The sequence below is a fragment of the Nothobranchius furzeri genome, chromosome 19 (assembly GCF_043380555.1).
Source record: "Nothobranchius furzeri strain GRZ-AD chromosome 19, NfurGRZ-RIMD1, whole genome shotgun sequence".
NCBI lineage: Eukaryota > Metazoa > Chordata > Actinopteri > Cyprinodontiformes > Nothobranchiidae > Nothobranchius > Nothobranchius furzeri.
Genome location: NC_091759.1, coordinates 18,751,397 through 18,895,575, shown reverse-complemented (window position 1 = coordinate 18,895,575; position 144,179 = coordinate 18,751,397). Strand labels below are relative to the sequence as shown.

The 144,179-nt window shown below is 38.0% G+C and overlaps 8 protein-coding genes across 9 annotated transcripts in view; 5 read left to right on the top strand and 3 right to left on the bottom strand.

Annotated features, from left to right (window-relative positions):
• Positions 1-436, top strand: part of snrpd1 (small nuclear ribonucleoprotein D1 polypeptide) — a 1,869-nt gene extending 1,433 nt beyond the window's left edge. For both annotated transcript variants that reach the window (XM_015977176.3, XM_015977175.3), the window contains exon 4: positions 135-436. In XM_015977176.3, the coding sequence (XP_015832662.1) occupies positions 135-211 (77 nt within the window). In that variant the 3' untranslated portion in view covers positions 212-436. The remainder of the gene's footprint in view (positions 1-134) is intronic.
• A 362-nt stretch (positions 437-798) lies between these two features.
• LOC107397248 (gamma-glutamylcyclotransferase) lies at positions 799-4,536 on the top strand. The gene is made up of 4 exons (XM_054745196.2): positions 799-1,049; positions 3,758-3,903; positions 3,983-4,115; positions 4,204-4,536. The coding sequence occupies exons 1-4, from the start codon at positions 933-935 to the stop codon at positions 4,333-4,335; spliced, it is 528 nt and encodes a 175-aa protein (XP_054601171.1). The 5' UTR covers positions 799-932; the 3' UTR covers positions 4,336-4,536.
• Positions 4,537-6,668: 2,132 nt separating this feature from the next.
• On the top strand, positions 6,669-8,616 carry LOC107397246 (gamma-glutamylcyclotransferase a). Its single transcript, XM_015977174.3, has 4 exons — positions 6,669-6,954; positions 7,800-7,945; positions 8,025-8,157; positions 8,245-8,616. The coding sequence occupies exons 1-4, from the start codon at positions 6,838-6,840 to the stop codon at positions 8,401-8,403; spliced, it is 555 nt and encodes a 184-aa protein (XP_015832660.3). The 5' UTR covers positions 6,669-6,837; the 3' UTR covers positions 8,404-8,616.
• A 959-nt stretch (positions 8,617-9,575) lies between these two features.
• Positions 9,576-24,188, bottom strand: adnp2b (ADNP homeobox 2b). Its single transcript, XM_015977173.3, has 4 exons — positions 23,965-24,188; positions 23,028-23,147; positions 17,738-17,842; positions 9,576-12,602 (listed from the first exon to the last, which is right to left on the bottom strand). The coding sequence occupies exons 2-4, from the start codon at positions 23,133-23,135 to the stop codon at positions 9,801-9,803; spliced, it is 3,015 nt and encodes a 1,004-aa protein (XP_015832659.3). The 5' UTR covers positions 23,136-23,147; positions 23,965-24,188; the 3' UTR covers positions 9,576-9,800.
• Positions 24,189-27,917: 3,729 nt separating this feature from the next.
• azin1b (antizyme inhibitor 1b) lies at positions 27,918-33,795 on the bottom strand. Its single transcript, XM_015977182.3, has 11 exons — positions 33,625-33,795; positions 32,655-32,798; positions 32,359-32,557; positions 32,117-32,290; positions 30,591-30,763; positions 30,278-30,491; positions 30,127-30,201; positions 29,872-30,037; positions 29,670-29,779; positions 28,544-28,761; positions 27,918-28,447 (listed from the first exon to the last, which is right to left on the bottom strand). The coding sequence occupies exons 3-11, from the start codon at positions 32,458-32,460 to the stop codon at positions 28,372-28,374; spliced, it is 1,308 nt and encodes a 435-aa protein (XP_015832668.3). The 5' UTR covers positions 32,461-32,557; positions 32,655-32,798; positions 33,625-33,795; the 3' UTR covers positions 27,918-28,371.
• A 4,491-nt stretch (positions 33,796-38,286) lies between these two features.
• On the top strand, positions 38,287-48,405 carry LOC107397252 (V-type proton ATPase subunit C 1-A). Its single transcript, XM_015977183.3, has 13 exons — positions 38,287-38,432; positions 38,989-39,161; positions 39,244-39,311; positions 39,392-39,477; positions 39,584-39,678; positions 40,667-40,758; positions 41,387-41,485; positions 41,659-41,727; positions 43,212-43,304; positions 44,840-44,933; positions 45,025-45,122; positions 45,194-45,317; positions 47,562-48,405. The coding sequence occupies exons 2-13, from the start codon at positions 39,030-39,032 to the stop codon at positions 47,658-47,660; spliced, it is 1,149 nt and encodes a 382-aa protein (XP_015832669.1). The 5' UTR covers positions 38,287-38,432; positions 38,989-39,029; the 3' UTR covers positions 47,661-48,405.
• A 2,739-nt stretch (positions 48,406-51,144) lies between these two features.
• Positions 51,145-104,066, top strand: necab1 (N-terminal EF-hand calcium binding protein 1). The gene is made up of 13 exons (XM_054745194.2): positions 51,145-51,326; positions 53,055-53,079; positions 56,912-57,020; positions 59,279-59,304; positions 59,407-59,504; positions 75,824-75,960; positions 80,967-81,088; positions 82,930-83,006; positions 89,662-89,709; positions 94,810-94,922; positions 98,112-98,189; positions 102,266-102,357; positions 103,831-104,066. The coding sequence occupies exons 1-13, from the start codon at positions 51,237-51,239 to the stop codon at positions 103,857-103,859; spliced, it is 1,044 nt and encodes a 347-aa protein (XP_054601169.2). The 5' UTR covers positions 51,145-51,236; the 3' UTR covers positions 103,860-104,066.
• Positions 104,067-107,389: 3,323 nt separating this feature from the next.
• Positions 107,390-116,538, bottom strand: LOC129164537 (type 2 phosphatidylinositol 4,5-bisphosphate 4-phosphatase). Its single transcript, XM_070547271.1, has 8 exons — positions 116,476-116,538; positions 115,566-115,802; positions 112,199-112,305; positions 111,987-112,110; positions 111,730-111,804; positions 111,124-111,176; positions 109,109-109,199; positions 107,390-107,634 (listed from the first exon to the last, which is right to left on the bottom strand). The coding sequence occupies exons 1-8, from the start codon at positions 116,536-116,538 to the stop codon at positions 107,491-107,493; spliced, it is 894 nt and encodes a 297-aa protein (XP_070403372.1). The 3' UTR covers positions 107,390-107,490.
• Positions 116,539-144,179: the final 27,641 nt, after the last annotated feature.

The window sequence follows — 144,179 nt, the reverse complement described above, 5'->3', positions numbered from 1 at the left end:
GTTTATATTAAAAGAACTAAATTGTAACATTAACTGTACGACATAATTTAAGGAGTGGTTTAAAGGACCAGATGCTAAATGAGCAATATGGTGTTTGTGACACTTGTGCTGATGCTGCTCATCTGTCTCCTCAGTGGCTGGACGGGGACGAGGCAGGGGACGGGGACGTGGGAGAGGAAGGGGACGGGGACGAGGTGGACCAAGGAGATGATCGCAAGGCTGTTCTGTTGATTCCTAACACTTCACTGTTTGTACAGGATTTTTTTTTTCCTTTGCTTCATTAAAGCAGAAACGTTTTGTGAATTTCTGTGTGCTTTTTAGTTGGACTTTTTTTTTTGTACATTAAACTTCTGGTTAAGAGGACAAATTACTCTGACTTCTTTGTGTTGGTTTTTAATACTGAATAAAGTGTCAGCACATAAACTAGCATCATTAACTACTGTGTTGTCCCAATCAGATCCCAATGCTACTGGTGTACTAGCCAGCCCCACGCTTCCTTGTGTATAAAGTTACACAGATGAGTCTGGCAGGCCAGGCTCTAAAATAAAAATGTATTTTATGAAATTATTATTTAGTCATCAGACCTTTATCCCACTACAGTTGACAAAATAAAGCAAAACTGTTTATTTAGTCAACTTTTAGGTGCAGTTTCTCACATCAGTTGTGATAATTGGTAAAACTGCACATGTAGGTGGGGGAACGTTGTTTTACATTACACCGGGGACCAAAGTCACCGCTAGATGGCGGTGTAGGAAAAGTGACCTGGTAGATGGTAGCCTATAGGATGGCTTGCCGGGCTAACGTAGAGGTTCGTGGAATGACGTAAATCATTGCCCAAAGCTAGTTATTTTATATTAAACGATCATCTTTTAACATATTCGTCACATGTCGAAGGCACCAGGTTCTTTTCGAGCAGGAGTATTTTTATCACAATGTCTGTGGCTAGCGTCGGCCGTTTCCTGTACTTCGCGTATGGAAGCAACTTATTAAAGGAAAGGCTGCAGCTGAAAAACCCTTCGGCTACGTTCGTCTCTACTGGTCGCCTGAAGGTTTGTTCGTTAAATATGTCGCCAGTTTCTCACCTAAAGTTAGTGCTCAGTGGCTAGCCTGCTAGAGCCTAGCCTGTTTAATTCTACACAGGGAACCATTACAATCCCATAAGGATCACGGGCTGGCGGGTCAGGCTAATAACAGCGGGTCTTGCGTCTTATATATAAATATGTAAATGATAAAATAACCCTACTCGTGACGAAAATTATAATTGTCTGCCGACTTTCACTTCATTAATGAAAATCAGTGTATTTACTTTCATGACCAGTTCAGTTCACTTCCGGGAGGCACGAGACAGTGGCCGTGTCCGAGATGAGCCAGTTCTGCGCAGGTTATTAGATCACCGGTGATCAGCGCTCAGTGCTTGCCGGTGTTTTTTTGTTTTTTTTCGCAGGGCTTGCCGGTTTTTTTACGCTTGGTCACGTGATTGACTTTTTTTAACAAACCTTTATTAACAAAAATAGAATATACAATGTGACAATGAGGTTACAAGCTCACAGTTGACAACGAATAAGAAAAGTGAGATGTGAACAAAAAAAGAAAACAAAGTGCCAGGGGGGTATAAAAAAGGTGGGTGTACAGAAAAATACAGATTACAGTAGCATATATCTATAGAGGACATCAACACAGAAATAGTAATAAATCAGGATCAGATTATCTTAAAGCGGGTACATATTTCAGTAGTCTTTACAGCCTTCTGGTTTTGTGAAAACCGGATAGAGTCCATATAATGCTTGACCTCCACTAAGAAACAGTTAAAGTTGGGTTTGCTTTTAAGAAATTTATATTTATGGCTATGAAATTTGGCCAAAAGAAATAACAGATTAATAAGAAATTTAATAGAGTTATTAAAAATATTCTGGTGAAGGCCAAACAAAACGTGCTTCCAATAAATGTTAAACTTGAAATAGAATTTACAGCAGATGAAGTCACAGAAAAACTGCCAAAACCGTTTGGAATGAGTACACAGTCAAAAAGATGAGTTGTTGTTTCTGGAAGATCTTCACAAAATGTACAAGATACATCCAGGTCTGATTTAAATTTTTTTAAATAACATTTAGAGGGGTAGAATCTATGTAATAGTTTAAAGGAAGTTTCTTTAACCTTGTTAGTGATCAAAAATTGATCGGGTAGAAGCCGAACCTTCCTCCATGTCAAGTCATCCACAAATCTATTCCAGTATGATACGGCACATGGAAGAGATGTCATGTCTTTAAGAAAGAGAGTTCTAATTGATTTATTTTTATTATTAGGAGAGCCATTAAAACATACTTCACCGATTGGGAACAGAACTGGAGAAAAAACAGGAGAACTGACTAAGTGCAGTGCTTGCCGGTTAGCTTTGTGTCCGACTTGCTCTGACGTCATGCATACGTAGGCAACGATAACCTCGTGAGATCAAGGCGGCCGCAGATTTTGGATCAAGGGGCTGCAGTTGCTCTCCACCGGCTGCAAAACCTAGGGGATGGTCATTTTTATTTTCCTCAAGTGATGTCATTTGTATTTGCTTTATTCTTCAGTACGTTGAATGTAGGTTACATTGTAAACTGAATGTATGTGTAAACGAAGATTGAAATAAAGTTAAAATAAAATAAAATAAAACCTAGGGGATGACGGGAAACGCCTGGCTCTCACCTGATCTAGGATCTGACTGGTTCACATTTTCATCCAAACATCCGGTGGTAGAACATGAAATGTTAGTTGGTCACGTGTATTCTGTAAATCATGTTATGTTGTTGATGACAACAATATAGGCCATAAAGAGAAATGTGTTTTGTGTTCTTTTGTCACGTTTCCTATAAGCACACTAAACCATGTCATGCCATGTCATACACAGGGTATCCGCGGGTCCTTAAAAAGTCTTAAAAAGTCTTAAATTTGCTTTTCTAAATTTAAGGCCTTAAAAATCCTTAAAAATTACAAATAATCCTCAAATACAGTTTCCAAAGGTCTTAAATTACCAAAGACCCAATGAACAAGAATTTCTAGTTAGTCTTCAGCATTTTTTGTGTATGACGTTGCCGTAAGCGGAACCGTACACATTCAGCTGGGGCTATTTTTAGATGAGCACATTAGCTGGTTAAGCTAGTGGGAGCTTGCGCCATGGGGAAGTGCAAGTTTAATGGTAACTGGGTGGGTAATCCCACGTTCGTGACATGGTTAGCAACGGTTCCAGGCAATAGTTGGAAATTATAGCTTAAATTTAATTTAAAAAATAGCTTAAATTTGGTCAGAGTAGCCTTAAAAAGGGTCTTAAAAAGTCTTAAATGTGGCTCCCTTAAACCTGCAGATACCATGTATACAATAATCCACAAGCATGTGAGGATGTGTTTCAGCTGCTAACAGGCACCAGAATTAAAATTGAAAATTAAACAAGAACGTTAACGTGCGATATCTTCATCCATCGTCACCCGCGAGCTACACATGTAGGGAAATCTGTCCGACTTAAACGCCGGCTTTCAGCCACTCCCCCTGCTGCTTCCGTCTGCTCTCTTCTGTTTTCCAGGCGAGGCGCTGCTCAACTCGAACACGGCCAGTGACCGTGTTTGCAGGCTGAGTCTCGTAGAACAGAACATGCAGATTTTGTGGAAGCAGCCGGGATTTGAACCTTCCATCATGCAGGAACGGTTTACTTCACCTGGCAGGAAGGAAATTCTGTTGAAGTCACAAACAGCCCCTCATTCATAATCTTCTATTCTGTCTTCAGGATTATAAACTGAGATTTGGCTTTTGGGGTGAAAATGTTCAAAGTTGTTGGCACGGTGGTTCGGCCACAGTTGAGTTTAGCCCAGGTGCAGATGTGTGGGGGGTGGTCTGGTCTCTGAGCGATGAAGATCTCATAAACTTGGACAAGTAAGCCACATAAGCACCCATCTGTTAATAAGTCCGTCAGTAAAAAGGCCAAACATTCACCACGTGGATCCTCTTTTAGCCAGGAAGGTGTGGATGCTGGACACTACGATCCTCTGGGGGTCTCAGTGGAGACGGATGAAGGCACGGTGCTCTGCAGGACGTATCAGATGAATAATTTTCATGCTGCACTTCCATCTCCTCAGTACAAACAGGTGTGAGCTTGTAAACCTAATCAGCACCTAAAACAACTTTTGTAACCTGAATAATGTGGTTTTTTGTTTGTTTTTTTTTTTACAAAAGGTGGTGTGTTTGGGTGCAGAGCAGAACAAGCTCCCAGATGAATACGTGACCAGGCTGAAGGACATTCAGACCAACAACTACAGCGGCCCATCGATCCGTGATCAAATCGTGCTGCCGAGCAGCGAAAACTGAATGTTCTTCACATCAGAAATGGACAGAAAACATAAAGAGCTGCACATTTATTTAAAAGAAAACAACAACCATATTTTCACCTAATCCTAAAAGAGGAGTTAGAAACACTGTGGAGAGTTTAGCTTCCCATAAGATTTTTCTGTCTAAATACCGTAAATCCTCTAATACAGGCCTGGGCCTGTATTTGACTCAAGCTCATCAAGCTCCAGGCCTTTATTGGAGGAGGGCCAGAATTAGAGGCAGGCCTCAAATTCTATTTGAGCAAAATGAACTAATGGTTCGCTGGAGTTTTTGACAATTAAAATTGCGCCCACATTTTCAAAGTTAAACAACGGTAGTTTCTGCTTCAGCCCTCTCCCCCGCAAACTCACTGATGCGCCTGCAGCCTCTCAGAGTTGCTGCTGCTCTAAACATTAAAATAACTATTTCATTTTCTGTTCCTCACTTCTGATGACCTTCAGTGGTGTCCGTTTGTTGCAACCACCAGGTACAAAAACTAACTTGTTTTTATTTGACTATTTTTCTGTCCTGCCTGTTTATTATCTTCCTGCATCTCCTCTCAATCCTAAAGAAAAACTGCTACCTGGGTTCATATATATTCACCTTATGAGTTACCTTTGAACTGCAGTTCTAAAAGATCTACCGACAGCAAAAACAGTGGACTGCTCGCCGGCCACATCAGTGAGGTGTGTCACCGAGGAAAACACAGATGATGCGCCCTGATCCACAGCAGCGAAACGCATCAGGCACAAATAAAAGAATAAAAGACAGAAAACATAAAAGGAAATGAGCCGACATGAACGATCGCGTGTTAAATTAGTTTTTGAGGTGGTGACACCTGATTTGATAATGTTACTGTGGCCGTGCTTAGGACGCAGATGTCTGGAGCACGTCAACAATCAGAGCTTTGCATGCGCAAGCTGGTTAAGGTTAGGATGGGGTGAGGGGAAGGTTAAATTGCAAGAGGGTAAAGGTCACAATTTAGTTAAATGTCCGTTTTACGGCGGGTGTCAGTACCGACGCTCTGGCACAGCGCGTTACCTCCCGACGTGCAGGAGCTTGTCACCTGCCGACAGCAGGCTGCTGTCTTTTCCGTGGACTGCATCTTGCCGGTCATTATCCCGTGACAGCGACTAGTCGATGACAGGCATAAAAAGTCACTATAGAGCGGTGAAGTCATCTAGTGACTAGTTCATACAACCCCTGCTACTGCTCCCCAGAGTGTTCTGCAGCATAATCAGCACGTTCTCTTTTAACTTGATATCAAATTTTCGCCTCCTCTTCGTCTCCGCACGGTTAAAGTTACCCTCGCGGTCTATCACTGGCAAATCAAAAGTGAGACGGATGACACAACCGCCCCCCGTACTTGCTTGTTACCACATTCCACCCGGCCACAATAAAAAACCGGCCATTATTCACCGACTGTGACACCGGCCAAAATATGATACCCGGCAGTTAATTAAATACAGGCTAATATTAGAGGATTTACGGTAGTTCAAAGTGAAACATTTAGCAAGAGAATAGAAGCAAACTAATCAATTTGTGAAACGTGCATCTTTATTTTTGTAGAAGACAAAGCTAAGAGGGGAGTTTCTGGCATCTGTTGCCATGGTTACAAACCCAGCTTTGTGAAACCGAAAATCTCAACTGAACCTGAAGGTACCCTGTTAGGCCTGGTACAAAGTTCCCACCAGTACTCATGTTTCAGCTGAATTTTACTTAATTTTTTTGCAGTGATGAAATCGTAATTGTTTATTTCCTAGAATATAAAGTTATGACTTTTGTGTGAGTGTGTGAAATCTGATTATTATGCATGCACTTAATGAGATGTTTTGTTGAACAAATATCTTAAATGTTAAATGTTGTGGCAGGTAAAACATTTTATTGCACTAATCCTAAATCTCCTGTCACCCACCAAAATCACTAAGTTAAGAAAATAAATGAATGACACATTTTGTAAAACAAACTCACTTTTATTATATGTAGAATAATATGTGTATTTTTTTATGTATAATCCAACAGGACTTCAAAAAGAAAACGTGATCAAACTGGAATTGTTCAATGCAATGTCAATGCAAATACAACCAACTTCTTAAGGTGCTCAGTCCTTTACCCAACAGCAGTTTAGAAAACAAAACAAAAAGTTAATAGTTTATTATAGCGATTTTGCTAAGTTTTTTTAAACAATTTTAAAGGATAAAACAGCGAAGATGAAGCCGATTTCGATGGGGGAACACTGTTCGACACAACACCAGGGGCCAATGTGGCCGCTAGGCGTCGCTGTTAGAGGCGACTTGATAAAAATCATCTTCTGGCACGTCTCGTCACGTCATTCAGAACTAGTTTTGCATACATTTTGTAATATTTTAAATATACGTTACATTTCTACATCATTAAGAAAATGTAATTAGATATAATGTGTGTGAAAACAAACACTTAACAGCTTCGTCACAACTTTATTCCAGTTTTGTTTTTAAGAAACAAAATAATCTTTTGATCACAATGTTGGTGACTACCGTCGGCTGCTTCTTATACTTCGCGTTTGGAAGCAACTTATTAAAGGAAAGGTTACACTTAGCAAACCCTACGGCTACATTCGTCTCTACAGGTCGCCTGAAGGTTTGTGAAAACAGGTTTCTCATCTAAAGCTAACGGTAGCTAGCAACACATATGTGAAATCTGTTAGCTCGTGAACGGAGCTAGCAAGTGTGTGTTGTTAGCTTAGCTAGCTATGACAACATACCATGAATAATGTGCTTCATATGTAACACAATTAAATAACGCTACTATTTTTTACTTTACTGTCACTTAATGAAACCGAGATGAGACTTTCATGATGACGACAGATATGTTTAGCACACTTCCGGGTGGCACGAGACAAGCTGCTGCAGGGCTGAAGCAAAAGTTGCTTCAAACAAATTTGTGTACGTTTTTTTCTTCTTCATTGACTGTTGTATTATAGACAGAAAAATAGGTTTCTGCTAAATATCTTTATATTTTAGATGAAAGTAACTAGTAGACATGTTTGTCCGTGTTGTCTGGGGTTCTGGAGGCCACCACTCTTCCACTTTCTTACCCAGGCGGGGGACACCCTGGAGAGGTCTCCTGTCCATCACAGGGACACACAACCACGCACACACACTTACCAGGGGACACTTTAGAAAATCACTAAGCCATCATGGATGTTTTGGTCTGAGGGAGGAAACCATAGTACCCAAGGAAACGCATGCATGAGAACATGCAGGTGTGCAAACATCTGGGATTCAAACCTGCCATCACGCAGCCAAAGTTGACCAGTTGACCTCATCATTCAAGCACTTTTGTAGAACGAAACCAAAGAAGTCAATTTGCCTTCATTGGAACCTATTTGGATGACCATGACCTGGATGACCGAGCACAGTAAAGCCTGATTTCTGCTCACTTGTGTCTCATGCGTTACTGTCAACTCTTTTCTGTGTCTTCAGGATTATAAGCTGAACTTTGGTCTTTGGGGTGAAAATGTTACAACTCGATGGCATGGTGGAGTGGGCACCATTGAGTACAGCCCAGGTGCAGAGGTGTGGGGGGTGATCTGGTCTCTGAACAATGAAGATCTTGCAAACTTAGACAGGTGAGACACACAAACACCCATCTGTTAATAGAGTTATTAGTAAATTAGTGAAGCATTAACCACGTGGATTCTCTTTTAGCCAGGAAGGTGTGAAAGATGGATTCTACACTCCTTTGACTGTGTCGGTGGAGACAGACAAAGGCCCGGTGGTCTGCAGGACGTATCAGATGAATAATTTCTATGCTACTGTTGCATCTCCTCAGTACAAAGAGGTGTGAACTTGTAAACTTAATTCTCCTGAAACTATGTTTGTAACCCAATTAAGGTGATCATTTTTTGTTTTTGTTTTTTTACAAAAGGTGGTGTGTCTGGGTGCAGTGCAGAACAATCTCCCAGACGAATACGTGACCAGGCTGAAGGCCGTTCAGACCAACAACTACACCGGCCCATCGCTCCGTGATCAAATCATGGTGCCGAGCAGCGAAAACTGTACGTCCTTAACATCAGAGATTAACTGACTGTTCCGAAAACACGAAGAGCTGCATGTTAATTAAAAATAAACGTTATTACCTAATCGAAAAGTAGGAGTTAGTAGAAAAACTTTGGAGTGTTTAGCTTCTGCTTTAGGCTCCTAATCGATAAGTATTATTTTAAAGTAGACACTGATTAGCTGAAAGGTAACCATGATTACAAGCCTGGCTCTGTGAAACGGAAGTTACCATTAGGTACTGGTTTGGTCTTACTACCAAACTATGGGGTGACGGTGGCACAGGAGTTAAGTGCTCGCCCCGTAATCGGAAGGTTGCAGGTTCGAGCCCCCGCTCAGTCCGTCGCTGTCGTCGTGTCCTCGGGCAAGACACTTAACCCACGTTGCCTGCTGGTGGTGGTCGGAGGGACCGGTGGCGCCAGTGCTCGGCAGCCTCGCCTCTGTCAGTGCGCCCCAGGGCAGCTGTGGCTACATCGTAGCTCATCACCATCTGTGTGTGAATGGGTGAATGACTTGTGTTGTAAAGCGCCTTGGAGGGTTCCAGGATTCTAGAAGGCGCTATATCAAATACAGGCCATTTTACTACGAAATTTACATTAGTCGCATTTAAGCTTATATATTTTTAAATAGCTATGACGTCTTATTGTGCATGCAATCAATGATTAAATGTTTGGCTGAACTAAAAGCTGCTTAAATGTTAAAAACTTGTGACGTGAGAATTTATTCAGCTTGTTTATTGCGTTTATGCATTTCCTGTTACCCATTAAAAGCCCTGTTTACTAACGTAAATGGAACTCACTTGTTTTAATTGGACATTGATGTTTTTTTATTTATATATAATCCAACAGTATCATACTTTAAGGAATTAATAGAAAATGGTACAAAAAGAAAAAGGTGAAGAAAATAATAACAACGCACACAATACCCCAAAAATGTAATGAAACTTGATGGAAATTTTCAAAAGTCAATGCAAATACGTATATAACAATGGCACAAGTAACTGGTTTTTGCCTACACAAACAAAGTGGTTTTTAAAAAAAAAAGGTCATGAACTCAACACACACACTGAAGAATTTGGTCTTGAACACAGTTTGAAACAAAATGTGAAGTCTCAAGGGAAACACAGTATGAAGAGATCAAATCCAGATAAATACTGTTCCAACTAAACTGTTCATTGTTCCAGAGCATCAACATCATGGCGAGTGGAATATTCGAGTCGGGAACACTGATATCAAATTAATCACTAAGCTACGTCAACAAACTGCCTTAAACAGAGTAACTTGTGTGTTGTTATGAGGAAACGCACCATTATATGTAAGGATCTGAAAACATTCTATGACTCAACTCAAAAGGCCATCTTAATTAATAGGTTTTCCATTTTATATTCAGACATTTGCTTCCAGGTCCAATTTTCAAACACAGATTAGTTCATTCCATCTGCTCTCCTGTGGAGGCTTTTGTAGCTTCACTTACATCTATCGATTCTGGTTCGGTGGCCCTTGCCTGCATTCCCACGTCGGTGGATGGCGGCGGAGATTCCGCTTCTTCATCATCATCCTGCTGAGTATCCAAGGCGTCGACAGGTGGCTGCTGCTCCGGTATCAGCATGTTGTGCTTTACTTTGCTCATTTCAGTCATGTTAAATCCAAGGAGAATGGCGGCTGAATTACTTCCGAGACTCTTTATGCACTTGCTGCGCCTCTTGCTGAACTGCCCCAACAGCTCTGATTTGTTTAGGGAAAGCCTCCTGCTAAGCTCTTCGGTCTCAGCCTTGCTCGCATATGGATTCAGGTTGAAGTACTTTGTTATAAAATCTCGGCGATTCTCGACACAACGTCGCTCCATCGAGTTCGGTTCTATGAGGAGCTTCACCATAGGGTCGCTCTGAACCTCAGGCTCTGGTTGGAGTAACTTCTTCTCTTGCTCCAGCTTTTCTTGCAACAGCCTTTCCTCCTCTCTCTTCTTGCGCATGGCTGCTTTGTGTTCCCGCTCTCGTTTGTTGGCCTCCATGGCCTCCTTCAACGCAGCTTCCAGTCTTTTCTTAGACTGCTTCTCTGCTTCAGATTCTTCAGGTTCTGGAGGTTTTGTGGGAGCAATCACTCGAGCTGGAGCTAAAGTCCGTGCCATTGTCAGTCCTTGAGGCATCGGGACAAAGTAGAGTCCTGTTGTCTGACTGATCTGCTGGGTTGGTTTTGGTGGCTGCTGTTGGTGCACCACTAATGTGGGTTTAGGCAGATGAGGGGGCTTCGGCGGCTGTGGAGGTTTCGGCGAGCAGCGGCATCTCTGAATGTGGAGCATCACAGCCTGTTGGGTGACCTTTCCCGTGTACACGCCATTGCAATATATGCATTTGAACGCCTCGGTCTTGAGGATGGCATGAATGGTGGGTGCGACAAAGTGTTTCTGCTTCAGGTGCTGGGCATGAACGGACTGATTCTGGAATTTTTCATCGCAGAAGGGGCAGTACATGCTGTTGAACTTAACAGGTGCCTGGCAGATTTCCTGCTGGTTGCTGGGATGGATTTTAAAGAAGATCAAGTCCAAAGTGTTTGTTACCAGAGCAAGATTGACCTCCGTATCTCCTAGAATCTCTTTAGGTGCGGTGGTGTTCACGTCAATGTAAGGAAACAGAATGTCCCCGTTTGGTTTAGAGTACACCCTATACTTTTGCCTTAGGAAATCACAGTATACCTTGCCCGAGGGATTGTGGATCTGCACATGAACTATGAGCTGCTTGATAGAAAAGAACAAAGCTGAGCAGTACAAACAGTTGAGGCCATGAAGCAGGTGCTGGAAGAGTGTCTTTTCTGATAGTAGAATTTTGCATGTTAGGCATTTGACTGTTTTGTCAGGCATTTTCTTGAGGGATGCTGCTCTGGCCGCCAAGCTTTGAGACCTCGAGGTAGAGGACTTTGTTTGATGTGCTGCCTCTGTGTGCAATTCAAAGACATTTGAAGGGAAAAGCTCATTGCAGAAGGGACACGTGACCCATTTCTTGGTTTGTGGTGCCGAGTTACTAGTTTGCTCGACAGGTTGAAGGGGAGTGGTTGTTCTCTGGGAGACGGGCATTGTGGCTTGCAGAGGAGCAAAGGTGTATGTGGGCATGCCGTTCACTCTATTACCAGTCGGAATCAGGTGACTTAGTAGGGATTGTGACGTCAGCATGGTACCCTGTAGTGGGGTGTGTTTGGTTTGCTTAGCCACAGTCCCAGTCCCAGTCCCGGTCCCAGGCCCAGACACACTGGGCTGCATTCCGGGAGGAAGAGCAACCTGCTGCACTTGTGGAGGTTGTTGCTGTAGGGGCTGAGTTGTAGCAACAGGTTGGGTTATTGGTGCCGGTTTCAGAGACATATTAGTCATAGTGGGAACCTGAACAATGGCTGATGATCCTTGCGGTGGAGCACTTTGGAGGGATATTGTGGCACCGGGTTGGAGCAAACCTTTAGCTTCAGCGCTAGCCAGCTGCACTAGCGCTGAGGCTTGGGGGGGCAGGAAAGCTTGGTTGGTTCCTGGTGTGCAAATCAGTGTTGCACTGTTTGTAGCTCCTTGTACTTGCTGCAAAGCCAGTACAGTCCCAGGAGACTGGCCATTACTCTGTAAAACCAACGAGTTATTTGTAAATGTCTGAGAATTCTGTGGTTTCGGGGCGATACTTGGGAACGTGACATATAATCCATTCCCATTAGGAGTGGGTTTTGTGGTGTACTTCTTGTTTTCAACAATAAAGCTTTGCACTTGTATGGCGATAGTGTGATGCACAGGTTCCACCAGCAGGTGATGCAACATTTGGTCTAGAGTTCCAGTGTTCACCGAGCACACCTTGCAGCAATAGATCTTTACGGAGGCATTCAGCTGTTGCTGTAATCTGTAGCCAACATACTGGTCTGCCAAACTGGGCAGGTGCTTGAGAATGATGTGTTTCTTCATTGCGAAGATGGAGGAGTTTGGGAATCCACATTTTCGACACTGGTATCTTTCATTTCCCATGTGCGTGATTAAAGAACTTTTCTGAGGCTGTGTGACCGGTACTGGGACTTTTGAGTGAAAGAATTGCATGTGCCTCTTGACATTCCTGGGATGGCTTATAAAGATACAATGAGAGCAGGGCGTCAGTGTACAAAAGGACTCGACGCATCCATGGCAGCGGCTTACATGAGTCCTGAAGTTGTAGAGGTTTTGAGAAGAGTACTTGCACTGGTTGCAGCATAAAGATCGAGACCGATAAGGCCACTATGTGGGGGGGACAAAAAAATTAAAAGTCAGGTGAATATTTACAAACTTCAGTTAAACATGATTACATTTATTTATAAAGGTCTTGTTCACTGAGAAACTGTGTAATACTTTTTCTTTTTGACATATGTAAGGTTACTTTTAGTTTAGTAGCTTGCTGTACGTAAACAAACTTTTTCAAACCCCATTACCTGCATTAGCCGCTGGAAGAAAATGGACAGTAAACCGATGAGGTCAGAAAAAACAGTTTATTTTATGTCAAATGGAAAATTAGCATTCATGGCCTCGCCCACCTTTGCTCGCAATTATGGAAGGTTGTATCGCAGCCAGAAGAGAGCAGAGCGTCTGAATAGTTTAACGTAACCATTTCCAGTTGTTTAATGTAACTTCAAGCGTTCACCACCTGTTCCGCTTTTTTAAAGAGAATTTAAGTTTACCATTCTAAAACTTTCACTGATAAACAAACAGGAAGTGGTTCTTCTATTTCACCTTCCTCCTTGGAGTCAGTAACATTTACATAAAGATTTATATTCAAAACATTTTGTACCACCATTACTGTGTTGTTAACAAAGGCAGAGGAGACTTGCATTGCTGTTAGCCAATTACAGACAATATATTTGCATATCCATCCATTCTCTTCCACTTATCCGGAGTTGGGTCGCAGGTGCAACAGCCTAAGTCGAGAATCCCAGACTTCCCTCTCCCCATCCACTTGGACCAGCTCTTTTGTGGGAACCCCAAGAGGTTTCCTGGCCAGACAAGAGACATAGTCCCTCCAACATGTCCTGGGTCTCCCTTTAGGTCTCCTCCAGGTTGGACGTGCCCGGAAAACCTCACCATTCTAATCAGATGCCCGAGCCACCTCAACTGTGCCACCTCTCAATGTGGAGGAGCAGTGGATCTACTGCAAGCCTCTCCCGAATGACCAAGCTCCTCACCCTATCTCTAAGGGAGAGCCCAGACACCCTGCAGAGAAAACTCATTTTGGCTGCTTGTATCCGCAGTCTCGTTCTTTCAGTCACTACCCAAAGCTCATGAGCATAGGTGAGGGTTGGAACGTAGATCGACTGGTAAACAGAGCTTCGCCTTCTGACTCAGCTTTCTTTTCACATCGACAGATCAGTACAATGCCCGCGTCAATGCAGATGCGGCACCAATCTGTCTATTGATCTCTTGCTCCAGCTTTCCCTCACTCGTGAACGAGACCCAGAGATATTTAAACTCCTCCACTTGGTGCGGAACCTTATCCCTGACTCGGAGAAGGCATTCTACCCAATTCCAACTTAAGACCAAGGTCGTGGATTTTATCCCAGCTGCTTCACACTTGGCTGCGAACCACTCTAGCAAAAACCAGAGATTACGTTATGATGAAGCCAACAGGACCACATTATCTGCAAAAGCAGAGACCTGATCCTCAGGCTACCAAACCAGATTCCTTCAACACCTTGGCTGCACCTAGAAATATTGTCCATAAAAGTTATGGACAGAATCAGCGACAAAGTGCAGCCTTGGCGGAGTCCAACTCTCACTGGGAACGAGCCCAACTTACTGCCAGCAATGTGGGCCAAGTTCTGACACCGGTCATACAGGGACCTAACAGTCCATATCAGAGGGCCTGGTATCCCACACTCGCAGAGTACCCCCACAGGGCCCCCTGAGGGATGCAGTCAAATGCATCCTCCAGGACCCCTCTAAGGGTACTGAGCTGGTCCAGTGTTCCATGGCCAGAACAAAAACCACATTGCTCCTTCTGAACTCAAGGTTCAACAATCCAACTGACCCTCCTTTCCAGGACCATTGAATAGACCTTACCAGGGAGTCTCAGAAGTTTGATCCCCCTATAGTTGGAACACAACCTACGGTCCCCCTTTTTAAATATGGGGACCACCCCCCCAGTCTGCCAGTCCAGTGGAACTGCCCTTAGTGTCCAAATGATATTGCAGAGCCACGTCAGCCAACACAGCCCTACGACATCCAGGAACTCAGGGTGAATCTCATCCACCCCGGAGCCTTGCCACCGAGGAGCTTTTTGACAACCTCAGTGACCTCAGCCTTGGAGACCAGAGAGTCTAATGCAAAGTCCCCAGGCTCCACTTCCTCACTGGAAGATTAAGGACATTGGTGGGATTAAGGAGGTCTTTAAAGTATTCTACCAACCGATCCACAACATCCCAAGCAGAGGTCCGCAGCACACCATCCCCAGTATAAACAGCTGGTAGCGCATTGCTTTCCCCTCCTGAGGTACCGGATGGTGTGGCTGGCTCTTGACACGTGGAATGTCACCTCTCTGGGGGGGAAGGAGCCTGAGTTGGCATGCGAGGTTGAGAGGTTCAGAATAGATATAGTTGGACTCACCTCAACGCATTGCTCTGGCTCCGGCTTTGGAACTAATTTCCTTGAGAGGGGTTGGACACTCTACCACTCTGGAGTTGCTTTCAATGAGAGGCACAGAGCAGGGCTGGGCATACTAATTGCCCCCCATCTTAATGCCTGTACTTTGGAGTTTACCCTGGTGAACAAGAGGGTAGCCCCCTCCACCTATGTGTGGGGGGACGGGTCATGACTATGGTTTGTGCTTGTGTATCAAACTACAGTTCAGACTACCCACCCTTTTTGGAGCCCTTTGAGGACGTGCTGGAGAGCGCTCCTACTGATGACTCCCTTGTTCTGCTGGGGAACTTTAACGCTCACATGGGCAATGACAGTGTGACCTGGAGAGGTGCGGTTGGGAAGAACGGCCCACCAGATCTGAATTTGAGCAGTGTTTTATTATTGGAGTTCTGGGCAAGTCATGGATTGTCCAAAATGAACACCATGTTTAGATATAAAGGTGTCCATATGCGCTCTTGGCACCAGGATACCTTAGGGCGCAGCTCGATGATAGACTTTGTCGTTGTTTTGTCTGATTGCGGCCGCTTGTCTATGACACTTGGGTGAAGTCAGGGGCAGAGCTGTCAACTGACCACTACCTGGTGGTGAGCAGTGTTGGGAACGTTACTTTAAAAAAGTAATTAGTTATAGTTACTGATTACTTTGTCAAAAAAGTAACTTGGTTACTTACCGAGTTACGAGATTATAAAAGTAACTAATTACCAAGAAAAATAAATAGTTACTTTTTTCATTAAAGAATGCTAGAAAAATGGTTTCCCCTCTTAATTGAACTTACTTAATTTACTATAAATTACTATAATAGTAAAATCCGCTAATGACTGGACTATAATAAAATGTATGTCCAAATGTTTTTTTATAAACCTGCATAATTTAAAAAAATACGCACTTAACAGGAGGAACTACTAACAGGAACATTACACTTATCTAGACTATTAAAAGGTCACTTTGTGATATTTAACAAGACCCCAATCAGCTAAAATTTATAACTGCAATTAGAAACACCTGTAAAGGTTACTGAGCCTTTAAATGGTCTCTCAGTCTAGTTAAATTACAGAAATAAATGTAATTTTGCACAATATTCTAATTTTTCCAGCTTCACATAATTGTCTGTTTTTAGTAGCATTTCTGTTGCTGGTTGCTGGTTAAATAAATAAATAAATAAAATCCTTTAAAATGACACTAGAAGAGGCACACATCTGATGGAGGACTTAAATGTACTAACGGGTCAGACCCAACCACAGAAGAGCTGAAGCTGGGTGGTAAACACACACAGGTAGTTCTGATGACACCTGAGCTCCATGACGTCTGAGACTGATGCATCAGCGTTACAGCGGGACTAAAGTCATGATCAGAAACAGGTTACAGCTGGATGACCTAGGAAGGTAGAAGATCGTGGCGTCTGAGCGGTGAACAGGTGAGCTTCGGGACGTCCCGCTGTCACGCCAAGAAGAGCACGGCTGCAGATCCACACCTGCAGCCGTCGACTATTAATCACGTCTTCCTCGTTCTTCACGGGCCGTGATGCACTTGGACGAAAACATCTACCTCTTTAGCTCCTGATCAGCTGATGACAGCTTCATCACACCGCGCTGCTTAACGCACGCATTTTCTTATCAGTAACAGAAACGACGTTTTGATTAAAAAAGACGGTAATTAATTAGTTTGCCCGTTAATGAAAGAAATGTTTTTTAGTAACGCGGTTATTTTAAACGGCGTTATTCCCATCACTGCTCTGTTGGGTCTACACCATGCAGTGACTGAGACATGGAGAACAGTGAGGGTCTCCGCCCACCCGGCCAATCATCCTCGTGTTTGTAAGTGTGTTACCGACACCTCTCTCTCCCTGGCTGCAGCTGAAGTGTGGCGGTCAGAAAGCCTCAGACTGTTGCTCAACGTTCGACAAGCACATAGTAACGCACCACCTTCCATCCCCAGTAACGGTAACGGCATTGCAACAGTGGGAAAAGTAATTAATTAGATTATTATATTTTAAAAAAGAACGCCGTTATACTTGAACGTCTTTACTCCCAACACTGGTGGTGAGTTGGCTTCTATAGTGGAGCAGGAAGTCAGTCAGACCTGGCAGGCCAGGTCAGAAGGAGCTTCAATTCCCACCTCCGACAGAACTTCCTAAATGTTTCGGGGGAGGCAGGGGAAATCGAGTCCGAATGGGCCCTGTTCCATGCCTCCATTGTTGAGGTGGCCGACCAGAGCTGTGGCCGCAGGGTCATTGGTGCCTGTCATAGCAGCAACCCCCGAACCTGCTGGTGGACACCTCTAGATGAAATTTAAATAATTTTACATTAATTATAAATATATAATTAAAAAGTGCCTGTGGGACATGTGATACACCTCTAGCTCTCGACTGTGTGTGTGTGTGTGTGTGTGTGTGTGTGTGTGTGTGTGTGTGTGTGTGTTAGCAGACAGCTGTACCAGTGTTTCTAAAGCTCAGACTGGTAGAGAATAGGCACTAAGTTTAAAGTTTGACAACTATCAATACATTTTTATGCATTTAATCTACTGATTTATGTATAATTACAAGACACCTTGAAGTGAGTTAACTTGTAAATATTTTACAGGAGGAAAAATGTTGAGATGTACATCGTATATCAGAATTCAGCAAAAAGATAGAGATATAAATTTTGGTCCATATCGCCCAGCCCTGATTGATCCCAATTCTATGAAACTATTCACGAAATGATTAGCTACTAAATGTCCTCATGAGAAAAGGACAAAACATTTACCTTCTTTCGATGCCGTCTGCTGTACCCCTCTGTGATATCAATCCAGTCAGTTTGCTGAAAGGCTTCGTCTTCGTCTGCGTTTTTCTCCGAGCTTTCATTGAGATCCTGTAGAGCACAAAAACAAACCTTTAATCAAACAAAACACTATTTCACTTTCAGAGGGGTTTTCAAATGAACAAGACAATAATTCAATGGTGAAGTGAAACATTTTACATACAAAAGCAAGTTTTTTTTCTTAGCTTATCTTCTATTAGGTTTAAATTCAAACCTCGCCAAAGTCTCTAAAGGGTAGTCCCACTCCACTCGATCAAACACTCTCAGCATCCAAGAGTACAACTTCATCAACCCTTTGGTTGGGCGGAGCAGGTGTGAGCAACACGTTAAACAAAGACTGCCAATCCTCAACAGTGTTGGGAGTAACGCGGTACAAAAGTAATTAATTACTGTAATGCGTTGCTTTTTGCTGTAATGTGGTAATGTAAGGCATTACAGGGAAAGAAAATGGTGATATTTACTTGGTACGATTGTCAGTAACGCGGTAATTACAACGCATTTTTAAACCCAGAATCAAGATGTGGGTTCCCTAAAAATTCAAATTGCGGGAAACCTGAAAAAAGATCCAGTATCTACATATATGACGTCATTTATGGACTCAGCTTTGCGGGCATTCTGTGAGCAGAGAGGACGCAGCGGTAACGGCTCAAATACTCCAGCTGTGTCCTGCGCGCGGCCGCTGTTATATTCACAAAATCGCTCCACCAAAACTTAGTCATTCGTTTGCGATCAGCCCATATTCTCTGGTACTTCATGTACTTTTCAGCTGAGTTCATAATCTGTGCCCCGGTGATTTCAACTCATTGCTGCAGGAGTGCAGCGCATGTTAAAGTCCCTTTGGCTGATTAGTTAGAAAGTAGAAAGTCTAGGAAACTGTTTTTCTGGAAGACTGAGAAAAGATGCAGCATGCAGGAAGGTTAAAGAGAGAAAGGGCCGGAAATTATTCAAATAAAATCAAGAAAACAAAACAAAATGCTTGAAAAGAAAAAAGTAGCCGTATCAAGGCATTTGGGGACCAAGGCAAATATAGGCTTGGAGCCCCCCCCCCACCTCACTCCCTGCTCAGATGGCCCTATAAGATGGCAGCGTGCTGACAGTACAGATTGTTGTTGCTTTTATTTAATAAACAATCATTTTAAAGCACTGTTATTATATCTGACTGTTTTTAACAACAATCCTAGCTCAGACACCACATCACCTTCCACATATATGTCATGAGCTCACTGAGCGTCACATTACCAGATTCATATTGAAGTTGTATTGGTGAAAGTAACTTAAAGTAATGCAAAAGTAGTGTAATTACATTTTAAAATCAGTAATATTGTAATGTAATGAATTACTTTAAAATGAGGGTAACAAGTAATAAATAATGCATTACAGTTTTGAAGTAACTTGCCCAACACTGATCCTTAATAAAAGTTGGCGAGGGGGAATGGCTACATTCCTTATCCATAGTTACCATCTGATCCATCAGTAATTTAAGCTGACTGTCCCTCTTCCACCTCTTATCTTCACTGTAAGATCATTTGACCCCTCGGATAAAACTTAAAGGACTCCCAGACAGGGTCCGAAATTAAATTTTTTACTCACCGGCCAAGGTGGCCGGTAGATGATGAAAATCTACCGGCCAAGCATATTTTTTACCGGCCAAAATTGTAAATGATTTAGATCCACCTAAAGCATGTTATTCTATATTATGTTGATTCCAAACAGAGTGACAAAATAATTAAAACATCAATTAATAAGAAAAACAACTCTTTTGTCATTTTTACTATTTATTTATTTATTTATTTTTAGAGATGTTTTTATGAACTCTTTCATTGAAATCTAGTCAGACTCCTTGTTTTCTCTGTCCATGAAGTCTGGCCTCCCGCTTCTGACACCGTCTTTGTGCCAAAGCATTACAGCCTCATTTGGGTCATAGTCCTTGGTCTCTGGAGAACACAGCTGCACCGTGAGAATATCTGAAAGTGTGTCAGGGCTAGGGTTGTCACGGTAACCGGTGTAGCAGTAAACCCCGGTAAAAAAGTTGACAATAATAATAACCGTCTTGTTTTTAAAAAATATATATTATCTCGGTGGGTTACCGTGGCTGCGGTGTAGGCGCGGTGACCCTTACCAGCCACCGTATCATCTGCTGAAGTTGCCGGCGGCACATGCGCACTTTGTTGTTTACAACCAAAACTTTCTTTAAGCTAAAGCTGAAATAACGGCCAGAGGAGACGGCAGCACTCAGGACATTTATTATCCCTCAAAGAAGGAAGTATGGGCATCTTTTGGATATTTGAAGAATGCCGAGGGACAGTTGATAGAAGACGGCTATCCTGTTTGCAGCACGAGCAGAAAAAGTGTCTGTGAAAGGCAGCAACGCTACGTGGCCATCATAATGTAGCCATTGTCTCACGACTCCGCCATCTCCAGTTCGCCACTTTTCACAAAATCTTCTGGTTGCCACTGGTCCTGGTGGTTTTTCTTCCAGTTCGACGAGTTTTCTTTTGGAAGGCTGGCTGACTCCAGTTAAAAACCGCCACATTTCACCGCTAGTTTTAACACGAAGCTAACCGCTAACTTGATAAACTGATTGAATGGGATAGGTGGAAATGACGTTGGATGCGGCGCTCACGTTTCGCGTACGTTTGTGTACGTTGCGTGCAGGCGGGAGGAGTATCAGAAAGCCATGGAAGATGACTGATAAACATAACTAATTTGGTGCAAACATTTACTCGCTATGTGGCAGATAGAGCTCAAAAATTTACTCGCCAAATGGAGAAATTTGCTCGCATTTGGCGAGTGGCGAGTGTTAATTTCGGACCCTGCTCCCAGACGATAGAAAATGGCATTCCTGGGGCTTAGTTGACCTTGATGAAAAGTTTATTTTCAGTATTCATAAACCCGACAAAACTTTCTCCAAGAGGATGTGCAGTGCTTTTGTGGCAAACTGCATCCCCAATTAAAAGAAATGTATAGAAAGCATCAGTCCTCAACAAGGTCCTTTAGCAGCAGAAAAGCGGAATTCCAGGTTATTTTGCAGTACTAACTCCTAAGTTATTGTACAATGGCAAAATCAAATTCAAGCACTTATCAAGGTGATTTTTGACAATGAATAAGACATTTACTCAAAATGGTGATTTTACTTCTTTGTTCCATGAAAGTCAGCGTTTCTCTGCTGTAACCTATTCTAGTTTCGTGGACGTTCTCTTTAAATTCAAGCACAATTTAAGGATTTCCGACATCGGACTGTAACTCGTAAGCAGTCCGATGTGATGCCATGTCGGATGTGAGAACGTGTGGGGAATAAACTCAAGTAGGTTAAACAAGAGGTTCTGGGTGTATTTTACTGAGTTAATTTCTACAGCAACCGCCACAATTGAACTTCCTTCAACCTTTCACGATATGAGTCTAAAACTTCCACACAAACCTCAAAATATCAGAAGCTTATTAAAAATTATTTCTGTGAACAATATTTATATACTTTCAAATGTATTTTCGATGTCTTGAGGTGTGTATGTACTACAGTTTTAACTGGATCTTTTTCATTTATATTTAGATTTTATTTTGGGAAAGATTATTGTCTTAAAAAAGCTATTTTATAATTATCCCCTTAAAATAATATTTTGGCTTTTCCCAAAATAGCATTTTTTCTCAAAATTCTTGACTTTATTATGGCAACACAATCTAATGTTATTTAATATTATTTGATTGTTTTTCTCTCATCGTTCTGATTTTTATCTCAACATTTTGTCCTTTTTTTTCCTTCCTGACAAAGGGGCAGCCATTTTCTGATTGTTCTGATGCAACATGGAAGTGAAAATTGTTGCAGTTCCACTCTCATCCACTAGGGGCTGGCACCAGAAAGGAGCAAATTCTCATAGACTCCCATGTTAAAAATGCCTACTTCACAGCAGAAATAAAAATGTTTCCTGAGTGGTTCAAAAAACATTTTAAGTTTAATAGATCCAGTTTACATGCATGACAACTCTGGAGGGGGGTTGTAAATATTTATTGATTTATTGACGCTAATTTTAGCCAAAATTGTATTTTTTAGCTTGTTTTATTGAATATTTTAGTGTTGTTCTTATTGAAGCTGCTTTGAGAGATGTTGCTTTTATGTTGTTTATGGCATCACGTCAGTAGAGGCCTTCGTAACCTCTTCATGTTCTGCATGATGACAATAAAGAATTCATTCATTCAGTCAACTCTTCCGTTTAGGTGTAATTAAATGCTTGAAATGAGGAATAATTAGATTCAACTGTTATAGCTTGCGTTAGCGGCTAGCTCCGGGAAAGCTGATCTATCGCAGTCGATGGTCTTTGAGGTCACCGCCAGACTCTCCCCCTTCAGCAGCGGCAGCCATACGATCAAAAATCTGAGAATCTTACGCTCCAGCCTCCTCGAGGGAGCTACGTGAGGCAGGCGACCAGCTGCTGCCATCACCTGGGGCTGCCGAGCCGTTTCTGGCTAAAAGCGTCCGAAAACCTCCATTAGCTTCAGGTTAGCTTCGGGTTTGCTCAGGCAGTTCGTAGCTACCACCTTTGGCACCAAGCTCCATGTAGTTTCAGGTTAGCTTGTAGCTACATTGGTTCAGAGGTCATGGGTGTCAATCATTAGCTCCCACCCTCACTGCCCCACCTCTTTTCCCATTTTTGGATTGTCTGGGTGTGATGACACGTGCGACACAGCCAAGATGGCGGCAATCAGAACCACCCATTTGTCTTCAAAATAGCCCAACAGAAATATATGGGTGGAGTTTGTCCATTTTTTTTATAGTCATTGTTTCGTGACCCTAATACGCTGTTGTAACTGGTAGCTAAAACCAGGAAGAAGAAGAAATCAGGAACATTGACATACATAACTGTCTTTTAAATTGCCATGTGACAATTAAAAATAAAAAAGGATTGTTTTGGAATAAAGGTTAGCTGAACTGGAAACTGCGGGAACTGTTTCAATAAAATGTTTGTTTGCGGTGAATCGTTCATTAATAATGTAATCAAAATAATCTTTCTACACACAGGGCCCACATGTAACTTGTTACACCCAGTTTGTGTAAACGGTGAAATTATAAACAATACCAGATTTTTTTTTAATCAGCATAATAGCCACAAAAAACATTTAAAACCATCTGTAATATGCAAAAAAATAAAAGACTGTTTGTATTTACGAGGTAAAATTGGGGAAAAAACAGTCAGACACAAATAATACCAATTCCTGGGGATCATTTTTCAAAATAAAAGCATACCTTTAAGAAGGTTTGGCAGTCCTCTAAGCCAATCTCACTTAAGATGTTTTTCACTGCTCTGCGTCCCTTTCGAATCTTCTCGACATTTCCAACTGGAAGCTGATACATGATTCTCACACACTTAAAGAGAAAGAAAAGAACAACTTTAGATGAACATTTGAAGTTGTTCATTTCACCTCATTTACTAGAGGAAAATATGACCAATATTCAACAGGTTATTTGCCAATTTGAAAGTCCACCAAAGCTATATCGCCAGGTAGCCTAAACAAATTATAATTATTAATATTTATACTGGTCCATGAACTCACCATCACTAAGTTTTCACTTGGTTTAGCAATAACACATTTGCAATGTTGGTGTTTATACTTTATCAGAAAAAAATTGTATCAATTACAGTGCAAGATAAATCAGAATAAGCCCATATTTGCATCAGAGATCAATATCAGCATCAAAACTCTGAATTTTTGCATCTCTAACTTTAACATAAGCCATGTTGCAATTTTCCCCAACATGGTCTAAGTGTAAAATAAAATGTTGATTTCTACTTTTTATTGCTGCTTCAAATACATCAAATTATCTGGTGCAGCTCAAAATAAACAGGATTTTGTAATTAATGTTGAATTAGCAGGTTTATTTAAATGATCAGATTTCTAAAGTGGATGTTAATTAATACGAATTAAAAAATAATTAAAATACTTAATTACTGCAAAAAAGGCAAATAATAATTACTGTGGGAAAAAACTGAAAGAATCCGTATGGTTTTGGTGAACGGATACCTAAACTGCGATCGATGCTAAAATTAAAAAAAAAAATGTGTGTGTGTGTGTGTGTGAGCCACTAAAGTAAGAAGCCCCTCCTGACAGCGTTACAGGATGCGGGGTCATTGAGGCGGTCACAGCGCATCTTCCTGCGTGAGGATTCTCCACAGCCTCCTTACCTCGTTGGATCTTCAGCGCTGATTAACGTTCGTCGTCGCTGTGCCACCGGCAGTGGAGCTAACGATCACCGCTTGCTTCCACTGGCCCGCCTGTGTGAGTCGGTGTGCTGCGTCTGCTCCCAGCGCCGCGCACCACACACTTACCGGAGCGCCACCCTCCCGTATACACCGTTGCGTCAACACCGGAGTCCAACGCGAACCGTAATGATAGCAAACGAACTCCGGTGATAAGTTAGTTTTTTTTTTTTTTTTTTTTGCTCTTAGCTTTTGTCCCTTTCTTCCCCTGTTGAGGAAAAAATGGCGCTCAAGTTCAGGATCTGACGTAGGCGGCCTTATTTGCATACAGCACAAACTGACCAATGGGAGACTTCTGCCCCAAAACTAATATAACTTCTTTAATTATTTCACTGTAACTTCCAACATTGTTCAGAGATAGCCAAACAGTGCGTTGTATGATTTAACCTTTAAATTTAATCTCATATCGGAACTCTTTTATTGACTTTATGGATTCTATGAGGAATAGCTACTTAGGGGGCGTGGTTACACCGACCTCTACTGGCAGTCACGTGGTACATGGCCAAGCCAAACCAATCAGTTGTCGAGAAAATGAGCTAATGGGTGGTCCTTATGAGCTGATGTCACATCTTGCTACTTTTTTTAGCCAATCATGTTAGCCCATGATTTAAACAATAGACTGATATGTTAGATGTGTTTTTGCTAGCATAACATAAAGGCCATAACTTTTTAATAACTTTGCCTATTCAAACATTCTTTCTCGCTATCGACACTTGACAATTTTTAATTAATTGCGATTCGATTTTTAAAAAGTTATGACAATTTTTAACAATCGACAGTCATATTCTGACATTGCCGTCTAGAAAATGTTTACGCTACCTGAGTTCATGTAGGTCATTAATTGATCTTTTACCCAAAAAAAGACGACATTAACAACGAATCAATAATTAACGTAGGTAAATTTTACGTTTTTCTCCGATAAATGCTTCCATGTGGTGGAGTGTTGAGCCACTTCTTTTGTTACCAATTATGGCCAAACAATGACTACTGAATCCTTTTATTATTTTGCATTCATACCACCTGGTGCCATGCCTCACGATGACAAAATGACTCATGTTATTTTTATACCCTTACATAATTTCAGTGGCTATCTCACGTGTTTGTATTGTACCAACATAATTTAGAGTTTTTACCAATGGCGTCACTTCCACCATTGTGGCTTCTTGCACACCAAGACGATGCTGATTAGAAGAGGCAGAAGAGATAAAGCTGAGAAAATATCCTTGGCAAAATAAAAGAACTGAAAACAAGCAGACTTCTTTTGAGCCACTGAGTCAAAACAGTCAGATGTTTACCAATCAATGTGCAAATGCTTTAGAGTGAACACAGTATGACTCACCATTTATATTTGAACGTGGAATTCTTGTGGGTTGCATGGGAAGGCAGTTGGTGCTGCCTTGCAATGAGAAAGTTGCACGTTTGAATTCAGGCTTTGGCCTTCCTGGATGAGGTTAGCATGTTTTCCTCATGAACGCCTTTCTGCCACATGTTAAAAAGTTGCATGTCTATGGGGGACTCCACTGTCCCCAGGTGGACTGGAGACGTGTCCTCTGCCTCTCTCACCTGATGTTAGGCACCAGCTCCCCGTGGCCCTACTGAGAAATAAGCGATTCAGATAGCGATTATATGCTGCTCTTTTCCTGGTTGACTAATATTGTCAGTGTTATCAGACATAACTCAATTTGATCAATTTGCAAAAAAACTTTGATTTCTCTGTGATTTTTCTTTAACAGAAATAGACTTTTTTTCATCTTTTTTAATGTGATCAGCAGTTTTTTTTATTTCTTTACCTCTAACGAACTATTGGGAGATATTAAACTCATTATGAGCCGCAATTGACTGCTTTAACATCTATATTTCATCCTAAAGCTGCTATCTTTAATTTCTTTACAGAGAAACAGACATATTTTCCATCGAATCTGAGAGATGATGGTCCTCTTTATTAGCCAAAGCTTTAGACGATGTTATCCAGGAAAGTTTATAATACTACATGATCTAAGGATCTTGTTGGGCGCTGGCCAGGACAAACATGCCCTTTACTTTATGATCAGTTCATCTAATTGGTCCAAATTTCCACCTTTAAATGTTTTCTGTTGGCAAAAATTTGCCATTTAGTGTTTTTTGATGAAGACACGATAAATGATTTCAATCTGGGGTGGAATATTAAACTTCCCGACGGTGCCACATCTAAAACAATACCTCCTGTAGCTTTATACCTGGAGCAAACACAAAGTCCTCTTAGGCGTTGGATGAGTACTCCGAGCACAGTTACACAATCAGCTGAACAGACATAAAACTATAGTCACGTTCTACTTCATAGAACTGTTTATAGTAGATAAATACCAGGAAGAGGGTGGGTCTTCTTTATGCACTTATTTAGCTTGTTTATGGGATTTTTTCCTAATTGAGAACAGTTGCAGACATCAATGATGAGCCTTTAAAGGCCCTTTAATGCATTTTCTACGAGTCTCGTTTTATTCTACTCGAGTACAAAAAGTTGTGGTCTTTCCACAACGTGTACGGCGTGGTCGTACATCAGTGTTTTCTGAACAGTAGAATCAGGACTCTAAGATGTATTATCTATGCATGTAGGTGTAAGAGTTGAGCGCTCGCCCTGCAATCGGAAGGTTGCAGGTTCGAGTCCCGCTAAGTCTGTCGCTGTGTCCTTGGGCAAGACACTTAACCCCCCCTTGCCAGTGCTTGGCAGCCTCGCCTCTGTCAGTGCGCCCCAGGGCAGCTGTGGCTACATTGTAGCTCATCCCCACCCATGTGTGAACGACTGATTGTATTGTAAAGCGCCTTGGGGGGTGCCAGGATTCTAGGCCATTTACCAGAAAAGTGGACTGCAGAAATACACAAAACTTTAATTTCAGGGAATGCAACCATTGTTACTGGTTACAGGAGGAAACGGGCTCATTTCTGGCAGCTAAGAGTCAAAATGTGTTTTAAGCTAATTTAATCCTCCCAGATTTGATGGCACACATGAAAAAACCCGTTATGAGTTAGAAACTCCCCACTAAAACACACACACTGAATGTTTCAGTCAGAAATGTATTAAATTAATCACTTTAAACAAGCACATTTACAGTCAAAAACAGGCTATGGTCCATTAGTGCTTCATACAAGTAATTAATACATTAGTCACTTGTAAAACACAAGGGCAGGATCAATTGAAAACGGCTTTAAAGTCACGTCACCGCTCTTATTTACCACAAAACTGTACAAGACACTGTGCTTTACACCTCTTGTGTTTTAAAGAGGCACGAGGAAAGCGTGTTACTTGTTAGCATTTCCTTTCAGAAGCCTGTGGACTACCAATGCAATGTCTTTTAGTTTAAATATCTTGAAGTATTTGGAGTTTGAGCTTCTCAGCTAGCAGTAATCAACCAAGGACACCAATGTGAAGATCTGAGAGCTCAGGGTCGTTATGCCAAATGCATTTTTTTTATATCTAACAGTAAATTTTGAGCATTTTGAACCAGATTAGACTTTTTCTTTGCTAAAGGAAAGAAATGTTTTATGATGCAGCTTCTGTGCAATCACGGGAAGCTTTCCCAGACATCCTGCCTTGCCCAGAGGTTACACATAAAAATAACACATCTAATCCTGTAGCTTTACTGGGTCAAAAACAAAACAGCACAACATAAATAAATTATGAGGAACACTGACAGGTGGGCCACAACATGATACCTGGGCAAACACTGAAAGATGGGATTTTAAATATGCCACAGTAGTATCTGTCCAATAAATAAAAATTAAAAAAACATTAAGGGGAAATACAATAAAGCGACAGGTTAGATCATTGTCATTTCTAATGAAATATGCAAAGTAATAGGTCTGACGTACAGAATCCTTGAAATGATTAATAAAAAAGAAAATAATCAGACAAAAATGCACCGGAGTTTAAACATCTATGCATTTGAATCAACTGATTAAATTATACATTTTGTAAACTGAATTAGATTTAAGAAACAAACCTTCTCAAACACGCTGGGAAGGAGGGGTCCCATCTCCAAAGAGTCGTCCATTTTGTTGCATAATATCATTTGAGTTTGGGCTAAAGTTCTTTTAAGAAAACAAACTCTTAATTATCTTCCAGGATCTTACACAATCACACTTTCTCGTCACTAGAGGCAACGGTTAATCTAACTCTGGTAGAAGAGAAAGAAAAAAACAAAAAGGATGGATTTGTGATGGATTTTCCAAGGTGGCTGGAATGTTGACCACATTATCCCAAAGACCACGCCGACCTCTCTTCTCACACGGTGAAAGCAGAGGTAAGAAAGATCTGTGCAATATGAACCAGGACAGGGCTGGAGGGAGGGAGGGGGGTTACGCGCTGTACTGGAGCATGGAGAAGTTCTTCAGGGCGCTGTCCAGAGCCACGCCGGCCTCCTGCATATCAAACCTGAGGAACACAGAAGAACAATCGTCTCTAATTTGCTCATGAGAAAATCAAACCACCAACGTGAAACAGGAAGAAGTTAAACGGCTCCACGCTCACCAGTCAGAGGTGGAGATGGTGTAGTAGACCGGCAGCTGGCTGGAGCTGGCGGCCCAGCTGAACTCCTCCAGGTGGCACATCCCCATGTTGGAGAAGAGCAGCCAGTCTCCCACGCTGAGCTCAGGCAGCAGGCAGCGCTCCACCACCTGGTCCAGCTCATCCAGGGACGGGCCCCAAAGGCTGCTGGGATACACGGCCTCATCAAGACACAACGCGTGCTGCGAAAAGAAAATCCATGTATAACGATGAGTTTAAAGCACATTAAAAACTCTAAATCGAGTTGGTCTTGGATACATATTTGGTTCATTTCATAGTCTCTGCGGGCATTCCTGTCATGACCCCCCTCTTGTTTACATCTTCTGTGCTGTGAGCTTATTGGCATCAGAGGTCAGCCTGGATGATGTGGAACCATAAATTACATCTGACACGATTACTCAGGTCTGGTTTCTACGGACGCCACTGAGCCATTAAGAGCGCACAGAAAGGAAAACAGTCATAATAGACGATTAATTCTTAATCCACCACAGGGGGTCGGAATGTGTCGAGTTCAGTAAACAAACATCACTTAAAATTAAATTTGTTTACAAAAAATTTTAAACTAAGGAAGTAGCGAACAGGTTTTATTTAGGCTAAGGTTGATACTTCTGCTGTGTGAAGAACCCAGAACTGAGTTACTCTTGACTCGTTCACTGCCAACGACGACTAAAGTCCTCATTTGCATTTTTTTTACTGTGTGGGCGTCGGACGAGCCCCCGCACCGTGAGAATAAACATCTCAGCTCTAAAGCCGATCTTCATCCGCATACGTCACACGTCACGTGATCAGGAAGCAGAACATCCGTGTGTTAGGAGATCGTTTTGGGCCGCCGCTGTAAAAAAAAGTGAGGCGCGAACCGGAAAAGCTTCTGCCGATCACAATTCAACAACGGATTATGAAAGAACGGATAACGCTCAAAACGCGCGGATTCTTCCTGATATAAGAGGTGAGTCTACGCTTTGTTTTGGCGTCTACATCATCCTAGCGCGCATCGTTCTGTGACTTTAAAAAAAACAGTAAAAACGGTGAGAAATGCTGGCAGCGAATGCGTTAATGTACATTTCTAATCAGATTCTGTTAGCTAACTAACCTTGTGTGCAGACGGGGCAGCAACGGTGTTTCCCAGCAGCTTGTGGTTGAATGAGCCGTAAACTCCCTCAGTCATGTAGTACACGAACTCAGCATCCTCATTCTTCTCGCCTGGATTTAAACGTTTATTCGTTAAATACAAAACAACTTCAGGGATACGTAAAAAAAAAAAAAAAAAAAAAAAAGAAGATTAAGCGTCTCACATGTAGACAAGTCATCCCAGTGGTGGGTAACCATCTTCTTGCCGATGACACTAACAGCCAAGGAGAAAGCTGAAGCCACGTAGAAGCATCCTGGCTGGGCCAACACCTGCACACCCGACAGGGGGGGGAAGTAAGCATCCAGGAGCGGCCTGACTGCAGACTCAACCTGTGCAGAGCCAAATACATAGAGATCAGGAGTTTAATAAAAATGATCCGATCTAGATATCCATGAAGAAATAAGCAAAGAGCACTCACCTGTTTGAGCTGAAAGTCTGAGCCAGTAAATCCACCCCCGATGTCCAGGATGTACATGTTAAAACCCAGATCCACCTGGAATAAGACGCCAACCTGCTGTTACTGAAGAAACCTTTTAACAGCTGTACTCTTTAGAAAAGACACGACGTACCCCCATGTCGAACACACAGCGAGCATCAGACAGTGCACGAGTGTAGGCCTGCTGCAGGTCTTGGCAGGAGCTCGGGATGTGGAAGGCTGCTCCCACCACCTGGACACCCAGCTCCTTGGCCTTCTCCAGCAGATGTCGACAGCTCTTCAGAGAAAGACCAAAGGGCATGCTGGTCTCAGCCGCGTGGGCTTCAGTCGTCAACTGCAACAGCAACCTAAAAGGAATAAAAAAATAAATAAACATGAAATGTGCAACTTCAAATCAAGACATCCGTATTGCTCTTTCACCAGCGTAGCTACATTTTCTAACTTACTTCGCATTTGGGTGCAGGCGAGCAATCTTGGTCAACTCGGTCTCGTTTTCACACACAAGGTGCTGGATGTCGTTCTTGGCGGCGTGTTTGATGTGTGCCAGCTGCTTGAAAACACCAGACAGGATGATATTTTCTGGCGGCACACCATGCTCCAGAACCAGGCTCACCTCAGCCTGAAAGGTAAGCAGAGACACAAGTTAACTAAAATCCTCATCAGAATGATCAAAAACATTGAGTTACATAAGCTTGACAGAGAAAATTCATCAGCTGACCAGTAATCAATTGAGTGCTCGTGATGTAACTGCCCTAAAAGTGCCTTCATAAGAGGATAAAGCACTATGCAGTAGGGTCGTCACGGTAACCGGTTTAGCGGTAAACCCCGGTAAAAAAGTTGACAATAATAATAACCGTCTTGTTTTTAAAAAGATATACATTATCTCGGTGGATTACCGTGGCTGCGGTGTAGGCGCGGTGACCCTTACCAGCCACCGTATCATCTGCTGAAGTTGCCGGCGGCACATGCGCACTTGTTGTTTACAACCAAAACTTTCTTGAAGCTAAAGCTGAAATAATGGCCAAAGGAGGAGACGGCAGCGCTCAGGACATTTATTATCCCTCAAAGAAGACAAAGTGGGAAGTACGGGCATCTTTTGGATATTTGAAGAATGCCGAGGGACAGTTGATAGAAGACGGCTATCCTGTTTGCAGCACGTGCAGAAAAAGTGTCTGTGAAAGGCAGCAATGCTTCAGATCACATGACACATCTGCGTGACCATCACCCACAACTCTACAGTCAACGCAAGGCAAGCTAACGTTAGCGTTTTAGCTAAAATGCGTGATCTGAGGATTTGGGTTGAGGGAGAATGCAACGAGTCGCTATATAAAGCAGCCGCAGCGCCGCTACCTGCATATAAACCGTGTCACGGACACCGCCATGTTGAAATGACGCTATGCATTACGGGGCTCCCAGGGGCAGATCAGAGTTGGTCTCTCTCCGAGAATAATTATGAATTTAACAATGATTACTGCCTGATGACATTTTCCCACATCTGCAAAGCTCACTGGAAGGACACAAACCGAGGACAATATTTTCCTGATATAGGGTTTATTACTCAAGTAAGAGTAAAAAAGTATCTGATTAGAAGGCTACTTGAGTACTGAGTATCATCTGGTCTAATATTTTTAAATGATGACATCAAACAGACATAAAATAAGAAGTTATGGGCAAATATTGGTATTTTAAAGACAAAAGGGAAAAAATGTAAACAAATAAACAACATAATTACAAAATAACACATTTTAGGCTAAATTTAGACAACCTGAGGACAATATTTCCTGACATACAGGGTTTATTTAATTGTGTGAAAATGTAGCACGTTTAAAAAAATACCGCGATAATACCGTAAACCGTGGTAATTTTGGTCACAATAACCGTGAGGTTACATTTTCACACCGTGACAACCCTACTATGCAGCATAAATACATTAATCCAAGTTGCTTATTTCTGCAAAACACTGAAAGCTTACCTTGTTGGCACAAATGAAGCCCAGGCCCAAGGAGGCCAGGACCTCGATGACTGCAGGGCTGCTGTTGCATTTGACTGGGTAGTATGGCTGCAGCCGTGGCACCACGCTCTGCCAACATACATGCTGGCGCATCAGGGCACCAAGGTCTCCCACTACAAACGCACTCTTCTCCACCTATACACACAGGAGGAAGTGAGAGGTACCCAACGATGACCAAAACTAAATTAAAAACCTGAACACACCTGAGCCTGTTCACAGATGTGTCCATCAATGACGTCTTCCAGAGTAACACCCCCCTCCAGGAGTTCAATGATGTAGTTTGGTTTGTCGGGGAGTCCTTTCATCTTAACCGTATTCTACTAAGCCGGCGATCATAAAGAACAGAAAAGCAAGTCAAGGGGTCACGACTGAGCCAATGGGGTCCTGCTGGTATGCAACAAACTGCACAAGAAAAGAGGGAGGAAAAGAACAGTTAAATGTTCATATGAAGTTACTGTAAACAAAAATCCAACTAATTACATTTTCTGATCCAACTTACATGGACAAGTCAGGAGATGGACCTGTCCCACTATCAGCTAGGATCCCAAGGTGGCTCAGCGTTGAAGTCAAAGTGCTCCCGGTAAAGGGCCGCCCCTAGGCCCTCTGGGTAGCGCTCATACACCTGTGCAGAGACGGGGGAGCCCTGGCAAAAGAAAGAAAACTAAATATTAGATATAAACACAACACCTATTTATGTGATCTATCTTTCCAGATGTTATTTTAAGATTTCCCAGCACCTTATTTGGTGATGATTTACAAAAGCAGCACACATATGGTCAAAAATGATAATTTCTCTAATATTTGGACATTTTTCTTCTCGCAGCAGTTATAAAGCCATAAAATTCCATGTTTTCATTTAGGATTCATTGTTATCTTCAACTTGACGAATGGAAATGAGTTCATTTCTGTTTTTTTAGAGGAAGCTGACGTCAGAATTTCAACTAAAACAACCACGGCCGCCGGCATTTTTTTTTTCAAAGTACTAAGATCGAAGTCACGCGCATGCGCTGAGAGTAAAAACAATGAGTGACAACTTGACAAATCGCTTATAAATGCGTCATTTAAGCAGAACAACCAAACCGCAGAATTTCATTAGAGTTAGCTCGTGAAAGCGAAGCCGTCCGGACACTAGCAAGCACCGCTGGGTCATAAACGCGGCCATGAAAGGCTCGTGGAGGAGAAGCCGCTATCGCTGAGCCGACTGCCCTTCGATCGGAGACGGCTGTGCTAGCACCGTGTTTTCACGGAAACCCGCCAATAAACGAACAAAAACACTATTCACGAATGAACATTAAACCGAGGTCGGTTAGAAAATCATCAAAAGCTTCAAATTCAATCTGTCGCCACGTCGAAAACACAGACTTGAATTAAACGGTCTGTCATGTGGAGCAAGACGACGGAAAGAGCAGCCCGCCATGTTACATCCTGCCGCTCGAGCCCATAAACGAACAGCTTTCCCCGGTACTTACGTGAGATAACGGCCGAAAGGTTTTGGAAAATCGTCTTCTCTTTTTCGGCGGAATTTTTAAAGAGTAGTGGGCCCAACGATGAAAGAAAGAGAGAGGGCTGTTTTTGCCATATGTTTAAACGAGACACCCGAATCGGTCGAGCAGCGTCCCGTCTATCTGCTGGTGGGTGGTGGAACTACTGGAAGGGACGGGAAGTGCAAAAGGTAATCAACGGCACAGTGGGCGGGCCTTACTGTTCAGATTCACCAATCAGCGTTTGGTAAATTTGGGAACATACCAAATATATATTTCCGGATATCGTACCGCCAGTAATATAATTGTGATGTTTGTTCAGGTTACATAATCATAGTTTCCATTGATGGCCACTCACATCAAGCCGAGACTTCAGCGGTAATGTTTTAATCTGACTAGAAAACATCACACAACTTAAATGATTAATATTTAGAGGAACCAAGAGCAAAAATCACAGTTTAAACAGTTATAAAAGTACATAATCTCAAACCAATTAGTCAATGTTTGATTCAGCCCCACTTTTTAATCCCTAAGAGACATGTCTTACAACAGAGCTCAAAGCTGTTCTCTAAATTAGAAAAAATATATATTTTAAAATGTCAAATAATCTTTAAACACTATGTAAAAAATCATAAAGGTGATCAGCAACCCTGTTTTTCAAATACTTGCCAAAATTTGTGCAACTATTTATAATTAACTTTACATCAGAACACAGTCATATAGCACAGCAGAAACAGAGCTGTTGTTTTATGGATGTGTTGTAAATGATGACTGAATGGACCATGTATGGCAAGTCCTAAATATTACGCAAAAATGCATGAGAATGAGTTGAGTTTAAACCTGCTCAGACTGCTTTCGAACACCTTCAGGCATTCTCCCAAGTTTGCAGAATGATGAAATGTGGCTTTGTGTTAAAGTAGCAAGCTGTCAACAACTCACATGCTGTGATAACAAAAATTCAGCCCATCTTATTGGGGAAAAAAAATTACTTTTTTGCACTTCTGTGCCATTGCTCAAGTCATGAGAAAGTTGGAGGGCCAACAGCTTTCTTATTTCAAAGGATCAAGTTGATATTTGGATCGTTAAATCCCACCAACTGCAGGTGTGTGCTCTTTGATTAGTTTGAACAAAGAGAACAACTACATATTTGCCGCAGCAGTGTTCATTCTGGTTGTCAGGGTTTGTCTGCTTGCAATTTGTGGAATGTGGGGGATTAAAGGTTTGAGAGCTTACATAATGTTTTTGTTATTAACCTTTTCCATTCTCTTGATCATAATTATAACCATTTAGTGATTTGTACGATCCGATTTGATTGGAATTTCTTTTTGATTTCCACCGGATGTTTTTCAGAATACACACTTGGCCTACAGCTACTTCATTCATACGACTTTTGTATTTTGTTGTTGTTGTTGTTGTTGGGTGTAACTGTGTGTGGCAGCAATAAAGTCCTTATGCTTCATTTATAGCCTTCTAATTTGTGCTGCATGTACAAAACACTCTGTCCTAGACGCACAAGATTCTAGACATCAAGGGAGGTCCTCCAAGATAAATATTTTGCATCTGACTCTGCAAAACAATGTCGGCTGGATGTTTTGGTTCCGGTCATATGAGTCTTGAGTTGCAAAAAGAGCCTCTTAAATGGGGGAAATACTTCTTAGTGGTGAAGTATTTGGTATTTTTGATTACTTGGGACTGAGTCATACATCGGTTCGGGCAGGTTTAACAACTAAAACCTCCCGTGGACATTCACATGAGAGTTTGTGACAAAAAGAGAAAATTAGATTCTGAGGTTTGGTTCCACTGAGTCCTGTTTCAATGCCTTCACTGTCCTCCAAAAGAAAAACTTAATTTGTTCTCAGAAGCAGAGATGAAAACACTCAGCAGCGTAAACAATCAATTTCCCTTAAATTTCACAAAAAATACAAATCTACTTAAAAATGACATGGGAATGTGCTAGAGTTAGATTCTTATTCACGGTATAACTGCTGTAGAGGATAGGCACCTAAAGCTAAAATAAATACAATCCCTTACTTTTCTTTCACTTTATTATTAGCAAAATTCCCTCAAACATCCTTGTCCACTGAATTCTTATTTTATCACAAGCTTTCATAAATGCAAATGTTTTAAATTAATTTAATGACATGCACTGAAGACTCATTATGTTTCCATAACAATAATCACTTATATTAATTTTAGAGGATACGTAACACATTCATCAGATCCCAATAACCCATTCAAAAACAGCCTTTCTTTAACACTCAGTGTAAAAACACTCGACTCTTTAGCGCCACGCAGTTCAGAGTAGGTATTGCAGTTATGGTAGCCCACATGCATCAAAAAGATAATACCATTGTGGTGGTGCGCAAACGGCTGCGGGGAGAGGAAGACAATATAGTACTGACAGCTACCTCGGGGTCATGCACAGAAAGCATCACGCATCAGCTTTTAACCCTCCCACTGTCCTAATGGGTGATCCTGCAAGGAAAGTTGACCATTGAGCAGGATTGATGATTTATCCCTTGAGGTCTACGTGGCAGGGGTGAGGAGTGAGCACCACCTCACCCCTGCCACATTGACCTCAAGTGATAAACCATCAATCCTGCTCAATGGTCAACTTTCCTCGCGGGGTCACCCATGCGGACAGTGGAAGGGTTAACCGTCTGGACATTTTATTTACGGTTTCTGGTGCTCTGAATATATGTCGAATGGTCCTGATCAGTGATTTGCAGCAGCTGTGTCTTCTTGTTCCGCTGCTGCCACTCCTACCGTGTCTTTCGCTGCTTCCGTGTCACTCGTCTCCCTCTCCCCCGCATCTGTGCATGCACAGCCACAGTCATCGGTGTCTTTCAGCTTTTAATCTTGCGATTACATGCAGTTGGACCAGGGCAAGCCACCTGAGGGGAAGGAGAAAATTTTTCCCAAACCAGCCAGGTTGTCACGGAGAGAACCAACGCCATTCCCCATGCATTTGAAGGGAGATGAAGAACTTTCTTGTCAAAGCGCAAACGTAAAAAATGGAGCATTATATCTTGTATGTCCCTAAACATCTATGGTATTTCAAGATGGAGCGCCTAACACAGTTTATTGAAGTAAAAATGTGAAATTTCAAGCGAATAGAAAAATTTAGTATTGATGTAGGTGAGAAAGATTTACCAAAAAGGACAAGCTTGTGAACGGATGAACTGAATTTGATAGTGAACAAGTAAAAATACTACAAGCTGTGATTTTAAAGTATTTCTAGTCAGAACTTCAACTTCAAATTTTAAACACTGAGTCCTCAAGATGTACAGAGCCAGATGTAATTATAAGACATGCTGTCGTCATAACCAGTTATTCTGTGGGCTAAAGGAAAGGCAGTAATCTATTCAAAATTAATAAAGCACTGAATAAAGAAATGAATGTTGGTTGGTGGTTTAGGGTTAGTCATGAAAAGCTGTCACTGATTTATAGACATTTACTGCCACCTAAAAGCAGCATATAATTTGTGTTTAGTGAGACCCAACCACATAAGGACAACATTTCTATTGTATATGTTTCAAAAGCTGCACTTACTGTTTATTTTTTTTATTTTTATTTTTTTGCTAAATGCTTTCGTGAAAGACAAACAAGGACATTTGGGGGTTGCATCAACAATGCAATTTTATTCTTGGTCAATAAACACAGTTCTTACAGTGTTTGATGTTTCTCTAATGTTTGTAGTAGTTTCTCCAGTTGTGAGAAGTTGCACTACTTATCCTTTAAAAGTGTGGTTTCCTCATTTATTCAATACATTTGCTGTGTTCTGTGGTGTAAATCAATGCCACAAGTCATCGAAAAAAAGCTATGATGCTCCTGTTCTGATATGCAAACATTTGCTGGTGCAAAGGTGGGCTGAAAATTGGATGATTACCCATTATTAGTAATGATACGCACACACCTAACTACTGATAGGCTAATAGAACGTGTTCAGCCATGTTGCATGGTCATTATCACCAAGACACTCCCCGCTCTCTCCTCGCTGCAATTAAAAAAAAGCCTTCCTGTGGGTGAGCGTGAGCCAAGATGGGTGAGGCCATGAATGCAAATAAACAGAATGACATCACAGTGTGAGAATTTTCTAATCCTAGAGTTTCACCATCTATGTTCTATCAGAAGCTAATGCAGGAAATAGGGGTAGAAAACTGTTTTCATGTTCAGCCTGCATGAAAAACTCAGAGTGTCTGATTATAATCAGAAATAGCAGTTTCAATATGTGTTTTCAGCCAATCGCACCTTTAAAGAATTAATCAAATTTGCCACTTTTTCTCAGTCTGATCTAATCTTTTAATGGTGTCACTTGTACTGAATTGAAATTATTCTAATATTAATAAATATACAATTAAATATTACAAATGTGTCAATTTTCTTTCACTGAAATCTTAGTTTCACCCTTAATATAAATAAACTTTGCAATAATATTAGTTTTTAAAATTTAATCGGTGAAATTAAAAATTTCAAAAAGAGTAATTCAATGGAAAAATCCCACTAATTTTATTTGGAATAAAAACAAACCGGGTCTGATAAGAAGAAATTGCTCAACGCTAAGCGTATCACTTTGACGCATGCGTAGACATTTTTCGTGGTCACGTGACAGCAGCAGCGCGCAGGTGGCTTCTGCGCATATGCAGAGCTGCTTCCCTGATCAGCTGACCGTGAGATGCTTGTTTGAAGGACCTCCGCGTCTAAAACCCGTTATTTTCTGCCTCGCATATGGGAAGCTGCTCCAGTTTGGTTGACGCACACGTTTGGACCCGACGCTGAGACCGTCAAACATCTCGGTAAGTCCACAAATGTCCCCGCTGTCGGTGTCGTGACGGCTGGCGCGAGACTCTCATGATAAACAAGCTGTCAGCAGCGGTCTTCTCGCGACCAGGGCTTATTTGGCTGCTCGGCATTGATTTCCACTTGCATTTAGGATAATCTGCAAACAAAACAAACAAAGAAAATCAGCTGTTTTGAGTCACGTGACGCTCATACGGTTTAATTCAATGTTGGGTCGTTATTTAGCAGTCAGCCTGTTAGGAACAGATCATATGACCCATCAGTCATCTGTTGCAGTCTGTGTGCAGCAGTCACTGTGAGGAAGTGAATGAAATATAAAGAGGAAGGAAGAATTGGTTAAAATCATTCATTATTGGACACATTATCCCAAATCTCACATGACTGATGAAATAATGTAATGGAGTTTCTTGGGTAACTAAAAGTTACCATCCTCTGTAAACATCCTTTCAGAAATCAGGTTTATTATTTATTCACAATCACAGGATGCTTGATTAGTGCTAATGCCATGTTGTTGTTATCCACTCCTGATATTATTTTGTACTCTTCCCTCAGTGACATTTGTGGCTGGGTGAACGTATTTCCTCCCTGCAGCCATGACAGAATTCTGGTTGATCTCCGCCCCGGGAGAGAAGACGTGCCAGCAAACATGGGACAAGCTGATGGGGGCCACAACAGGCACCAGTAACCTGTCCATCAATAACAAGTTCAACATCCCTGACCTCAAGGTGATGCACAGTGTTTCTATATGGCAGCAGTGGAGATGAGATGCAAGAATGTGAATTTATTTAAAATTTTTGCCTCCAACAGGTTGGAACACTGGACGTGTTGGTGGGTCTGTCGGATGAGCTGGCTAAGCTGGACACGTTTGTTGAAGGGTAAGTCTATTGAAACCTAACTCAGTTTCTGCAAGTCCCATGAGGTGCTTTGTACTCGCGTGTCTTCCTTTGATGTTCAGTGTGGTGAAGAAGGTTGCTCAATACATGGCAGATGTCCTAGAGGACAGCAGAGACAAAGTACAGGAGAATCTGCTAGCCAATGGAGGTAATCTTCATCAACACAAACTGAATTAATGATCATTATTGCTCACAGAACTGAAAATGATTATTTCTCACAGAGTTTGTTTGGATTCTTTCCTTTTTTGCTGCAGTTGACCTGATCACCTACATCACCAGATTTCAGTGGGACATGGCTAAATATCCGATTAAACAGTCATTGAAAAACATCTCGGAGATCGTCTCCAAGGTCAAATAAAACCATAGAATTTTTATTTCTGCCAGAACTATTCTCACCCTCCTATACTCCAGCAAATGTTGTCACACACACACACACACACACACACACACACACACACACACACACACACACACACACACACACACACACACACACACACACAAACATATATATATACACACACACACACACACACACACACACACACACATATATATATATATATATGTATATATTTAGATGTACATACACTTATATAGATATATAATTTTCCTAGGACTAGTTGTTACAGATCCCTTTCAGCACAATAGTTGAGAACTTGGTGGAGTGCACTTTGCCATAGATTTTGTGGTGAAATTGGCGTGACACATCTTCAGTTGTGTGCCCCGCTATATCTATATCTATATAGATATAGATATATCTATATAGATATATCTATATCTATATAGATATAGATATGTCTATATCGATATAGATATATCTATATCTATATAGATATATCTATATCGATATAGATATATCTATATCTATATAGATATATCTATATCTATATAGATATATAGATATAGATATATCTATATAGATATATCTATGTCTATATAGATATATAGATATTTCTATATAGATATAGATATTTCTATATCAATATAGATATATCTATATAGATATAGAATTCTATCTATCTATCTATCTATCTATCTATCTATCTATCTATCTATCTATCTATCTATCTATCTATCTATCTATCTATCTATCTATCTATCTATCTATCTATCTATCTATCTATCTATCTATCTATCTATCTATCTATCTATCTATCTATCTATCTATCTATCTATCTATCTATCTATCTATCTATCTATCTATCTATCTATCTATCTATCTATCTATATAGTTTGAACCAATCAATACATTTGAGACTTGGTGGCATTTTTGAACACTTTCCAGGTTTTTGGAAGATGCATGTAACACTCAGTCTTTCTCTTTTGGTTTCTAGCAAGTGACCCAGATTGACAACGACCTGAAGGCCAGAGCTTCAGCCTACAACAATCTGAAAGGAAACCTGCAGAATCTGGAGAGGAAGAATGCGTGAGTAAATGCGTAAACATGTTTATTGTGCTTTAAATGCATACTATGCTACTCTTTCATATTTACAAATCGTTTTCCTGAGCCAGTATGTGATAAAAGGATCTTTACAGGGTTATTGAAATGTCACTCAGACCCCTATCACCCTCTATGGCCAGAATACTGCTCTTGCAACTTCAGAGTGCCGGTCTGGTCCCTGTCGGCCTTAGAAAAAAATGAAACTGACATACTCGGCGCTGCAGTCTGCTTCCAGCATGTTTCCTGCTTGTTTTGGATCATGAACACAGAAGATTTGTTTCATTTAGTGATGAATCGCTTCTGTAGACACTAATGAAGCCTGGGAGACATTTCAGCTGTTAGATTAAGGTGCTAAAAAGACCAACGCACAGTGATAAGTTTAGCTTTTGGTTCTACTAAACAGAACTTTAATTTTTTAGTGCTAATTTAAATTAGCATAGCATTACTGCTGCAAATACAACATTTTGTTCTTTTTATTAGCCTGGAAAGAGATTTTAAGGTGTAAAAACATAATTTCCGCTCGTTCTCTTGAAAAATGTTCTTCATCAGAATGTTTTGTCAGGCCTCCAGTTGTTTACGATCTAAAGTTTATAAATGTGTGCCTTTCTTTTAGGGGAAGTTTGTTGACCAGAAGTCTGGCAGATATAGTAAGGAAAGAGGACTTTGTTCTGGACTCGGAGTACCTGATCACCATGCTTGTGGTCGTTCCAAAGTAAGGAAAAAAAGCCTTTATCTGGTAGGCTCAATCAACAGTGGGGAAACTCAATTAAGTACATTTTTGGTCTTAAAAGTGCTCAGAATTACACATTTAGATTTAGGTTTGAGAGTTTAATACTTTTTGGTGAATCAGTAAAATTTAAGATCAATGTTGACTTTTCTTACCAGAACAGGTTATCCTGATTGGCAGAAAACCTATGAAACCCTTGCAGAAATGGTCGTGCCACGTTCCTCAAAGTAAGTTTTTTTTTATTTTGTAAACAAAAAAGGGGATAGTAGATGTTTTTCTATGTTTTTCTATGATATTGCATGAAATGCGTTTCATATACAGATGGCGACCAATAAAATTAAATGTTTTCTCAAAAAATTAATAAGTACAATTGCTTCTCAAATGTACAATTTTGGAAAAACCTCATACGATCGTTTTGAATGTCCCATTCTTAATGATTAGGTCAAGGTCCATCCATCAAACTGCCCTCTGTCCATCCCTCCCCCCTAGCTAACATAGCTAACCAGAGCCTGGCTAGCTATGTTAGCTAGCTTACTACATTTTCATACAGTTAAATAGGTGCATTATGCCAGAAAACGTCCTGACTAGAGGTCGACCGATATTGGTTTTTCTTTTTCTAATATCGATGCCAATAAGTAAAGGTCACGGCCAGCCGAAGGCCGATTTGTTGCTACCAGTATTTTGGGCCGGTTTTTATGGCAGATAACAGACGTTTTCCACCTTATTTTCATGCTAAAATGTAACTTATAACATTAGTTGATGCACAAAATTTCAGAAGCTGAATTAGCTTTTGAAAACTGAATTTAACCAGCTTTCAAATTTAAATTTTGCGCACAGCTGTGTTAAAATTAGACGTCTAACCAAAGTTAGTCAAAACATTCAGTAAACCGACCTAGGATTAAATATTCCAAACTGCTAAATAAAAAGAAATGTTAACTGGAAAACATTTTCTGAGCATTTCTAAGGAGGTAAATCGGCCGATACTGATACAAAATGGTATATATCGGCCCAATATATTGGCGGACTGATATATCGGTCTACCCCTAGTGCCAACTATAGATAAAAAATGTAAACCTGAAAGGTTAAAAGGCTATGGCCAAGAGAAAAAAAAGCAGTGTTTAACTTTCTTTTTTTTTTTAATTCAACTCAACTGCAACTAAGAGAAGCCCCCAAAAGAGGCTAATGAAGCAGCTGCTCTTGTCTTCCACTCTGGAAGTTCCTGTTGAAAGCTTGTGGCTAATGAAATGTTTGGAAGACCTAAACCAAGCTGCAATTCTTCTCTCTGTTCTTTGGACAATGAGTTGTTTATAACAGGCTCATCTCCTAACCCTTTCACGAGGAACGTCACTCATCTGTGATCCAAACACAATAGATTAAAATGGCTTTTGATGGGCTGAGCAACCCGAGTCGGCCATTGTCTTTGTGTGTTCGAGGGTGAATGAGACATCCTGGAAAGTTAGTCGTGCAGCAGCAGAACGAGCCGTGTTTTACTAACAGCTGAGGGTAAAATGTGCTAAAACCTCCTCTCTTCCCTTTTATGGAATTGTCTGGGCTGGACGGAACCTGTGACACGGTCAAAATGGCGGTGGTGGCCACCTCCCATTATAGACAACAAACGTGTTATTGAAGCCAATGGAATCCGTTTGTCCAGTATGTACAGTCTATGGCTAAAACACATCAACGTTTGATCGACGTGTCTCTACTTGTGCAGGCTGGTGTTTGAAGACAATGAGAGCGGTCTGTTCAGCGTCACTCTCTTTAGGAAGGCCGTGGATGACTTCAAACACAAAGCCAGAGAAAACAAGTGAGCATTTCTAATTCATTTGATCACTAATGACTTTGTGAGAGATGTCTTGTTTAATATTAGTGCTGCTGCATCAGCTGTATGATTGCTAAGGCCCGGTTCACACGGCGATGTAAGTAAGCTGATTTTCGACCCGATTTTAAAGAGCAAGTCACCCCAAATCAAGTTTTTTTGCTGATAAACTACATAAATAATCATGCTGTTGACACGTGTAGTCAATAATTTGGCATTTTAGTGCATCTTAGTTAAAATTTAAACATTCTGCCTAAAACTGTCAGTGTTACGCCCTCTTCAGGTGAAAACTCTGCACTACATTTGAATTTAATTCTACAATCGCTATTGTCTAAGAGCTGGTACCATATGATGTCACATTGCTGCTGTGAGCCTGTGTGTGTGTAAGTTTTTGTTAGCGGCTCCACCCTCTCGGTCTGCTAGGCAACAGCTTTTGTTGCATTTTTCAAACAGGAAGTGGGAGTGGAGTAAGACTCTTGTAGGGGGTGACTTGCCCTTTAAGGATACGCCCCATTATCTCAAATCCACCAGAAACGGTGTTATTAGCTATTCCTGTCATGTTTGGTGGAATCATAAGTTTTGTTGAATTTCCTTGGTGCAATCTCGAGGACAAATAAGCGTGCTGCCTAATGACTGGGACGTATAGCCAGTAGTGAAGTGAGGTAATTAAAGCACACTGCAAACTCCTCATCCGCCAGTTTCTTTTACTCCAAAGAGGTTTTTGAGACGTTCCCTGTCTGACCGGAGAAAGTCCATGTGTGGTTTTTGTCGTTTCGCTGCGCACCACACACCGTAACCCGGGCTTTTCGCCAGATGTGTAAGCTGCGAGTAACCGAATAGATGTTCACCATGACCTCAGCCGTTCATGCCTTCAGACCGAGAGCATTTCAGACGTGCAGCGGTAGCAAATGCGTTCAAAGCAACTGGTCAAGCGAGATGAGAAGAATTTAAATGAACCTGCATAATTTCACCATTTCACACAATAACTGACAAGGAGATAGATGACAGAATCTATCTAATAGTCAGCGGTTTTGTTTCTGTTATTTTTACCTCAGCCATGGACGTGTCGCTGGTAATGATATGTTTTTTTAGTAGTTGAAATCTGCGCGTGTCTTTTATTTTGAAGGTTGCAGGATGTTTTACACTGCTCTAGTGTTTGATTTCCTCTCTGGGCCCATATCTTAAAGGGTTGTGGAAGCGTAGTGCATAAAAAATAGACCCAGAGTGTACATTTAGCAGAAATCACAGCAACGCTACGCTTCAGGGACATGCCTGAGACGCACCGCGCCACGCCAAGTGAAAACGCGCCCATCGTCTATAACCGCCACTATTAGCTGCGTATTACGCTTCGCAGACGTTATGCAACAATTACTTACTCGATGGAAAGCCGGGGATAGGCCAAACCGTTAAATCCGTGATTTGTTAATCCCCACATGATCTCATGTTTTGAAAGTGGTCCAACACTTCTAAAATCCTGCCGTGTGAAGCGGGTCTAACTCGCTCTGGGGTGTGGTCTCATTCAGGTTTACGGTGCGTGACTTCCAGTACAACGAGGAGGAGATGAAGGCAGACAAGGAAGAGATGGCGCGTTTGTCCACGGACAAAAAGAAACAGTTTGTATGTGATTTCCTTTTATCGTCACACTGACTGTATGTTACCGGTCTAAAGTCATAATTAGGTTATTAGATGACTTTGCTGTGATCTTCAGGGTCCTTTGGTTCGATGGCTGAAGGTGAATTTCAGCGAGGCTTTTATCGCGTGGATTCACATAAAAGCTCTGCGTGTGTTTGTTGAATCGGTACTGAGGTAAGACCTGATGAGGATGTAACGGTTACTGCTGTAGACAACTTATTAAGGGTTTACTTTTCTTTTGAAAGATACGGCCTGCCAGTCAACTTCCAGGCCATGCTGCTGCACCCCCACAAGAAGAACATGAAGAAGCTGAGAGAAGTGCTGTACGACCTGTACAAACACCTGGACAGCGGTGCTGCCATCATTGACGTGAGTTCATTTACATCTAGAAGTTTCCATTCGGTGAAAAACCCAGACTTTACGGCTTCTATAGCAAACGTACAGAACCACGCAAACATGCAGTGCACTTACACACTTACCCTAAAAAGACCTGCGTTGTTTTTTAAATAATGTAAACACGTTATGGGTTCGATACACGGGAGGTGACAAACGACCGCGATCAGCAAAATTTGTCGTTGTCGCTTTTATTACCTGACACACGGGAGGCGACCCGCGGCCAGCGGCAAAGCTGTCGACGCGTTCTGTTCCATGGCGAAATCGAATCTTCCGTTGTTTTGATTGGCTGTGTCAGGTTGGAGGGAATTAAGGTTATTTAAGCGGTTCAGAGTTAAAAAAGCGGTAGATATGATGTTTCACAAGGTGCTGCTAGAGTGAAATCTTACTTCTGATTTTACTATATAAAAAAACAGAATGGTTCATCCCATATTACAAATCAGGAGAGGGCTACTCTCCGTCTATCAGGACATGCTTCAATTTATCACACGGTTTGGACCTCACATTAAGATGAACACAGTCACAGAAGGAGAAACAGAGTCCATGTTTGCTCGGAGGTGTACGGAGCATCCCGTCCGCTCATTGGTCAGTGAATGAAACCTCCGCTGATTGGTCCTCGTCCGAGCGACAGCGATGAAAAGTTGAAAATATTTCAACTTTCTGGGATCGCGTTGCCGGGTCGCCTGTGCACGACACGTGCACGAGCGCAAAATTTCACACGCACGTTTTTCGCGTTTCGCTTAGTAGGAGGGAGACCCGCGATTATCGATTTGTCGCGCATGTCTTATTGAAAATGAATGGAGGAGAGGCGACGTCGCCTCCCATGCGTCGAGCCCATTAGTCTGGCTGACGGTGAACTGGTTCTAATCGAGCTGAAGCACCCTGATAGTGCGGTAGCCATCCAAATACAGTCTTCATGTAAACGAGTTAGCCGAACTGAACCGGTTGGATGCTCACGGTCCAAAAGTGACGGGACCGTGGAATAATATCGCCACAAAGTAACACGTGTAACACCATCAAACAGTACGTACCAAATAAGCACATTCCTGTTTAAACTCTGTTTGCTTCACTCCTGCCAGCATTTGTTTACTGTTTGTGTTGCTATAAGCTAACTGGAAGAATGCCGATATCCATGTCGCCACCTACTGTACCGGAGTGGGACAAACTTTTGTGAGAGGTCGGTATTCTAGCGTACACGTAAACTAGGATAAAAGCTCCCACTTTATTACCGTAAGATCGACTTAGATGTCGGTCAGTGTTCATGTAACTGAAACGATGGTCACAGTGTGCTCACGCTTCCCCTCGGGTATCTTCCCCTGGCCACATATGCCAGAACCGGAAACTTACATTACCTGAGGACACAAGAGAGGGCTAAAAACCAGTAGCCACTTTCATGGCTTCAAATTGTGTTTTATCTCTTTGGGAATCTGGTAGTTTGTCTTAAAGTAGAAGTGGTAGCAGCCGGCTGTTTCTCCTTCTCTGATATTATTGAGCGGAGAACCTCTCACACCAGTGGTGTTCTGCTGCTAAATACGTGAGTGCATTATGAGTGGAGGACCCAGGGAAGTGCAGAAGTGTGGTGGTTCAGCAAGATCGACTACCAGATGGACCAGTGGTCGCTTTCGTTCAGAAACGTGTTTCTAGCGTCGATTTTTAGACAAATGCGAGAGGACCAATTTAATTATTTTTTTCGTTTTTACTTTGTTAGAAGGTTGTTAAAAGGCAAACAATGTTTTAAAGAGCAAGTCACCCCCAAATCAACTTTTTTTTCTGATAAACTAAATAAATGTGTGTCTAATCGTGCTGCAGACACGTGTAGTCAGTAGTTTAGCACTTTAGTGCATTTTAGTTAAAATTAAAAATTTCTGCCTAAAACTGTCAGTGTTGTGTCGTTGTCAGGTAAAAACTCTGCACTGCATTTGAATTTAAATCTGCCATTGCTATTGGCTAAAAGTTACCCTAGAACGTTATCTGGTACCATATGATGTCACAGTGTCATTGTGAGCCTGTGTGTGTGTATTTGTTAACGGCTCCATCTTCTTGGTCTGCTAGGCAACAGCATTTGTTGCATTTTTCAAACAGGAAGTGGGAGTTGAGTAAGACTCTGGTAGGGGGTGACTTGCTCTTTAAGTTAATTTGTTTTCCATATTTGCCATTATTGATTCAAGTTCTGTTTTTGTGTGAACCGGGTTTGACTTTTTTACTGTCGTCTGCTTCCAGGCTTCCATGGACATCCCTGGGTTGAACTTGAGCCAGCAGGACTACTACCCCTATGTTTACTACAAAATCGACTGCAGTTTGCTGGACTTCAAAGTCTAAACACTCTGCCACTGTCATCGTGTGCTGTGTTGTTCTAATGTGACATGTCTAAATTCACAAGATGTCGTTATTTCTCCTTCCATTTTTTGAACCCTTTCATTTATATTTTTACTTTCTTTAGCATTTACCTGTACCTTTGTGAGTTTGCTCACCCATTGGGATTGTTGCAGCCATCAGAAACTCTTTAGGGTTAACTGATTAGTTTTGATCAAACAGACTTGAACATGGGTTTTTATTTTTTATAATTCCTGTTTAGTCAGACCTGCAAACAAACAGTTTTCACTAGAAATGACACGTAAACTGTTGTCTTTTTATTGTGGCTGTCCTTCCCCTGAACAAAACAAGATGGTTACATGCAGCATATGGGAGACATGGGAACAAAACTATGTATATGAAATACTCGTATTTATTTTATGCTTCTAAAAATCAGTAAACCATGTTTTTGTTTTCAGTTTTTGAAAGCGCTGTGGTTTTTCTTGTTCCAAGCAACAAATGCTTACTTACAAGTAGAAGTTGACCTCTGCTTTCCTTCTCCTGATGTGATCCTGTAAAACGCTGGAAATGTTTGAATTAATATACAAAAAGATGTGTCTGCTGAATATTTGATTTTTATTTCTCTGTATATTTAACACATTAAGAAAACCAGAACATTGTATTATGTGCTGATTCTGTATTGTATGTTTGAAGGAAAACTGAACAACCTATTTAAAATAATTGTGAAAATAAATTCTATCTGGAAAATACATATTATTTGCCTCTAAAGACTGTCTTTTAATTCCAGGATCTGCCATGATGCCAACAGAAACATTTTTGTTGTCTTGTGCTTTCTGTTGGTTGTTTGTAAACTCAAAAAGCTAACTGCTCGCCTTTATATAACCTCCCAGCACAGAAAAATAAGTAGACCTCCAGTCGTGCCTACTCATACCACCAAAGTTGTTTAGTGCTTAAAGGTGTATACCATTCATTTAATCAGTACATTTGCAGTGATGTTTAGTAGGAATGAATGGCTTGTAAGTCGTTCTCGGGGAGCAAAAACACTGGCGCACCATTTCTGGGAACTAGCCACATCACAGCTGAGCTTCAGACAGTAGATTTTGGAGTTTTATTTCCTGATATTTGGACATCTCACCCAGTGGCGGCACCAGAGGGCGCTAGGGGGCGCTATAGCTCCCCCTGGATTAGTCATTGCACCCCATTGCAACCCCCAAGTAAATATTAGATTTTTTTTTTTTACAATTTAATTTTAATTTAACGTGTGGATGTGATAATATTTAACAAACAAAACAAAAATAATCAGTAAATTATCATATAAATAGTAAAAACTTAAACCAAAACAGGAAATTGATGTTAATGTTTGACCTCATTTTCCACCTGTGAACGAGTGAAAGGTAGAGCTAGCGGTAAAATGGATCGCTTTTTGTTGCCCAAATTTCCATGGGTTCAGTCAGAAACGAATGAATGTTTGGAAGTGATCTCAGACCCACAAAAACCTACGGATCTGGATGGAGAGAGTCAACCCTCAACCGCCGCAGCAATCGAGGGTTTTGCAGCTGGAAATGCTAACACTAACATTAGCTAACCTTGCAACACTATAGATGGTTTTCTGTGTGGCTGTATGTGTTTATGATTTCATGGAAAAGTCAGCGATTGTTCATATGTTGATGTTTATTAGTGATTGTTTCAGGTGTTGTTGAGGTTTCGTGCACGCATGTGTATCTGCTAGTGATGAAGGTGTTTTAGAGAACAATAGGTACGCATGACAACTTCCTTTATAGATTCTCACCTCTGATTGGATAACAGGAACACAACTACCATCTACTTTCATTGTGGATGTTTTATCCCCACAAATAACACCAGAGCTTCTGCCGTGTGGTGGCGATGCTAATGCTAACGGTTAGCTTCTACTAGCCAAGACGCACTCAGCTCTCTCGGATAATAAAACAACAACAGTCTTCCCCGTCATGAGTTAAGATGGGTGAGTCCATGAATGTAAAGCAACAGTGTGACGCAGATCTGTCAGGATTTTCTAATCCTAGAGTTTCATTGTCTATCAGAAGCTAATGCAGGAGATAGGTGTAGGAGACTATTTTCAAATTCAGCCTGCATGAAGAACTCAGGGTGACCCATCAGAATCATAAATATTCATTAAAAATGTTTTTTTCAGTGTTTCACACCTTAAAAAAAGTTAGCAGGAAGACATGAATGTTCCAGTAAATCAACATTTTCAAATAGCTCATGTTGAAAATCATTATCATTATTCTTTTAAATTAAAATCTAGATAATTTATTAAATTAGGTTATATTTGTTTAAAAATCAAGAACAAAATTAAAACCTTTCCCTGAATAAATAGTAGTAAATGTAGTAATGTATTTCAAACATATTCAGTTACAGAAGAATCCAATCATAGTTACCTTTTACAATAATTTATATGACTACTTATACAATAAAAAATAAACGTGGTAAATGTAACATCTGATTAATGCCTCAGTTTTCTGACTTAGAAGACAATGGTGGAGATTTTAAAGGAGTGCTTTTATCAAATATTTTTATATACATGGAATTAGATTATCAAAGATCATGTGTATAAAGCTTTTAAAAATAAATTGTATGTAGGCTAGATTAGGTTTTGACTTGATTTAAAAGTATTTAATCAGTTTTTATAATGACCAGCAGATGACGACTTCTATATTGTAAACAATTACAAATGTCTTATGTTTCTCATCATTCACTTCAGGTCCTCGTTTCAGAATTCTTGTTAATAATAATAATAATAATAATAATAATAATAATAATAATAATAATAATAATAATAATAATAAATGAAAGTACTTAGACTTTTTAATAAACATCAACTCAATCCAATTCCACAATATTCTTTAAAAAATAGCAACATTCCTTTAAACTATGTGTAATTATGCCCTAAATTGAATAATCTTAATTTATTTGGCATATTTTCAGGGGTAAACCTCCACCTTTGTGTTTTGAAGTGTAAATCTTTATTGCTTTCGTTTCTGTTATTATAATAAACTGCATAACGAAACGTTGAGCCTGAATGGCAATAATCTCTTTCAGAAGTGAGACTGGTGTGTTATAAAAGTCAAAAAGTGATTCAAATACCTCAGAAGTTACGTTTACATCAGGATTGCTGAACATTTATTTATTTTTACGGTGAGATATTATAATTATCATTAACAGACGCTGAACCTAAATGATGTGTTTACATTTTATTTTGAAGAGTTTCCAGTTTTTACAGGCAGAAAAATTAGTTTGCACCTACCGGAAGTATTTCAACGTAAAAGCATCGGTTGTGAAAAAACGAGTTTTTTTGTTCACCTGAAATAAAAATACTACAACAAAATGAATAACTACAAACAGTGCCAATCACGGAACATTAATGTTCTTTGTGTGTTTGGTAATATAAAATAAAGTTTAAAGCTCTAGTGAAACGCGGTAGAAACCGGAAGTTGTGACTGAACTACGTCAGCTATCGGAAACATTTTTATTTTTCTACAGCAGCAGAAGACTCGGACGTGGACGCACATTCCTCCGCTGTTTGCGCCCGAAGCATCGCTCCAGATGATGGATTGTTCTCAGGAGGTTCCGTCTGTAACCGAGGAGTCCGGCGCTCAAATGGAGCTCAAAAAGGGAATGTCCATTTTTATTGACGTAAGTAGCTTTTCCCCTTTTTTATTATGATATTAAAGCTCAACTCTAGTTTCAGCTTATTTGTTCTGTTAATTAATATAGAATGTATCAATTTAATTAAATGTTTTTTTTTCTATTTATTAAACACGTTTTCAGTTTCACAGCTGATTTACTCTTGGGTTCAAAGAAAATGTGTCAAACAGATCTTCTGACTCTGAGGAAAGAAAAGAAACCCTGATGAAAGCTGGATTTTGCCGGATGAAGTCAGATTGAAACACTAACAGCTTTTCTTCTGCTGTGGGTGTTTGTTCATCTGAGTCAACTCAAACATTTTAAGTACGAAAAATAGAGATCAACAGACTCAGAAATTAGATTCAGTGACCAATTACAAGCAGTTCAGCCATTAATCCTTGAAGCACTGAATATATAATTATTTTTTGGGTAAAAACTAAACAATATTTGGGAATATTTGAAAAAACCAGACTATATTACCATAAATTAGTATATTATTATTATTATTATTATTATTATTATTATTATTATTATTATTATTATTACCTTCCATTAAATTATAAACCTCATATTTTCAAGTCTTCGGGGGGGGGGGGGGGGGGGGGGGGGCTATCTCCATCGGTCAATGGGCAATCAGGCGGGGTACACCCTGGACAGAGAGCCAGTCCATCGCAGGGCAACAAAGAGACACACAGGACAAACAATCACACACACACACGCACACACACACACCTAAGGACAATTTAGACAGACCAGTCAACCTACCAAGTAGGTTTTTGGGCTGTGGGAGGAAGCCGGAGAACCCGGAGAGAACCCACGCATGCACAGGGAGAACATGCAAGCTCCATGCAGAAAGATCCCAGGCCGGGAAGCGAACCCAGGACCTTCTCGCTGCAAGGCAACAGCTCTAAAAACTCATAAAAAAGATAATATTAATTTAAAAAAATAACTAATCATAATTTTAAAACAAGGAATATTTATAGATATTGGACTAGAAAACAGTGATTTTAACAAAATTTAAAAGCAGTTAAGTAATAAATCCACATTTTTAATAGCCGAAGCCTTTAGTTTGTCTTATTTCTTCTGAAAACCCAATTTTAATTGCATTTTTAATTTCACCTATTTGGTATAAATATAAGACCTCATTAGAAAAATGAAATATAAAAAATAATCCACCTGAATAAGGGGTCCAAGGGTCCAAGTCAATAATTTCACTAAGATTCTGCACATATTCTGTTCATCTTTTGTGTTTATTTCACAATTATTTATACAGCTAATCTCACTGAAACATCAGGTCTCAGACAAAAAGGCAGGTAGGACATTCTAAAAGACATTTAAAAGTGAGTTTGGGCAGAAGTTTAAAGTTTATGAAAGCTCAAGTTTAATGTGAATTGAGACTGAATTTGATGTTGAAGGATTATTTTTTGGAGTCTGTTTTCTAGTTTTAGACACTTTGCCTGCTCAGATTCTTTACAAGTGAAAGTGTGGCTCCATTAAAGAAAAGTGTTTATTTTTAGTTAGATCAGCTTAAAGCTGACGTGGTCGCTGCCAGCCTCTCTTTCATCTCCTGCGGACTCTGGGACAGCTCGATCAATAATTCAGCGACATGCCACTTTTGCGAGTGTGATCAATGACCACCCCCCTCCCCTCACTCCCCTCCCCTCTCTCGCTCACTTTAACTTTGAAGAAGTGTCCCCCTGTCTTTCTGACATCTCTCCTCCCCTTCTTCTGTTTTAGATTCTGCGGAGAGCCGATAAAAACGGTGCGTAACCAGACCCAAACACACACTTCAGCCCCATTTTCCCTCGTGTGCAAGAACAGATGCAGTTCCTCGGATCAAATTCTGATCATGACTCTGTGCTGATCGGTTACCATGGAAACAGAAAACTGACCATGCCAGTCATGGTTCTGCTTCCGAGTGTTAATTAAGGACAACGTAGAAAATTTGAAGAATTTGGAGACATTCTTATGGTGGTTCGCTGCATGTTTAAGACTTAAATCTGTCCATCTTAAACACAAAGGTTGTTTTGACATTATTGGCGCACCAAGTCGAATTTTACAGTGAAAATTTAACACAAAACAGTCTGATGTCTTAATCATATTGGAAGGAAGGTTACACTGAAACAGATTTCCTTCTGAGCTGGCTGAGGGGTGGTCAGTTTTTCTCCTCTCAAAATGCCAAAGAGGGATGGAGTCTTTGTTTACAATGTGTGAGCCGTAGGGTTGCCGAGTCTGTGCCGGCGTTTGTAATTCAACACCGGCTGGCAAAACGCAGCAGAGTTTTGGACAGACCTAAACCAAGAGAAGCCCAGGTGTTGCCACGGCATCTTTGTGTTCGGGTAAAGCCGGGCGTACACTGTGCGACTTTTTCACCTTTTTGAGCCGATTTTCCACTCGTGCGAGAATCCACAAGATCGGGGCGAGTTTTGCGCTGAGCGTCGTGTAGTGTACAGGGGGTTATGAGAGGCGATTAACACCACGTGACCTGCTACCGATCAACAATCGTGAGCTCGCACGGACTTCTGGAGTGTTTGATATTTTTCTCGTTCCTCGTGAGGGTTGAAGCGAGCGGCTGCAACCCAAAAAGTATCAGAACCGCTCACGGCGCATGCGCAATCATGCATCAACACCACTCACACGCTATTTCCCTAATAACACACGTTGTTCGTTTTTATTTCTAAACGTTTTTTTACACACAAAGACAAGGATTGTCAAGAACGTGTGTTTGTCAGGTTCATGTCAAATTAAACTGATCACAAAACACAGATTTACTTTCTTTATTTCGTTTTCCTCATCCAACCCCCATAAATCCCTGTGTGTCCTCCTGCAGCACTCCCGAAGGACAACAGGTAAGACAAAAAAGTCTGACGTGTTGTGTAAAAACTGCTATTTTTAGCATATTTTTAGGTCCGACGTGTTGCTAGACGTACAGTGTGAGCAGTCAGGTCGCATCCGAGAACTGGGTCGTACAGTGTGAGCGCATGACTCGTGAGATCTGCCCTGCGGAGAAGTCGTACAGTTTGAGCTGAAGCTGAGTGCTACTAGTGAAAAAGTCGCACAGTGTCCGCCCGGCTTAAAGAAGGATAGAGGCTAACATCGAGCTAACAATGCTAACTGTGAATTACACACAGTCGGCCTTAAAAAAAATCTCACGATACTTTTTCAATTGCAGACAATTCGATATTACAGTGAAATGTATTACTCTACTTATCAACTTGCCGCATATGACTCGTCTTACCTCATCCTCTATCTTCTGGTGCTGTACGTTAGCACTAGCTATGAACTCTAAATGCATCACATGTACTATGTTGGACATCAATGTCCCTCTCAAATAAACATTAAATGATTTGTAAATAGCAACAACTGTGAAAAAACAGGAGTGAGAGCGTCATTCGTGTGTCTTGAAAGTGGGCTGCGGTACCCAAATTTTACCACAAGATGTTCGTTCTTACACCATGCACCTAAAAACAATGAAGCATAAAGGCAAAAAGGTCCTACATAACAATGCAAACCTCCAGCTTTTGTCTTGTTTTTAAACTTGTATGAGGAACATAAAGTATTCAACTGAAAAGGACCTCATCAGCTAGCTTAGCGAACTAGGTCTAGGAACGCTCGACTCTGCGGCCCCTAGCAGCATTCTGGCTGGCCAATCACAGCTCTCTATTGGGGCTTCCAACCAATAGAGCGCTATGATTGGTCCACAATGGTAGGCCAATTACAGCGTTCTATCGGCTTTGTGGTCCAGTCAAGGCACTCTATTGGTTTGGTGGGCGGGACGATGCGACATAGTGGACCAAGATGGCGACAGCTTGTTTGAAACACCTTGTACATCAATTTTGGACTATTTGGACTTGGGCGTTGTTAGAATCAGGAACAGAAAGATGTAATTAGTCCTTTATTAGGAAAAAGGATGTATTTTTCCCATCTTCAACAGCAGACTGCCTCGTTGACCGACATCCATTGCGGTGAGTACGTCACGTTGTTTGTTGTCCACTAGCATCTTAGTAGTATCTTTTGAAAGACAAGGAAGATCCCGCCCCATGACGGAGAACCTTCAAATGAGCATTGCCAGACTGTTTGTAGGAGAATATTTGGATAGTCATGCAAACATGTGGTTCAGAATGTTATTGGTTTCAGAGACAAGTTTGCAAAAAATGCAAAAACATAATGTTCTGATTTGTTTTACTTGAACACTGGATTTATTCCTCTCAGGACGTGGTGTTGCAGCAGAATAACTACAGAACGCTGAACATATTAATCAAACATCTTTAATATTTTTAATGTTTTTAAAGATGGCTGTTTTTCTTTTAACTTTACACCAATAAGCATTTCTAAAACTGTGATACGGAGACGTTTACCACCAGGTTGCATCACCTCCTCTTCAAACTCTGTTGAGACGGTAGACACCAATAGTGTTGTTTTTATATGAGTTATTTCATCATACAGGATGGCAGCAAATGCTGATGGTGCTTTCACAGATGTGCATGTTACATGTGCACTAATGCACCCTTTAAAGTTGGCTTTTGAATTGTGAATTGCAAAAAAGCCAGATGGTCTTTTGCCTCTTTAGCCCAGAGGCACGACATCTATACCTTCCAGTAGAATTTAGGTCTTTATTTGTGAGAAAACCATCCTCCGTCCACAAAGCTACTCCCCGAAAACAGGTCTGTTTTCCTCGTTTTTATTATTTGTTATTATTTGCAGTTTTATATTCAGGAACGTTTCAAATTTCTGGCACATGAAGGTTTGTTTTAATTGCTAATGTGGTAAAATTATGTAACCGGACTTGATTTTTACAATCGTTTAGCAAGTCAAAACTAAAAAAATACAGGAATCACATATTTTATGAATAATTTTAAGCATTCCTCAAAGCAGCTTATATTTTTATTTTTCAATACATTTTTACATTTACATTTAGAGTCTCCAACTACCTGACATGGGTGATTTTGTTCTGTAGGAAAAACTAGAATATAGTATGATATCGGATGAAGGTACTAAGGCTACAAAGGCATTGATGGAAGCTTTTTCCAAGGGGGTCAAATTTAGTTTGATTTCTGTTGACCATAAGAAACCGTCTCCCGTTATTTCCTGACCCATAATGGTGCCCCAAACTGGGCTAATTTAGAATAGCATGCTGGTGTTTGGTTCCTGTTGTCATTCGGGCCTTGACCTGAATAAGAAATACACAAAAAATAAAAACAAATACAACTGGAGGTACATTTTAGAGCTCAAAATGTCCAAAAATCACTCATCAGAACATTTTGCGTGCCACTTGGCTGTTCATTAAACATGCTGAATGATGTGAAGCATTGATGTGCTGCAGAAGGTGTCCCACACCTTTGTTTTCACATACCAACAGCATCATGTAGAGCCGAGCGAATTTCTGAGCTCATCAGTGATGAGACGGTTCACGTTCCAGTTACGTGCTCGCCGAGTCTCTGGCAATGTAAACGCGTTGTCCACCAACACCAGCTCAGATTCAGTCCAAGTTCAAATGTTTGCTTATATTATTTTGTAAATGCACTTTTTTATTATATGGAAGTATTTTTGAAGTTCTTGCACGGTGCTGAGAGGATTTGTCATTTTGTCTCCAGATGATGGGAAGCTGTCCTTTGATGAGTTTAAATCCTACTTCTCTGATGGGGTCCTAACAGCCGAGGAGCTGAAGGAGCTTTTCCACGCCATCGATACTCACAACACCGAGTGAGTTGTTTGGGTTTTAACTTATCCATGCACAGGGAGGGTTAGGGTTGAGTTTGCTGTTGCTAGAGTGCCTTGACATGAAAGTGGGTCTTTAGTCAGGACTTAAAAACCATCAATGAGGGTGACTGATGCACCACCGATTGCAACTGGTTGCAAAATGTGGGAGCCAACACCGAAAATGCACGGTCCCCCCCGTGACCTGCACTTTGAGTGAGGAACCACCAGCAGCCCCCTGTCGGCCGAGCGAAGGGGTATCACTATGCAGGAGGAGTTTTGTCCACAGTGGTCTCTCCCTTAGAAATAGGGCGAAAAGCTTGGTCACCCAGGAGGAGCTTGGAGTAGATCCGTTCCTCCTCCACATAGAGAGGAAATGCCTCCTGGACGCCTCCCTGGTGAGGTTTTCCGGGCACGTCCGACTGGGAGGAGACCTAAAGAAAGACCCAGGACACGCCGGAGGGACTTTCTCACCGCTGGCCAGGGAACGTCTTAGGATTTCCCCGGAGGAGCTGGCTGGGGAGAGGGAAGTCAGAGCCTCTGCTTAGGCTGCTGCCCCCGCCAGCTGACCCTGGATAAGCAGATGAAAATGGATGGATGGAATTTTTTTTAAAATACTTTAATAACTGTAGATTTATTTTTCTTTTTTATGTTTGTCCCTTTTTATTTTGTCTATAAAACACAGCACTTTCACCAGTTTACCCTCCAGGATGGTTGGAAAACAAAAAGAGCCTCATCAGAAACTGCTTGATGGTCCGTTTCTCCTTTTCATGAAGTGTTTTCTCGTGTTTGCACAACTCTCCCCTGGTCAACGTCGTAGGGGCTGCATGACTTAATTTTTAAAAAAGTTGATAGTCAAGTAATGAAAATAGAGTCGGCTTTAACTAGTCGATGACGTCATACACCTGAAGCGGTGCGCGCGCGGGGGGGAGGGGGGGGGTGTCGGTTGTTTCGCTGGAGTTTTTGACAATTAAAATTGCGTCCACATTTTCAAAGTTAACACATATCTCTTTAAACAACGGTAGTTTCTGCATCTGGTTCCCCCGCTTCAGCCCTCTCCCCCCTCCCCCTGCGCAGTGGCCAGAAACTCACCGGCGTTCCTGCAGCCTCTCAGAGTTCCTGCTGCTCTAAACATTAAAATAATTATTTCATTTTCTGTTCCTCACTTCTGATTACCTTCAATGGTGTCTGTTTGTTGCAACCACCAGGTACAAAAACTAACTTGTTTTTATTTGGCTATTTTTCTGTCCTGCCTGTTTATTATCTTCCTGCATCTCCTGTCAATCCTAAAGAAAAACTGCTACCTGGGTTCATATATATTCACCTCATGAGCTACCTTTGAACTGCAGTTCTAAAAGATCTACCGACAGCAAAAACAGCGGAGTGCGCGCTGCTCGCGGCCGCATCAGTGATCGGTGCGTCACCGGAGGACAAAACAGGTGATGCGCTCTGCTCCACGCATCAGGCACAAATAAAAGACAGAAAACATAAAAGGAAATGAGCCGACATGAACGGTCGCATGTTAAATTTGTTTTTGAGGTGGTGACACCTAATTTGATAATGTTACTGTGGCCGTGCTCAGGACGCAGATGTCTGGAGCGCGTCAACAATCAGAGCTTTGCATGCTGGTTAAGGTTAGGATGGGGGTGAGGGGAAGGTTAAATTGCAAGAGGGTAAACGTCACAATTTGGTTAAATGTCCGTTTTACGGCGGGTGTCAGTACCGACGCTCTGGCACAGCACGTCGCCTCCCAACGCGCAGGGGCTCATCACCTGCTGTCTTTTCCGAGGACTGCATCTTATCGGTCATTATCACGTGACAGTGACTAGTCTGTGAAAGGCATAAAAAGTCACTACAGAGCAGTGAAGTCGACTAGTTCATACAACCCCTACAATGTAGTGTGAGACAGAGTTAGAACCAGTGCAAACCCCCAGACTATGCCTCTTTACTGACGTGTGTGTGTGTGTGTGTGTTTGTGTCTAACAGAGAACAATAGATTCTTTTAATGTTTTTTCAACAACTTTTCCTTTCTAACACCTTTCAGACTCAGACAGCCTGAATGCACAAGTATTAAGTACAATCAGTTATCAAGGAGTTCCCTGTCTGGTCAAAAAACATAAAATAAAACAAATTAAAGCATATTTCTATCTGAGGTCACATTATAATTAAAAAAATGTTTGTCCAGAACAATCGGGAAAGAATTTAAGCTAATTAACAATTAAAAAGGTCATTTTTAAAAATGTGTTCTTTGCTGATTTTTGCAGCAATTTGGACACTGATGAACTCTGTGGTGAGTTCAGTCTTTTCCTAAATGAAATTTGTATTGTAATAAAATGCAAGAAACAGTTATGTACAACCCCTACAAGGTATGACTTGTGTGTGTATTTTGCAGGGTACTTCTCCGAGCATCTTGGTGAATATGAGAATGTTCTTGCAGCTCTGGAGGACCTGAACATGTCCATATTAAAGGCAATGGACAAGACAAAGAAGGTAAGGAGGCAACGGGTGTTTTTTGACTAATTACTTTCCTAAACTAATGATTGTTGGTCAGGTTGTTATTTGGAGACCAAATGTAAAAAAGATCACGTCTAATGCAGTGAAATTTTAAAATTTCTTTTAAGAAATAATGACAAGGAGAGGTTCTGCTTGTGGTTTATTTATCGCATGGACAAACATCAGTCAGTATTTTTGCTTTTAATAACCCATTTCAGAGTGTGTAAGCCTATTTGTCTTATTTATCTGCAATGCTAATCTGATCTGATGTTGATGTGTTAGTGATATTACGGCCTCCAACCTTGGAAGAAGTTAGGTGTGAGAGGTCCTGGGTGAAAATCCCGGACAAGCCCCCAATTGTTACAACCCAGCTCATTTTGCCATAACAAAAGGAGTTGCACCATGTAACAGTTACAGTTTTGTTTACCTGTTTGTAGCTACAGTTTCGCTGACGGCTGCCGGCTTCTTCAGGCTGACGCTGATGGTGGCGCGTCACTTCCTTCTCCGTTTAGAGTAAACAAAACTGTTTCTGTGTTTAAAAAAGAACGAAAGAATGGATTTAGAAAGACACAGCAAGAACACACCTAAGATGTAACAGTTAGTTAAATATTATTCATTCAACCAAAATAATGTTAATTTAACCTGTAGAAAACAAAAGTTAAAACAAGGAGGTGCAAATTGAACACAAATTTAACGCAGCATAAATAGTAGGGATGTGACAAAATATCGTTTGGCGAAAACTCACGATACAAAACGTGACAAAATGCATCAAGGTAAAAAAAAAAGGACCACGAAATTAGACTAGGCAGCACTGCTGCATGATTTGTGTAGTAGTAGGGCAGGCATACAGTCTATGGTGACAAGCTGATAGCACCATCTCTGCTGATAAAGCAGGGTAAAACTAAATTAAAAACATCCGGGGAAAGGTGCAGTGCGTCGTGACGTCAAGTCACAGCGTATGTTGTAACAACATCACTGCAGGCTACAGCGAGTGAACAAATATTAGCATTAGCACCAAGTTGGTGCCACCAACTGCCTTGCCCCCAAATAACAGAACAATGGAGTCAAATGTGGTCAAAATTGAGGATGCTCTTCCTGGATACAGGTCATCTGTCTGGCAGTAGTTTGGCTTTCCGATTAAAAAAGACAATGACGGCAATAGAGTAACGGAAAAGACCAAGACTGTGTGTAAGCTCTGCTATGCTGTCATTCCGTACACCACCTCCAACACAACAAACATGAACCACCACCTTCAACGTTACCATAAAAATGTGAAGACGGCCTTGGCGAAAACAAGTCTACCGAAAGGACAGCGGACCATGAAACAAGCACTGACACCAACTCTCCCTCCGTCAAGTCCACGTGCAAAACAGATAACCCGGCTCATTGGTGAGTTCATAGTGGACTACATGGCTCCATTTAACATATTAGAGAACAGAAAATTCATCCAAATGTTCAAGGTGCTGGAGCCCAAGTTTAAGATGCCATGCCGAGGACATTTTTAAGAGAAGGTAATCCCGGAAATTTACAATGAAACGAAACAAAGCGTGAAAGAGTGTAAAAAATGCCGACTGCGTCGCTCTGACCACCGACAGCTGGACCTCGCGTGCAACACAGAGTTATGTCACCGTCACGGCACAAGTCATCAACGAAAAATGGGAGAGTAAAAGCTTTGTGTTGCAAACTCGTGAGCTAAGTGAAAGTCATACTAGTGTTAACATAGCTCAAGTGTTGAGAAATTCACTGAGTGAGTGGGAGCTAACAAGGCCACACACAACCATTGCTTGTGTCACAGACAACGCGAGCAACCTGGACATTGCTGTGAGAGAGAGCGGTCTCCACCCTCACATCAAGTGCTTGGCGCATGTTGTGAATCTGGCCAGTAAGAGAGGCTTGGCTGTATCCCACGTTGCGCGCCTTCTTGGTCGTGTGCAAAGAATAACTAAATTTTTTCACAAGAGCACCACGGCCACCGCAGACCTGACCAACGAGCAAACCCAGTTGGAACTTCCTCGGCATAAACTCATCGCCGATGTCCAGACCAGGTGGAACAGCATGTACGACATGCTGGCGCGCTACCTGGAGCAGCAAGCAGCTGTCTCAGCACCATTGAGCTGCCCAGAAGTCCGAAGGAATGCGAGAGAAATCGACACTCTGGATCACACTGATCTATCAGATGTAGAAGACATAGTGAAACTGCTTAAGCCACTAAAGACAGCCACAACTGTTGTCTGTGATGAAAAAGAGCCCACTGTTTCACTGATAATGCCACTGAAGCACATGATCGAGCAAAGCATGTCACCAAACGGAAATGAAACACAGACCATCGCCAACATGAAAAGCGCCATCTTACTCAACATCTCGGATCGATGCACCGGGGACTGTAATGACATGCTGCAGGAGTGCACAGCGCTTGACCCACGATTCAGAAGCCTGTCCCATCTGAATGATGAACAACGTGAGTCCATCTATGCCCGAATATGTGAAAAAGCTTCAGCACTTCATGAGCAGCGCAACCAGGTAGGCTAACTTTTATTGAAAAAAAAAATTCTGAGGTTTCCTGCTGCATGTGTGTAACCCTGCATGTATGTGCAGGCCAGAGTCTGAAAACTTATTTCTCATGTTTTTTTATTAGTCGATCAGAGAGAGAGAGAGTGAAGGACAGAAATGTTTAACTAGTTTTTCTATTTTATTTATTTTCAGACCAGTTACACTGATGAAAGAACCACTAGGGCCAGTGCTTCAACATCAGAGGCAGCAGCAGAGCAGGCCAGGGTCATGGCTGAGGCAGCACAGGGAGCAGAGCAGAGCCAGGAAGAGCCAGTAGAAGGAGAAAGGCAGATGCAGGATGCGACACAGCCTCCCCCACCAAAGAAGACAGCGTTGGAAGATCTCCTTGGGAGCTCCTACACTACTGTTGAGACAGTGCAGACCAGCAGAGGGATTGAAATGGAGATACTCTCCTACAGGAGTGGGATTCCCATCCCACTCAACAGAAGTCCACTTGAGTGGTGGAAAGTTAATGCTTATGCTTACCCCATACTTGCCCCCCTTGCCAAAGCCTACCTTTGCATTCCTGCTACATCGGTGCCCAGTGTGCGTGTCTTTTCCACGGCAGGAGACATTGTGTCTGCTCAAAGATCACTGATTACACCAGAACATGTTGATATGTTAGTTTTTTTGAAGAAGAACCAGTCCTGAGATAAGTTAACCAAGGCCTATAGCAGCACGTTTGTGTTTGGCCTGTTAGGCCTTGTGTTTCCCTGTGTGCAACTGGAAAAAAATAAACAAGTTGTTATTATACAGTAATAAATTTTTCCTTTTTTTTCTTATTTGATATCGTTTTGTGACTCAGACATATCAAGGTGCATCGTATCGTGAGTTTTAAGTAGATCGTCCCATTCCTAATAAATAGACACCCCAGGTGTTCTACATTACCCGATAAACCAGGTAAATTAGGTAGACTGTCCTGGTTGACCACAAAATGACCAGCAGGGTCGTAACAAATGATTTTTGACAAAGCAATGTCCATAGGAGTTGTCTAAATTAAAAGCAATAGGCAGCAGTTTTTAAGAGCAAATTAAAGAATTTTAGCCACAAAAGTGGCATTAAGCTGACAAAATGGCTGAAAAACCAATTAGTTGTAAAATCGATGTGTACAAGATCAATATTGCAAATTGGACTGCTTTAAATGAGATAGTCAAAGTGACAAGAGATCAATCAACAAAACCCATCGGATTGAAATTAAAAAGTTAATGAAATAGATTTTCTCGGATTGTGACTCCAGTTTTGTCTCTCCAGAGGTCCCATTTTTCAAATTTCTGTTAAAGCCACTGCTTACTCATACTAATGAAACAAAACAAAAGCAAGCTAATTACAACATAAATGTCAAATTAAACGAGCTGTTCTTGTACCATGAAGCATTTTTTTCATTACGATATTACAGATAAGAAATAGGATTAAAGCTGAAAATGAGAGTAAATTATCAGAGATTAAAGTGACACGTGGACAAAATAGAAGCTTTTGTCCTTCCACCAGCTCTCGTTTTTCGATTGTATCTCATCAGACACATTATGACAGATGCTGCGGCGCTCAAATCAGCCCTCAGATCAGCACACAAGTTGACAACGTCTTGCTGTGGACACTGTGTGGGAGTCAGAGCGTTCATCTGTCAGTTCTAGTTTTTTTTTCCTTCTAACAGCACAGAAATAAGTGTCAACAGTCCCAACCCACTGAAAACTCAAACAGCAGAGCCAGATAGGTTTTAGTTCAGTGGTATCAGTATTACAAATGAAATAGTTAAGATTTATCCAGAAATTTAAAACTGTTTAAGTCTTTAGGAATAATGGAACAAGATTGAAAAGATGTCATGAATGTAAAAATGTAGAAAAGACAAAAATTCAATTTAAACTTTTTCGTTTTTGGTCGTCATCCCAACAAGCTGCAGCTGTTCGCAACAAATCACGAACAAAATTCGCAAGGAGTTTGTAAAAGTTTTTGCAACAAGGATTCAAAGAATCATTGCAGGTTCCAGCAACCTGTCTCCGGGAGTTGGTGGCTGAATTACGAACAGTTTGTGGCTGAATTTGTAGGGATGTTGGGCAAATACTGGGATTAATTTGTAGTTTAACATATGCAAAAGTATTTCACCAATTCAGTGAGACTCCAGCTGAAAATCGGCATTGCACAAACAAAACTAAGAGCAACATTCTTCATGAATGACCATGGAATCAAATTTACAAATGTCATTTTAATCTGTCGTCTTTAGCATGATGTCATCAAGGAGATGAGGATATGGCTGTGGCTTCTGCCCCTGCTTCGCCTTCCTTTTTGGAAGGAGCTGGAAGTGATGCATCATACCGCGCACGTGCCCACAAATAGCCTTGTAGCGCTAACGGAAAAGTAATGTTTTCAATATGTTCCTGCTCAGACACACCTGATTCTAACAGCATTGATCAAGGTCTGCAGGAGCAGCTAATCACTCGTTTTAATCAAATCTGCAGAGTTCAAGCAGGAAATCATCTAAAACTGGCCCTCTTGATGCTAGCACATCACTGCTAATGCTAGAACCGGCTAAAACAATAATATGTGAGGTTGAACGTTACGCCAACCACTTAGGTCCAGTACACAAAAGATAAATCTCTTTTCGTTCCCTCCCTCCTCATCTACAGTTAGCATGAATTTTTCAGACTGACATTAATTCACTGCAGGTCAAGTTAGCATTCAAGCTAGGTTGGTGTGCTAAGCTGACTGTACATCACTCCCAGGGGTGCCGCCAGAAAATTCTGATAAGGGTGGCCAGACAGGGCCAACGAAAAATTTTGGGGTGGCACACCAAATTGGTCCTGATGGTAACTTTGGGATAGTTTAGCCTGTGGTGAGGCATTGCATTGCTCCTTTCTTCCTTTTTTTTTAAATTAAAAACAATATATATCCATAACACTTTACTCAAATTTGAGAAAAACAAACATTTCAGAAATATACATTTCAGTTATCTTTAATGTTATTCCAGAATTTATTTTAAAGTTTTATTTTTTAGTTTAATTCACCTGTTTCTGCCTTCACAAAAATCTTTGAAGATATAAACTTAATTTTTAAAATGGTGAGCAGTAGAAACATAAATATATTTTAAATTCTAATAACCTTTTTACTCATCAATTGTATATTTTTGGAGGGTGGTATTTACATTTATGTCTGAATTTATGCTTTGAGTGGACATAAATATGAATTATTAACACCCGTCCTCCTTGGGGTGGCTGTGGCCACCTCTGGCCACCCCTTGGGGGCACCACTGATAACTCCGTAGTGTATTTTGGGTACTGGGGCACATTATGTTGATTGACAGCTCCCTCTTGTGAATACCCAACTCTATTGGTCAATGATCTAGACTTCCATAAATAATTTATTTTGCCAGGGGAGGGTCTTGGGGGCAATACAATTATGAAAGGTTACCTACTTTATATCATAAAACAGGGTCAGATATAGCCTAGAAGTCTATACCACTTGCCGAAGCAAAATAATTTTGCTCTGTATATCGGTCTAGCTACGTTCCATAGGAACTAGCCAATCACAGCACTCTGTTGGTTAGGTGGGTGGGATGATATGTTCACATTTTTGGATGGCTTGCCAGGCTAGGTCAGACAGTCATATCTGAACAATTTTTAAGTTATTTTTAAAAATTCAAACTAGTCACCCCAGCATAAAAAATTTAAACCAATCACAAGTCAACCCAGTCTTGACCTGAATCCAACCCAACAATGAAGTCAGGGTTTTTATTCTTTTGAGAAGGAATTACTTTGCTGCCCTTGACTCTTAAAAGCCTCCAGGCATCTCCCACAGGAAGTATGGGACCCCAGAGGCCCGCTCAGTTGGCCGTGCATGCCCCTTCATGGTTCTTGGATATTGAAAGCTGATTAAATTAAATTACTCTGTACTGTGTGGACAGGATTGGTAGGAATTAAAACCAAAATATTCAGACAGAAAGACAAGATTTCACACCACTGATGCAAACAGATGCTATATTAGTCACAGGCTAAAGCTTGGCCTTCTTTGATGAAAGTATTTGAGTGGGTGGTCTATGTCTCTCTCTCTCTCTCTCTCTCTCTCTCTCTCTCTCTCTCTCTCTCTCTCTCTCTCTCTCTCTGTGTGTGTGTGTGCATTTGTGTGACAGAGGTGTTTGCACAGGGAGTCATGAGTCTTACTTTTGCTGCTCTGACAAGTACACACACAAGCTAATTGCGTGGGCGCTACAATGAGAAGGTGGATCTAAATCAAAGCTGGGTTTATTAACAGCAGGGAGCTGATTAGAGGCAATATGGAAAAGCCAGAATAATCTCTACTGGTTTATTTTTGAGAAAAGTGAAACCATTGCTTTCTGATGAAATATAGCAAAGGCTGAAGTGATTAAATTGCTAAATTAGAGCAATAATAATTGATTTCTGAGTAAAATATTAAAATGGGGTAAGTGGGATCACACTTCTAGTAAAACATGTTTTTATGTCTTCTTTGAGCGTTTTAACAAATTCTCATAGTGATAATGTGAGTACCGTAATTTCCGGACTATAGAGCACAGCTCAATATAAGCCGCACCAACAAGAAAAAAAAGGTTTTCTACACACACACACACAGGCTGCACTCAAATACAAGCCGCGGCACAGCAGCCACATGCAGGTCTCCGGCGCAGCACTGGTAGCATTCATATTTCTGGATGGTTATAAAATAAAAACAGAACTGACACGTTATTACCGCTAATTTGCATGTTTAGAAGAAAAGAACAGCGCTGACACAGCATTAATAAGCCCTGGATGATTAGAAAATAAAATCTGCACACAAAACATGCCTGGTTAGTAGATAAAACACACTTGCCTACCAGAAGACGTCATTTGCTCTCATCTTCCTCTTGCGCACTAAAGCCATTAAAGTCCTCTTCTTCAGTGTTGGAGTTGAACAGCCTCAGAAGAGCTTCGTCACATACCTTTTCTGTGGCGATGTCCGTGTTGCTGTCATCATCCCCGGGTGAAGCTGGCTTGAATGAGTTCTTCCCGCTGCCGTCTCCAGCGCCGAACCATGGATTCATTCATGCCAAGCTTACGTGCGGCAGCACTGTTTCCCTCCTTTACTGCCAGATCGATGGCCTTCAACTTAAATGCGGCGAAATATGAACTCATACGTGTAGTTACCATGCTGGACTTGAAAAATATTCTTCGTCGTGCCGGCTGCTTGCATGTGCTAAATTAAAATGAGCACTTTCTTCGATTCCCACTTTTGACTTCCACCTGTTTCACTTTCTGCTAAAGCGCCCCCTAGTGGCAGGTGAAGGAAAATCTTCAGTAAAGCCGCACCTCATTATAAGCCGCATGGTTCAAAGCGTGGGAAAAAAGATGCGGCTTATAGTCCGGAAAATACGGTAGGTTCTTTTTTACACAGAATAATATCATCGTCAGAGAACATCCTAGTGGAGGAACTACAGCTTAAATCTATTTCTAATCTGATGTTAAGATTTAAAAGATTCATCCTTCAGAACATTTAAACAGCAATGAGTCTGTCTGAGGCAAAAGTCCAGAATCTCACGGCTACAGTATAGCCTCTTCAGCAAGCTGCCTAAAGACACATAACAGCACAGTTCAGGTTCACGTGCAGCAGAAGGAAGGTGTGAGACTGCGTGTTTGGGCCACAGCGGCGAAACGTTCCTAAATAATTTACATTTGGACATCTCCCTTCTGATTGGCTAACAGCAACACCACTCTTAATAATAATAATAATAATAATAATAATAATAATAATAATAATAATAAGGCATTTGATTTATAAAGCACTTTACATTTGAAACAAATCTCAAAGTGCTACAAAGTTAATTTAACCCAAAAGCTCTGGTAAAAAGATAAGTTTTAAGACCAGATTTAAAAGCACCAATAGTCTGTGGTATCCTCAGGTGCCCTGGGAGGGAATTCCAAATTCTGGGTGCAGCTGAGCAAAAAGCGCGATCTCCCATGGTGCGAAGTTTAGTCGTTGGAGTTTTCAAAAGATGTACTGATGCAGAGCGGAGGTTGCGTGTGGACGTCTGTGGAAACAGAAGTTCTTTAAGGTGGGGGGGAGGGCTTCCCCATAAATACACTGGTGGGTGAGAAGGGCAACCTTGTAATCAATTCGAGATGAAACAGGGAGCCAGTGAAGAGATTTAAGAATGGGCGTAATATGGTCATATTTGCGTCCTCTCATCAGGATCCTAGCAGCATAGTTCTGAATACACGGCAGTTTTTGAAGGATTTTTCCAGTAGTCCCAATGAGAAGTGCATTGCAGAAATCCAGCCTGGAGGAGACAAATGCATGGACCAACTTTTCCGCATCAGTTAACGTTAGTGCTGGACGCAGTTTTGCTATATTCCTGAGGTGGAAAAAAGACATTTTACACAGATGCTTGACATGGGCCTCATACGTCAAACTCGAGTCCATTTTAACCCCAAGGTTTATAACAGATGTTGACGGTGGGATATCCTGACCAGAAAAGGTAATACAGTTGATGTTAGATGACCTAACCTGGTGTGGGGTGCCTACTAATCAGTCTTAGAGCTGTTTAGCTGCAGGAAATTTAGCTTCATCCGTGACTTCATCTCCCCCAAACAGATGGTCAAAGTGGATGACGACGGAGTAGACGAGGAGGTGGAATTTATCCTGAGATAAAGTTGAGTATCATCAGCATAACAATGGAATAAAAGACCATGCTGGCTGATGATATGGCCCAGGGGGAGCATATATAATACTCTACCACTGACTCTATTTGCTCTGCAACTTTGATGTTTAATCTCCACAAATAACACACGCCTGGGGGAGTTCTGCTGTGTGGTGGAGTTGCAAATGCTAATGGTTAGCTCCTACTAGCCAGGATGCTCTCTGCTGTTTCCTGAATGCTAAACCAGCAACAGCCTTCCCCGTCGTGAGTCAAGATGGAGTCCGTGAATGTTAAGGGTGACATAGATCTGTCAGGATTTTCTAATCCTAGAGTTTCACCATCTGTTTTCTATCTGAAGCTAACATAGGAGACAGGTGTAGGAGACTATTTTCATGTTCAGCCTGCATGAAAAACTCAGAGTGACCCATTATAATCAGAAATAATCAATAAAAATGTTTTTTCAGTGAAGTACTACTTTATTTGTAACGTTAATATGTTACTGGGGCACTCTGGCCAGCTTGTTTGGACTAAATATTAATTAGAATGAATGAAAATGTTATTCATTATTTTTTTTAGAAATGGAAGTGACAGGGGGAAAATGACAGACAACAGAAATGTCTGACGCAAACCTCTAAATTGAACATATAGTGTTGAGTAGAAAAATCATTGCAATTGCTTATTTTCTATCAAGTTGTCTGTCTGCATTGTGAAATCATTAAAATAATTTGCAAAGAGCTAAAAGGCTTCAACAAGTCTCCCATTTGACCTTTTGCTGCTGACTATTAAAGATCACGAGAGGAAAACAAAATAAAAATCAGGCAGACTGGAAGCTGTTTAAAATGTCTGTGAATTTGTGAGATGGACACACCTACAAGAGACTGACCTTTACCAGCTCTGTCATGACTCGCTCCTAATAGGTGAATGCACACTGATGAGTGCAAATGTGTGCACACTAGTTATACTACCTATAAATGATGCACAGTAGTTATACTACCTATAAATGATGCACAGTGGTTATACTACCTATAACTGATGCACAGTAGTTATACTACCTATAACTGATGCACAGTAGTTATACTACCTATAACTGATGCACAGTAGTTATACTACCTATAACTGATGCACAGTAGTTATACTACCTATAACTGATGCACAGTAGTTATACTACCTATAGCTGATGCACAGTAGTTATACTACCTATAACTGATGCACAGTAGTTATACTACCTATAGCTGATGCACAGTAGTTATACTACCTATAGCTGATGCACAGTAGTTATACTACCTATAACTGATGCACAGTAGTTATACTACCTATAACTGATGCACAGCAGTTATACTACCTATAACTGATGCACAGCAGTTATACTACCTATAACTGATGCACAGCAGTTATACTACCTATAACTGATGCACAGCAGTTATACTACCTATAACTGATGCACAGCAGTTATACTACCTATAACTGATGCACAGCAGTTATACTACCTATAACTGATGCACAGTAGTTATACTACCTATAACTGATGCACAGTAGTTATACTACCTATAACTGATGCACAGTAGTTATACTACCTATACCTGATGCACAGTAGTTATACTACCTATAACTGATGCACAGCAGTTATACTACCTATAACTGATGCACAGCAGTTATACTACCTATAACTGATGCACAGCAGTTATACTACCTATAACTGATGCACAGTACTTATACTACCTATAACTGATGCACAGTACTTATACTACCTATAACTGGACAGTAGTTACCGTAAATCCTCTAATATTAGCCTGTATTTAATTAACTGCCGGGTATCATATTTTGGCCGGTGTCGGAGTCGGCGGAGGTGAATAATGGCTGTTTTTTTATTGTGGCCGGGTGGAATGTGGTAACAAGCAAGTACCACAGGGGGGGGGCGGTTGTGTCATCCGTCTCACTTTTGCCAGTGATAGACCGCGAGGGTAACCTTAACCGTGCGGAGACGAAGAAGAGGCGAAATTTGATATCAAGTTCAAAGAGAACGTGCTGATTATGCTGCAGAACACTCTGGGGAGCAGTAGCAGGGGTTGTATGAACTAGTCACTAGTCGACTTCACCGCTCTATAGTGACTTTTTATGCCTGTCATCGATTAGTCGCTGTCACGTGATAATGACCGGCAAGATGCAGTCCACGGAAAAGACAGCAGCCTGCTGTCAGCAGGTGACAAGCTCCTGAGTGTCGGGAGGCAAGGCCACAGTAACATTATCAAATCAGGTGTCGCCACCTCAAAAACTAACTTACCACGCGATCGTTCATGTCGGCTCATTTCCTTTTATGTTTTCTGCCTTTTATTCTTTTATTTGTGCCTGATGCTTTTTGCTGCTGTGGATCCCGGCGCATCACCTGTTTTGTCCTCGGTGACGCATCTAACTGATTTGGCCGGCGAGCACTCCGCTGTTTTTGTGGTCGGTAGATCTTTTTAGAACTGCAGTTCAAAGGTAACTCATAAGGTGAATATATATGAACCCAGGTAGCAGTTTTTCTTTAGGATTGAGAGGAGATAGTCATAGAAACAAGTTAGTTTTTATACCTGGTGGTTGCAACAAACAGACACCACTGAAGGTAATCAGAAGTGAGGAACAGAAAATGAAATAATTATTTTAATGTTAATGTTCACATAATGTTTATTATGTGAAGTGCCTTGAGACGACTGTTGTCGTGATTTGGCGCTATATAAATAAACTTGAATTGAATCGAATTGAAGTAATGTTTAGAGCAGCAGGAACTCTGAGAGGCTGCAGGCGCATCAGTGAGTTTGCGGCCGCTGCGCAGGGGGAGGGGGGAGGGGGCTGAAGCAGAAACTACCGTTATTAAAAGAAATGTGTTTAACTTTGAAAATGTGGGCGCAATTTGAATTGTCAAAAACTCCAGCGAACCATTAAAACTCCAGCGAACCATTAGTTCATTTTGCTCAAATAGAAATTGAGGCCTGCCTCGAATTCTGGTCCTCCTTCTATTAAAGGCCTAGAGCTTGATGAGCTTGAGTCAAATACAAGCCCGGGCCTGTATTAGAGGATTTACGGTACCTATTACTGATGCACTGTAGTTATACTACCTATAACTGATGCACAGTAGTTATACTACCTATAACTGATGCACTGTAGTTATACTACCTATAACTGATGCTGAGAGACCAAATACTTTATGTTTATCGTGCATGCAGTAAATATAGATTTTAGTTACTGCCTTTATGTCTCATAACACATTCCTTTAGTGCTCTAGATGTTTGATCATTTATTTCCACTTGTCATTTTTAGTTGAGCATTGCTGTGCGTGTACAGTAGACTCCACAGATTGCTGGCTCTTGTTTGATTAGATCCAAAACAACACTCAGCCTTCCTGCTTCATTCCAGGCACCTCAAATCACATGTGCAACGTGTCAGAGTTCGATGTTCTTCCATCAGAATTCTCAGCTAGCGCAGCTTGACACCATTAAAATGACTGACTCACAGAAAGATGAGGCGTTTGTGACGCCATCACATGTGTTCCAACATAATAGAGAAATTAGCATTTTGCCCAAATTATGCCAAAATGTGTCGTGTTGCACTGAAAAAAATGACAAGTTGGGACAGTTTTTTGTAGAGTACAGTTGACTAGAATGCCAAGTCACTTCTATAAAGCTTTACTCGTAAATAATTTCATGTATGAAAGTCAGAAGACTATAAATATGATATTTTCACAGTCTAAGCATTGTAGCCCTCTGACAGACTCCTATTTGAAGGTTTTGAAACAGCCTCCTGAACATCTCAGGTCTCCTTTGTGAATGTCTAGGAACTCCATTGCGAACGTCTACAGACATTCCATGTGAACGTCTCACAACTTCCCCGTGACTGTTTTGAGACTCTCTTGTGAACATTTTAAGACTCCCTCATGAACATCTTAAGACTACATTGTGAATGTATAGAGATTCCTTTGTGAGCATCTCCAGACTCCATTTTAAACATTTGAACATATGAAGACTCCCTCATGAAAGTCTCAGGACTCTGTCACGAATATCTCGAGACTCCCTCTGGATTGTTTCAAGACTCCTTTATGAAAGTCTTGGAACTTCCTCATGAATTTCTCGAGACTCCCTCATGAACCTTTTGGGACTCCCTCATGAACGCAAGTGGTGCTCGCTGCAGAACCACAAAGGTGGAGCTGCACCAGAAGGTGGAGCTGCACCAGAGTCAGCCCCGCCCATTCCAGAATCAGCCCCGCCCATTCCATAAGAGTCAGGCCGGGGACACACTGGCCGCGGAAGCGCCGCGAAGCGCCGCGAAAATGGGACCGCCTTCATTCGGCGCCCTTGTTAAGCTATTCTATAGACCACATGGGCCGCCGAAGCGCCGCGAATCGCCTCGCGCCGGCGCGCGCCGGCGCTCCAGCCCGCGCCGTGCAGCGATCATTTCGGCGTTGGCTCTATTTTTTTCGCGAGCCGCGGGTGAATCGCGTCAATTCTGGCAGGAAGTCAAACGTAGACGTAAGAGGCAGGCCGGTAAAGTTAACAAAATAAAGCATTTCAAAATAAAATTCCGCAATAGTCAAATGTGTTCGTAAACAGACACTGCAGAAAAACCACACGAACACGCACACACATACACACACATCGAACTTGTGTGCGTGTGTGACCACGTGAAGGGGGGAGTGGTTTTGGGTGTCTTTTCACCGGAGCAAACAGGACAGAGAGGCAGAAAGTCTGAGGCAAGCAGTTAGGATGATGACTTTAAATTAATTATGGAAGTTGAGAAACACAAGGAGCTGTACGACCCCCGAAAAACATGATTGTTTACGTACCCACGTCGGAAGAAACTGCTAAGATACAGCTGCAGAATTGGAGCGGGTTCCAAGAGATTCAACTGGCAGAAACAACTCATACCATAGGTTCACACACACACACGCGCGCGCGCGCGCGCACGCGCACAAACACTCAAACGTAGGAAAAGAGCTGAGAAAAGGCAGAGAGGAAATGGAGGACACCAAGTGTTTAAAAGAAAAACTACAGCTGAGCCGAGGCGCGCCTCGACTGGGGCGCGTCTGATCTGAACTGAGAAGCGGCGAGCAGCGGCCGAATTTCGTGAGCGATTCGCTTCTCGGCGCTTCGCGGCGCTTCCGCGGCCGGTGTGTCCCCGGCGTCAGTCCAATTCCTTCTAGTTGTCAGACTTGATAGCATTCTGGAACCAAAGAGGGTGTTATAGCTAAAAAATTGAGGACGGAGTTGAGAAGTTAATTGAACAGTTTTTGTAAAGGTTCCATATAATTAAAAATCAAACTTTTGGAACTTTTAATCATGTTATATTGTCATTTCCTCATAAGAAACACGCCAAAGCCATTTTTGGCCTCATTCATGCATTTTCTTCCCATCTCAGCTTCAATTTGGTCTCCTCCCCCGAAGAGGGTCTGGTCTTGGTTCTCAAATCTGGATATTCTGTGAATTTTCTGACAAATTATTTCTTAAATGACTTCTTCTGAGACACCGCCGGAAAAATCATACATACCATCTACAAAGACACACCGGATAGGACAATCAAATGTAACGCCACATGACTTTTTAAAGATGTGGTGGTGTAGTAGTTATAGAGTCAAGTTGACATGCAGTTTTGCGCAGGTTCGCCTCCCACTAGCAGAAATATTAGGTAGCTTACAACCCCTTTTCCTCATTTCTAGCTACACTTGCCAGTACTATGTTTACAACAATTTACTGGTATACCGTTTAACATATAATGACTAATGTGTTTATTTATTTATTTGTTTATTTAGCCAGTGTGAGTCCATTTGTGAGCAGAGTTTCAACTAAAATACTGTTTAGGAACGACCAAATTCAAAGAACTTTTAGAGACATAAATATTTTGCTGAAAATAAACATTACAACTAAAATATAAACAAATTAAAATGTTTCAGCTGGCTAAATGGATTGTTGCCGACCTCACCAAGAATCGAACCAGCACCAGCTCAGGGGAAAGCAAAACTTAAGTGAAACGATCTCGCCACTGGACTACCAGAGCACGTACGTAAATCACAGATGCTGTTGTAGAGCACTTTTCTTGGAGCGGCTGTGGGTAGATATTCGTTAAAAGAAACCGTTTCATTTCGAGATATATTCAGGCTTTGTCATGTAGCAAGTTATATTTATCTTGTTTAATTGAAGCATAGAACATAGCATTAACGACTGTAAACTAGTAACAGCCGTAATTCATGTGGGTCAGGTTAGTTTGCGATAAAGTTGGAAAAACAAAAACGGAAGTCAGTGGGCTAGACTGAGTTTGCGTGAATGGGCGGGGCTGACTCTGGTGCAGCTCCACCTTATGGTGCAGCTCCGCCTTTGTAGGTCTGCAGCGAGCACCCTCTCCATGAACGCTCTTCCCTTAAATGGAGGGTTGCAGCTTTGAGCCCCACTCAGGTTGACACAGTCGTTGTGTCCTTGTGCATGCTGGTGGTGATCATAGGGACCAGTGGCGCCAGTTTTCAGCAGCCTTGCTTCCGTCATTGCACCCCCAGGGCAGCCGTGACCACATTGTAGCTCATTGCCACCAGTATGTGTGTGTGTGTGTGTGTGTGTGTGTGTGTGTGTGTGTGTGTGTGTGTGTGTGTGTGTGTGTGTGTGTGTGTGTGTGTGTGTGTGTGTGTGTGTGTGTGTGTGTGTGTGTGTGTGTGAGTGAATGATTGTGTTGAACGACAACAGATAATTATCAGTGGACATGGTAGATAACTGAGAAACATGTAATGCTGATAACCTGAATATTAAATTGATTAATGATGCAATAATATCTCAAACCTTTGAAATTGTTTTAATCATTCATTTAAACCAGGCAGTCCCGGCATTTTCTTATAATTAATTTTGGGAAGTGAGCTAATTGTTTTTTTATTTTAACATAATTGATTAAACTGCAGATTTTAGCAGATGTGACCCACGAGTTCATATCTTCCTCCCATCTTTTACTTCACGTATTCTTTTTTTGAGGAGCTGTGTTGCGTAATCTCTCCGGAATATTCCTGTGGGCAGACTTAGTGACTCTCGAGTGGCATGTGAAACCTGTCACAGCTTCTCTTTATTGTTCGTCCCACACCAACGTGCCCCCCCCCCCCCCCCCCCCTCCTCCCCCTCTGCATCCCCACCTTGATTGACAGGATTATCAGGAGTCCACCCACCTGGAGCAGTTTGTGACCCGCTTCCTGCTAAAAGAGACAACCAATCAGCTTCATTCGCTTCAAAGCTCGCTGGAGTGTGCCATGGAAACCACAGCCGAGCAGACGCGCCAAGAGAAGTAAGTGCAAATCTCTCTGGTCCTTCACTCTTAATAAGCACGCACACACACACACACACACACACACACACACACACACACACACACACACACACACACACACACACACACACACACGTCTGTGAAACTTGAACAAAATGTACACTGGATCTTGGAATATGAATGATGCTTTTGTCCGAAATGCCAGCACTGCTTGTTAAAACCACCCGGGTCTTTCCTAAATCCACCAGATTCATCTGACTAATTACTTATTTAATCCTCTTCCTGTGGAGAAAAGATGAATTCTAAAGAGCTCATTAGGAAAATTACACACAATAAGGAGAACGACACCAAGAAAGACAACTTTAATGAATAAAAAGCTGACTAATCAGCAGAACATACAAAAACACATTTGTTTATTCATTTATTCTGGCCTAATGTGGGTAGCATTTAGAGATGACAGTGCTGCCAAAATATTAATATTAATGATATTAAGACCAACACTTTGATTGGGGTAAATTGGAAAACAGTGTTTGATTACCCCCAGATGAGCTGTTCTCATGTCCTAACAGGCTGCCGTCTTTTCAAATTAACAAATAGTTTTGGAACAGGGCCTTGTTTCTGTATTTGTTTATTTGTTGTAAAAATGTCTAAATTTACATTTTTAATTGATTCAGGGATTCATTTGGTTTTAATATAAAACTTGACTGCTAGATGTCACTAAATCACACCTTCAAAACAATTCAATTAGTGTCTGGCTTTCCAAAAATATGGAAAAATACATAACATATTCATTTGAACTTTATTTATTGTGTTGCATTCTGGTGACAACAGCATCCTTTCTCACTGAAGTGCTTATGGTCTTGCACGACAGATGATTTTCTGGTGAAAATCCTAAAACTAAATGCTTGCTGCATCCATTTCCTGTTTCATTTTGATGAGTGAGGGCTATTCATTTGAAAAATCAGCCAATATTTGAACATTACTTGAAATACTTTCTGTATAGACTCAACCAAAACTCCTATTTACCAAAAAAAAAAAAAAAAAAAAAAAAAACGGAACAGTTTAGGACTGATTTTTGGTGTTAAATTTTCTTTGATGTTATTTTGGGAGGGAAAAAACCCCTAAAAATTTGATTTTAAGATCTTTATAAGGATAAAAAAAAATGAAAATAGAGTTAGAACATTGAGCTACATTACAATATTAATGACAATTTACAACATTGACTCTACAAAAGTGATACCTTCTATAAAGATGCCATCTTAGCCCTTTTTAGACACACCAAGCCGGCAAAACGGCATAATATTATTGCAACGGTGTGTCTTATAAATGGCGATGTGCAAATTTAGCAGCAATCGTTCCACCTCGCTTGGTAGTAATAATTCAGTAATGATACAGCTTCAGCGTTGTGGCAAATTGACGTCATTGTTTTGTAAAAACGGCTCTTGTTATAACTTTGAAACCTGAAAGTGGAGCTGAACCTCCCAAATACTCACCTAGACTCAAGTTATTAATTACATCTTAGAAAAATTTGTGTCTGAACCAAGGTGAGAGCAACGCGATCAAAAAAGGTCACATGTGTTTACATGGAGGGGGCGGGGCTAAATACTTGTACTGCAGCCAGCCACTAGGGGGCAGTCATTTGTTTGTTTTCATGGTTCATGTGCAGTTTGGATGTCTAGTTACTTTAAATGTTGATGGTTATTGCAAAAGATTTAAACGTCCACATGCTTTCTGAATTCATCAAAGGCTTGAAAATAAAAGAGAATCGACATGAAAGGCTGATAAAGGAGTTGTGCCATTGTTTGGTCATAATTAGCGTATTCGTGAATGCACCGAGGGCTAATGAGCACCTCTCTGGCTGTGTGAGACGAGTGCAGCGCTGATGAGGCTTTTTATTCTCACAAGGTAGCGTTTGTTCCGGCCTCCGTTCTTCATCATCCTGGGTCTGCGTTCAGACCTCCCTACATGCCCCCGGTGCGCTCAGGTCATTAACGATGGCGGTGACTCACCCGGTGCACGCATGCACAAATTTCATACATGGAAAATATGTGTGCGAACCCCCCTGCAGGTTTACGTCCGAGTTTATTTGAAGCATGGTGTATTTTTATGACGGGGGGAATGACGCACTGGCTTTTCAGCAGCTTTTCATCTGCATGGATTCAAGCTGCGATTTTCTGTTAATAAGAAAAAAATCAAACTCTTTTCCCCTCTTGCTGAACTGATCATGAAGGGCTCACTGGCGTACAATTAAACAAAGCTGATCTGATTGAAATAATGATAATAATCTCTGCACCCATTAGATGTGAAAGAGGAATGACTACTATTTCGCTTAGAAAGTGACTCAAGTTTCACGTCTTTGCATTTAAATGAAGATTCTGGAGATTTTTCCTGATTCTGTTTACTTTCTTTCTGTCTCACCTCCTAAATTTGATCCATTTCTCTTTCCTCAACTACATTTCCACACAAGTGTCATTTACTGTTAGCAGACCCTCCTTCTCTTCCTGCATCTTTCGTTCTTGAGAAATTCCCCCTCAAGCATTTGATTGTTATCAGTGCGTAAACATCAAAACATCTGTTTGTTCCTCTGCTGGCTTTTACTTTAAGAGACTTTGGTCAAAAGGAAAAACTCATATTTGTTCTCATTGTTGTTATCACTTCTGCTCTGAACTTCCAACGGTTATTGATTGTTTCAGAGGCATCCCATCGCTCTTATAATTATAGCCTGACACCTTTTCCCTTCCCTTCCTTTTTTAGTTGACAGTTTTAGCGATTAAAGTTGATTTGCAGCTGAAAATGTGAGTCAGACAGACCTAGAAATCCCCCAAGCTCACACCCACCTGCAATCCTGCAGGGTGCCAAGTGAGCATTTAGAATCATGCTACTATAAGTGGTTTCATACGCCGCTTAACAAAATCACCGGGGAGAGCATTTCTGTCTTAGTGTCATTAGATTATTAAAGGGGACATATTATGCAAAACTCACTTTTAACATCCTTTCGTGCTGCCATGTGGGTCTCTACTGCCTCTATAAACGCTCCAAACATAAAAGAATATCCATACATTTTCTGTCAGTGTTTGGTTTAAGGACTTGTGTGCCTAAAACAAGCTGTTTCAAAAAGTCCCAATTTGTGATGTCACAAACGGGGAAATTAGAATAGAACCACCTCTCACGTGCAAAAGAGAGTTGCAGGAGGAGTGGCGGTTCTACTATGAATCCCTCCTAGATATCTGAGCTTCTCTATTTATCAGCCTGAGCGGGGATGGGTGGGCGTGGCCAGTTCCAGCTTGTTTTCTTTGAGTGACAGAGCCCTGAAATGACTCATTCTGGAAGATACTGAAAATATCAAGAGTAAAACTGCTGAAATAGCTCTATGCTAGAGAGAAAAAACTTCATAAACATGTTTTGTGTAGGTCATAGAACTTTTAAACCTTAAGAAAAAAGTCACTATATGTCCTGTTTAATACCTAACTAGGCAATGTAATTAATTTGATTAAACAGGTTGAATGTAAAGAGAATGCTGTAGTCGTACTGTTAAAGAGCAAGTCCCCCAGATCACCTTTTTTTGCTGATAAACTATATAAATGAGTGTCTAATCGGGCTGTAGACGTGTGTAGTCAATAAATTGGAACTTTAGTGCATCTTAGTTAAAATTTAAATATTCTGCCTAAAACTGTCAGTGTTACGCCCTCTTCAGGTAAAAAATTGCACTACATTTGATTTTAAATCTGCCATCGCAATTGGCTAAGAGGTACCCTATGACGTTAGCTGGTACATTATGATGTCACAATGTCGCTGTGAGCCTGTGTGTGTGTGTGTGTGTATTTGTTGTAGTGGCTTCGCCCTCTCGGTCTGCCAAGAGGCAACACCTCCTTGTGGAGCATTTTTCAAACAAGAAATTGGAGTGGAGTTAGACTCTGGTAGGGGGTGGCTTTCTCTTTAAATAGATTCAGTCTCATAAAATGTTAGAATTTTCCTAAAAATGATCTTTTTCCAATACATTTTAACATTTTCTTAATTGTCATATTTTAAGTGATGTGGTAAAGTAAGGAGTTTTTCAGCTTTTGCTTTTCTTTGTCACATTTAAATGTTTCAGATCAGCAAACAAACGAGCAAATAGAAATTTCTGTTTAAAACAATGATTTTGTTTATTAAGTGAAAATTAAATCCAAACAAATGTGTGAAAAAGTAACCAGCTTTTACACGTGAGGCACCATTTCTGTGATCTAAAATGCACAAAAATTTTAAATAAATAAATAAAATAAAATCTTATATTTTCAACATTTAATCTTTGTTTCTAACTTCAAAATCTGTTTGTATAAAAAAGTGAATCCCAAATTAAAACTAAAACTAAATCTAAAACCACATGTAAACAAAAGGGGGGATTTGAAGAAAGCTTGTCCTCAGAACTAAAAACACTAAAAATAAGCATCACGAGCACAAGCACGTGGATTAAAATATTCATTGTTCCCCTTCAGAATCCCTGCAGTGTTTTCAAAGAACAGGACAGAAGAACATGACAGTAGTAAGATGAATCTAAGGTGATGTCACCCTGTGGTAACATGCACCTTGTCAGTGACATTAGCTTCAACATCAGCCCAACACAGAAAACAAGCAGCAGAAGTCCAGACATCTCCGTGTTTTTACTAAATTTATTCCCAGCTGGAACAACTTAGCTTTAGATTCTGTGCTCCTGTCACCTGCTGGGAGAGCTCCACAGTCTGGCAGAACGATAATATAAAGTTTAAGATCCTGCACACATATGCACAGCAAAGTGCATAAGCAACTAAGCAGGAGGTTTTATCCTCAAATTTGCATCATATTTGGCCTCAAAACATCAAGGTGGAGTATTAGGATTAGTACCTTCAACACAAACCTGCCACACCCAGTCCTGCACAAGCTTACTGCCCTCTGGTGGAGGATCTACAAATTATTTCATGATTTAGCCTTTAAGGGAGTTAAGGGGTTTTAAATTGCTTTAGTGCAACTCTAAACTTCAGAGTGGTAATGTGTTTTTCCTTCTCCAGACAAGGCCCTTTGAAGCCAGAAGTTTTGTCCATCCAGCTGTCGGGTCGCCGCCTCAATCGGAGGCTCCAGAGGAACAACAGCCTCTCCCCTAACAACCCACTGCTCAGTCTGGTCAATTCAGGTGGGTTTAAAATGCCAACTTCAAACCAAAACTCCCTAAACCCAGGGTGCATAGGTGAATAGGTGAAATTTTTTAAAGTCACTTAAAAATGTGTACATGTGACTATCTTAGCCTGTTTCATGTAAAGTAGGTAATCTTTTATAATTTATATTTACCCTAAGTCCCTCTCTTGGCCTCTACAGCAAAACAAATTGTTTAAAGAGCAAGTCACCCCCTACCAGAGTATTACTCTGCTCGCACTTCCTGTTTGAAAAATGCAACAAATGCTGTTGCCCAGCAGACCGAGAGGGCGGAGCCGCTAACAAATACACACACACACACACACACACACACACACACACACACACACACACACACACACACACACACACACACACACACACACACACACACACACACACACACACACACAGACAGAGGCTAACAAAAACATTGTGACATCATATGGTACCAGCTAATGTTCTAGGGTACCTCTTAGCCAATAGCGATGGCAGATTTAAATTCAAATGCAGTGCAGAGATTTTACCTGACAACGGCACAACACTGACAGTTTTAGGCAGAACATTTAAATTTTAACTAAAATGCACTAAAGTGCAAAACTATTGACTACACGTGTCTACAGCACGATTAGACACACATTTATATAGTTTATCAGGAAAAAAAACGTTGATTTGGGGGTGACTTGCTCTTTAAAGTGGGTTGTAAATGGGATTGTCCATGTGTTACACACTGACACCATCTTTATGAAACCAGTGAGTGATATGGGAAACCAGTTGGAAAACAGTAGCTTGTTTAAAACTCTTTAAAGGAACTATTTCCATGACTCGGGCATTGAAACTCAGCAGGAAGTCAGAGTAAGGAAACACACATGTTTCAGGAACTACAAGTTAGAGCAGAGCTGAGCTGAAGGCGGGAGGATTTGGAGTCCCTTTTCCTGATATTTGGACATCTCTCCTCATATTGGCCAACAGCAACGTAACTCTACCACTGACTCTGTTTGCTCTGCAACGTTGATGTCTTCTCTCCATAAATAACACAAGCCTGGAGGAGTTCTGTCGTGTGGTGGAGTTGCTAATGCTAAAGGTTAGCTTCTACTAGTCGAGATGTTCTCTGCTGTTTCCTAGATGCTAAACCAACAACAGCCTTCACTGTTACAAGTCAATAAGGGTGAGTCCATGAATGTTAAGGGACAGTGTGACGTAGATCTGTCAGGATTTTCTAATCCTAGAGTTTCACCGTCTATTTTCCATCAGTAGCTGATTCAGGACATAGGTGTAGGAGACTATTTTCATATTCAGCCTGCATGAAAAAGTCAGAGTGACCCATTATAACCAGAAATAATCAGTAAAAGATTGTTTTTCAGTGAAGTACCACTTTAACGAGGTTCAGGTGTGATTGGCAGATGTATGGATTAAAAAAGTACTCATAATCATGACACTCAAGGGTCTAGAAGACAGATGAATCACTTCTGCTCTGTCAACATTTTTATTGTTTTGCATATGGTTCAGTTATAACAAATAACAAATATGTTTATCTACAATCTTCTACAGTAGTCTTTTTTCTTGCATGTTGCTATTCCACATCCCCAACATGTCACCAGCTGTGATTGCCAGCAGTTCTGTGAAACAAATGCAGAACCTTTGCAGGCTGATTATGAGGCTCAGAGCCTTTCTATTGATTGGGTGCTTGTTTGCAGCACGACATGAAAGGAAGCCTTGAAATTTCCCCTGGCCCAGTTTATAATGGCTTTTTTTAGTTTGGGAATTAATGCAGAAAAGTATTTTAAAATAAAGTCGATATGCATGGCGTCTTTCATCTGTTCACCTTTGTTGTCCCCTCAGGTCTTTACGACGAAGATTGTCAGTGGACAATTCAGGTCAACAGGCTGCAGAAGCTCATCGACCGACTAGAACAAAAGGTTATTTCACCACGTTTCTCAAACATTCACACCACTTGTTTTCTGCACAGCTTCCTCCGTCTCTAGTCTTTGTTTTCACCATTTGCGCTTTACATTATTCTCTGAAATTTACCTCATATTTGTGGATTCATCAAAGCTCAACAACACCCACCCACACATGTACGCATGAGCATATGCACACACACAGGAGATGTCAGCTGAAACTCGCACAGCTGCTGTCTGTTCATGTTGAAAGAAGCAATCTGCTGTAAAGGGAGAGGTGAAAATACATAAATGCAGCCAGAAAAATGTGTTTGGTTGTTTAGCAATGAGTAAAAATGCATGAAGCATATTACTCATAGTTAGGGACATTTTGCAACAGGTTCAAAATAAATGATTTAGCATGGACTATTTTTATTTATGCTAACTCTTTGTCACTTGGCTAAATGCTACAAATAATCTCCTAAACATAAAAATGAACATTTTTATTTTTAAAGCAACAGTTCACATCTTTTGAAGTTACTTTTAGAACAGCAAAGTTTTTAAGAAAAATAGTGTTTTTGATCAAGTCTAGCTAAGGTCTGGTTAGCCTTAAAATGGGCCAGGTATGTAATGTCTTCTCAAAAGTTGAATGGCAATTTATGCAAATAATCTTCAAATTTACACTAACTTTCTTATTTAATGATTGTTCCATCAAAATTCTTATAGAATTTCTGCTACAGTAGTAGCTAGCTCCATGGCTAATAGCTAGTATTCTGCAGCTAGCCATGCTGCAGTGCTAGTGCGCAGACCTAATTAGGGTTCCAAGCCCAAAGGGCAGGGAACCCTATTGTTTTTGTACGTATTTTTCATTATTTTTCCGGGATTATTCTTCTCCGCTAATTTCATATGGGCGCAGGAGCCTGAAAATGCCAGAAAAAATCTGACATGTCAGTCTGGTAGAAAATCCTGACCGTTACTAAGATTCGAAAATTCATAACCAGCAATCACTAGGTGGCGCTGTTGCGAAGGTCGATGCGTTTCAGCTACTAGCTCCCAAACCATAGGCCCGACAGTCAAAAACTTTATATGTGCTTGATCCTTGGATGATTCTGCATGTCGTTTATATTGGCCATGCCCACTCTTAGGTGGTTTATGAAACATAAAATGTAGTCTTGATTTGATTACCCCCTTGTGTTTAATATTAGGACTTATTTTTATTGACAGCCACTAATGCAAATATTATTTTTTTGTAAGATAAGTTTAACTTTTATGATCCTTATAAAAATATAAGCAGAAGTCTCACATCACAAAGGTAATCTGGGAATATTTTGAGATTTTTGTACAAAAGCATAGATTTTTTATTAATTTTTTTACTTTATTCCAGTTTTTCTGTTTAGTTGCATAAAAAAGTAAATATTTTTTGTTAGAATTTTTTTAGGTATATAGTAAATATAAACAATTTATAACATCCCACATGTACCTATGGTGATCTGAGATTTTTCTACTAATTTTATAAAGTAGCACTATTTTTTTAATGAATATTTTAATTTTGGGCGTGACCCTTATAATTATATTTACCAATTTTTCTTCAAAAAAGCTTTGAATCTACTGATTTAAAAACAACAGCATTGTATTCCGCAGGTTAACATTACCATGTGAGAATATTTAGGTAATTTTATGATGATTTGTAGATTTTTCAGGATTTTTCAAAATCATTTGACCAGGAAGTCACGAAATGAAACTCATAGTTTTTGTTGACAATCTAATAAATCTAGGGACATTATCAAGTATTTATATTATTCCTAATATACTGTTGAAGTATAGATTATTGTTCGGTAATCTTTAGATCAAATATGGATTTTATAATAAAGTTTTTGTTTCGGTCAGTTTATTTATGAATTTCAATATATTTTTTAAATTAAAAAGTATTTAATTTAGAAACAATAAAATGACTAAACCTGATTTCTCATGACCCCATGATGATCCAAGAATATTTTGGAAATTTATTTAAAAAGAATACATTTTTAATGAATTTAATAAACATTGTCTGTAATATTGAAATGGTAAATGGCCTGTATTTGTACAGCGCCTTTGTAGGAGGGTTCAACAACCCTCCAAGGCGCATAACACAATCAGTCCTTCAGCCATTCACACACACAGTCACACACTAGTGGGAATCCACAGCTGCCCTGGGGCGCACTGAGAGGCAAGGCAGTATTCTCTGGTCAGAGATTGGATCGATCCTTCAACCTTCCGATTACTGGAAAACCCCCTCCAACTCCTGAGCTACTGCTGTCCCATGCAGCACATGACTTAATTAACTACATCTCCAAGATCTTTAAAAATCAAACGATGGAACTGGATTGTTGTAGGAATCGAGATGTTACCGATGTCTGTGAAAGATTTTCCTATAGGCTGTACAAAAGGTTCAAGGAGATTTCCTGACTGTTCATTTCATTCTGCCGGTTTAGAGAGCTGACATGACGCCTGCAGGATTCTTTCATCCATTCACACACACAGTCACACACTAGTGGGAATGAGCTACAATGTAGCCACAGCTTCCCTGGGGTCCACCGAAAGGCGAGGCAGTATTCTCTGGTCAGAGATTGGATCGATCCTTCAACCTTCCGATTACTTTACAACCTGCTCTACCTCCTGAGCTAATGCTGTCCCATGCAGCACATGACTTCACTAACTTCACTAACTTGGGCTGCATGGTGGTGCAGTGGTTAGCACTGTTGCCTCGCAGCACGAAGGTTGCAGGTTCGAAACTCAGCTGCGGCCTTTCTGCGTGGAGTTGCATGTTCTCCCCATGCATGCGTGGGTTTCCTCCGGGTACTCCGGTTTCCCCCACAGATCACAACATGCCCTATAGGTTAAAAATTGTAAGTCGCTTTGGATAAAAGCGTCTACCAAATAAATAAACATAAACATAAACTAAATCTTCACGGTCTTTAAAAATTAAACAATGGAATTCGATTGTAATCACGATTGAGAAGTCGGCCATGCCTATGAAAGATTTTCCTATAGGCTCCGCAAAAGGTTCTATGAGTTATCCTGAGTGTTCCTTTCATTGCACCGGTTGAAGTGAGCTGAAGGGACGCCGGCAGGAGAACGTGTTTTTGGAGCGGGGCCACGTGAGGAATGGCGAGGGCGAGGCCGGGTGGGGGACTGGCGCTGGTTGGCTTGGAACCTGTTGCTAACTGCTTGCAGTTCTAGTTCCTTTTTGTTTCTATTTGCTTGTTTTGTTCTATATTTAAATTTTTGAGTGAAATTGCTAAACCTTTGCCCTAATTTAAGAAAAAAAAATGCTAAAAACACAAATTTTTGTAACTTTTTTGTGTCTTTTTGACGGTTGTTGCTTGACTTTTAGAGGGTGGATATCTCATTGTTTACCCTGTATTTAGTAGAAAAATAAACTCACACATTTGTCAGATGCGTAAAACTGATGCATTTGTTACAAAAATTATTTTGAAATGTTAATTCTTATGTGCAAAAATGTGCACATTTATGGAGCAGAAGCACACACCAGTAGATGCAATATCTAACAGAGAAACCTCACACAATAACCAATCATGCACCTTAAATAGATATTTAAAAATATACCTAATTCAGAATAATTTAAAAAATATCAAATAGTTGAATAAAAACCATCAAAGTCAAAGTCAAAGTTGTTTTTATTGTCATTTCTACCACATGTGCAGGACATACAGAGAAACGAAATTGAGTTTCAGTGCACACAATTCAGAGATCAGACATACATGGGTAAGACACATGACAAGAATTGGTGACTGCGGTCATTCGCAACATGAGTCGCGCTACCTTAATAGATAGATGAAAAGGGTGTTACATGAGGATAATTGGGGGTAAGGTAAAAAAAGGCATAGCAGAGTTAGACCCAGCGGGGAGTAACTCTATTATACAAAGAAAACTCCCTGACTTAGAAGCACAAACAGCACACACACAAACATCAGAGTCCAATGGGGAGGCGGGGATGGGTGGGGATCCTGAAGCCTCCAATGGGAGCTACCGGTACGGCGCATCAACCAGTTGCAGACCAACAGGTGGGAGGGAGAGATAAGGAACAGAGAGCACACTGAGTTTCCCGCAGACGTCTCAATCTGAAGGAAGAGGGTGAAGGTCGGGACACAGCATCTGTCGGCATTCCTCCTTTCGTGGGGGTGTGTTGAAGCAGCCTTGAGAGGCTGCTATGGCGTCAGATAAGGATAAACATGACTTTGTTTGGGACAGGCAGAGATAATTTTCCTCTCTTCCGTGAAGCCAATTTTATGTGTTCTAAACATCTCCACATCGTCCGGTGACCCTCTCCGAGATGACTTCCATCTTGCGTACTAAAACAAGCAACGCCGCGAGGACATTACCCAGCTTACGGTTCACCTCGAGTAACGTCCCAGTCTGTGAGGTCACCGCCCGAGCGGCACATTCCATGGGCACGGGTCGCACTCCAATCGCTCCCGTCTACCCAAATTTCCAGAAAACCAGATATCCTCCCACTCCAATCAGGAGAAATCCAGTGATCATCAGGCCGAACATCCACAAATCTTCCACGTCCTCGATGGACAACTGAGAGAGGCACACGATCCGCCAGACCTCCCAAGAATCGAGTGCATATCCCGATGCGAATGTCCCCTCGGGACAGGTGGGAGCCCCCTTCTCCGTTCTCATCGTAGAAAAAATGTTGTCAATCGCGTTGAATGACCAGTTAATTAAGTCCATTTTTCCAAAAGAGTAGTGGTTTCAGGAGAAATGCAGAGAAGTGCTCTGTAGGCAGACGGGACAAGAGCCTTGGGGAAGCGATAAGGGAGCTGAGAAAAAAGCGTCTGTACTCTCTGAATACAGAATAGAAAATCCCTTTACTGTCTCTCAGCAGTGTCACATCAGCAAATAAGATTCACAAAAGGAGCAAAGAAGAATAAAAATTGATTAAGAAAGGAAAGAAAACAACATTCAGCTTCTTATTGTACAGGTGCTGGCCAGTAAATTAGAATATCATCAAAAGGTTGAAGATATTTCAGTAATTCCATTCAAAACGTGAAACTTGTACATTATATTCATGCAATGCACACAGACCAATGTATTTCCAATGTTCATTACATTTAAATTTGATATTCATAAGTGACAACTAATGAAAACTCCAAATTTGGTATCTCAAAAAATTAGAATATTCTGAAAAGGCTGAATATAGAAGACACCTGCTGCCACTCTAATCAGCTGATTTACTCAAAACACCTGCAAAGGCCTTTAAAAGGTCCCTCAGTCCTGTTTTGAAGGCACCACAATCATGGGGAAGACTTCTGACTTAACAGCTGTCCAAAAGACAATCATTGACACCTTGCACAAGGAGGGCAAGACACAAAAGGTGATTGCTAAAGAAGCTGGCTGTTCGCAGAGCTCTGTGTCCAAGCACATTAACAGACAGGCGAAGGGACGGAAAAAATGTGGTAGAAAAAAGTGTACAAGCTCTAGGGATAACCGCACCCTGCAGAGAATTGTGACGACAAACCCATTCAAAAATGTGGGGGAGATCCACAAAGAGTGGACTGCAGCTGGAGTCAGCGCTTCAAGAACCACCACGAGGAGACTCATGAAAGACATGGGATTCAGGTGTCGCATTCCGTGTGTCAAGCCACTCTTGAACAAGAAACAGCGCAAGAAGCGTCTCGCCTGGGCCAAGGACAAAAAGGACTGGACTGATGCTGAGTGGTCCAAAGTTATGTTTTCTGATGAAAGCAAGTTCTGCATTTCCTTTGGAAATCAAGGACCCAGAGTCTGGAGGAAGAGCGGAGAAGCACAGAATCCACGTTGCATGAGGTCCAGTGTAAAGTTTCCACCGTCAGTGATGGTGTGGGGTGCCATGTCATCTGCCGGTGTTGGCCCACTCTGTTTCCTGAGGTCCAGGGTCAATGCAGCCGTCTACCAGGAAGTTTTAGAGCACTTCATGCTTCCTGCTGCTGACCAACTTTATGGGGATGCAGACTTCACCTTTCAACAGGACTTGGCACCTGCACACAGTGCCAAAACCACCAGCACCTGGTTCAAGGACCATGGTATCCCTGTCCTTGATTGGCCCGCAAACTCGCCTGACCTTAACCCCATAGAAAATCTATGGGGTATTGTGAAGCGGAGGATGCAATACGCTAGACCCAACAATGCAGAGGAGCTGAAGACGACTCTCAGAGCAACCTGGGCTCTCATAACACCTGAGCAGTGCCACAGACTGATCGAGTCCATGCCACGCCGCATTACTGCAGTTATTGAGGCAAAAGGAGCCCCGACTAAGTATTGAGTGCTATACATGCACATTCTTTTCATGTTCATTCTTTTCAGTTGGCCAACATTAGAGAAACAAACATTTTTTCATTGGCCTTTAGAATATTCTAATTTTCTGAGATACCAGATTTGATGTTTTCATTGGTTGTCACCTATAAATATCAAAATTAAACGTAATAAACATTGGAAATACATTGGTCTGTGTGCATTGCATGAATATAATGTACAAGTTTCACGTTTTGAATGGAATTACTGAAATATTTTCAACCTTTTGATGATATTCTAATTTACTGGCCAGCACCTGTATTGTTCCTATAATTTCAGTTTAATGTCTCCAAAAACTTTAATTTGCACTAGATTCAAACTTTCATTGGAGTAAAAAACGCCTTTTCTGTGTTTGCAGGAGATTCGTCTGGAGCCCTTCGAGGATGAAGTCATCGAGAGCAAATCGGTTAGTTTGTTGACATTTATTCACCATGCACTTGTCTGCTGCAGTGACCACACTGCGGATTACTCCCATCACACAGTAGCACCGGCAAGGAAGCCACGCTGACAATGCATAGACGGTGGTCGTCATAGCAACAACACAGTTTAAAGTTATCAGGAGCGTTCCTCGCTCTATTTTGCACCCTCAATCTGTCCGGTTTGGACTTGATATTGAGTTGTAGATTGTCAGACAAGAACCACACATGAATTTATTGCTTTAGAAATATCCTCCAGGCTTGTGATTAGGTGGGATTTATTTTCAATGATGCACAATGTGCGCAGGTATGCACTAGCTGCACATGCCGAGGTAAAAACACTTTGTTGTTGCTACCAATCAAGATTCGTGTCACTCACTTCAGAGCTGAGAACACAAATCTCACATCAGCTGGATAAACAAACAGGATAACGTGGCATGGTTTAGTCCCAAATATGGATTTTTACAACAATGTTGGTGTTATTTTGACAGGTTTTTCAGTAAAGAGACAATTCAACATTTCTAACTTTTAAATACTGGTAAAAAAAAAAAACCCAGAAAGACTGATGTGATGTTGCTAAACCAAACAGGTTTGTTGAAAATCATGAAATAGACACAATACGCCGCTAAAGGTTGGTTTAAACTAAAATTCTAATCTTTTCCGAGCTAATGGCAAAAAATAAATAACTCTTTAATTTAAAATAAACTGTATATCATCAAATTAAAATTCTAGGATTCTTTATAAAAGTTTAAATTTCTGTTGACAACTGATTAGGTTGTTTTAGTCGAGTTACAGATTATTGCAAAATCTCAAGCAATTAGTTGACTCTCTGCTTCAAACAAGTGAAATGATGGTTCATTATCTGTGAAATCTGTTGCATTTTAGGGCTTTTTGTGCTCGGTATCATCCATTAGCTGTGGAAGCCATCTTGAATGGGACTGGTCCCAACAGTTGGTTGGACATTTATCCAGTGAATCTTTTCGGAGATTGTCATTAAAATGTCCGCAGTGGTATTGATGCAACAACATCATGCAAACCGTAATAAAAAGATGACAGTGGGAAAATGAAATGTTTCACTGCTCAAGTTATGCTTCTTTTTTTAAAAGGGGCACCAAACTAGAACCAAAAGCCGTATCGATAGCAGAGATCTCAACAGACACACTTCGCCCAGAAAATTTGGCAAAAGTTAATTCAGATGGATTCTGTCAGGAAAATACAAGCAGGTGTTTAGACTGCAGTATGACCAAATTCAACATGTATTTCAAAAGTGCTGAATCCACTCTTAACTAGTTCCTTCCAAGAAAGAGAAAGGGCCCGTTGCCAGAACCTCCGGGTAATTTACCGGACGTTTGTGATATACATGTCTCCATTTCATCGGGCCAGCCTGATAAGACTGTTTTAGGGTGGAGCCAAATATCTGAACTAGAGTATGCACTCAGCAATTTCCCGGTAGAGTCGCTGGGCGGGACTTGTGGTTTACTCATGGTGATTGGTTGTAACTCAATAGGAAATGATGTCAGTAGGCATCACCAAACAACCAACATTTGTAAAACTGGAAGAGTTGCTAGTAAAGCAGAATGGAAGAAAAATAAAATAAGCAGCATTGATGCGTCTTTAAAATCATGATTTTTAAACTCCCAACGCCAAAAAATGCATCAGAAATCCCCTCAGAACTCCGTGATTTATGATGCTTTGTTGTCTCTACAGAGCGCCATTAAAAAACAGTGCTTCGTCTATCAATCAATCAATCAATCAGATTTTATTTATAAAGCGCTTTTCAAGCAAAGTGCGACTCAAAGTGCTTTACAGAATTAAAACGACCCCAAATTCCCATTACAGTATGAAAACATTAACAGACACACACACACACACACACACACACACACACACACACACACACACACACACACACACACACACACACACACACCCACACACACACACAAAATCACATCAGTAAAAATTTATATTCGGCTGAATCCAGATGAGCCAAGTAAGGTAAGGCAAGGAAGCACCATCAGAGGAGCCGTCTGCCCCGGCAGCATCAGGTCTTCCACAGCAACAAGTCAGGGCACTCAGAGGAGGGGGTGCATACACCTCCACTTAAACACTACCTATAGAGCGCCCAGGAAGCAACAGTCGACCACTGCCCCTGGGGCAGAGGGCCCCTACAGAGAAAACACGGGATTAAAATGAGTAAAAATATGAAAATAAAAGAGCTAATATAAATGACAAAAGTAAGATAATAAATAAAATCATATGGACAGTAAAATAATAATATTACTAAATAATGAAACTGTGCTAAAATATAATAATATAAAACATGCAAAGCCAGTAATAAAATATAATCATGTAATCGTCTGATCGTTGAATGTCACTTTTTACGTCACACAGCCGAGCTCCCGGTCCCCTAAATAGATAAAATTACAACTTTTTTTTTTTTTTTTGACAAAATGAAACTTTTCAAAAGTTGGTGATCCCTTGGGCCAGCTCCTCCAGGGAAGAGTTTGGTGAGATCATGGAGCAAGACTTCCGTACGGCTTCGAGGAGATTCTGGTCCACCATCCCGCGCCTCAGGGGAGGGGAAAGCAGTGCGCTACTAACACTATCTATAGTGGGGACGGTGTGCTGCTGACCTCTACTCAGGACATTGTGGATCGGTGGGCAGAATACTTTGAAGACCTCCTCAATCCCACCGACATGTCTTCCAGTGAGGAAGCAGAGTCTGGGGACTTTGGGATGGCCTCTCAAATCTCTGGTGCTGAGGTCACTGAGGTGGTTAAAAAGCTCCTCTGTGGCAAGGCTCCAGGGGTGGATGAGATCTGCCCGGAGTTCCTTAAGGCTCTGGATGTTGTGGGGCTGTGTTGGTTCTGCAATATCGCGTGGACATCAGGGGCAGTCCCACTGGACTGGCAGACCAGGGTGGTGGTTCCCTTATTTAAAAAGGGGGACCACAGGGTGTGTTCCAACTTCAGGGGGATCAGACTCCTGAGCCTTCCTGGTAAGGTCTATTCAGGGGTTCAGGAGAGGAGAGTCCATCAGATTGTTGAACCTCAGATTCAGGAGGAGCAATGTGGTTTTCGTCCTGGCCGTGGAACACTGGACCAGCTCTATATCCTTAGGGGGATCCTGGAGGGTGCGTGGGAAATTGCCCAACCAGTCTACATGTACTTTGTGGATTTGGAGAGCTTTTGACTGGGTCCCTCAGGGGTCCCTGTGGGGGGTACTCCGGGAGTATGAGGTACCAGGCCCTCTGATACGGGCTGTTAGGTCCCTGTATGACTGGTGTGAGAGCTTGGTCCGCATTGCCGGCAGTAAGTCGGGCTCAATCCCAGTGAGAGTTGGACTCCACCAAGGCTGCCCTTTGTCACCGATTCTGTTCATAACCTTTAGGGACAGGATTTTTAGGTGCAGCCAAGGTGTGGAGGGCATCTGTTTTGGTGGCCTGAGGATCAGGTCTCTGCTTTTTGCAGATGATGTAGTCTTGTTAGCTTCATCAGAACATGATCTTCAGCTTTCGCTGGAGCGGTTTGCAGCCGAGTGAGAAGCAGCTGGGATGAGAATCAGCTCCTCTAAATCTGAGACCGTAATCTTGATTCGGAAAAGGGTAGAATGCCTTCGCCGGGTCAGGGATGAGGTCCTGCCCCAAGTGGAGGAGTTTAAGTATCTCGGGGTCTTGTTCACGAGTGAGGGAAAACTGGAGCGTGAGATCGATAGGCGGATTGGTGCTGCATCTGCAGTGATGCGGCCGTTGTACCGGTCTGTCGTGGTGAAGAGAGAGCTGAGTCAGAAGGCGAAGCTCTCGATTTACCGGTCGATCTACGTTCCTACTCTCACCTATGGTCATGAGCTTTGGATAGTGACCGACTGAACGAGATCACGGATACAAGCAGCCGAAATGAGTTTTCTCCACAGAGTGGCTGGGCTCTCCCTTAGAGATAGGGTGAGAAGCTCAGCCATCCGGGAGGGGCTCAGAGTAGATTTGCTGCTCCTCCACATCGAGAGGAGCCAGTTGAGGTGGCTCGGGCATCTGGTCAGGATGCCTCCTAAACGCCTCCCTGGTGAGGTTTTCCGGGCACGTCCAGCCGGGAGGAGACCTAATGGTAGACCCAGGACACGTTGGAGGGACTATGTCTCTCATCTGGCGAGGGAACACCTTCGGATTCCCCCGGAGGAGCTGGCCCAAGTGGCTGGGGAGAGGAAAGTATGGACCCCTCGACTTTGGCTACTGTCCCCATGACCAACTCCAGATAAGCGGACAAAAATAAATGAATGGATGGATGGATGGATGATCACTGCCAAAACTGTTGCATTATGCTGATGTCCCCGAAAGAGCCGATTTGCTATGGATACACAATGACTGAGATGACCAAGCCAATGTATTTTCCCGTCCGCTTCCCCCTTCAAGAAATGTATCTGAATTTTTATAGTTGAAACATGACTATTGGCATTTGTTTGGGGAAAACAGGATAAAACTTTGCAAGAAATGATGCGGAGGCCAACGGATCAGTGTGAAAACTATTTGCAAGTCTCAGTTGTCTCACTACGAAATTGATGCAGACATCTGTGTGGATTAATCAATATGTAATTAGCTTAAAAGCGCGTATCACTTGGAATAAATTTGCCCCCCCAAAAAAATCCTGATAATGACCTGATAGTGTTTATCAACATACGTTTATGTCTTTCTCCTAAATTAGGTACAGAGTAAGAGTGTCCTCGAGCTTCGGACTCACACACACAGTAATGTTTTCATCACTGCATCTCCAGAAGACTCACCCTCATTAACGGACGCTGTTTACCTCATAGCCAGCAGGCGGACCACTCACTTCCTGTTACCATTAAACCAAACACTTATTTCATGGGGGGATGAATTGTAACACCTCTCCACCAGTCAGACGAAAGAAACTTTACCTTTGTTCCTTTTGAATGTTTTGTTCTGCCAGAGAATTTCTGAACGCTCCAAAGAACCCTGCATGCTCTCTTTATACCAGAGGCTAATTCTGACCTTCTGAATGTTCGTGTGTGTGTGTGTGTGTGTGTGTGTGTGCGTGCGTGCGTGCGTGCGTGTGTGTGTGTGTGCGCGCTTACAGCACATCTTAATAGTCCAACGGCAGCTCTCTGTGTTGGAGGAGGAGCTGGAGGAGTTTCGTTTGGCTCTCCGGCAGTACATGGAGTGCGCCTGCGCACAGACGGGATGTCTACAGTTGGTTCATTTCTTTATTTTTACTGTTTACGTCAGCTGTTATTGTCTTTATAACGTATATCATTATAGAAGAGTAGAAAGTAACTCATGCAATATCTTTTGAGATCTTATTTAAAAATATGTTTCTGACAAAAGCTTTTCTACATAGAGAAACTCTCAAATCAAAACTGTTTTATCAATTTTTTTTAATTATCAACCACCTGCAGGTTTATGAGTGGAAGCATAGAATATGATCAGGATTTAATTTTGAAGGTGCAATGTGTAAGAATGACATCCTGTGGTCAAATGTGGTTACTGCAGTCCATTTTTCAGCAAAAGTGTCCCTTTTCTCACTGCCGTTCCGTGTTTCATGGTTGTTGGTTACGGGTCAGCACTAAAAGACTCTAGATGATAAGCAAAGATTAGTCATACACAGTAAGTTGATAAGTAGATAAATATATTGTCATGTCAAGTATTAGCACTCTTGGGTATTTTACGGTAGGGAGTACTTACTACACTTACTACTGTAGCTTGCCTCCGGCCTTAAAGGAAGTGTGGCTGTTTGTCGTCTTGCTGTTAGCTTGCCGTTATAGTTCTGAGCGACTCATTTAAGGAAGTAAAACACGATGATTGACTCATTATTCATTTCACAAATACATTTCACTTAAATATATAGTGTTTGGTCACTGAAAAAGTAGCTTGAGATACTTTTAGAGCCAACTATTTGCTTCTGATTGATTGTTAGCATTTGTAGAGAAGAGGTTCCTACATTTAATTAGAAACCATAAAACGTGAAATATCACGAAGTATGAAATATCACCTTAATGGATCTTTAAGTAAATTTAATCAGAAGAACTGATCTTTTTTATTGCAGGGATTGAGCAACACTCCGTATTAACTTCTAGAAAAGAGAGTGAGTCAAGTTTTAAAAGTTTAAAGATTTATTACTAAACAAATTAAAACTAGACTAACTTTAAACACTAAATGTATGGTGTAACTAAGGTGAAGTAAGACTGAGAACGGTGTCTGTGTGAATATGTTCAGAACCAGCAGATCAGGAGAAACGATTAGTTCTGATGGGAGTGAAGATAATGTTTTGCGCTAAGCCTTGGTTCGGAGATTTATAACACTCATTGAGACGCCATTCTGCCGGCCTACGTACCCTTTGCGGAAGTCCCCGTTAGATCAGGAATGTCGAGGTCAAGCTTGACCTTCTCTGGAACCGAAGCCGGTAGGAAAAGCAGCGGTTGCCGACTAGACCAGCCTTGAGATATTTCCGGGTTACGACAGTTTTATTGGCATCTAGCGAGACCCAAAAGGGATGGTTCAGCTTTTATTCTGAAAGGAACCATTGCAGCAGGTGGAACAGCAACAGATTTAATCCAGCTTGTTGTTAGGTTCTTTCGGCTGAAGAGGAAAGTTACGGATTGGCCGCTCCGACAACTTCTCTAGAACGCTTTGAACTGGAACTAAAGATGACGTGGGCATAGTTTTATAATTTGGATGTTTTGATTTACGGTCGAATCAAAAAGGGACAGATTTACCAAGCACCAGCAAAACCACGCCTCGCGTCAGATCTGGAAGGCTCTGATTGGATCAGAAAAAGGAAATGTGTCATGTGATTCTTAACATTACGTGTGATCAGTCTAGTGGAAACATTTAAACATTGTCATTTCACAGATTGGTTCACATTTTATTATTGGACTAACACTTTGTTTGATTAGCTTTATTAAAAATAGAGTTCTTCTGATTTATTAAAAGAAAGAGTCCTTTGTCTTGAGCTGGAAAGGAAGACACAGTTTAGAAGCAGATGCATGAGACCTTGAGCAATATCTCATGCAGATTAGGTTTGTGTCAGAAACTTCTGGTTTCGCTTTGAGCAGAGCAAAACAGAGCAGGGCCTTTTAGGTCAGAAGTGGACAATTCATCACGCTACACATTGTTAGCCCAACGTTAGCTTGTAGCCTCAGTCATCCAATATTAGAGGGAAAAAAGATGCCGTGGCTTCTTACGGGTACAAGAAATAACTTCTGGGTCGCTCCTGTTTACTGGCTTCAGTTCTTTAAGCAACTCTGGAGCTTTTTGCCTGCTGGTGTTGAATTGCAAATGCCTGCACTGCTGTGTTAGCTCGCAGATTTGCAACCTCCTTAACTCAGAGTGTAAACCGTAACTATCTTTTATTTTTTTCGAAAGGAGAAAACCTTATAAGCTCCCAGCCGGCTGAGAATAAAATCTGTTTCGGTATAACCTTCCTTCCACCATGACTGAGACATATGATTATTTCACATTTCACACTTCTAAGTGTTTTTTTTTTCCTTCACAAAATGACATATTTTACTTGAAAATAGCACTTTAAAGTCTCAAATTAAAGTAATAAATATCTAGTTTTTAGAAAATTTAAACTAATCTGAGACAAAACTTCAACTTAAAGTTAAGAAAACCTTTTTCTGGAGCCATTCACCATTCAGCAAATTTCTCACTTTAGTGGGCAGATTTTGAACCAAGCAAAGGATAAAGATAATATTAATGCCCTTACATTAAATAAGTAATATATGCTTTATTTAATTTGACCTTAAAAGACCTTAATAGTGAAGTTTTGTTAAAAAACAGTGAAGGAAATAAAGCTTCACTTTTTAAATCTTTTTCAATTAATTTAAAATTTTTTTTTAGAGTTAAATCACTAAATCAGACATTTTTTAATGTGTTTGATGTTAAGAAGTTTCTACTGAAATGTCTGATGAAATCATTCTCCTGGACTCGGTTGCAGTCTTGAGACGTGTAATTGATGTGATTTTAGAAATAAAATCTCATTAAATAAGAATTAAGAGCAAATTAACATCGTAATAAATCAGGATAAGTAAAAATTTTTGACACACCCTGACCACGATGAGAGAACATCTGCTTTGATATTTTCGTTTTACAGCTCAAGCCCTATAATTCCTCTGCTCAGTTGCGACTAAACACGTCTTCCATCTGACTCGGTTGTCTGCCACTTTGGTTGTTGATGAAATCCTGCAGCCTTAAGGACACTTTGGCCTCATCGCCTCCTCCTCCAAATATTCGTTTTGTTTTAGCTCAGATGTTTACGATAACATACAGATGTAGTGTGGCCACATTTGAGCTGTAAAATCACGATTGTGTAGGGGAACGTGAGGCAGCACACTGATTAGCCACTGTTTGACTCTCTCGCTCTCTGGTTTTATTTTTCAGCATCGCAGTTCAGCGACTGGCAAATGAGTCACGCTTCATCCTCTATGAATTCTGGGAGCACAACAACGTGTGGAAGAAGTGAGTGTCTGTTCAACGAACATTATTAGGAAATTTGTTCTGCTTGAACTCATTAGGATAAGGTTTGCTTGAAATAAAAGAGCAAGAGAGTTTTTCTAAATTTTTAACAGGAAGAAAAAGTTTAAACTTCATAGATTGAAAATATTTTTTCTCAAAACTGCCTATTTTAGAGTTTATTATAATTTGCACATTTACCCCTTAGAGCCGGTATCCTGCACGTTTTTGCTCCAACACTTCTAATTCAGTGGATGATTCACCAGTTCAGCAGCTCATCAGGCTCTGCAGAAACCTGTTAATTCCCTGCTGATTGAAATCAGGTGTGTTGAAGCAGGGTTAAAAGTAAAATGTGCTGGATACCGGCCCTTGATGGACCAGGGTTCCCCACCCCTGCCTTAGGTCAAACACTTTATTTTATGGGAGCACGAATTTTTCAAAAGCAAAACAATCTGATTTTTTTTTTCAAATGTCAATAATAAAATAATTATATAATCACTGAAAACACTATTAGGTAAATATATGACAAAAGTAATGACAAAATACGATTGCATTTATCTACTGCAGTACTGAGGTATTCCACAAGGAGGCAGAAGACTTGTACAGAATTTAATGGTGGAAGTTTGAGGAACGTACTAATCCTGTTAAAGAGATAGAGGTCAGAGAAACCTAGAGGTATGTGGAGTAAATATCAGTTGGAATCAAAGGGTTCATTATAGAAACACTAAGCTAAAAATACAGAGATATTTGAATAAATAAATAAACAAATAAACATTATTTATTACCTTAATTTATACATATTTTAACCCTTGCTGCTTGTAGATAGATAGATAGATAGATAGACAGACAGACAGACAGACAGACGTTGAATACATGGATTGAAGGATGAATGGATGGATGGATGATGGATAGATAGACGGATGATGGATGATGGATAGATAGATGGATGGATGGATAGATAGATGAATGGATGATGGATGGTTAAGTAAAACGATGATGTATGGATGGATGATGGGTGGAAGGATGGATGGATAGATGAATGGATGGATGATGGATAAATAGATGAATGGATGATGGATAGATAGATGGATGGATGGATAGATAGATGAACAGATGATGGATGTAGATGAATGGATGATGGATGGATGGATGGATGATGGATAGATAAATAAATGGATAGATGGATGATGGATAGATAGATGAATGGATGGATGGATGATGGATAGATAGATGAATGGATGATGGATGGTTGATGGATAGATAAATTAATTGATAGATAGATGAATGGATGATGGATAGATAGATTAATGGATGGATGGATGATGGATAGATAGATGAATGGATGATGGATGGATGATGGATAGATAAATAAATGGATAGATAGATTAATGGATGGATGGATGATGGATAGATAAATAAATGGATAGATAGATGAATGGATGATGGATGGTTGATGGATAGATAAATTAATTGATAGATAGATGAATGGAAGATAGATAGATAGATTAATGGATGGATGGATGATGGATAGATAGATGAATGGATGATGATAGATAAATAAATGGATAGATAGATGAATGGATGATGGATGGATGATGGATAGATAAATGGATAGATAGATGAATGGATGATGGATACATAGATTAATGGATGGATGGATGATGGATAGATAGATGAATGGATGATGGATAGATAAATAAATGGATAGATAGATGAATGGATGATGGATGGATGATGGATAGATAAATGGATAGATGAATGGATGATGGATAGATAGATTAATGGATGGATGGATGATGGATAGATAGATTAATGGATGATGGATAGATAAATAAATGGATAGATAGATGAATGGATGATGGATGGATGATGGATAGATAGATGAATGGATGATGGATAGATAGATTAATGGATGGATGGATGATGGATAGATAGATGAATGGGTGATGGATAGATAAATAAATGGATAGATAGATGAATGGATGATGGATGGATGATGGATAGATAAATGGATAGATAGATGAATGGATGATGGATGGATGATGGATAGATAAATAAATGGATAGATAGATTAATGGATGGATGGATGATGGATAGATAAATAAATGGATAGATAGATGAATGGATGATGGATGGTTGATGGATAGATAAATTAATTGATAGATAGATGAATGGAAGATGGATAGATAGATTAATGGATGGATGGATGATGGATAGATAGATGAATGGATGATTATAGATAAATAAATGGATAGATAGATGAATGGATGATGGATGGATGATGGATAGATAAATGGATAGATAGATGAATGGATGATGGATACATAGATTAATGGATGGATGGATGATGGATAGATAGATGAATGGATGATGGATAGATAAATAAATGGATAGATAGATGAATGGATGATGGATGGATGATGGATAGATAAATGGATAGATGAATGGATGATGGATAGATAGATTAATGGATGGATGGATGATGGATAGATAGATGAATGGATGATGGATAGATAAATAAATGGATAGATAGATGAATGGATGATGGATGGATGATGGATAGATAAATGGATAGATAGATGAATGGATGATGGATAGATAGATTAATGGATGGATGGATGATGGATAGATAGATGAATGGGTGATGGATAGATAAATAAATGGATAGATAGATGAATGGATGATGGATGGATGATGGATAGATAAATGGATAGATAGATGAATGGATGATGGATAGATAAATAAATGGATAGATAGATGAATGGAGGATGGATGGATAGATAGATGAATGGATGATGGATAGATAAATAAATGGATAGATAGATGAATGGATGATGGATGGATGATGGATAGATAAATGGATAGATAGATGAATGGATGATGGATAGATAAATAAATGGATAGATAGATGAATGGAGGATGGATGGATGATGGATAGATAAATAAATGGATAGATAGATGAATGGATGATGGATGGTTAATTAAAACACGATTACCAAGTTATACTTTTAATTTTCCCATTTTTTTGCACCTTAATGATTTTTTAAACACTTGGTAGTAAGCTCACACTTTAGGATGAAATAACTCAGAAAATGTAAATAATCTCTAAACGAGTCTTGTGGGCATCATATCTTCTAAACCTGCAGGTTTAGTTGACATATTGGCATCTAGCAGCTTTGGTGACTTTTTCCTTTTTCCAATAAACTTTCTGTATCCTCAAAAATTCTTGACTTCGTGCCAAAAATCTGCACAACAAATGCAAAAATCAGACGCTTTCTTCAGGATTGAGACATCACTGCTAAAATAACAACGATAGAATATGAATCTACTTATTCGTCTTTGGACGGATCCTGCTCTCTCATCCCTCTCTGACTTTCTCAATCCTAGGAAGAGTTGTTCTTTTCCAAACGGAAGGATTTTTTGTCACTGAGGTGTTTTCAGGATTCAGGCTGGGTGTTGTGAGAGCGAGAGCTTTTTCTCAGAGCTCAGCCATCTCCGTGGGATCAAACTCAGGAAAAATGAACGCCTGCTCTTGGCTTGGTTCCTCTCTGCGGACACTTTCCCTCCTGTCCATCATCCCAGCAGAGAGCTTGTCACTCACTGGTGTTTTAAGCTGCCGTTTTAGTTTTCCAACTCCTGCTTTAAAGGTTTTCTCACCGTCTCAGGAGGTTTTTTTATGCGGGAATTGGTGGATTTGAGAACTCGAGTTGTGGTTTTTTCAGGACTTCAAAACCATCTGATGCAAAATTGATGACGTGTAAAAAGCAAACATTTTAACACCTACAGAAGCTGTATAATGAAACCTTGTCGGTTTAGAGGATAACTCGGCCATGCACACTTAAAATAGGTGTCAGACATCTGTTATTATAAATAGGGCAGTCACACGAACCATCTGTCATCACTTCATCACACCCTGGAGCCGTGAGGCTGCCTTACCCTCACACAGTTTCAGCTCTGCTGGTTCAGAGGCGTAGCACCAGCAGATTCCCTTCCACTCCAACCCCAATGGTCAAGAAGAGATTTGTGTTAGAAGAGCACCACATAAAGCATCTTGATTGTCTCTTTTTATGTCTGTTATCCAGTCACCTACAGACCAACTACAGTAAAACCTTCCAGAGGGGGAACGTTGACTTCCTGGAAACTCCTGAGACCATCACTACCATGCTTGTTCCTGGTGAGATCATTCGCTGCTCTGATCCATATGGATTTACATCTAAAGGCCAGGTTCACTGAGAAACCGTTCTTACTTCTTTTTTTTTTTAATTACGATTGATCAGCCTGAGTTTCATGTCCAGCGTGAACATGAAAATAGTCGTCTACCCTTATTTCCTGTATTAGCAGCCGAGAGAAGGGAGACGATGAAGCGTTTGGATTAGAAAAACCACTAAATTTTTACGTCACGTTGTCAAATGAACATTTATGGGGTGTTTCTCAATGCCAAGGAACCTTGCCTTGATGTCTTGGCCCCGCCCTGGTTGCCTAGGAGATGTCATCGGGAGCCGCCAAAACGTGTTCCAATGTTCATGTTCTACCGAGGCGTGTGTTCTCCGTTTGTTAGCCGTTTAGCTAGCTGAGCAAGGATACACGGGAGGTGTCTTGTAGCCTAGCCTTGGTAAAAAATTACCCACAATACACCGCGGTATTTTCAAAAAGAAGGCGGATCAGAAGCCGGCAGCTACTTCGGGGACAAACTTCAAGTTTAAAAGTAGGTCAGTTAATTTAAAATGTTTTTTTTTTTAGGTCCAAAGAAGTTATCTATCGTTGGCTAGTTGCTTAGTAGTTGCAGCTTTGGTTGCTAGCGGGTAGTAACTCACTAATATTTTTAATTTAGTAAACATATACACAATTTATTTATATTGAAACTAATACGTATTAAATATAACGTTATCTCCTGTGTCACGTGACGTTACGTGACCGCCATGGAAGCTGCGGTCACATGATGCAAGTCTGTTCCATTTAACCGTTTTCTTTGACCAAGGAAGGACAGTGTCCTCGTAAGCAAGACATCGCCTCGCAAGGCCATGCGCCTTGCTAAGCACATAAACATAAACATAAACATTGAGAAACCCCCATGGTCTCAACCATCTTGGCTTGTAACAGGGAAGCTAGTAGAAGCTAACTGTTAACATTAGCAACTGCTGAACAAGATGGAACACATTCAGGCTTGTGTTATTTGTGGAGATAAAACATCATTGAAAAGCGAACAGTCAGTCATAGAGTTGTGTTGCTATTAGCCAATCAGAGGCAAGTTGTCCATATATAAGGAAACAAGACTCCAAAATATTCCGTCTGCTGCTCAGCTCTCATCTAGCTCACTTCTAGGTCCTGAAACAGGAGCGCCAGAATGTTTTCCCCAGAGATTGACTCAGAAGGCATTCATTTATACTGAAGACCACTGCAAATGTGTTGAAAAAAACAAGTGAACTTGGTCTTTAGTATTTATCTCAATGACACTGTGAAGCTGTGAAAGTTGGAACCACTCTTCAGTTAAAATGTCTTTGGAAGTCTGAGCTGAAAAGGATGCTCCTAACATAAAATGTTTCAAACAAGCTCTAAAAGAATAAGTTATTTATATTAATTATATCAAATATTTGTCTTGTTGTAAAATTAGATAAAGGCATGAACTGTTTCTTTGTTCGCTCTTCAGCCTCCTGGTGGGTCCTCAACATCAACTGAACGTGGAACGGCATCTTTCACCAATCGTCACAGATGGATGTGAAAGCAAAGCTCTCTCTCTCTCTCACTCACTCACTCACTCACTCACTCACTCACACACACACTCACTCACTCACTCACACACACACACACACACACACACACACACACACACACACACACACACACACACACACACACACACACACACACACACACACACACCCCCCCCTTGTGAAGTCATGGTGATTAGTATTTATGACCTCTATGTTCCTTCATAGTTTGGTGGTACCTGAAATAGCTGTATTTCCTAAAAGCAATGACATCATCAGACAAAGATCCATCTGGTGATATGACATCATCCCTGTGTTAGCCGTAACATCATCCAGAATAGCTCATGAGGGGTCACTGTTAGGTTAGAGCTATCTCTGCGTGGACATTGAAGTTGGGGGCCTCAGCTTTGTAGATTTTATTTAAGAGAACAAATTTCGATATTTAGTTTTGGTTCTTATTGTTTGTTGGCATGAGGAGACAAATGCGTGTGTGTGAGTGACGGAGACGGGATAAGAGGCACTTAACAAAATATCAACTGTAGCAGCTCCAGCGAGCTCATGAAACCATATTTCTGTAGTTTCTATATTTAATGTGTCAAATTAAGACAAAAGTTCTGAATAAAAGTATGTTGTGTATCTCTCTCTCTGGTCATGTTTAAAATGTATATATATAAATATTTTATGAATAATAAGCAGCAGGAAACAGTTAGAATCCTTCCAGTTAGCCAGTTAGCATAGCATCAGGAGTTTTTGGTTAAGAAGTAAATAAATCAAGCTAGCAAATGTAATTGGGGGGTATAAGTGCGATAATAAAATATTGTTGGTTTGAAATGCAAAGTTTGCATGTTGGAGTTGTTTTAGACCATGAAAACTACCACATTTTGACTTGCTGTAACTGCTAAGAACAGGTGTTGTGTGGAAATATGTTTCCCCTTACCCCTAAACTTTTGATCTGCTTTAGCCTGAACCTCAACAATAAAAACACATTACAGGGGACAGAATTTCACAATTAATGTCTGTCTTTCAGAGTTAGCGTCGTTGAACATTGTGACGAGGGAGCATTTAGTCAAGACAGTTTTGATGGGGGAACACATTTTGAAGGCGAAGTGAAAAGTGAAACTTCCTGTGCGTTTCTCTTTTTAACACTTTGATCTTACGGCTGAAATGTCTCCCAGCCCTCATTAGTGTCTGCAGGAGCGATTTATCTCTAAATTAAACAAATCAGCTGTGTTCGTGATCTAAAACATGCTGGAAACGTGCTGGAACCAGACTGCAGCGTCAGAAAAAACAGCTGATGGGCCGAGTCCAACAGGTTGCAAGTATGATATTCTGGCCACAGAGGGCGGTGGGGTCTGAATGACTTTTCATTAACCATAAAGGGTCATTTTAGCACACACTGGCTCAAGAAAATGATTAAAAAATATGAATAAGTTGTAAAGTATGGCTTTACCATAACATAAGGAGTACATATTCTGTAGGGTGCCACCTGCTGGAGGGGGGGTACTGCAGCAAATCATGAATAAACTAAATAAAAATAAACAAATTGGACCAAACTTAGACTTTATCATAACAAGTCTTGATTATTTTCCTCCTGTATATATGCATAGTCACAGATCAGAATCAGAAGGGTTTTATTGCCATATGTGCGAGATTCACAACATTAGGAAATTGCTGCGGTACTTGGTGCAAGAAAAAATAAATAAGCAAAATTAGAATTAAGAAATAAACACAATGAAATGATCATAATATAGGAAACCAATAATTAGAGAAGCAGCTACTTTATACATGTCAGTGGGGGTCAGTTCAGGTGCAAACACAACACTAGGGCATATGTGTGTATCGTGTATGGATGTACCAATATTAGTCACAACATGATTATCTGAAATGATCTGTTGGTTTAAATGAAATTTTACTTTTAACAAGTTCATCACAACTGGATTTCCACATAGAGGGACAATAAAAGGGATTTTCTGTTACTGTAAGTGCATGATTCTGTTGGTAAACAGCACCACCATGTGGAAACTCAGCAGCACTGCATTTTATACAACTAAATTATCGCAAACGTTCAAATAAGTTAGATTTAACCCAGGAAATATTCAAAATATTGATTTTTGTATCACTGACGAATTGAAATTGTACAGAAATGTCATCCTAAACATTTTAGAATTATCTGGATTAATTTTGTTCCTTATTTTTGTCACATTTTATCCGTTTATCATATTTAGTCTGAAATATGAAAAATCACCTTTGCATGTATCAAAAGTACACAGCAGTAAAATGTTGATGTAAACAGTTTTCCATTACAGTGTGATTATCTATTTTAAGACTAAATACATGAGCTGAAAATTAACCTGATTTTATTTTATACGTTTTAGAGTAAACAAAACCGGATATGCTTCAACATTCAGACACACTTTAACTTTTATTCATGGTTTTAGGCTCCTGGTTTGGTGTCATTTGATAAATAATTCCGTACCAGACATCGTTTCCCACTACAATCCTGGTACGCTGAGAAATAAAGAGACCAACATGAGTAGTTTTGGAATTTTATTGATAAATTATCATTTTTAAAAAGACCCACGAACCTTCTTCCATCTCCAACTACTTACATTTTCCAAGTACTGAATTTAAGCTATGTACAAAGTTTTAATATATATATTCTGCTTCATGATCATTATCACATTCAAAACCAGGTTTGGACGGCGCCCACTGTAAGAAGTCAGGACATTGGTAAGAGTTCACCGGAGCAGCGACAAAAGCTCACAGGGAAGAAGAGGCGGGTTTACATTCAAACCCAAAGGCTGCAGGAGCAAAGATGGAAACATCACAACCGTCTGAAACGGAGCTAAACACCACCTCGAGGACACCACGAAGTCAACATGCACAGACGGGTCACGAGTTCCTGGGAGGACTATGAGCATGTCAAGGACCTGAACGGGTTATGGCGGCGACTTAAATGCAGCGAGCACAAACACGCACATAAAAGGAAGTAATTAATACTTTAGTAGAAAGTAAACTTCTGTTGATCTGAACACTGGGCTGCAAAGATGGCACGCGTGGGTATGCAAGGAAAATAAAAAGAAAAAGGATCATTTAGCATTAAAATCATCAAGTAATACTATTTCTGAGAATGCGGGCGAGAACATTACAGTATGCAGGTTCCTGCGGCTGGAGCTGAACTCGCAGCAAAACTCAAAATTGCATAAAAATCGTTGTGCAATGGTTCTGGTCAGTAACGAGAAAATTAGGTTTTTTTTGTCGCTCAGAGCAACTAAGTAATAAACCCAAACAGCGTTTGCGTCAACCATCAAGAAAAACAACAGATCTTCAAGTCCTTGATCACAATTTTTTAATTTCTCCCCAAAAAAACTACCTGGAGTTTAAATATTTGTGCACCAGACTGAACGATGACAGGCAGTGGGTTTGCTCGGCAAGTCAGACACTCCAAAGATCTAACAAACATCTCTAGCTTCTTTAAAGAAACGCCGCCCACACCTCGCCAAACGTCACCAGGTGGAAAACCAAATCAGAAACTGGGGGAGGGGCTTTTAAAAGAAGAAGTTTGTCGTTCTGGCCGTGCACAGCTTTGTCAGACCGCTCTAGGCGAAGCTATTCTCCGGGTAGCTGACTTTAATGGCGCCCCAGTAGCAGGCTCGTATCAGGCAGATGAGGCCCAGCAGGTAGGCGAACGCCCAGGACACATAGGTGGCGTTATAGCGTCTCGCAAAGTCCCGAGTACCAACCTGAGAGCACACAGGAGAGGAAGCAGATTTCACACACCTGAAGCTTTACCTGCATCTCTAGAAAATAAACATTAATTACAAAAAGCAGCAGAGCTTCGGGCTCCGCCACACCGCCGTAGTGAGTTGGAGTTGGAATAGCAAGCGGTGGTTTATAGCTCGGTACTGGTGACCGATGGCAACTCACGAGCCAACGGTTCGAAACAATACGGTTCAGGACGCTCGCCTTCCTCCCTTCCTCTGGTGAGGGAGTCTGCTCTGAGGCAAAAGAGCTAGTGTCGCCACCAGAATACAGGAAGTGCTGCTTTTCTCGGGGTGTGTGTGTGTGTGTGTGTGTGTTAACGGCTTATTTCTCCGATGGAGTCGCCGAGAAGGGTGGAAGGTCCATGCCACTCACTGCCACTGCTAGGGTTGAGCATCGTTCGATTTTGAACGATTCCGATTCCTCGTTTCGATTCCGGTTCCTATCGATTCCCAATTCCGATTCTTTCAAGACATGGCATGCTTTAAATGAGCCAGCTAACCACAGGTCCTTCTTGATGAAATAATATTAACTTCAACATGAATTTTAATTCTAACAATAACATTACCTTCATTTAAACAAAAACGTGTTTAGGAGAAAAACTGCTGATTGTGCTGCAAGGGGGGCACGGGGGGGTGGGGGGGGGGGGACTCAGTGCTGCACACAGACAGCTGGTGTGATCAGCTCTGAAAAGCGTTGATCACAATTTGCAAATCATGTTTATTTTTCACGGAGATCGGCTGCGGATTCTTCTTCTGTCGGCATTCTTGGAATCGAAATAAAAATTTTTGAAAGATTCCGGGAAAAACTAACAGTTGGTCCCAGTTCCAATCGATGCTCGATGCCCAACCCTACAGTGCCCTCTTGGCCCGCCAGGCAATGCCTCCTTGTGGCGCATTTTTCAAACAGGAAATGTGGGTGGAGCAAGACTCGGGTAGGACTCAACTCAACTTTTTTTTCTGATAAAATGTGTGTCTAATCGTGCTGCAGACACGTGTAGTCAATAGTTTTGCACTTTAGTGCATTTTAGTTAAAATTTTAATTTTCTGCCTAAAACTGTCAGTGTTGTGCCGTTGTCAGGTAAAATCTCTGCACTGCATTTGAATTTAAATCTGCCATCGCTATTGGCTAAGAGGTACCCTAGAATGTTAGCTGGTACCATATGATGTCACAGTGTTGTTGTGAGCCTGTGTGTGTGTTTGTTAGCGACTCTGCCTTCTCGGTCTGCTAGGCAACTGCATTTGTTGCATTTTTCAAACAGGAAGTGGGAGTGAAGTAACACTCTGGTAGGGGGTGACTTGCTCTTTAAAGATGTTTTTGAGCTTTTATTTAGAAAAAATAGGCTCAGAGAGAGAAATCGGCCAACTCTTCTGAAAATCAACTGATTTTGGTGCATCTCCAATTCGTTTTGATTTGAATATCCAAGGAGGAAACACACAATCGAGTCATACTTACTGTTAACCCCACGCCGATGAAAATGCAGATCATTCCTATAGTTACATAAGCACAACAGCGCCTCCTGGGGAGAGCACTGCCCACAGAAGATCTGCAAGAAGCAAAGAAAACAGCATTTAGATATTTAAAATGACAACGTTTAATGAAACTGACAGTTTGGGATCTCTGACTTTTCTTTCTTTGTGTTGCACATGAGAAAGCTCGAGGAGGGTCACATGTGCAGCTCTGAACTATTTCATTCATCCACCCACACGCCACACAAACACAGAGCACCCCCTCCACCCCTGGAGCTCTCACATGCCTCTCATGTGACTGGACTGGAGCATTTTTCAGGGATCACTGGTATTCAGATGGCTTAAGGGGGTTGGGGGTGGGGGGTCACCTGATTTCTGGCCTTCTGCTCCCTTTTAAACAATCTGAACTACATTTCATTTTCCTTTATTTTTTTCCAACTGCATCCTCCCCTCCTGAAATTTTAATTTTAATCCGAAGAGGACTGGATTTTTCCCACGTTTAGGTCCCTTCTTTTGCCGTAAAGGAACAGAAAACGCAGAAAAAGGGAATATTTGATTATTCTTGTCAGATTCAAATTCTCAAAACTTTCAGGGCTTCATTTTTTCATTTCAAGATTCTCCTAATTAAACATTTATGTGTTGAAATAATTGAGTTTTGATTAAAAATAATTAAAAACAGAAGATCGGGTTTGCAGCCTGTTCAGAAGCAGTTTTTAATGAAGCCCTGGTGGATTTTTTCCAGCCTGCGGAGATCTCTCTAGATCCTCTAAATTCACCAGTAACATAAACAAACCAAACGTCTTATTTCTAAAACTGAAACCTAATAAATCTAAATCCAAACCTTAAAGCGGAACTATTTGCTCTCCTAACCCTTAAAGACCTAACTAGTCTTTAATTCCCATCACACGTTTCTCCTCACACCACGAACCTGCAAAGCTCCGCTTCAGAAAGCCACTGATTACTGAAGAAATGTGAAGCTCAGATTTAAATCCACCTGGGAGCAAACGAGTTCAACCAAAGCAGCTCCGAACACGCCAGGACCGAAGCCAGACAGGGACTAGATTCGATTTCTCCTTTAAATCTCAGAAAATTTTGTTTTTCCACTCCAATGTTGTTTTTTTTATTTTAACTTTTTTTTTGTTTTCCTAATTTATGTGTGTATACATACATATGTGCATATATATATATATATATATATATATATGTATATGTGTGTATATATATATATATATATATATATATATATATGTGTGTATACATATATATATATATATGTATATATGTGGGTATACATATATATATATATATATGTATATGTGTATATATATACACATATATATATACACATATATATATATATATATATATATATATATATATATATATATATATATATATATACGCACATATATATATATACATGTATATATACACACACACACACACACATTATTATATATATATATACACACATATATATATATATATATATATATATATATATATATATATATATATATATACACACATATACATATATATATACATATACATATATATACATATACATATATTTATATAAACATTTTCTTTTTTATATATCTGCTTTTTCTAAATAAAATTTTTCAAAAGGTTTGTAGTTGAAAATCAAGACTTTTAACTGGGATGTTAACCAACCATTTTATATCCTGATGAAACGTGCACTGAACAAAGAAATTCTAAAAATGATAGTCTTGCTTAAATTAAAAGTGAATTATTTCCTTCTATTAATATTATTACATTAATAATTAATAATAGTATATTTTTAAGTTTTAAAAAAGTTTAACAATTAAAAAGGGTAAAAAATGTAATTCTTTTTCCTTTTTCTAATTAAAAAAAAGTTTGAAAGTTTATTTTGTCAAAAATTTCTGCTTAAGTCACATTTTTTACATTTAAATAATAAAACAATTACAAGAGAAAAAACTGAAAGTAATCCCTTCAAATTTAACTGAATTCACTTACATCTTTTTGCAGTGAGGACACTTGGCTAGTGTGTTAAATCGAAGCTCCATCCACTGTGAGGAAGCAAAGCATAAAATAAACAGTAATTTATTCACATCTATAGAGAATATGTGCACAACATGCTAACATGCTACTTTATTCCAAAAACAATCAGCTGATCTGTGTCACGTAAATCCTGTTGTTGGGTGTGTTTTTTTTTTTTTTTTTTGCTAAATGAGAAGCTCGAGTCGTTTTTATCATCGTTTTTGTTAGTTGGGTGTAAAAAGCTGGAGATTTCTGAAAACAAGATCATAAACAAGTTCCTGTTGAAAACATGACTCAGCACCTGGTTTCAGCGAAAGCATGATTACAATTCACCTTTTTTTTACAGTGCAATAATTCAAATGGATATTTAGGGAATTTTGAAGCACGTTTCACATCATTTTTACATTAAAACACATCTGTAACTGTACCAAACATCCCTTTAATAAGTTTTAGTTAAAGCCAGATGTGCGTGAAGTCATGTGATCATCAGTGTGAACTGGTCTCAGGTTGATCTGAAGCTGGTTAGGCGGTTGTTAACATGTCCACCAGTACGAGCAGCTCTCTCTCTCTCTCTTTCTCCACCTCTTGCTGTCCTGCGGGGGAGCCATCGCCAGGGAGGCCAGACATTGGCTGAGACGACCCGGCGTCCTCGCCGCCCTACGAATGCCGCAAGCAACAACGTGCAGACGTTAAGAGGACAAAAGCATGGACCCTGAAATCCGAGCTTTTCCGGCTCAGAATGATGTGAGGAAAAACTCTAGGGTGTTATTTTTTTTATGCAAGAAGAGATTTGAGGTGCGAAGATAAAAATAAAACAGAGATGTTGTTTGTTTCCATACCAGGAAGGTGTTTCCACAGTGACCGCAGACGACTCTCATTCCCTCAGGCTGAATAGGCAACGCCGGCTGGGCGGGTTGCTCCTCCGGGATCACCATCACCGGACTCAGGTTGATTATGCGTCTGCTGTCGAAGGATTGAGAGGAAGTTTGTGATTTCAGCAGAGCCGGGGCACGATCCTCGTTTCGGCTGAGCCAGTCCGTGTGATACCAACCAGTTTGGTCGGGGACATCCTATCCTCCTGGATGTGTCTTTACAGATGAGCAGACAGTTGCAGGGACACCTCACGTACTTCTTTCCTGTCGGGGGATTTTTGATGGGCTGAAGGAAACACGGACAAAAAAAAAACGCCCACATGCTTCAGTTTGCACAGGAATAATCACATTCCTGTTTTAATTTGGCCACATTGTATAGTTTTACAGCATAAACGACCTTTAGAATCAGAAATCTGCTTTTTTTCCCCCTCAGAGGCACCACCTAGAGGCATAAAAAGGTATTGCATCTTCAAGCCATTCTCCCTGCTTCCTCAAAACACCTCCACATTATAATACTATTCTCACGCTGTGCTGTTTACTCATATTTATACGTTTTAAAGACGTCCACAAGAAATGTCGCCTAATCTGTATTTGTTTGACGTCCGAGTTGAACGTGGAGATCCTTTCAATGTTGAAATCAATTTCCCTCTGGGATTAATAAAGTATTTTTGAATTGAATTGAAAAACAGGTCTAAAGTAAATTCTTTGAGTTTAGTGTGCGCTTATGACCTATTGGATCAGGTAAGAATCATTATCTCCCAAAAACCTCAGTCATTCAGGAAGTACGTAACACGGTAGTGTTATTAACATATTTAGTCACATTAATTAATTTCTAATTGTTTATTTCCTTAATACATGGCTGCATTGATTAGTGAGGATTAGGGCTGGACGATACGGCCTAAAATCAATACGATATGTTAAGGATTTCACCTCGATAACGATAAATGAACGATGACTACAGGTATGCGCAGAAACAAAAGTTGTCCACTAGATGGGGCCATCACATTTATAATGTCAAGGTGGTACAGCTTCTTAAAGGGACACGAATGCTGCCAACCAACACACGTCTTTTCATTTTTTTACTATTAAATTTATTGACATGAGAAAATTTATCTCGATAAGAGTCAAAAATGTCGATAACACCTGTAACTCGTTCCGCCGTTTGGAACGTTTACATCAACAACGCGCACGTCTTAGGAACCGCCTTCGTTTCAATTTAAGATGCCGGGACGAAAACATCACGCCAACAAGCCTACAGCTGAAAACACCGATCTGGACCGAAACAGCACAGAACATAATGGAAAGAACACAGAAGGCACTACTCAAAGAAAGGATAAGAAACGTTGCAACCAAACAGAAGCAAGTGGATAACGAACTGGAAAGAAGACACCTGGACTTAAAAAGGAATTACAATCTTGATGAAAAAATGGAGGAACAAATTAAAGGACAAATGATGGAACAACAGGAAAAAGAGTTCAAAAGAACAAAGGACTTCCACCACCTGTAAATCACACCACTGTTCCAGGAGACTGTAAAAATCAATGTTTTGTTGCCCGTAGGCACATTTTCTTTGTTTATTAACTAGGGATGCAACGATACCACATTTTCCAAACCAATACGATACCGATACTTGGATCTGAATACTCGCCGATACCAATTACCAATACCTATACCTCTACCACACAAAAAAATGCAATGATTTGGAATACAGATTGTATTTTCTTCTCTGTTTTCAACAGGAAAAGACTGAGGTAGATAAAAAGTAAAATATATGAATAAAAATCATCACAAAACTAAAATATTAGGTGAACAGAAATGACAAGTTATTGTGAAGCCATTTTCAAGCAACTGCATTGGTATCGGTTCCTGGTATCGGTTAACTTTTACCGATACCAGTATCGTATCGGTATCTGCACCGATACCAGTATCGGTATCGGTGCATCCCTATTATTAACGTATCTTTCAGAGTCGGATGGTTCCACGTTTTTTTCTGAGTTGACGCAGTGAACTGAGAGTATTAGTGATGGACTAGGACTTAATGGAGACGGGTGATTTGCTCTGGCAACCCCTGAATGGAGAAGCCGAAAGAGAAATAAGAAGGTGGCTTTGCCTTTCCGCCATGTTAAATGCCCAGTTTGCACACATTACAAGCGGCTGTTGCACTAGAGTCGAGTATAAAATATGGCTAAACTGCAAACATTTCCGCTCAAATGAGGCAACGTGTTAGCTCTATGCTAGCCTGCTAGCTAACACGGAACCCCCGCCTGCCTCACATTTTGTGACGTTGGCGTCCTCCAAGAAATAAGGACTAATGATGGAGAGGAACTTGTTGACATTTAAAACTAGGCCATTGTTATTAAGTTTGAAAATCTCCACCTCAGGATGAATTTAAAAGGTCAAGCTAGTTGTTTTATAAGGTTAAATCACGTGACTGAGTTTGATTTCCAGCCATGTTATCAAATGGGAACATCTCCAGTTATGATTATGTCCTGCTGGAAAAAAAACACCCGTTTCACCCAGAAGAATGAATCTACCGCCCGTGGCACATAAACGCCAACTTAAAGTGCTGCTATTTAACTCATCTGTTGAGAATTCATGTTTATTTTAAACTACGCCCCAAAAAAAAAAAATCACAATGTGAATTTTTTCCAGTACGTGCATTAGGGATGTCCCAATACAACTTTTTCCACTTCCGATACGATACCGATATTGCAGCCTTCACTATTGACCAATACCGATATCAATCCGATATGATATCAGCACAAATCATACATACTTTCACCTATTTCGTAGTGTGGAATGTAGAAAAGGCTTGATCAAGTGACTTTTTAATAACCTTTGGTTGCATAAATGTGAACAGCTGAGGGAAGAGACATAAGGAAAAAAACACAATATTGTTCACTGACCAACTGCTACAAGTTGTGTCTAAAGCAGGGGTATTCAATTATGGGCCTGGAGGTCCAGTATCCAGCACGCTTTAGTTTTAACTGCTTCAACACACATGATTTTAATCAGCAGGTGATTAACAGGCTTCTGCAGAGCCTGATGAGCTGCTGCACAGGTGTGTTGAAACAGAGAAACCACTAAAATGTGCTGGAAACCAGACCTCCAGTCCCAGAATTACATACCCCTGGTCTAAAGATTCAATTTCACACACTGCGAAAATCCTCATGTAATGTTTTGTGATCCCGCTTCAAATGCACATTGAGGGTGGACGTAAAAAACTTCCTCGGTTCTGTTCAATCTTTAGATGCTTGTGCATGACAAGTGTTGCACCGAGCCAAACCGTCTTTTTGGACTTTTAACAAAAATACTGCCGCATGGCCGACATCGCTCCTTGCTAGCAAACACTGTTCTGATCACGTGGACTTTGCACACTGGATCTGGGCGCTGCTGGATAGAGTTGCTGCAATGAAACTTAATGCAGAACGGACTGCTTATATTGGAGATTTTTGATGCAGTCCGATATAATCCGATATTGGGCCAATATCCGATACCAATATCGGAACGGGACATCCCTAACGTGCACCGCTAGTTTCTACTCACTGTAGCCTCGTTGCAGACTGTGCACTTGACCACATGCTGGTGCAGCTTCCCATCCAGGTTGATGATCGACTGGCAGACGCGGCAGTTGATGACAGGGACGCCGCTTGCATCGGGGCTGGCGATGGCAGTGTAGGGAGGAGGTAGCTCAGCTACAAGAAGACAAAAGGGAGAGAGGCCATTAATGACACCTCTACGTTTACATTTTTTTAAATAAAAGAAGTTATCCGAGACTCGTTTCTACTTTTAGCTTCGGGCTTTGACGTCTCCTGATGATGTCTGAAAGAGAATATGAGTAAAGATTTTCCTTCTGTGTCCACTGAGGTAAGATGACAAGATGCTCATCTATAACAACATCCAACCTAAGCCTCAGGCTCGATGGTTGTGGTCTGAAAACCAGAACAGCTCCTGGTAACAGGACACCCGATGAGCATCAGACAACAAAAAAGATTCAATCGTCACTGGAAAAATAATACATCCTTTATTATAATGACTTAAATTAGAGGCAAAAATGTGCTCTTCATGCTAACACTATCATTTTCTTTGACGTGCCATGATTAAAACATTTTTTGCATTTTCCAATTAAAGTGTTTTGATAGGAAACCAGATTTCTATGCTTCGTCTTGGTTCTTTACGCAGCATTTAAGGTGCTAAATGTCAATTCTCCAGTAAACTTTAACAAAATCAGAAAATTAGACTGAATGATGAAGTTTTCTGCATCCTTGAAAATTCCTCAGTAAGCAATCAGATGTCACACCTGACGTCATGACGTCTTTTGGCACATCCTAAACATAAACAATGACCTGAGGTTTATCTAAATAAACTACATTACCCACAATCCTTGTGTTCTTTGAATAAGCAGTTGTGTTTTAAACTCAGTTCAAATCTTAGTTCTGCAGCACAAAATTTCAACCTCCAGGTCTGAAAAAGTTAAAACAGGAGTTCTGTAACCGACCACTAGGGGGCAGCGAGTCATATCTCGGTAACATTCTTGGTAAAATGTCAAAATTTAAAGCTTAAATTAAAAATGACATTTGTATTTTTAAGCCTGTTTCTGTGGGAAATGTCACAAACAACTGAACAGCTGTAGAAAGTTTATTTTAACAACCTCAGTTTGGAGAAAAAGAGATTAGCTTGACGAGCAAACGGCCACTCAGTTGATTGCTACCATCTTTAGAAAAACTTTATTTGAATGCAGTTACCAAAAGTTTTCCTCTTTTCATGAATTACGCACGATCTTAAAAAAATCTGTAAAAAAGTATGCAACACAGAATTTTATTTTATGCTAAGCCCGCCCCTGTCCCATAGAGACCCTTGTTATTTTACTTGCTCGCTGCTCGGCATTAGCCAACAGATGTTAATAACAAAGCTTTTGTGAGAGGTTGCGGAACTATTTACAAAGACACGATGAATCATGGAGCAGCTACATCCACAAAAAAATACTGTAGAGCTGGGCGATATCTCAATATTTTTAAAATACCCATCTCATTTCAGACAAGAAACAAGATGACTCAGTAACATTCTAGAGATAGCGGATGCAGCTACCGCTAGCCACTAGCTTGCTCTATCTCTAAGCGGTAATTACATTTATTCTCGTGCATCTGCTCAATTAGTGAACCTCTGGGTCAATGTTCTGCCCTAAACTTTGCATTTGGCTTCGTGATTTTTTTTATTATTTGAGAACGATTGTTAGTGTTTCAGCTAGCCTTTTTGCAGTGAGTTCTGTTTATCCTGCTTGTGTAGAGAGACATACTAAACCAATCCCCCATGTAAATAGGAAATGGGTACGGAGAGCTGCAGTGGCCAAAATACCTCAAACGTATTGTATTTGGTTACAAGAGTGAATGTTAGGAGTTGACGTTTCATTTTGATGGGGAGTTCGGTGAGCGGGAGAAGTTGTTTTGGTCTTTGTTGTTTCACTAGGCTAGGAAACTGAACAAAACTAGCCAAAAAGAGCTTCAAAGACCAGCAACGAATTTGCCGTGGACCTGTTTTTCACCGGTGGAAATATCTCTGTACTCAGATGTCGAACAGATGCAAAGGTGGTGCCATTTCTAATGAACAAGTAAGTCTTTAAAATGTAATATATAAATAAAAAGCACAATCTGAGAATACTAATTGTGTGAAAATGTGTTTTAGCTGTTTCCTGGCTAGAAGAATGAGAGACGTTGCTTACAGCAGTATCACAAAAGCAGGGGGAGGGGCTTAAATGTGCAGTACATTTTTCCACCTCTAGGTGGTGTCCTCTCAGTAAAAAATCCTGGGTTTCTGCTTTAATAGCTGTTCATTTGAACATGAATTTCCTCATGCAGTTGTTCACACAAATTACTGGGTTGTTAGAAGCTAAAATTAGCAAAGCTGATAGTATGTATCCTAAAAATGTATAAATAATATCAAACTATAGTATTTGTCTTAAAAAATGTAAAAATAATTGCATACTATAGTATTTGTCCTAAACATGTATAAATAATATAATACTAAGGTTTGTGTCCTAAAAATGTATAAATAATATCATACTATATTATGTGTCCTAAAAATGTATAAATAATATCATACTTTAGTATGTGTCCAAAAAATGTAAAAATGATATCATACTATAGTATGTGTCCTAAAAATGTATAAATTATTTAATACTATAGTATTTGTCCTAAAAATGTAAAAATAATATCATACTACAGTATGTGTCCTAAAAATGTATAAATAATATCATACTAAGGTATGTGTCCTAAAAATGTATAAATAATATCATACTTTAGTATGTGTCCAAAAAATGTAAAAATAATATCATACTATAGTATGTGTCCTAAAAATGTATAAATAATATCATATTATAGTATGTATCCTAAAAAATGTTAAAAAAATTGCATACTATACTATGTGTCCTAAAAATGTATAAATAATATCATACTAAGGTATGTGTCCTAAAAATGTATAAATAATATCATACTAAGGTATGTGTCCTAAAAATGTATAAATAATATCACACTATAGTATCTCGTCTCGTCTTCCTCCGCTTATCCGGGTCCGGGTCGCGGGGGCAGCATCCCAACTAGGGAGCTCCAGGCCGTCCTCTCCCCGGCCTTGTCCACCAGCTCCTCCGGCAGGACCCCAAGGCGTTCCCGGACCAGATTGGAGATGTAACTTCTCCAACGTGTCCTGGGTCGACCCGGGGGCCTTCTGCCGGCAGGACATGCCCGAAACACCTCCCCAGGGAGGCGTCCAGGAGGCATCCTGACCAGATGCCCAAACCACCTCAACTGGCTCCTTTCGATCCGGAGGAGCAGCGGTTCTACTCCGAGTCCCTCCCGAATGTCCGAGCTCCTCACCCTATCTCTAAGGCTGAGCCCGGCCACCCTACGGAGGAAACTCATTTCGGCCGCTTGTATCCGCGATCTCGTTCTTTCGGTCATTACCCAAAGCTCATGACCATAGGTGAGGATTGGGACGTAGATCGACCGGTAAATCGAGAGCCTGGCTTTCTGGCTCAGCTCCCTCTTCCCCACGACAGATCGGCTCAGCGTCCGCATCACTGCAGACGCCGAACCAATCCGCCTGTCGATCTCCCGATCCCTCCTACCCTCACTCGTGAACAAGACCCCGAGATACTTAAACTCCTCCACTTGAGATAGGACCTCTCCCCCGACCCGGAGGTGGCAAGCCACCCTTTTCCGGTCGAGAACCATGGTCTCAGATTTGGAGGTGCTGATCCTCATCCCAGCCGCTTCACATTCGGCCGCGAACCTACCCAGCAAGAGCTGAAGGTCAGAGCTGGATGAAGCTAGGAGGACCACATCATCCGCAAAAAGCAGAGACGAGATTCTCCTGCCACCAAACTCGACACACTCCACACCACGGCTGCGTCTAGAAATTCTGTCCATAAATGTGATGAACAGAACCGGTGACAAAGGGCAGCCCTGGCGGAGTCCAACCCTCACTGGGAACAGGTCCGACTTACTACCGGCTATGCGGACCAAACTCACGCTCCTCTGGTAAAGGGACTGAATGGCCCTTAACAGAAAGCCACCCACCCCATACTCCTGGAGCGTCCCCCACAGGGTGCCCCTGGGGACACGGTCATAAGCCTTCTCCAAATCCACAAAGCACATGTGGATTGGTTGGGCAAACTCCCATGCCCCCTCCATCACCCTTGCAAGGGTATAGAGCTGGTCCACAGTTCCACGGCCAGGACGAAAACCACATTGCTCCTCCTCTATCTGAGATTCAACTATCGATCGGACCCTCCTCTCCAGTACCTTGGAGTAGACCTTTCCAGGGAGGCTGAGGAGTGTGATCCCCCTATAGTTGGAACACACCCTCAGGTCACCCTTCTTAAAGATGGGGACCACCACCCCGGTCTGCCACTCCCTAGGAACTGCCCCCGATGACCACGCAATGTTGTAGAGACGTGTCAACCATGACAGCCCTACAACATCCATAGCCTTGAGATACCCAGGACGAACCTCATCCGCCCCCGGGGCTCCGCCGCTGTGTAGTTGTTTGACTACCTCAGCAACTTCTGCCCCCGAGATCGGACAGTCCATCCCCAGGCCTCCCAGCTCTGGTTCCTCCTCGGAATGCGCATTGGTGGGATTGAGGAGCTCCTCAAAGTATTCCTTCCACCGTCCGACTATAGCCTCAGTTGACGTCAGCAGCTCCCCATCCCCACTGTAAACAGTGTGAGCGAGTTGCTGCCTTCCTCTCCTGAGGCGCCGGACAGTTTGCCAGAACCTCTTTGGAGCCGATCGATAGTCTTTCTCCATGGCCTCACCAAACTCCTCCCACGCCCGAGATTTTGCCTCGGCAACTGCCACTGCTGCACCCCGCTTGGCTATCCGGTACCTGTCTGCTGCCTCCGGAGACCCACAGACCAGCCACGCCCTGTAGGCCTCCTTCTTCAGCCTGACGGCTCCCCGAACCTCTGGTGTCCACCAGCGGGTACGGGGGTTGCCACCACGACTGGCACCGGCCACCTTACGACCACAGCTAGCAACAGCCGCCTCGACAATCGCAGAGTGGAACAAGGCCCACTCGGACTCAATGTCCCCCACTGCTCTCGGGACGTGGTCAAAGCTCTGCCGGAGGTGGGAGTTGAAGACCGTCTTGACAGGTTCTTCTGCCAGGCGTTCCCAGCAGACCCTCACTATGCGTTTGGGTCTGCCAGGTCTACGCGGCATGTTCCCTTGCCATCTGATCCAACTCACCACCAGGTGGTGATCAGTTGACAGCTCCGCCCCTCTCTTCACTCGGGTGTCCAAAACATACGGTCGCAGGTCAGATGATACGACTACAAAATCTATCATCGACCTGTGACCTAGGCTGCCCTGGTACCAAGTGTACCGGTGGGCATCCTTATGTTCGAACATGGTGTTCGTTATGGCCAAACTGCGGCTTGCACAGAAGTCCAATAACAAAACACCGCTCGAGTTCGGATCAGGTGGGCCGTTCCTCCCAATCACACCCCTCCAGGTCAAGCTGTCATTGCCCACGTGAGCATTGAAGTCCCCCAGCAGGACAATGGAGTCCCCTGATGGAGCACTATCTAGCACTCGTCCCAGGGACTCCAAAAAGGGTGGGTACTCTGAACTGATATTTGGCCCATACGCACAAACAACAGTCAGGACCCGTTCCCCGACCCGAAGGCGCAAGGAAGCTACCCTCTTGTCCCCCGGGGTAAACCCCAACACACAGGCAGAGAGTCTCTGGGCTAACAAAAAGCCAACCCCAGCCCTCCGCCTCTCACCCGGAGCAACTCCAGCAAAGTAGAGTGTCCAACCCCTCTCCAGGTCTCGGGTTCCAGAGCCAATGCAATGTGTCGAGGTGAGTCCGACTATATCTAGCCGGTACCGCTCAACCTCTGCCACAAGCTCCGGCTCCTTCCCCGCCAGCGAGGTGACGTTCCATGTCCCAAAAACTAGTTTCCTTGTCCGGGGATTGGACCGCCAAGGCTCCCGCCTTGGTCTGCCACCCGATTCACATTGCACCGGACCCTTCATGTTCCTCCTGCGGGTGGTGGGTCCACAGTTGTGTCCTAAAAATGTATAAATAATATCATACTATAGTATGTGTCCTAAAAAATGTAAAAATAATTGCATACTATAGTATGTGTCCTAAAAATGTATAAATAATGTCATACTACAGTATGTGTCCTAAAAATGTATAAATAATATCATACTAAGGTATGTGTCCTAAAAATGTATAAATAATATCATACTTTAGTATGTGTCCAAAAAATGTAAAATTAATATCATACTATAGTATGTGTCCTAAAAATGTATAAATAATATCATACTATAGTATGTGTCCTAAAAATTTATAAATTATTTAATACTATAGTATGTGTCCTAAAAATGTAAAAACAATTGCATACTATAGTATGTGTCCTAAAAATGTATAAATAATATCATACTACAGTATGTGTCCTAAAAATGTATAAATAATATCATACTAAGGTATGTGTCCTAAAAATGTATAAATAATATCATACTTTAGTATGTGTCCAAAAAATGTAAAAATAATATCATACTATAGTATGTGTCCTAAAAATGTATAAATAATATCATATTATAGTATGTGTCCTAAAAAATGTTTAAAAAATTGCATACTATACTATGTGTCCTAAAAATGTAGAGATAATATCATACTAAGGTATGTGTCGTAAAAATGTATAAATAATATCATACTAAGGTATGTGTCGTAAAAATGTATAAATAATATCATACTATAGTATGTGTCCTAAAAATGTATAAATAATATCATACTTTAGTATGTGTCCAAAAAATGTAAAAATAATATCATACTATAGTATGTGTCCTAAAAATGTATAAATAATGTCATACTTTAGTATGTGTCCAAAAAATGTAAAAATAATATCATACTATAGTTTGTGTCCTCAAAATTTATAAATAATATCATACTATAGTATGTGTCCTAAAAAATGTAAAAATAATTGCATACTATAGTATGTGTCCTAAAAATGTATAAATAATTTCATACTACAGTATGTGTCCTAAAAATGTATAAATAATATCATACTAAGGTATGTGTCCTAAAAATGTATAAATAATATCATACTTTAGTATGTGTCCAAAAAATGTAAAAATAATATCATACTATAGTATGTGTCCTAAAAATGTATAAATAATATCATACTATAGTATGTGTCTTAAAAAATGTAAAAATAATTGCATACTATAGTATTTGTCCTAAACATGTACAAATAATATAATACTAAGGTTTGTGTCCTAAAAATGTATAAATAATATCATACTAAGGTATGTGTCCTAAAAATGTATAAATAATATCATACTATATTATGTGTCCAAAAAATGTATAAATAATATCATACTTTAGTATGTGTCCAAAAAATGTAAAAATGATATCATACTATAGTATGTGTCCTAAAAATGTATAAATTATTTAATACTATAGTATGTGTCCTAAAAATGTATAAATAATATCATACTAAGGTATGTGTCCTAAAAATGTATAAATAATATCATACTAAGGTATGTGTCCTAAAAATGTATAAATAATATCATACTATAGTATGTGTCCTAAAAATGTATAAATAATATCATACTTTAGTATGTGTCCAAAAAATGTAAAAATAATATCATACTATAGTATGTGTCCTCAAAATTTATAAGTAATATCATACTATAGTATGTGTCCTAAAAAATGTAAAAATAATTGCATACTATAGTATGTGTCCTAAAAATGTATAAATAATGTCAAACTACAGTATGTGTCCTAAAAATGTATAAATAATATCATACTAAGGTATGTGTCCAAAAAATGTAAAAATAACATCATACTATAGTATGTGTCCTTAAAATGTATAAATAATATCATACTTTAGTATGTGTCCAAAAAATGTAAAAATAATATCATACTATAGTATGTATCCTAAAAATGTATAAATAATATCAAACTATAGTATTTGTCTTAAAAAATGTAAAAATAATTGCATAATATAGTATTTGTCCTAAACATGTATAAATAATATAATATTAAGGTTTATGTCCTAAAAATGTATAAATAATATCATACTATATTATGTGTCCTAAAAATGTATAAATAATATCATACTTTAGTATGTGTCCAAAAAATGTAAAAATAATATCATACTATAGTATGTGTCCTCAAAATTTATAAATAATATCATACTATAGTATGTGGCCTAAAAAATGTAAAAATAATTGCATACTATAGTATGTGTCCTAAAAATTTATAAATAATGTCATACTACAGTATGTGTCCTAAAAATGTATAAATAATATCATACTAAGGTATGTGTCCTAAAAATGTATAAATAATATCATACTATAGTATGTGTCCTAAAAATGTATAAATAATATCATAATATAGTATGTGTCCTAAAAAATGTAAAAATAATTGCATACTATAGTATTTGTCCTAAAAATGTATAAATAATATAATACTAAGGTACGTGTCCTAAAAATGTATAAATAATATCATACTAAGGTATGTGTCCTAAAAATGTATAAATAATATCATACTATAGTATGTGTCCTAAAAATGTATAAATAATATCATACTATATTATGTGTCCTAAAAATGTATAAATAATATCATACTTTAGTATGTGTCCAAAAAATGTAAGAATAATATCATACTATAGTATGTGTCCTAAAATGTATAAATAATATCATACTATAGTATTTGTCTTAAAAAATGTAAAAATAATTGCATACTATAGTATTTGTCCTAAACATGTATAAATAATATAATACTAAGGTTTGTGTCCTAAAAATGTATAAATAATATCATACTATATTTTGTGTCCTAAAAATGTATAAATAATATCATACTTTAGTATGTGTCCAAAAAAATGTAAAAATGATATCATACTATAGTATGTGTCCTAAAAATGTATAAATTATTTAATACTATAGTATGTGTCCTAAAAATGTAAAAATAATTGCATACTATAGTATGTGTCCTAAAAATGCATAAATAATATCATACTACAGTATGTGTCCTAAAAATGTATAAATAATGTCATACTAAGGTATGTGTCCTAAAAATGTATAAATAATATCATACTTTAGTATGTGTCCTAAAAATGAATTAATAGTATCATACTTTAGTATGTGTCCAAAAAAATGTAAAAATAATATCATACTATAGTATGTGTCCTAAAAATGTATAAATAATGTCATACTTTAGTATGTGTCCAAAAAATGTAAAAATAATATCATACTATAGTATGTGTCCTCAAAATTTATAAATAATATCATACTAAGGTATGTCTCCTAAAAATGTATAAATAATATCATACTAAGGTATGTGGCCTAAAAAATGTAAAAATAATTGCATACTATAGTATGTGTCCTAAAAATTTATAAATAATGTCATACTACAGTATGTGTCCTAAAAATGTATAAATAATATCATACTAAGGTATGTGTCCTAAAAATGTATAAATAATATCATACTTTAGTATATGTCCAAAAAATGTAAAAATAATATCATACTATAGTATGTGTCCTAAAATGTATAAATAATATCATACTATAGTATGTGTCCTAAAAAATGTTAAAATAATTGCATACTATAGTATTTGTCCTAAAAATGTATAAATAATATAATACTAAGGTATGTGTCCTAAAAATGTATAAATAATATCATACTAAGGTATGTGTCCTAAAAATGTATAAATAATATCATACTAAGGTATGTGTCCTAAAAATGTATAAATAATATCATACTATAGTATGTGTCCTAAAAATGTATAAATAATATCATACTATATTATGTGTCCTAAAAATGTATAAATAATATCATACTAAGGTATGTGGCCTAAAAAATGTAAAAATAATTGCATACTATAGTATGTGTCCTAAAAATTTATAAATAATGTCATAATACAGTATGTGTCCTAAAAATGTATAAATAATATCATACTAAGGTATGTGTCCTAAAAATGTATAAATAATATCATACTTTAGTATGTGTCCAAAAATGTATAAATAATATCATACTATAGTATGTGTCCTAAAAAATGTAATAATAATTGCATACTATAGTATTTGTCCTAAAAATGTATAAATAATATAATACTAAGGTATGTGTCCTAAAAATGTATAAATAATATCATACTAAGGTGTGTGTCCTAAAAATGTATAAATAATATCATACTATAGTATGTGTCCTAAAAATGTATAAATAATATCATACTATATTATGTGTCCTAAAAATGTATAAATAATATCATACTTTAGTATGTGTCCAAAAAATGTAAAAATAATATCATACTATAGTATGTGTCCTAAAAATGTATAAATAGTATCATACTATATTCTGTGTCCTAAAAATGTATAAATAATATCATACTCTAGTATGTGTCCAAAAAATGTAAAAATGATATCATACTATAGTATGTGTCCTAAAAATGTATAAATTATTTAATACTATAGTATGTGTCCTAAAAATGTAAAAATAATTGCATACTATAGTATGTGTCCTAAAAATGCATAAATAATATCATACTACAGTATGTGTCCTAAAAATGTATAAATAATATCATACTAAGGCATGTGTCCTAAAAATGTATAAATAATATCATACTTTAGTAAGTGTCCAAAAAATGTAAAAATAATATCATACTATAGTATGTGTCCTAAAAATGTATAAATAATATCATACTATAGTATGTGTCCTAAAAATGTTTAAAAAATTGCATACTATACTATGTGTCCTAAAAATGTATAAATAATATCATACTAAGGCATGTGTCCTAAAAATGTATAAATAATATCATACTTTAGTTTGTGTCCAAAAAATGTAAAAATAATATCATACTATAGTATGTGTCCTAAAAATGTATAAATAATATCATACTTTAGTATGTGTCCAAAAAATGTAAAAATAATATCATACTATAGTATGTGTCCTAAAAATGTATAAATAATGTCATACTTTAGTATGTGTCCAAAAAATGTAAAAATAATATCATACTATAGTATGTGTCCTCAAAATTTATAAATGTTGTCAAACTATAGTATTTGTCTTAAAAAATGTAAAAATAATTGCATACTATAGTATTTGTCCTAAACATGTATAAATAATATAATACTAAGGTTTGTGTCCTAAAAATGTATAAATAATATACTAAGGTATGTGTCCTAAAAATGTATAAATAATATCATACTATATTATTTGTCCAAAAAATGTATAAATAATATCATACTTTAGTATGTGTCCAAAAATGTAAAAATGATATCATACTGTAGAATGTGTCCTAAAAATGTATAGATTATTTAATACTATAGTAAGTGTCCTAAAAATGTAAAAATAATTGCATACTATAGTATGTGTCCTAAAAATGTATAAATAATATCATACTACAGTATGTGTCCTAAAAATGTATAAATAATATCATACTTAGGTATGTGTCCTAAAAATGTATAAATAATATCATACTATAGTATGTGTCCTAAAAAATGTTTAAAAAAATTGCATACTATACTATGTGTCCTAAAAATGTATAAATAATATCATACTAAGGTATGTGTCCTAAAAATGTATAAATAATATCATACTAAGGTATGTGTCCTAAAAATGTATAAATAATATCATACAATAGTATGTGTCCTAAAAAATGTATAAATAATATCATACTTTAGTATGTGTCCAAAAAATGTAAAAATAATATCATACTATAGTATGTGTCCTCAAAATTTATAAATAATATCATACTATAGTATGTGTCCTAAAAAATGTAAAAATAATTGCATACTATAGTATGTGTCCTAAAAATGTATAAATAATGTCAAACTACAGTATGTGTCCTAAAAATGTATAAATAATATAATACTAAGGTATGTGTCCAAAAAATGTAAAAATAATATCATACTATAGTATGTGTCCTAAAAATGTATAAATAATATCATACTTTAGTATGTGTCCAAAAAATGTAAAAATAATATCATACTATAGTATGTATCCTAAAAATGTATAAATAATATCATACTATAGTATTTGTCTTAAAAAATGTAAAAATAATTGCATACTATAGTATTTGTCCTAAACATGTATAAATAATATAATACTAAGGTTTGTGTCCTAAAAATGTATAAATAATATCATACTATATTATGTGTCCTAAAAATGTATACATAATAACATACTTTAGTATGTGTCCAAAAAATGTAAAAATGATATCATACTATAGTATGTATCCTAAAAATGTATAAATTATTTAATACTATAGTATGTGTCCTAAAAATGTAAAAAGAATTGCATACTATAGTATGTGTCCTAAAAATGCATAAATAATATCATACTACAGTATGTGTCCTAAAAATGTATAAATAATTACATACTAAGGCATGTGTCCTAAAAATGTATAAATAATATCATACTTTAGTATGTGTCCAAAAAATGTAAAAATAATATCATACTATAGTATGTGTCCTAAAAATGTATAAATAATATCATACTATAGTATGTGTCCTAAAAATGTTTAAAAAATTGCATACTATACTATGTGTCCTAAAAATGTATAAATAATATCATACTAAGGTATGTGTCCTAAAAATGTATAAATAATATCATACTTTAGTTTGTGTCCAAAAAATGTAAAAATAATATCATACTATAGTATGTGTCCTAAAAATGTATAAATAATATCATACTTTAGTATGTGTCCAAAAAATGTAAAAATAATATCATACTATAGTATGTGTCCTAAAAATGTATAAATAATGTCATACTTTAGTATGTGTCCAAAAAATGTAAAAATAATATCATACTATAGTATGTGTCCTCAAAATTTATAAATGTTGTCAAACTATAGTATTTGTCTTAAAAAATGTAAAAATAATTGCATACTATAGTATTTGTCCTAAACATGTATAAATAATATAATACTAAGGTTTGTGTCCTAAAAATGTATAAATAATATACTAAGGTATGTGTCCTAAAAATGTATAAATAATATCATACTATATTATTTGTCCAAAAAATGTATAAATAATATCATACTTTAGTATGTGTCCAAAAATGTAAAAATGATATCATACTGTAGAATGTGTCCTAAAAATGTATAGATTATTTAATACTATAGTAAGTGTCCTAAAAATGTAAAAATAATTGCATACTATAGTATGTGTCCTAAAAATGTATAAATAATATCATACTACAGTATGTGTCCTAAAAATGTATAAATAATATCATACTTAGGTATGTGTCCTAAAAATGTATAAATAATATCATACTATAGAATGTGTCCTAAAAAATGTTTAAAAAAATTGCATACTATACTATGTGTCCTAAAAATGTATAAATAATATCATACTAAGGTATGTGTCCTAAAAATGTATAAATAATATCATACTAAGGTATGTGTCCTAAAAATGTATAAATAATATCATACAATAGTATGTGTCCTAAAAAATGTATAAATAATATCATACTTTAGTATGTGTCCAAAAAATGTAAAAATAATATCATACTATAGTATGTGTCCTCAAAATTTATAAATAATATCATACTATAGTATGTGTCCTAAAAAATGTAAAAATAATTGCATACTATAGTATGTGTCCTAAAAATGTATAAATAATGTCAAACTACAGTATGTGTCCTAAAAATGTACAAATAATATAATACTAAGGTATGTGTCCAAAAAATGTAAAAATAATATCATACTATAGTATGTGTCCTAAAAATGTATAAATAATATCATACTTTAGTATGTGTCCAAAAAATGTAAAAATAATATCATACTATAGTATGTATCCTAAAAATGTATAAATAATATCATACTATAGTATTTGTCTTAAAAAATGTAAAAATAATTGCATACTATAGTATTTGTCCTAAACATGTATAAATAATATAATACTAAGGTTTGTGTCCTAAAAATGTATAAATAATATCATACTATATTATGTGTCCTAAAAATGTATACATAATAACATACTTTAGTATGTGTCCAAAAAATGTAAAAATGATATCATACTATAGTATGTGTCCTAAAAATGTATAAATTATTTAATACTATAGTATGTGTCCTAAAAATGTAAAAAGAATTGCATACTATAGTATGTGTCCTAAAAATGTATAAATAATATCATACTACAGTACGTGTCCTAAAAATGTATAAATAATATCATACTAAGGTATGTGTCCTAAAAATGTATAAATAATATCATACTAAGGTATGTGTCCTAAAAATGTATAAATAATATCATACTAAGGTATGTGTCCTAAAAATGTATAAATAATATCATACTATAGTATGTGTCCTAAAAATGTATAAATAATATCATACTTTAGTATGTGTCCAAAAAATGTAAAAATAATATCATACTATAGTATGTGTCCTCAAAATTTATAAATAATATCATACTATAGTATGTGTCCTAAAAAATGTAAAAATAATTGCATACTATAGTATGTGTCCTAAAAATGTATAAATAATGTCAAACTACAGTATGTGTCCTAAAAATGTATAAATAATATCATACTAAGGTATGTGTCCAAAAAATGTAAAAATAACATCATACTATAGTATGTGTCCTTAAAATGTATAAATAATATCATACTTTAGTATGTGTCCAAAAAATGTAAAAATAATATCATACTATAGTATGTATCCTAAAAATGTATAAATAATATCAAACTATAGTATTTGTCTTAAAAAATGTAAAAATAATTGCATAATATAGTATTTGTCCTAAACATGTATAAATAATATAATATTAAGGTTTGTGTCCTAAAAATGTATAAATAATATCATACTATATTATGTGTCCTAAAAATGTATAAATAATATCATACTTTAGTATGTGTCCAAAAAATGTAAAAATAATATCATACTATAGTATGTGTCCTCAAAATTTATAAATAATATCATACTATAGTATGTGGCCTAAAAAATGTAAAAATAATTGCATACTATAGTATGTGTCCTAAAAATGTATAAATAATGTCATACTACAGTATGTGTCCTAAAAATGTATAAATAATATCATACTAAGGTATGTGTCCTAAAAATGTATAAATAATATCATACTATAGTATGTGTCCTAAAAATGTATAAATAATATCATACTATAGTATGTGTCCTAAAAAATGTAAAAATAATTGTATACTATAGTATTTGTCCTAAAAATGTATAAATAATATCATACTAAGGTATGTGTCCTAAAAATTTATAAATAATATCATACTATAGTATGTGTCCTAAAAAATGTAAAAATAATTGTATACTATAGTATTTGTCCTAAAAATGTATAAATAATATCATACTAAGGTATGTGTCCTAAAAATTTATAAATAATATCATACTATAGTATGTGTCCTAAAAATGTATAAATAATATCATACTATATTATGTGTCCTAAAAATGTATAAATAATATCATACTTTAGTATGTGTCCAAAAAATGTAAAAATAATATCATACTATAGTATGTGTCCTAAAAATGTGTAAATAATATCATACTATAGTATTTGTCTTAAAAAATGTAAAAATAATTGCATACTATAGTATTTGTCCTAAACATGTATAAATAATATAATACTAAGGTTTGTGTCCTAAAAATGTATAAATAATATCATACTATATTTTGTGTCCTAAAAATGTATAAATAATATCATACTTTAGTATGTGTCCAAAAAATGTAAAAATGATATCATACTATAGTATGTGTCCTAAAAATGTATAAATTATTTAATACTATAGTATGTGTCCTAAAAATGTAAAAATAATTGCATACTATAGTATGTGTCCTAAAAATGCATAAATAATATCATACTACAGTATGTGTCCTAAAAATGTATAAATAATATCATACTAAGGTATGTGTCCTAAAAATGTATAAATAGTATCATACTTTAATATGTGTCCAAAAAGATGTAAAAATAATATCATACTATAGTATGTGTCCTCAAAATTTATAAATAATATCATACTATAGTATGTGGCCTAAAAAATGTAAAAATAATTGCATACTATAGTATGTGTCCTAAAAATGTATAAATAATGTCATACTACAGTATGTGTCCTAAAAATGTATAAATAATATCATACTAAGGTATGTGTCCTAAAAATGTATAAATAATATCATACTATAGTATGTGTCCTAAAAATGTAAAAATAATATCATACTATAGTATGTGTCCTCAAAATTTATAAATAATATCATACTATAGTATGTGGCCTAAAAAATGTAAAAATAATTGCATACTATAGTATGTGTCCTAAAAATGTATAAATAATGTCATACTACAGTATGTGTCCTAAAAATGTATAAATAATATCATACTAAGGTATGTGTCCTAAAAATGTATAAATAATATCATACTATAGTATGTGTCCTAAAAATGTATAAATAATATCATACTATAGTATGTGTCCTAAAAAATGTAAAAATAATTGTATACTATAGTATTTGTCCTAAAAATGTATAAATAATATCATACTAAGGTATGTGTCCTAAAAATTTATAAATAATATCATACTATAGTATGTGTCCTAAAAAATGTAAAAATAATTGTATACTATAGTATTTGTCCTAAAAATGTATAAATAATATCATACTAAGGTATGTGTCCTAAAAATTTATAAATAATATCATACTATAGTATGTGTCCTAAAAATGTATAAATAATATCATACTATATTATGTGTCCTAAAAATGTATAAATAATATCATACTTTAGTATGTGTCCAAAAAATGTAAAAATAATATCATACTATAGTATGTGTCCTAAAAATGTGTAAATAATATCATACTATAGTATTTGTCTTAAAAAATGTAAAAATAATTGCATACTATAGTATTTGTCCTAAACATGTATAAATAATATAATACTAAGGTTTGTGTCCTAAAAATGTATAAATAATATCATACTATATTTTGTGTCCTAAAAATGTATAAATAATATCATACTTTAGTATGTGTCCAAAAAATGTAAAAATGATATCATACTATAGTATGTGTCCTAAAAATGTATAAATTATTTAATACTATAGTATGTGTCCTAAAAATGTAAAAATAATTGCATACTATAGTATGTGTCCTAAAAATGCATAAATAATATCATACTACAGTATGTGTCCTAAAAATGTATAAATAATATCATACTAAGGTATGTGTCCTAAAAATGTATAAATAGTATCATACTTTAATATGTGTCCAAAAAGATGTAAAAATAATATCATACTATAGTATGTGTCCTAAAAATGTATAAATAATGTCATACTTTAGTATGTGTCCAAAAAATGTAAAAATAATATCATACTATAGTATGTGTCCTCAAAATTTATAAATAATATCATACTAAGGTATGTGTCCTAAAAATGTATAAATAATATCATACTAAGGTATGTGGCCTAAAAAATGTAAAAATAATTGCATACTATAGTATGTGTCCTAAAAATTTATAAATAATGTCATACTACAGTATGTGTCCTAAAAATGTATAAATAATATCATACTAAGGTATGTGTCCGAAAAATGTATAAATAATATCATACTTTAGAATGTGTCCAAAAAATGTAAAAATAATATCATACTATAGTATGTGTCCTAAAATGTATAAATAATATCATACTATAGTATGTGTCCTAAAAAATGTTAAAATAATTGCGTACTATAGTATTTGTCCTAAAAATGTATAAATAATATAATACTAAGGTATGTGTCCTAAAAATGTATAAATAATATCATACTAAGGTATGTGTCCTAAAAATGTATAAATAATATCATACTATAGTATGTGTCCTAAAAATGTATAAATAATATCATACTATATTATGTGTCCTAAAAATGTATAAATAATATCATACTAAGGTATGTGGCCTAAAAAAGTTAAAAAGTAATTGCATACTATAGTATATGTCCTAAAAATTTATAAATAATGTCATAATACAGTATGTGTCCTAAAAATGTATAAATAATATCATACTAAGGTATGTGTCCTAAAAATGTATAAATAATATCATTTTTTAGTATGTGTCCAAAAAATGTATACATAATATCATACTATAGTATGTGTCCTAAAAAATGTAATAATAATTGCATACTATAGTATTTGTCCTAAAAATGTATAAATAATATAATACTAAGGTATGTGTCCTAAAAATGTATAAATAATATCATACTAAGGTATGTGTCCTAAAAATGTATAAATAATATCATACTATAGTATGTGTCCTAAAAATGTATAAATAATATCATACTATATTATGTGTCCTAAAAATGTATAAATAATATCATACTTTAGTATGTGTCCAAAAAATGTAAAAATAATATCATACTATAGTATGTGTCATAAAAATGTATAAATAATATCATACTATATTCTGTGTCCTAAAAATGTATAAATAATATCATACTTTAGTATGTGTCCAAAAAATGTAAAAATGATATCATACTATAGTATGTGTCCTAAAAATGTATAAATTATTTAATACTATAGTATGTGTCCTAAAAATGTAAAAATAATTGCATACTATAGTATGTGTCCTAAAAATGCATAAATAATATCATACTACAGTATGTGTCCTAAAAATGTATAAATAATATCATACTAAGGCATGTGTCCTAAAAATGTATAAATAATATCATACTTTAGTATGTGTCCAAAAAATGTAAAAATAATATCATACTATAGTATGTGTCCTAAAAATGTATAAATAATATCATACTATAGTATGTGTCCTAAAAATGTTTAAAAAATTGCAAACTATACTATGTGTCCTAAAAATGTATAAATAATATCATACTAAGGTATGTGTCCTAAAAATGTATAAATAATATCATACTTTAGTATGTGTCCAAAAAATGTAAAAATAATATCATACTATAGTATGTGTCCTAAAAATGTATAAATAATATAATACTAAGGTATGTGTCCTAAAAATGTATAAATAATATCATACTAAGGTATGTGTCCTAAAAATGTATAAATAATATCATACTATAGTATGTGTCCTAAAAATGTATAAATAATATACTAAGGTATGTGTCCTAAAAATGAATAAATTATTTAATACTATATTATGTGTCCTAAAAATGTAAAAATAATTGCATACTATAGTATGTGTCCTAAAAAATGTAAAAATAATTGCATACTATAGTATTTGTCCTAAAAATGTATAAATAATATATTACTAAGGTATGTGTCCTAAAAATGTATAAATAATATCATACTAAGGTATGTGTCCTAAAAATGTATAAATAATATCATACTATAGTATGTGTCCTAAAAATGTATAAATAATATCATACTATATTATGTGTCCTAAAAATGTATAAATAATGTCATACTTTAGTATGTGTCCAAAAAATGTAAAAATAATATCATACTATAGTATGTGTCCTCAAAATTTATAAATAATATCATACTATAGTATGTGTCCTAAAAATGTATAAATAATATCATACTATAGTATGTGTCCTAAAAATGTATAAATAATATCATACTTTAGTATGTGTCCAAAAAATGTAAAAATAATATCATAATATAGTATGTGTCCTAAAAATGTATAAATAATGTCATACTTTAGTATGTGTCCAAAAAATGTAAAAATAATATCATACTATAGTATGTGTCCTCAAAATTTATAAATAATATCAAACTATAGTATTTGTCTTAAAAAATGTAAAAATAATTGCATACTATAGTATTTGTCCTAAACATGTATAAATAATATAATACTAAGGTTTGTGTCCTAAAAATGTATAAATAATATCATACTATATTATGTGTCCTAAAAATGTATAAATAATATCATACTTTAGTATGTGTCCAAAAAATGTAAAAATGATATCATACTATAGTATGTGTCCTAAAAATGTATAAATTATTTAATACTATAGTATGTGTCCTAAAAATATAAAAATAATTGCATACTATAGTATGTGTCCTAAAAATGTATAAATAATATCATACTACAGTATGTGTCCTAAAAATGTATAAATAATATCATACTAAGGTATGTGTCCTAAAAATGTATAAATAATATCATACTTTAGTATGTGTCCAAAAAATGTAAAAATAATATCATACTATAGTATGTGTCCTAAAAATGCATAAATAATATCATATTATAGTATGTTTCCTAAAAAATGTTTAAAAAATTGCATACTATACTATGTGCCCTAAAAATGTATAAATAATATCATACTAAGGTATGTGTCCTAAAAATGTATAAATAATATCATACTAAGGTATGTGTCCTAAAAATGTATAAATAATATCATACTATAGTATGTGTCCTAAAAATGTATAAATAATATCATACTTTAGTATGTGTCGTAAAATGTAAAAATAATATCATACTACAGTATGTGTCCTAAAAATGTATGAATAATGTCATACTTTAGTATGTGTCCAAAAAATGTAAAAATAATATCATACTATAGTTTGTGTCCTCAAAATTTATAAATAATATCATACTATAGTATGTGTCCTAAAAAATGTAAAAATAATTGCATACTATAGTATGTGTCCTAAAAATGTATAAATAATGTCATACTACAGTATGTGTCCTAAAAATGTATAAATAATATCATACTAAGGTATGTGTCCTAAAAATGTATAAATAATATCATACTTTAGTATGTGTCCAAAAAATGTAAAAATAATATCATACTATAGTATGTGTCCTAAAAATGTATAAATAATATCATACTATAGTATGTGTCTTAAAAAATGTAAAAATAATTGCATACTATAGTATTTGTCCTAAACATGTATAAATAATATAATACTAAGGTTTGTGTCCTAAAAATGTATAAATAATATCATACTAAGGTATGTGTCCTAAAAATGTATAAATAATATCATACTATATTATGTGTCCAAAAAATGTATAAATAATATCATACTTTAGTATGTGTCCAAAAAATGTAAAAATGATATCATACTATAGTATGTGTCCTAAAAATGTATAAATTATTTAATACTATAGTATGTGTCCTAAAAATGTAAAAATAATTGCATACTATAGTATGTGTCCTAAAAATGTATAAATAATATCATACTACAGTATGTTTCCTAAAAATGTATAAATAATATCATACTAAGGTATGTGTCCTAAAAATGTATAAATAATATCATACTATAGTATGTGTCCTAAAAAATGTTAAAAAAATTGCATACAATACTATGTGTCCTAAAAATGTATAAATAATATCATACTAAGGTATGTGTCCTAAAAATGTATAAATAATATCATACTAAGGTATGTGTCATAAAAATGTATAAATAATATCATACTTTAGTATGTGTCCAAAAATGTAAAAATAATATCATACTATAGTATGTGTCCTCAAAATTTATAAATAATATCATACTATAGTATGTGTCCTAAAAAATGTAAAAATAATTGCATACTATAGTATGTGTCCTAAAAATGTATAAATAATGTCATACTACAGTATGTGTCCTAAAAATGTATAAATAATATCATACTAAGGTATGTGTCCTAAAAATGTATAAATAATATCATACTTTAGTATGTGTCCAAAAAATGTAAAAATAACATCATACTATAGTATGTGGCCTAAAAATGTATAAATAATATCATACCAATGTATGTGTCTTAAAAAATGTAAAAATAATTGCATACTATAGTATTTGTCCTAAACATGTATAAATAATATAATACTAAGGTTTGTGTCCTAAAAATGTATAAATAATATCATACTAAGGTATGTGTCCTAAAAATGTATAAATAATATCATACTATATTATGTGTCCAAAAAATGTATAAATAATATCATACTTTAGTATGTGTACAAAAAATGTAAAAATGATATCATACTATAGTATGTGTCCTAAAAATGTATAAATTATTTAATACTATAGTATGTGTCCTAAAAATGTAAAAATAATTGCATACTATAGTATGTGTCCTAAAAATGTATAAATAAGATCATACTACAGTATGTTTCCTAAAAATGTATAAATAATATCATACTAAGGTATGTGTCCTAAAAATGTATAAATAATATCATACTATAGTATGTGTCCTAAAAAATGTTAAAAAAATTGCATACTATACTATGTGTCCTAAAAATGTATAAATAATATCATACTAAGGTATGTGTCCTAAAAATGTATAAATAATATCATACTAAGGTATGTGTCCTAAAAATGTATAAATAATATCATACTATAGTATGTGTCCTAAAATGTAAAAATAATATCATACTATAGTATGTGTCCTCAAAATTTATAAATAATATCATACTATAGTATGTGTCCTAAAAAATGTAAAAATAATTGCATACTATAGTATGTGTCCTAAAAATGTATAAATAATGTCATACTACAGTATGTGTCCTAAAAATGTATAAATAATATCATACTAAGGTATATGTCCTAAAAATGTATAAGTAATATCATACTTTAGTATGTGTCCAAAAAATGTAAAAATAACATCATACTATAGTATGTGGCCTAAAAATGTATAAATAATATCATACCAATGTATGTGTCTTAAAAAATGTAAAAATAATTGCATACTATAGTATTTGTCCTAAACATGTATAAATAATATAATACTAAGGTTTGTGTCCTAAAAATGTTTAAATAATATCATACTAAGGTATGTGTCCTAAAAATGTATAAATAATGTCATACTATATTATGTGTCCAAAAATGTATAAATAATATCATACTTTAGTATGTGTACAAAAAATATAAAAATGATATCATACTATAGTATGTGTCCTAAAAATGTATAAATTATTTAATACTATAGTATGTGTCCTAAAAATGTAAAAATAATTGCATACTATAGTATGTGTCCTAAAAATGTATAAATAATATCATACTACAGTATGTTTCCTAAAAATGTATAAATAATATCATACTAAGGTATGTGTCCTAAAAATGTATAAATAATATCATACTATAGTATGTGTCCTAAAAAATGTTAAAAAATTGCATTCTATACTATGTGTCCTAAAAATGTATAAATAATATCATACTAAGGTATGTGTCCTAAAAATGTATAAATAATATCATACTAAGGTATGTGTCCTAAAAATGTATAAATAATATCATACTTTAGTATGTGTCCAAAAATGTAAAAATAATATCATACTATAGTATGTGTCCTCAAAATTTATAAATAATATCATACTATAGTATGTGTCCTAAAAAATGTAAAAATAATTGCATACTATAGTATGTGTCCTAAAAATGTATAAATAATGTCAAACTACAGTATGTGTCCTAAAAATGTATAAATAATATCATACTAAGGTATGTGTCCAAAAAATGTAAAAATAATATCATACTATAGTATGTGTCCTAAAAATGTATAAATAATATCATACTTTAGTATGTGTCCAAAAAATGTAAAAATAATATCATACTATAGTATGTATCCTAAAAATGTATAAATAATATCATACTATAGTATTTGTCTTAAAAAATGTAAAAATAATTGCAAACTATAGTATTTGTCCTAAACATGTATAAATAATATAATACTAAGGTTTGTGTCCTAAAAATGTATAAATAATATCATACTATAGTATGTGTCCTAAAAATGTATAAATAATATCATACTTTACTATGTGTCCAAAAAATGTAAAAATAATATCATACTACAGTATGTGTCCTAAAAATTTATGAATAATGTCATACTTTAGTATGTGTCCAAAATATGTAAAAATAATATCATACTTTAGTATGTGTACAAAAAATGTAAAAATGATATCATACTATAGTATGTGTCCTAAAAATGTATAAATTATTTAATACTATAGTATGTGTCCTAAAAATGTAAAAATAATTGCATACTATAGTATGTGTCCTAAAAATGTATAAATAATATCATACTACAGTATGTTTCCTAAAAATGTATAAATAATATCATACTAAGGTATGTGTCCTAAAAATGTATAAATAATATCATACTATAGTATGTGTCCTAAAAAATGTTAAAAAAATTGCATACAATACTATGTGTCCTAAAAATGTATAAATAATATCATACTAAGGTATGTGTCCTAAAAATGTATAAATAATATCATACTAAGGTATGTGTCCTAAAAATGTATAAATAATATCATACTTTAGTATGTGTCCAAAAATGTAAAAATAATATCATACTATAGTATGTGTCCTCAAAATTTATAAATAATATCATACTATAGTATGTGTCCTAAAAAATGTAAAAATAATTGCATACTATAGTATGTGTCCTAAAAATGTATAAATAATGTCATACTACAGTATGTGTCCTAAAAATGTATAAATAATATCATACTAAGGTATGTGTCCTAAAAATGTATAAATAATATCATACTTTAGTATGTGTCCAAAAAATGTAAAAATAACATCATACTATAGTATGTGGCCTAAAAATGTATAAATAATATCATACCAATGTATGTGTCTTAAAAAATGTAAAAATAATTGCATACTATAGTATTTGTCCTAAACATGTATAAATAATATAATACTAAGGTTTGTGTCCTAAAAATGTATAAATAATATCATACTAAGGTATGTGTCCTAAAAATGTATAAATAATATCATACTATATTATGTGTCCAAAAAATGTATAAATAATATCATACTTTAGTATGTGTACAAAAAATGTAAAAATGATATCATACTATAGTATGTGTCCTAAAAATGTATAAATTATTTAATACTATAGTATGTGTCCTAAAAATGTAAAAATAATTGCATACTATAGTATGTGTCCTAAAAATGTATAAATAATATCATACTACAGTATGTTTCCTAAAAATGTATAAATAATATCATACTAAGGTATGTGTCCTAAAAATGTATAAATAATATCATACTATAGTATGTGTCCTAAAAAATGTTAAAAAAATTGCATACTATACTATGTGTCCTAAAAATGTATAAATAATATCATACTAAGGTATGTGTCCTAAAAATGTATAAATAATATCATACTAAGTATGTGTCCTAAAAATGTATAAATAATATCATACTTTAGTATGTGTCCAAAAATGTAAAAATAATATCATACTATAGTATGTGTTCTCAAAATTTATAAATAATATCATACTATAGTATGTGTCCTAAAAAATGTAAAAATAATTGCATACTATAGTATGTGTCCTAAAAATGTATAAATAATGTCATACTACAGTATGTGTCCTAAAAATGTATAAATAATATCATACTAAGGTATATGTCCTAAAAATGTATAAATAATATCATACTTTAGTATGTGTCCAAAAATGTAAAAATAACATCATACTATAGTATGTGGCCTAAAAATATATAAATAATATCATACCAATGTATGTGTCTTAAAAAATGTAAAAATAATCGCATACTATAGTATTTGTCCTAAACATGTATAAATAATATAATACTAAGGTTTGTGTCCTAAAAATGTATAAATAATATCATACTAAGGTATGTGTCCTAAAAATGTATAAATAATATCATACTATATTATGTGTCCAAAAATGTATAAATAATATCATACTTTAGTATGTGTACAAAAAATGTAAAAATGATATCATACTATAGTATGTGTCCTAAAAATGTATAAATTATTTAATACTATAGTATGTGTCCTAAAAATGTAAAAATAATTGCATACTATAGTATGTGTCCTAAAAATGTATAAATAATATCATACTACAGTATGTTTCCTAAAAATGTATAAATAATATCATACTAAGGTATGTGTCCTAAAAATGTATAAATAATATCATACTATAGTATGTGTCCTAAAAAATGTTAAAAAAATTGCATTCTATACTATGTGTCCTAAAAATGTATAAATAATATCATACTAAGGTATGTGTCCTAAAAATGTATAAATAATATCATACTAAGGTATGTGTCCTAAAAATGTATAAATAATATCATACTTTAGTATGTGTACAAAAATGTAAAAATAATATCATACTATAGTATGTGTCCTCAAAATTTATAAATAATATCATACTATAGTATGTGTCCTAAAAAATGTAAAAATAATTGCATACTATAGTATGTGTCCTAAAAATGTATAAATAATGTCAAACTACAGTATGTGTCCTAAAAATGTATAAATAATATCATACTAAGGTATGTGTCCAAAAAATGTAAAAATAATATCATACTATAGTATGTGTCCTAAAAATGTATAAATAATATCATACTTTAGTATGTGTCCAAAAAATGTAAAAATAATATCATACTATAGTATGTATCCTAAAAATGTATAAATAATATCATACTATAGTATTTGTCTTAAAAAATGTAAAAATAATTGCAAACTATAGTATTTGTCCTAAACATGTATAAATAATATAATACTAAGGTTTGTGTCCTAAAAATGTATAAATAATATCATACTATAGTATGTGTCCTAAAAATGTATAAATAATATCATACTTTACTATGTGTCCAAAAAATGTAAAAATAATATCATACTACAGTATGTGTCCTAAAAATGTATGAATAATGTCATACTTTAGTATGTGTCCAAAATATGTAAAAATAATATCATACTATAGTTTGTGTCCTCAAAATTTATAAATAATATCATACTATAGTATGTGTCTTAAAAAATGTAAAAATAATTGCATACTATAGTATTTGTCCTAAACATGTATAAATAATATAATACTAAGGTTTGTGTCCTAAAAATTTATAAATAAAATCATACTAAGGTATGTGTCCTAAAAATGTATAAATAATATCATACTATATTATGTGTCCAAAAAATGTATAAATAATATCATACTTTAGTATGTGTCCAAAAAATGTAAAAATGATATCATACTATAGTATGTGTCCTAAAAATGTATAAATAATATCATACTACAGTATGTTTCCTAAAAATGTATAAATAATATCATACTAAGGTATGTGTCCTAAAAAGTATAAATAATATCATACTATAGTATGTGTCCTAAAAAATGTTTAAAAAATTGCATACTATACTATGTGTCCTAAAAATGTATAAATAATATCATACTAAGGTATGTGTCCTAAAAATGTATAAATAATATCATACTTTAGTATGTGTCCAAAAATGTAAAAATAATATCATACTATAGTATGTGTCCTCAAAATTTATAAATAATATCATACTATAGTATGTGTCCTAAAAAATGTAAAAATAATTGCATAATAGTATGTGTCCTAAAAATGTATAAATAATGTTAAACTACAGTATGTGTCCTAAAAATGTATAAATAATATCATACTAAGGTATGTGTCCAAAAAATGTAAAAATATCATACTATAGTATGTGTCCTAAAAATGTATAAATAATATCATACTTTAGTATGTGTCCAAAAAATGTAAAAATAATATCATACTATAGTATGTATCCTAAAAATGTATAAATAATATCATACTATAGTATTTGTCTTAAAAAATGTAAAAATAATTGCAAACTATAGTATTTGTCCTAAACATGTATAAATAATATAATACTAAGGTTTGTGTCCTAAAAATGTATAAATAATATCATACTTTACTATGTGTCCAAAAAATGTAAAAATAATATCATACTACAGTATGTGTCCTAAAAATGTATGAATAATGTCATACTTTAGTATGTGTCCAAAATATGTAAAAATAATATCATACTATAGTTTGTGTCCTCAAAATTTTTAAATAATATCATACTATAGTATGTGTCCTAAAAAATGTAAAAATAATTGCATACTATAGTATGTGTCCTAAAAATGTATAAATAATATCATACTATAGTATGTGTCTTAAAAAATGTAAAAATAATTGCATACTATAGTATTTGTCCTAAACATGTATAAATAATATAATACTAAGGTTTGTGTCCTAAAAATGTATAAATAATATCATACTAAGGTATGTGTCCTAAAAATGTATAAATAATATCATACTATATTATGTGTCCAAAAAATGTATAAATAATATCATACTTTAGTATGTGTCCAAAAAATGTAAAAATGATATCATACTATAGTATGTGTCCTAAAAATGTATAAATTATTTAATACTATAGTATGTGTCCTAAAAATGTAAAAATAATTGCATACTATAGTATGTGTCCAAAAATGTATAAATAATATCTTACTAAGGTATGTGTCCTAAAAATGTATAAATAATATCATACTATAGTATGTGTCCTAAAAAATGTTAGAAAAATTGCATACTATACTATGTGTCCTAAAAATGTACAAATAATATCATACTAAGGTATATGTCCTAAAAATGTATAAATAATATCATACTATAGTATGTGTCCTAAAAATGTATAAATAATATCATACTTTAGTATGTGTCCAAAAAATGTAAAAATAATATCATACTATAGTATGTGTCCTAAAAATGTATAAATAATGTCATACTTTAGTATGTGTCCAAAAAATGTAAAAATAATATCATACTATAGTATGTGTCCTAAAAAATGTAAAAATAATTGCATACTATAGTATGTGTCCTAAAAATGTATAAATAATGTCATACTACAGTATGTGTCCTAAAAATGTATAAATAATATCATACTAAGGTATGTGTCCTAAAAATGTATAAATAATATCATACTTTAGTATGTGTCCAAAAAATGTAAAAATAACATCATACTATAGTATGTGTCCTAAAAATGTATAAATAATATCATACCAATGTATGTGTCTTAAAA

Coding starts and splice junctions, on each gene's coding strand:
- LOC107397248 (XM_054745196.2), top strand. CDS start 933: ATGTCTGTGGCTAGCGTCGGCCGTTTCCTGTACTTCGCGTATGGAAGC. Junction 3,904..3,982: donor GATCTCATAAACTTGGACAA/GTAAGCCACATA, acceptor ATCCTCTTTTAG/CCAGGAAGGTGTGGATGCTG. Junction 4,116..4,203: donor CATCTCCTCAGTACAAACAG/GTGTGAGCTTGT, acceptor TTTTTACAAAAG/GTGGTGTGTTTGGGTGCAGA.
- LOC107397246 (XM_015977174.3), top strand. CDS start 6,838: ATGTTGGTGACTACCGTCGGCTGCTTCTTATACTTCGCGTTTGGAAGC. Junction 6,955..7,799: donor TCTCTACAGGTCGCCTGAAG/GTTTGTGAAAAC, acceptor CTGTGTCTTCAG/GATTATAAGCTGAACTTTGG. Junction 8,158..8,244: donor CATCTCCTCAGTACAAAGAG/GTGTGAACTTGT, acceptor TTTTTACAAAAG/GTGGTGTGTCTGGGTGCAGT.
- adnp2b (XM_015977173.3), bottom strand. CDS start 23,135: ATGTATCAGCTTCCAGTTGGAAATGTCGAGAAGATTCGAAAGGGACGC. Junction 17,843..23,027: donor ACTGCCAAACCTTCTTAAAG/GTATGCTTTTAT, acceptor TGTGCTCTACAG/GATCTCAATGAAAGCTCGGA. Junction 12,603..17,737: donor GCAGACGGCATCGAAAGAAG/GTAAATGTTTTG, acceptor CCCCCCACATAG/TGGCCTTATCGGTCTCGATC.
- azin1b (XM_015977182.3), bottom strand. CDS start 32,460: ATGAAAGGACTCCCCGACAAACCAAACTACATCATTGAACTCCTGGAG. Junction 30,492..30,590: donor CGCCTGCACCCAAATGCGAA/GTAAGTTAGAAA, acceptor TATTCCTTTTAG/GTTGCTGTTGCAGTTGACGA. Junction 29,780..29,871: donor CTGGGATGACTTGTCTACAT/GTGAGACGCTTA, acceptor GTTTAAATCCAG/GCGAGAAGAATGAGGATGCT.
- LOC107397252 (XM_015977183.3), top strand. CDS start 39,030: ATGACAGAATTCTGGTTGATCTCCGCCCCGGGAGAGAAGACGTGCCAG. Junction 39,312..39,391: donor CTGGACACGTTTGTTGAAGG/GTAAGTCTATTG, acceptor TTTGATGTTCAG/TGTGGTGAAGAAGGTTGCTC. Junction 44,934..45,024: donor CGGACAAAAAGAAACAGTTT/GTATGTGATTTC, acceptor TGTGATCTTCAG/GGTCCTTTGGTTCGATGGCT.
- necab1 (XM_054745194.2), top strand. CDS start 51,237: ATGATGGATTGTTCTCAGGAGGTTCCGTCTGTAACCGAGGAGTCCGGC. Junction 75,961..80,966: donor GAGCAGACGCGCCAAGAGAA/GTAAGTGCAAAT, acceptor TTCCTTCTCCAG/ACAAGGCCCTTTGAAGCCAG. Junction 89,710..94,809: donor AAGTCATCGAGAGCAAATCG/GTTAGTTTGTTG, acceptor GCGCGCTTACAG/CACATCTTAATAGTCCAACG.
- LOC129164537 (XM_070547271.1), bottom strand. CDS start 116,538: ATGACTCGCTGCCCCCTAGTGGTCGGTTACAGAACTCCTGTTTTAACT. Junction 112,111..112,198: donor GGATGTCCCCGACCAAACTG/GTTGGTATCACA, acceptor ATCCTTCGACAG/CAGACGCATAATCAACCTGA. Junction 111,177..111,729: donor CCCCCGCAGGACAGCAAGAG/GTGGAGAAAGAG, acceptor GCTTCCTCACAG/TGGATGGAGCTTCGATTTAA.